The 143,277-nt window shown below is 42.9% G+C and overlaps 9 protein-coding genes across 11 annotated transcripts in view; 5 read left to right on the top strand and 4 right to left on the bottom strand.

Annotated features, from left to right (window-relative positions):
• rasgrf2a (Ras protein-specific guanine nucleotide-releasing factor 2a) overlaps window positions 1-9,160 on the top strand; it is a gene marked incomplete at both ends in the record, with an annotated part of 30,050 nt that extends 20,890 nt beyond the window's left edge. The window contains 12 exons of the mRNA XM_080835883.1: window positions 819-944; window positions 2,417-2,506; window positions 2,619-2,725; window positions 3,420-3,532; window positions 3,780-3,840; window positions 4,427-4,530; window positions 5,647-5,731; window positions 6,046-6,243; window positions 8,194-8,273; window positions 8,369-8,486; window positions 8,852-8,920; window positions 9,068-9,160. Coding sequence (XP_080692009.1) covers window positions 819-944; window positions 2,417-2,506; window positions 2,619-2,725; window positions 3,420-3,532; window positions 3,780-3,840; window positions 4,427-4,530; window positions 5,647-5,731; window positions 6,046-6,243; window positions 8,194-8,273; window positions 8,369-8,486; window positions 8,852-8,920; window positions 9,068-9,160 — 1,244 coding nt within the window. The remainder of the gene's footprint in view (window positions 1-818; window positions 945-2,416; window positions 2,507-2,618; window positions 2,726-3,419; window positions 3,533-3,779; window positions 3,841-4,426; window positions 4,531-5,646; window positions 5,732-6,045; window positions 6,244-8,193; window positions 8,274-8,368; window positions 8,487-8,851; window positions 8,921-9,067) is intronic.
• A 2,478-nt stretch (window positions 9,161-11,638) lies between these two features.
• Window positions 11,639-20,273, top strand: ckmt2a (creatine kinase, mitochondrial 2a (sarcomeric)). 2 transcript variants are annotated; one of them, XM_080835030.1, is made up of 10 exons: window positions 11,639-11,697; window positions 13,595-13,764; window positions 14,731-14,929; window positions 15,204-15,299; window positions 15,620-15,841; window positions 16,311-16,396; window positions 17,878-18,001; window positions 19,141-19,275; window positions 19,560-19,685; window positions 20,021-20,273. In XM_080835030.1, exons 2-10 carry the CDS (start codon window positions 13,619-13,621, stop codon window positions 20,135-20,137), a joined length of 1,251 nt encoding a protein of 416 aa, XP_080691156.1. In that variant the 5' UTR covers window positions 11,639-11,697; window positions 13,595-13,618; the 3' UTR covers window positions 20,138-20,273. The 2 variants fall into 2 exon arrangements, with proteins under 2 accessions (XP_080691156.1, XP_080691155.1); XM_080835029.1 differs by lacking the exon at window positions 16,311-16,396 and adding an exon at window positions 16,995-17,080.
• A 4,132-nt stretch (window positions 20,274-24,405) lies between these two features.
• ube2l3a (ubiquitin-conjugating enzyme E2L 3a) lies at window positions 24,406-30,117 on the bottom strand. Its single transcript, XM_080834469.1, has 4 exons — window positions 30,082-30,117; window positions 28,332-28,427; window positions 28,024-28,210; window positions 24,406-25,425 (listed from the first exon to the last, which is right to left on the bottom strand). The coding sequence occupies exons 1-4, from the start codon at window positions 30,106-30,108 to the stop codon at window positions 25,271-25,273; spliced, it is 465 nt and encodes a 154-aa protein (XP_080690595.1). The 5' UTR covers window positions 30,109-30,117; the 3' UTR covers window positions 24,406-25,270.
• Window positions 30,118-33,062: 2,945 nt separating this feature from the next.
• On the top strand, window positions 33,063-41,060 carry hic2 (hypermethylated in cancer 2; the record flags this gene model as incomplete). The annotated part of the gene is made up of 2 exons (XM_080834724.1): window positions 33,063-33,108; window positions 39,336-41,060. Exon 2 carries the CDS (start codon window positions 39,366-39,368, stop codon window positions 41,058-41,060), a length of 1,695 nt encoding a protein of 564 aa, XP_080690850.1. The 5' UTR covers window positions 33,063-33,108; window positions 39,336-39,365.
• An 11,429-nt stretch (window positions 41,061-52,489) lies between these two features.
• On the bottom strand, window positions 52,490-89,017 carry pi4kaa (phosphatidylinositol 4-kinase, catalytic, alpha a). 2 transcript variants are annotated; one of them, XM_080834240.1, is made up of 54 exons: window positions 88,843-89,017; window positions 86,971-87,087; window positions 86,615-86,708; window positions 86,224-86,312; window positions 85,959-86,031; window positions 83,874-84,133; window positions 83,505-83,571; window positions 82,801-83,012; window positions 82,580-82,676; window positions 80,857-81,048; window positions 80,658-80,758; window positions 80,293-80,422; window positions 79,956-80,085; window positions 79,730-79,825; window positions 79,208-79,391; window positions 78,023-78,123; window positions 77,578-77,746; window positions 77,103-77,153; window positions 76,878-76,986; window positions 76,601-76,737; window positions 76,159-76,292; window positions 75,750-75,832; window positions 75,542-75,612; window positions 75,260-75,384; window positions 74,792-74,873; window positions 74,455-74,538; window positions 73,830-73,919; window positions 73,314-73,433; window positions 72,863-72,955; window positions 72,554-72,710; window positions 72,221-72,348; window positions 71,798-71,956; window positions 71,410-71,561; window positions 71,170-71,277; window positions 70,810-70,937; window positions 69,110-69,253; window positions 68,832-68,911; window positions 68,077-68,276; window positions 67,254-67,344; window positions 66,273-66,440; window positions 65,640-65,693; window positions 65,400-65,520; window positions 64,138-64,267; window positions 62,833-62,903; window positions 61,906-61,978; window positions 61,363-61,433; window positions 59,852-59,961; window positions 58,738-58,842; window positions 58,137-58,262; window positions 57,381-57,501; window positions 56,882-57,041; window positions 56,208-56,297; window positions 55,188-55,271; window positions 52,490-54,225 (listed from the first exon to the last, which is right to left on the bottom strand). In XM_080834240.1, the coding sequence occupies exons 1-54, from the start codon at window positions 88,939-88,941 to the stop codon at window positions 54,174-54,176; spliced, it is 6,273 nt and encodes a 2,090-aa protein (XP_080690366.1). In that variant the 5' UTR covers window positions 88,942-89,017; the 3' UTR covers window positions 52,490-54,173. The 2 variants fall into 2 exon arrangements, with proteins under 2 accessions (XP_080690366.1, XP_080690365.1); XM_080834239.1 differs by having other exon boundaries at window positions 70,717-70,937.
• Window positions 89,018-91,171: 2,154 nt separating this feature from the next.
• On the bottom strand, window positions 91,172-102,012 carry slc25a1b (slc25a1 solute carrier family 25 member 1b; the record flags this gene model as incomplete). The annotated part of the gene is made up of 9 exons (XM_080836014.1): window positions 91,172-91,293; window positions 91,521-91,594; window positions 91,977-92,092; window positions 92,519-92,623; window positions 93,065-93,149; window positions 94,435-94,573; window positions 97,119-97,218; window positions 98,689-98,796; window positions 101,901-102,012. 9 exons carry the CDS (start codon window positions 102,010-102,012, stop codon window positions 91,179-91,181), a joined length of 954 nt encoding a protein of 317 aa, XP_080692140.1. The 3' UTR covers window positions 91,172-91,178.
• Window positions 102,013-103,162: 1,150 nt separating this feature from the next.
• On the top strand, window positions 103,163-111,825 carry LOC308362038 (non-selective voltage-gated ion channel VDAC2). Its single transcript, XM_080834529.1, has 9 exons — window positions 103,163-103,290; window positions 106,716-106,787; window positions 106,935-106,984; window positions 108,042-108,194; window positions 108,315-108,367; window positions 108,506-108,727; window positions 109,742-109,892; window positions 110,118-110,175; window positions 110,304-111,825. The coding sequence occupies exons 2-9, from the start codon at window positions 106,721-106,723 to the stop codon at window positions 110,393-110,395; spliced, it is 846 nt and encodes a 281-aa protein (XP_080690655.1). The 5' UTR covers window positions 103,163-103,290; window positions 106,716-106,720; the 3' UTR covers window positions 110,396-111,825.
• Window positions 111,826-115,402: 3,577 nt separating this feature from the next.
• Window positions 115,403-116,646, bottom strand: tor4aa (torsin family 4, member Aa; the record flags this gene model as incomplete). Its single annotated transcript, XM_080834341.1, has 1 exon — window positions 115,403-116,646. One exon carries the CDS (start codon window positions 116,644-116,646, stop codon window positions 115,423-115,425), a length of 1,224 nt encoding a protein of 407 aa, XP_080690467.1. The 3' UTR covers window positions 115,403-115,422.
• Window positions 116,647-123,388: 6,742 nt separating this feature from the next.
• On the top strand, window positions 123,389-134,668 carry brap (BRCA1 associated protein). The gene is made up of 12 exons (XM_080834295.1): window positions 123,389-123,732; window positions 124,373-124,531; window positions 125,052-125,265; window positions 126,697-126,886; window positions 127,444-127,557; window positions 127,985-128,133; window positions 129,897-129,972; window positions 130,405-130,543; window positions 130,824-130,933; window positions 131,539-131,628; window positions 131,956-132,059; window positions 132,569-134,668. Exons 1-12 carry the CDS (start codon window positions 123,654-123,656, stop codon window positions 132,957-132,959), a joined length of 1,815 nt encoding a protein of 604 aa, XP_080690421.1. The 5' UTR covers window positions 123,389-123,653; the 3' UTR covers window positions 132,960-134,668.
• The last annotated feature ends 8,609 nt before the right edge of the window (window positions 134,669-143,277 follow it).

Genomic DNA, 143,277 nt, shown 5'->3' on the forward strand with positions numbered 1-143,277 from the left:
TTGAAGAGCATAATTGACGCACATCATTTATTGCACATGCTTCAGTTTAATTAAATTCCAAAGTGGAAAATAAACCACTCTTTGGATCACTGAAAACCCGAGGTTAAAGTCGTACACCAGACAATCAACTTTATTTACTCAGGGATATTTATTTATCTATTTATTAATTGTTATTTAATATTATTTAGCTGTGGCAGTTACTGTGCATAGAAACTTGCGTTTTTTTAGCTGTCTGATGCTGTCTCGTCTGTCTCTTTGTTTTTGTGACATTGACAAAGATGTACTTTGAACTTGAACTTTGACAATGACAAAGAACCCCAAGGTTAAAGGTTAAAGTTCACCAGACAAGGACAGTAAACTACATAGACCCCATGGGAGGCTGACGTTGTTGATGTATGAGGGCAAGCCCTCCTTAGTATTTGATATGTGAATGAAATACTGAAGTAAATAGAAATGTTTTAAAATTGTTCCTTGTTTATTTTGCTTGTGTTGTTAAGGATTAGGTCATCCTTGTTTTTTATGTTGCTACAAACAGTCTTCAAACAGTGCGGGTAAACCATTTAAAAAGTAATCAAGCAGAGGATAATACTTTTTATGGAGTTTAATGGACAACTGAAGATCTCCATTGTGCCCTATTGCATGAGCATGTAATGTGAAATACATTTGTTTGAGGATAGATTGCTCTTTCTTTGACATGGTCATGTGGGATACGCTGTGTGAGTTCTCTGTGCCCCTGTGTGTGTGTCCTCTGCACAGCTGTTTTGGAGACAGTGTCGCTGGATAAACTCTGTGTGTGTGTGTGTGTGTCCTCTCCACAGCTGTTCTGGAGACAGTGTCGCTGGATAAGTTCATCCCTGAGGCACCGACCCCCAGTGAGTCTGGAGATCTGTCTCCATCCAGGTCGCCCTCCACGCCCAGACACATGCGCTACCGCCAGCCTGGAGGTGTGTACACCCACAATCTCAGTGACACAAACAAACAAAACATTACCAGTCACAGGTAGACATGTTCAAGGTGAAATAGCTAACATAGCTAATACGTTTTAGCTGGTCTTAGCCCTGTTTGTGCTAATTAGCAAATCGACAGTATGATGGCTTCTGCTCTGTAAGTATTTTGTAGTGTAGTTCTGACTTCCTTAGTAAAGACCAGGTCCCAGACCACAGCTACTTTACACTGAAGTCCTGGTCTTGAATCTATAAGAGAAGCTTTTGACAAGCAGGTGTACTGACCTATTTGCTTGCCACTCCTCCATGCTCCATTTGAAGCTAAGATGTAAGCACTATTCGATCATTAGGTCAGCTATATTGCCTTAATGAACAGAAGAAAGTGAAGGAGTTTGGTTTGTTACGTTTTGCAGGTGCACGTCTTCATGCTGGGTGCTCTGATCCTGATAGAGTTCTAACCAGTAATTGTTAATACTGACGATTTCCTTACAGTTTAATGTTCACGCTAACATTTTGGTAGAGCAGCGTTTTTAGTAGTATAGTCAAGCAATATACTATAGTTATCTGGTAGTTCCCAGACAAATCACTCACCTACACTGAGAAAAATAATCCGTTGAATTTACGTATTTTGTAATGTGGACATCGGTTACACTGGAATGAAATGTGTGAAATCAGCGCAGGATTTCTTTCTGTTTACATAATGTAGTATGTATGTAGCTTATACATCAGACACAACTTGACCAACTAGTAAGGTTACATAAAATGGGTGCAATACATTTATGTATGTAACCGTGGAACTTCTACATTATAGTGTTACAGGAATACACTGAGCTACAGGTTGGGTTGAAGATATTGCAATGGCCCTGCTCTAGATGAATACATTGCAATGCAGCAATATTCAAAGCATTCATTACAGAATGGAATGGAAACAGAACGATGGAACCACTGAGCTCTTGAGCATTATCAATAATTTACATGCTCATGGTGGGAATGAAGAATGACACATCTCAAAGGCAAAACATAGAGACTCATTCCATGTACCAAACACATATACAAAACTTTTGGCAGCACTAATACCTGAGCTTGATTATTTCAGTGTTCTTGCAAAGGCTGGTGGGAGTCGATTTAACAAGAAGAGACGACATGCAGGAACCGCATGATATCATTTGCCCTCCCGGTTGTGAACTTATACTTTATTGCTTTACGCGTATCTTACATGATTCAATTGGATAAATGAAATGCTGTGCAGTAGTTTGGTCAACAAATTAACGTCACCTTTCAAAGAGAAACAACACTTGTTTGTGTAATTCCAATGTAACGTGAATTAGTAAACTTGACAATCCACCCTTGACCCTTTTCTCCATGTAAATCAAAATGGCAGGGTTGATTGAAGTTATATGTTGAAGTAAACATAACCAATTGGTGATGTGGACATTGAACTGACCCAGTCACCTCCTATCTGTCTTCTGCAGGCCAGTCCAATGAAAACTCCCGCTGCACAATGTCACCAGCTTCCGCCTTTGCCATTGCTACGGCAGCAGCTGGACACGGCACCCCTCAAGGTCAGAACTAGAGGTCAAGGTCAAAGAAGAAAATGTCAAATAATAGAAATATGTAATATTAAGTATATTCAGTCTTTGAATATCCCTCCTCCACCATGTCTTCCACCCACAGCTTTCAACACACCGGAGAAGTCCTACGACAAAGAGTTCCTCATCCGGCGGGCAGCCACCAACCGAGTCCTCAATGTCCTACGCCACTGGGTCTCCAAACATTCCCAGGTTTGCTCTCACAAAATGTAATGTCTTATCATTCATCTCTTATTTCCTGAGGTGAATGTTGATGTCTTGATTTAGCATTAGCAGGAGAAGAGCTTGTTTTAATGGGGACTGTTTGCTCACCCCCTCCGCTCAAGAAACTGTGACAGCCTTTTCCTATTCGGGATGATCAGCAAGGACAGTCCTGACAGGCTCTAGAATGCCAACAGGCACCCCTGGGGTCTGTGGCTTTAGCTGTTTGTTGCCGAGCTTGTCACCAGCAGTGTGGGATATGATAGGACATGATACAGGTGAACTAGGGGTTCAGCAAGCTGAAAAAAAAAACATTCTCTGTAAAGGAAGACTTCCTCAGGTCTGTCTGAAAGTTCTTCAAGAAACCCTTTATTCACAAGAAATACACTCTCTGTACTAAAACAATATCACCAAATGTTGTGCAGTATTTAAGACATATTCTATTATCTGTTTTCTCCAGTGCTAAGCCTTTTATTAGCACTTCTACTCCGCGTCATAAGATGTGAGCGTAGCAGATTGTACAGCTAGCTCAGACTTACTTCAGTTGATCTGAGTAAGACTTTGCCCTGTTTAGTAAATATACAAAACCATGCCCCTTTGCATTGCAGTAAGTTACTTAGATGTTTTCAGGTTATTGCTATTTAATCACTGTGACATTACGATATGTTATGTTTGGTTATGGCAGGACTTTGAGACGAATGGAGAACTGAAGTCAGGGGTGATCGGTCTTCTGGAGGAGGTTCTGAGGGATCCAGACCTGCTGCCTCAAGAAAGGAAAGCCACTGGCAACATACTAAGGTACAGTTGATACCAAAGACGCCTTTCTCACTGCCTGTCTCACAAACTTTAAAGTCTCTATGTTTACACAGTGTGTCAGGCTTGAAGGCCAACCTAGTGAATCCAATGGGTATACCATAGAGCGTAAAAATAGATAATACATTGCATGTCATTCTCTCTGCCCTCTGTTTATCCTTACTATAATACACAATAGAGAAATACTATATAATATGTGGTCTTTTTTGTCTTCTCAAATTGTTTTCTCTAGTGCCCTTTCTCAGGATGACCAAGATGATTCCGTGCTGAAGATTGAGGACATTCTCCAAATGGTATGTCTTCTCCTTTTCCATCACCTGATACCTTCTCTGCCTAGACCGTCACTGTAATGTAATGGACTTCTGCAGTATATTTTAGGAACAAAGGTATTAATTAGCCAATATCTGTTTGTCATTCGACTGTGAAGCAGAAAAGCTGTCCCCTGCTTCACTTCATCCTGGTAAGACCTACCCTCCCGTAAACAGACCTGTCTGGTGACCATGGTAACAGACCTCAGGCTTATTGTGCTGTTGCTGAATAGCTCTGTTTGTGATTGTGTGTGTGTCTGTGTGTGTGTTAGTTTAACGAAGGTTTGCTCAATTAGAAGTAGAATTTTCTGCTCAATGCTGTCATGGCACTGTCATCTTCCGACTGAAGTCTTGTAGTTTGAGCGGTGTACTTGTTAGTCAATCTAAGTCAGTCAATCTATATGATCCAATAAATGATGTCTTAATGTTTACGTATAATGTATTGTTGACTCATGTAATGGGTTGCCTTAGTAACCAATTCGATATCACTGGGTCATCACTTTTGCTGCCAAAGAAAGCTGAAGCAATACTAACTCGACATACACTCTCTTCCGTGTGTTCTTCCTTTCAGACTGAGTGCCCAAGGGCTGAGTGCTTTGATTCGTTATCAGCCATGGAGTTGGCCGAACAGATCACCCTGCTGGACCACATTGTGTTCAGGAGCATCCCTTACGAGTATGTACTAGGTGATGCTCATGAAAAGCAGATCCCTGCTATTGTGTTCAGGATCATCCCTTACGAGTATGTACTAGGTGGTGCTCATGAAAAGCAGATCCCTGCTATTGTGTTCAGGATCATCCCTTACGAGTATGTACTAGGTGGTGCTCATGAAAAGCAGATCCCTGCTATTGTGTTCAGGATCATCCCTTACGAGTATGTACTAGGTGGTGCTCATGAAAAGCAGATCCCTGCTATTGTGTTCAGGAGCATCCCTTACGAGTATGTACTAGGTGATGCTCATGAAAAGCAGAGCCATGCCATTCAGCTGTGCACGTGCACAGGCCGTGACCCAAAGCCCCAAGCCCCATAGGAGACTATTCAGCTGTGCACGTGCACAGGCCGTGACCCAAACCCCATAGGAGTCTATTCAGCTGTGCACGTGCACAGGCTGTGCCCCAAGCCCCATAGGAGTCTATTCAGCTGTGCACGTGCACAGGCTGTGCCCCAAGCCCCATAGGAGTCTATTCAGCTGTGCACGTGCACAGGCTGTGCCCCAAGCCCCATAGGAGTCTATTCAGCTGTGCACGTGCACAGGCTGTGCCCCAAGCCCCATAGGAGTCTATTGCATCAGCAGCACAGTGACTCTCCCCAGGTGGCTGTTGTTGTCACAGATGAATACGAGTAAAGGAAGCTCCTAGAAAAAGCCCTGTTCCCTTGCGCTGCTTTGTCCAGTTGTGACGATGTTGGGTGGACCCGGTATTTGTGGTTAGGAGAGAGGTCTGTTGTTTTTCTGTGTACAGACAGTATGTGGATATGTTTTTCAGGAATCAGAGATGACTGTGTTGTCAAATAGAATGGCGGAAATGACACATGCTTTTAAATCACGATGAGCCACAACAATTTTCATCAAGCACTTACCACCAAGCACATTTATATTTAATCATCAAGATGCCATTTGTTCCCCATCCTTAATTGAGAAACTGACAATCATACAAGATACATTGACACAGATTTTTACATAAAACACAACCTGGTCTTATATCTGCTGAGACTTAAATGCGGCGCCTCTGATCAACGGGTGTCTATCAAAGAGAGAATCAGCCATTCTTACCACATTATGTGTCTTAATAGGGAGTTCCTTGGCCAGGGATGGATGAAGGTGGACAAAAACGAACGAACTCCGTACATCATGAAGACCAGCCAGCACTTCAATGACGTAGGCATCACTGCTTCCTTCATCAGATTACACACATAGGCCCACTTGTGTCACAGTGTCTCATTTTCTGTAGATGTTGGACTTGTCATTCTTGGGGAAGACGTACAAACTAAATCTAACACAACTGATTAAAAATAGCTTTTATACTTTCTGGTCCTGAATATATAAAATGCCACCCTTTTTCTGCAGTTTGAAAACAAGCTGATGGTAGTCAGTACTTTGGTGTTAGAGCACCATTTAATTAAAACATCTTTATTTAGCACGTGACTTATATCTCCCTCTGTTTCTGTGTTTCTTCTTCTCTCTCCTGTAAGATGAGTAACCTGGTGGCATCTCAGATCATGACCCACACTGATGTGGGCTCCAGGGCCAGCTCCATAGAGAAGTGGCTCGCTGTGGCTGACATTTGCCGCTGCCTGAACAACTACAACGGCGTCCTCGAGATCACCTCTGCTCTGAACCGCAGCGCCATCTACAGGCTGAAGAAGACATGGACCAAAGTGTGCAAGCAGGTGGGTGACTGTGTGGCTGTGGTTGTAATAGAACTCTCCTGTACTGCGTATACATACATGTCATAATTTCTCACTCAGAGATTTAAGGTTGTTCAGATGTCTCTCTCTGTGTGTGTGTGTGTGTGTGTGTGTGTGTGTGTGTGTGTGTGTGTGTGTGTGTGTGTGTGTGTGTGTGTGTGTGTGTGTGTGTGTGTATGTGTGTGTGTATACCCATCAGTTACTCATTCAACAAGCTGGGCATCATATGAATGCAGATCTTTAGGCTAGAGAAATACTACAAACCCGATTCCAAAAAAGTTGGGACACTGTACAGATTGTGAATAAAAAAGGAATGCAATAATTTACAAATCTCATAAAATTCTATTGTATTCACAATAGAATATAGATAACATGTCAATTGTTGAAAGTGAGACATTTTGAAATGTCATGCCAATTATTGGCTCATTTGGGATTTCATGAGAGCTACATATTCCAAAAAAGTTGGGACAGGTAAAGATAAGAGGCTGGAAAAGTTAAATGCACATATAAGGAACAGCTGGGGGACCAATTTACAACTTGTTAGGTCAATTGGCAACATAATTGGGTATAAAGAGCCTCTCAGAGTGTCAATGTCTCTCAGAAGTCAAGATGGGCAGAGGATCACCAATTCCCCCAATGCTGCGGCAAAAAATAGTGGATCAATATCAGAAAGGAGTTTCTCAGAGAAAAATAGCAAAGAGTTTGAAGTTACCATCATCTACAGTGCATAATATCATCCAAACATTCAGAGAATCTGGAACAATCTCTGTGCGTAAGGGTCAAGGCCGGAAAACCATACTGGATGCCCGTGATCTTCGGGCCCTTAGACGCCACTGCATCACAAACAGGAATGCTACTTTAATGGAAATCACGAAATGGGCTCAGGAATACTTCCAGAAAACATTGTCAGTGAACACAATCCACCGTTCCATTCGCCGTTGCCAGCTGAAACTCTATAGATCAAAAAAGAAGCCATATCTAAACATGATCCAGAAGCGCAGGCGTGTTCTCTGGGCCAAGGCTCATTTAAAATGGACTGTGGCAAAGTGGAAAACTGTTCTGTGGTCAGACTAATCCAAATTTGAAGTTCTTTTTGGAAAACTGGGACGCCATGTCATCCGGACTAAAGAGGACAAGGACAACCCAAGTTGTTATCAGCGCTCAGTTCAGAAGCCTGCATCTCTGATGGTATGGGGTTCCATGAGTGCGTGTGGCATGGGCAGTTTACACATCTGGAAAGGCACCATCAATGCTGAAAGGTATGTCCAAGTTCTAGAACAACACATGCTCCCATCCAGATGTCGTCTCTTTCAGGGAAGACCTTGCATTTTCCAACAAGACAATGCCAGACCACATACTGCATCAATTACAACATCATGGCTGCGTAGAAGAAGGATCCGGGCACTGAAATGGCCAGCCTGCAGTCCAGATCTTTCACCCATAGAAAACATTTGGCGCATCATAAAGAGGAAGATGCGACAAAGAAGACCTAAGACAGCTAAGTTGAGCAACTAGAAGCCTGTATTAGACAAGAATGGGACAACATTCCTATTCCTAAACTTGAGCAACTTGTCTCCTCAGTTCCCAGACGTCTGCAGACAGTTATAAAAAGAAGAGGGGATGCCACACAGTGGTAAACATGGCCTTGTCCCAACTTTTTTGAGATGTGTTGATGCCATGACATTTGAAATCAACTTATTTTTCCCTTAAAATGATACATTTTCTTAGTTCAAACATTTGATATGTCATCTATGTTGTATTCTGAATAAAATACTGAAATTTGAAACTTCCACATCATTGTATTCTGTTTTTATTCACAATTTGTACTGTGTCCCAACTTTTTTGGAATCGGGTTTGTATACAATACTACACTATACTAGATTACAGGAGTTTTGTGTGTGACTAGGCTGTTCTCTGCTGTCTTTCTCACAGACCAAGGCTCTCATGGACAGGCTACAGAAGACCGTGTCGTCTGAGGGCAGGTTTAAGAATCTTAGAGAGACTCTGAAAAAGTAAGCTGAGGCGCTGGCTCCACCACACATTTAACAGTGCGTATGTTGGCGTCTGTCTTTGGTGTCTGATTGTCACACGTGTGTTGCTCCCACAGCTGCAACCCTCCCTCTGTGCCCTACCTTGGCATGTACCTCACAGACCTGGCTTTCATTGAAGAAGGCACGCCCAACTTCACAGAGGAGGGCCTGGTGAACTTCTCCAAAATGAGGATGGTAAAGAGGCATTTGTATTTTCTTGACAATGTTCAGGATATCTCTCTGTCTCCCTTTTCCTTTTAGAAATATGACCTCTGGCATCTCATTCCCTCCTCTATCACAGCCTTACTGACTTTTAGTAGACTAGGGGTTAATTATTCTGTCCCATTTATTTCAGGACCCCAACCTTTTACAAACCTGAACCGTCTTTTTGGACAAAAGTGTACTTATTTGCTTTTTGTTTTAGTTGTCCATGATGGTAATAAGCCCATTCTACAATATAGATGTTGCTGTGGGGGAAATTAACTATGGTCAAAGTGTCATGTCTGTTTGGAGATGTGTTGTTTTCTGAATACACAACTGCCCTGTGACCAATCCCGTAGATATCCCACATCATACGAGAGATCCGGCAGTTTCAGCAGACACCTTATAGGATAGAGCATCAACCAAAGGTAATGTGGCAATGACATATATTTAATTGTTTGTTGATGGATTGATGTGTGGAACGTGTTTGTTCTAGTGAAATGGACCAGAAGAAGGTTTACGTTGCAGTAGAATTGCCAATTCGACCGATGGACCGCTTGTGGTCTCTATTTCAGGTCACGCAGTTCCTGCTGGACAAGACCCTGGTGATGGACGAAGACACCCTCTATGAACTTTCCCTGAAGATTGAACCCAGGACGCCTTCATGAAATCACACAACAGATGTCACCTTGTTTACAAGAAAAGACTTGTAAACAAACAACAACAACACATAAAGTAGAAGGTGTTTTGCTCCTCTGGAAACACAGGATAACATCTATGGAAGGGACCAGTCTGGCCATCCTGAAGATGGACAAATCTGTAAAGCCATGCACAGCTATCCTCAGGGATTGCTTATAAATCAGCTCTTCTAGTAGTTGTTCACCAACATTTGGATCACTTCCATCCGTTCTAAAAGGATTTGACCAAATCAAATTATTGCCATTGAATGGTGAAGGACTCAGGTCAGTAAGTGCCTTTTGTAAATATTGTATGTACAGTCTGAAGAATCTTGTAGATAACATTTGGAAGAAGGTTTTATACAATATTGGACATTAAAAATATGATTTCAGTGTAAAATGTAAGTTTTTAAAGCTGTACTTTGTCACAAAACTAGCATGTGCAAGCTTATGCTTTAGAAAACACTGGCCTCAATGAGCTTCCTTTGGGTACAATGGTGCCGACCGCTGTAGTCCTCAAAGGACTGGGTCTGTATAAAAGAGCTCCCTCTACTGGTTGATACGTGTGGTTAAAACACAATCTCATGTTTGTATGGCAAAGAAGGGCATCCAATATCATGTACAATATGGTGGAGTGCTGACGTTTCACAGAGTATTTCTCAGAGTTTTTAGAAAACAACAATCCTTTTTGACACATCCTTGGATCAAACCACAATTTTCCTACATTTCAAGACTGTTTACCTGTATATCTTAGACATGCCAGACCATTAAAAAAAAGGCAAGCACTGAAGAGACTTTTGTAAACAATTTCCCATTAAAACCAACAGTAGAGCTCTGCATTGTTACGTCGGGGCATAAATATGTGTTCTTCTTCTGAGACGAGAGGGCATGTTGCACCTACTGATTGACTTTCATGAGTAAGAAAAGCACGCTACACTTTGCCCAGCATTCCTGCAGTTGCTTACTCCCAAGAAGTTTTGTTTGGCCCAATGTCCTCCTCCACATTAAAGTCTGTGTCTGTGTGTTCAGGCCTTTATGCCATTGCTACAGGCTGTTGATGACACCTGTTTGATTCATGTTCTCTTCCTTTAGCAGTAGCGCATATAAAGCACCTGTTTGAGTTTTCAGTTATTTATGTGTGTGTTAGTAGCTGTGATGACTGTATAAACTTTGTAAATATAGATGCTTTATACTTCATAAACTCCTTCTTAAACGGGCAAAATGCTGCTAATGGTTGAAAAACACATGAATTGAAGTCATTTTTATTTAATGTTTTGAATAATACTTGTTACAATCTCTGGATGAATCACCTGTTTTTGTTAATGACTTTGGTTTAATGAGAACGTGTGAGGCAGTGAGTCTCTGATGCAGCCAAAACCTATGAGCTGAATGGGATTTTGTTGTAGACTAATATTGCATGGTTGAAGACTAATAATGCATGGTTGAAGACTAATATTGCATGGTTGATATTGGGAAGGAGTGGCCACGTGTCTTTAAAAAGCACTGTAAAGTTATAGTTTGTAGTTTCATTTCTGTGTGTATTTCTGACATGGTTTGTTATGGCATTTTTTTTCATTGTAATAAGTATTTAATTAATAATTTATATTACTAAGTTAGAGATTTGTTTGACTGTGTTGCATTGATTCAGTAGGACATTATATTCATAACCTTGTTTATGTATTCATGTTCGCGTGGACTGCTGCCAGTGTTATGATGATGGTACTTAATGGTCATTGGTTAGGGGACTTCAGCCAATCTTGCACTGTTTCTCTGCTCTCTCCCCCACAACCATAGCCTGCATGCAGAGGCTCCTGCCACATCCACTTCCTAGGTGGGAGTCTGCTTTTATACATTCTTCTATACCGCAGTAGTAATAAAGGAATGGCACCTTGGAGGGATCAACATTTATTTTCAGTGTGAAATAAAAGTATTTGTCTTCTCTTTCATTTCCTGTTTGATTGCCTTATTTCCATGCCGTGTGTATCATGTACCTCATTGTTAGTCATTTGGAAGATTTATTCAGGGTGCACACACTCACAAATGAATTATTGTTACTTGATTCAAAAGCTATGTGCTTACACTGATGTTCGCTAAGTCAGCAACCAGGAGACAATCCAGCAACTTTGACAATCTTCAGTGCTGTTGTACAATGTGCAAGTGCCTGCATTTTGTCGAATTGCATTCTTGTTGTGTCTTTGTATATTTTCCATGCATGTTTTGAGAGGCACTGTACTGTGATGACACTTGTGAATATAAGTTGAGGTGAGGCTAGTCGCGAGGCCTGTGCTGCTGGATCAGGCGTTGGATCATAGAGAGGAGGGGGGGGGGGGGGGTCAAGAAGGCCACTGTGTGGGTGTGGGGTGGGGGGTGGATGGCCAGACTGAATCTGGGTAGCTGATACTTCAAATCAAGCTGATTGGTCAGCATGGCCAGCATTAATCCGATGGAGGGGGCGGAGCTTTGGGGATCCTCAAGCCCAGCGGGTTTTAGGAGTGAGTCACAGCAGGGAGACAGCATCGTCTTGACAGGTAGGAATCACTCGCACAGCTTAGGTCTCACTACACCCTATACTCTTTTGACTTGGTCACAAACTGACTGACTGACTGGGATATCTTTTTTGTAATTCCTCTATCTCATTCCTAATTAGGCAATTTGAGTCCTCAGCTCTGTCTAACATCTCTGACAATTGTTATGCTGTAACCATGTGCAATTTGTAGTCTATAATGCTTTTAGCACCCGTGACGGTGTGGGTGACTTTGAAATGTCAGAATGGCTTTCATTGCAAATAACTTACAGTATGTACGTTTTAATGGTCGGACTATCTCTAATTTAAAGGTCATGCTAAAATCTAAGATCTCAGCTCAGCTCTTTTGCATAGGAAGTATTTTTTCTTTAAAGTATTACCTTTGGACTTAATGTCAGTCATGTTTATTTGTCCTTGCTATGTTAGCAGAACCCCTACATTGAAATGACAGCTTTGTGTGTGGCAACTAAAGTGTGAATATCTTAAGGAAAAGAAATGCTAATAGTAATTTCTCATTTCTATATGTTTCCTCTAATGATCTTGACCAAGCTGAAACACCCATTATTCCTCCTTTTCCTGCTTCACATCCAATGTTATGGTGTAATCCCTAAGAGACCCAGTAATCCAAGGACAAGTGCACCCAAAGCTAGACCTCAGATCAGGGCAAAGTGCAGGACAGACCACCTGTTCACTCATGTCATCCGTCATCCGGGTTTCCAGGCGCTTCCACTGAATCTGTAAGCGCTGAGGCTGTCGGCTCGTTTCCACGCTCACTCACTTACTTCCCACCCTGTGATTTGGCTAGCGGCTCTCCTCATCCTGCGCGCGTGACCCGCTTCAGAATGTCAAGGCAGGGCAGGAGAACTAAAGGTGGGGAGGGAAGCGTGGGGGGGCAACAGAGTGAACTGTGAAGGGGGATGTGGGGAGGAGTGGGGGCCGCTTTTAAGCCATCAGTGACTTGCGTCCCCAGCCTTAATTTAGTAGTCAGGTGTCTAGTTACAGTGTGTGACTCCAGTGTTCTGGCAATCGGTCAGCTCCACAGCACATAACTGGAACTTCAAAAGGGGAGAGGGGCAAATGAGGAGTCAAATAAAATGGAAAGGTTCTCCTGGAAAGAGAGAGAGAGAGAGAGAGAGCTACAAGTACATCTAGGGATAACTTGTAAATGTGGTCCACTTTTTTAGGTGATTCTTTTTCACACATAGTGATTCCTAGTCTTGTCCTGGGGAATATAACCAAAGGTAACTGACCACCGACAGTCTTTATGTAGAGGTCGAATAGGACAGAGGGGCTTAACTGAGAGCTTACCCTTCAATGGCACTCCAACCTTTCACATTTATCATTTGCTGTATTTACAGCATCACTCATAGATCAAACAGACATCCCAAAGGCTGACATAAAACGAGTTTCAGAGCAGGTAGGCAGTTTACTGTTCAACAGGTTACTGTCTGAAAAATCACTTATGGAGCTGCTGATCCATTTGAAACGAGGTCAGGTGATGTCCTGCTGACTTGAGATGACACCTGTCACAGCATTACAGCAAATCTCCCGTGGCATGCAGTTAAACAGTCATCTGACTAAAGAAGCTCTCTTTTAGGGAATAAGAGCATGCAAGAGTAATGCTGTGGGTCTTCTAGAGCAAGATAAAAGAATACAGAATATAAACTCTCTCCACTGACTGCTCATCCAAGGCTGCCACGTCTTTTTAGTGGGACAAAATGGAAGGATTCTTGTCCCGTCATGTGATACAGATCTTTTCTGTAACTGCAACACATGACCATGGATTCTCTTCTAAGAGCTCACACATTCTACTTGTATTGTACCTTCTGATTAAAGTATCTGTTAAGGGAATGATTGTAAATAATGTTTTTATTGACATGTCCTCTCTCTGGTATTTTCAGTTGAAACCCCTGTGACTTATAACCATGGCGTCCTTCACCAAGATGCTGAGCGGTCGCAACACAGCGGTGTTGCTGGCCAGTCTGGGTGCTGGCACCGTGGCAACTGGATACATGCTGAGCGACAACGCAGCCGTATCTGCCAAGGAAAGGACGATGCTTTACCCACCGAGGTGAATGCAAACACAACACACATTTGTACCCATAACTACTCATGTGCACACACACACACACAGACACACCTTTACTTGCATGAATGAATGTGCACAGATGAACACTCCCATTCATACTTGTGTTTCTTACCTCGTACTGTTGTTGAGGTGAATTACTTGTACACAGAGTATAGACAGCCACCCCCTTTGCATGCGAATAAACCTGTACTGAGTTAAGCAGTAGCAGAGAAAGAGTGAAGAGAGAGAGAGAAAGAAAGAGAGGGAGAGAGAAGGTGCCAGATTAATTTGATACCCTCTCTAGTGGTGCTGGTCATCAGGCACTGGTTTGCTGCAGTGTAACTGAGTCAAAGGTGAAGAGAGGCGGGAGGTGGAAACCTAAGGAGCTTAGACTACGTGATGCCAGTGACCTCCTGTGACCCCTACCATACTCCCACAGCAAGCTGACAAAAGATCAGCAAAGATGGGATCAGACCAGCAGCACACCCATAAGCCTCCAGTTCAGGTAGAGAGAAAGAGACAGAAAGAAAGAGAGAGAGAGAGAGAGAGAGAGAGAGAGTTTCTTAAGCCCCCAGAGAGAGTGAGAGAGAGAGACAGAGAGACAGAGAGATAGAGTTTTTTAAGCCCCCAGTGACCTGGGACTCCCCTCTTCTTCTGCCCCAATGGAAATAGATCTAATAACCCTTCTTCCCAGCTGATAGCTGATTGACTTATCCCCCAAAGGTCAAAGAGCCTTCTGTTTGTTTTATAAGTAAATAGGCTTATCTGTATTAATATCATATAAACATAATAACCATATATATTTAACCTTACTTTGGATGATGTTTCGTGGTAATGTCTGTACATTATATTACATACTGAATATTATAATCAGCACAGTTCTTTCAATGAAGACTATATCTAAAAGCAGCCACTTTCGACTGCCCATAACAATTCATGATTTGTTTACGTTTGGTGATTCCCCTGAAGTTCCGACTTCCCAGACCTCCGCAAGCACAATAACTGCATGGCTACTGCCCTTACCCCAGCCATCTATGGCAAGCTGAGGGACAAAAGCACCCCCCGCAACTGGACCCTGGACCAGTGCATCCAGACCGGGGTGGACAACCCTGGACATCCCTTCATCAAGACCGTTGGCATGGTAGCAGGAGATGAGGAAAGCTATGAGGTACAGAGAAAAGCTTTTAGGAACATTGTGGGATTAAAGTACAATACATAACATCAGAGTAATGATACAACAAAGCAAATTCATTTCACAGTGCAAGCACAAGGTTTTAAAAAAAAATTAGCATCCCAGGTGGCAGTTCAATGGTGTGATTCGTTCCACTGTTATTTGCTATCTGTGATAGCTACTGCACATTCCAGTGGTTTACAGAACTTTCAGAAGGGTGAGCATCAGTCCCTGCCCCTCATCAGTGTTTTTCCTGCGTCTGTTTCCTCAGGTGTTTGCAGAAATTTTCGACCCAGTCATTTTGGACAGACACAACGGCTATGACCCCCATACCATGAAGCACCCCACCGATCTGGATTCCAGCAAGGTGCCTGTTTCCACATTTCCTAGTCAGACCAAGGGTAGAAAAGTAGCATACAAATGGACAAAAAACAGCAATGTTATTCCTGAATGAGAAAGCGTGGTTCAGTGTGTAGGCTATGTATGTATCTTAGAACTTCCGGTCATTATTGTAGAAATTTTCATTTCTGACAAAACTGAACACTATATTGGATTCACTTCTGTCATCAACTTTTGTTCTCTCATACATTTATCTTCTCTCTAATTCTCTCACCCTCTCCTGCATTCTCATCTCATCTCACCTTCGCTCTGTTCTTCTCTTTCATATCCCTCTCTCTGCCACTGCAGATCACCAACGGCGTGTTCGACAATAAGTACGTGCTCTCTTCTCGTGTGCGTACTGGACGCAGCATCCGTGGCCTCAGCCTTCCCCCTGCATGCTCGCGCGCCGAGCGTCGAGAGGTAGAGCGCGTGGTGGTCACAGCCCTGGCCGGCCTCAAGGGGGACCTGGCAGGGCGCTATTACGGCCTGGGCGACATGACAGACCAGGAGCAGCAGCAGCTTATTGACGTGAGTAGCTCACCGGCAGTTCTAGGTCAGTTATCGCATCGGCTGAGTAATTAAGAGAAGATGACTTAAATGTGGAGCCTCCGATGAGCTATCCATTTCTGATCTGACCCTGGTTCAGTCAAGACCAGCATCAAGACTACTGGCCCATACAGTGTGTATATATGTATTTATACCACACTGCATATTTTTACAGGCTCCATTCTCCAACACACAATGGAATATCTAATCTGTATGCTTTTGTTCCAAAACATCCTCAGTCTATAATTTCCCCCCTTTCTCTGATGTATTTCAAAGGCGGTTGGGGGAGTGTTATGTACATCAGGAAATATGTAAATGATGGCTACAAAGTGGGGACATACTTGCTGTCAGAGTTTAGAATCGGAGGGGTGCCTTGTTGTGAATGTCTTCACACATATCCACACCTCATGCAATCACTCTGTCCTGCTCATCACATGCTGCCGTGCCTCAGGAGCACTTCCTGTTTGATAAGCCGGTGTCTCCGCTGCTGACTGCAGCTGGAATGGCCAGAGACTGGCCTGATGCTCGTGGGATCTGGTAAGACGAAGTGCCAGAAAGACCCTAAGGAGTTAGAGCCCAAGAATGAGTCTAGTGTAGTTTCCACACAATGGTCCACCGCCTTCCTTATTTATCCATAACTTTTTCCAATCCTGCATCCCCCTTTTCTGGTGTATTCTTGGCTGTCAACATCTAGAAGTAGTGATTCTAACGAATGAGTTAATTTGTTAGCCTAATGTAGTTCTACCTTTCTAACCTATATGCTCCACAGTCCGTACATTCCGTGACGTTCTCTATTCTCTGAAGAATCTAAAGCATTTTATTATGATTCACTGATGAAGTTCATAAACCCTTTCAACTTTTATTGATGCTGAACAAATACCATTTCAGTTCTTGAGACAAATCAATCACCTTCCCAAAGCCTGTAAATAATGTGCTATCTAAAATACTAAACTTTTTCATATCTTATAATAACACCATGACCTGTTTAGTATTTCCTTAAATAAACCATACTTCCTTAAATATGCTAAATGTGGACTGAGCTACTAGAACTTTCCTAGAACTACACCAACTCCTCTTCCCCATAATCTTCCTCCTCCATCTCCTTTCCTCCTCCTCCTCCTACCTGGCCTTGTAGGACCACTTCCTCTTCGACAAACCAGTGTCCCCTTTGCTGACGTGCGCAGGGATGGCCCGTGACTGGCCTGATGCCAGGGGTATCTGGTAGGGACACTAGACTCCTGCATGATCGAATGGCCATTTTTCTGCCTGTGCATCTGCATGTACGCTGTTCTGCTTTCAAACGTGGTTCTGCATTGATCTAAAATAAAAGTACGGACTACAAATCAAAGGGGAGATCAACTGAAACACTGAAGGATACAATTTAATTAAGCCAGATTACATGGCTTACTGCTTTAAGGACAAACATCTGACAGTACTAATTACATGGATAATCTTAATTACATGCTTTTGCTCACACAAATTACACCTGGCAGGCTGTACACATTGCTTGTATGAGGTAGTATGATGATTTGGCATTGCAAAGTCAGTTTAAACTGCTCAGTGGCACTCTGAATACAATTCTGATTCTGATGTGTTAAAACCATCCAGTTATACATGTAGCTGTGAAAGCCAAAAGACCTGGGAAATTGCCTATGTTGAGTGTTGTATGGAAGGCAAGACAGTTAGAATTGAATTTCTGACCTGCATATTCAATACAGTATATTCCTGAGGCAGATGGTGATAGAGCATTTAGCTGTGTTCACCCACAGCTGAATAAACACTAGGAAAATATAAGGGGTACTCTCACTTTGGTCCCTTTGAAAACTCTTGTTTTTATATAGCTGTATACTTGTATACCTATAAAATCTTGCTTTTTCACTGCTTTTTGCTCTGTGCATTGTCTCTGTGTTTGAAAATTCCTATAAAAATCCAAAAAGTGCCTCGCCACTACTCACAGTTTCATTGCACATATGTCCTTCCTCTCCTCACCATCGCTCTGTGACCTTTCTGACCTTTAGGCACAACAATGAGAAGACTTTCCTCATCTGGATCAATGAGGAGGACCACACTCGCGTCATCTCCATGGAGAAGGGAGGCAACATGACCAGAGTGTTCGAGAGGTTCTGCCGTGGGCTGAAACAGGTGATGTGGGAGGCATTTTGAAATGTTCAGCCCATAAGTTTAGCCACCTCTGGAAACCCAATGAATGCCTTTTTATAGAGGAACGAAAGGGGAATTCCCACCCTCCGTCTTTCATCTAGCAGTTGTTCATCACATTACCACTAAATTTCCCAATGTTCTCTAAGACATCCTAATAGTTCTGTAATATGTTAAGTGTATGTCCTAGTCTTGGGGAACAGTAGCATGGAATACCCTTATTATGTCAGTGAAAAGCATGAAAGGGTCAGGAGTTGGGTTGCACTTCCAATCAGTAGAACAATTTTACAATGTAACGGAACATGTTTCTGTGTACCTATGACTTTGGGGTTGCTTGCATAATTATCAACCAGCACCTATCAGCTAGCAATCCTCAAACCCTTTACTTTGCCAGTACTGTTTGTACATGCATGGTGTCCACTTTTCTCCCTCAAAAGGAATTGTACTGGTACTGTCACTAACTGGTAAGAGTTCACCTCTACTCGTCTATTCTCAAACAACCACGGCAATGATTTAACTTCCCCATGTGTAGCGACCCTGGGTCAAGCTAGTTTTACAACCAGACAGAATATGAGCCAACACCCAAACACAACCTGCAGCTTCCGTCTTCACCCACCCACTCACTGAGGCCCTGTGGAGTTGGGAGGACATCATGAGTTGCCGTAACAATGAATTTCATGCAGTTACATTTTTCCTCTTCTCAACATTATGCCAGTTCATCCATTGCCCTTTCCACACCTGAGCTGCTCCTTATTGTCTAGTTTCTTTTTCTGGTTTGCAAACCAAGCTGGTTACCATCTGCCTCCTCATTGGCAACGTAGCCTTACTCTATTTTCCAACTGTCACCTAGCCCAATTCCTGCTCTTCCATTCTGTACCTGCCCAATCATATCCCTGTGCTGTAATGGATTTTGAACCATGTGGTGTAGTTACTTGTGAAGCACAACTGAATATCCTCAAATTATGCAGAAATAAGCTAATACTGTCCTCTATCACTGTGAGTGAGCAAGTGAGTGAACTATGAGTCCATCCCAGTATATGAGTGAGTGACTAAGTGAGTATGCAAGGAAGAGAGTGAGTTATAGAGTGTGTTTGTTAATTCTGTCTATCGCTGTGACACTTAAGGTGGAGCATCTAATCCAGGAGCGTGGCTGGGAGTTCATGTGGAACGAGCGCCTGGGCTACATCCTCACCTGCCCCTCCAACCTGGGCACAGGCCTGAGAGCCGGAGTCCACGTCAAACTGCCCAAACTTAGCCAGGTGAGAACAGGCCATGCTTGACCCACACAGTTACCTGACCATAGGAGGGAATGTTCCAAAAGTATTTTATGAAATATTTTATATTATTATGTTCAACAGGCTGTTAAATGTTTACAAAATCAATTCTGAGCAAAGGGTATTGTTTTATGTGGATCAGCACACTGAGTTATATATATACGTATATCTGTTTGTTCAATTCCTGTCCCTGAAAATGAGGTTAAGTGATTTGATGTGTACTAAGCTGATCTGTTATTGTTGGTTTGTATGTTTGTTTCCTCCACCAGGATGCCCGCTTTGGCAAGATCCTGAATAACATGCGTCTGCAGAAACGCGGCACTGGTGGCGTGGACACAGCTGCCACGGGTGACACCTTTGACATCTCAAACAATGACCGTCTGGGAAAATCTGAGGTGAGGGGCTGCCTGAAAGTACACGCACACACACACACACACACACACACACACACACACACACACACACACAGACACACACACACACACACACACACACACACACACACACACACACACACACACACACACACACACACACACACACACACACACACTATCTGAACATATTATGGCCTTACTAACCACAATTTCAGTCTCTCCACCAACCCCTTTAGAGGTCAGCAATTGCTATAACTACCATGACTTGACCTTTAATAACAGCACTTGATGCTCAAGCCTACAGAAGGGTCTCCCTCTGATTTTTAATCAACCTTTGTTTGTGCCTTGAACAGGTCGAGCTGGTTCAGACACTAATCGACGGCGTCAATTTCCTGATCGAGTGCGAGAAAAAGTTGGAAAAAGGCCAGGACTTCAAAGTGCCGGCTCCCGTTGCTCAGTTCAAGAAGTAATGTGGCATTGCCTGAGCCTGAGGGGTAGTGTGGGCCCAGCACCGTTTGGAGACAAAAGCTCTCCTTCAACCACCACGACACAGAAGGTCTTATATGTACAAAAACAACAATTAAATAAATAAACCTGTAAAAAAAAGCCCACGTGTCATCTTTCTCTTGAGTTAAGCTTGACAAACATAAACAAGTATATCATTACTGTGCCTTACATTAATGGGGATTCTTCTCCATAGGGGGCACAGTAGCTTTTGTTGCTTGCGGGACTGCTTGAAGATAACAGAATCGAATCTTACTACTCCACTGCCCTTGCTGGTAATGCGTCTGTTACGCTGATCTGGGCTTAGCCCCCCACCCCCCGCCCCTGGGTTTTAGGAACACATGACATTCCCTGTGCCAGCTTCTTAGTGCCTAAAGCCTTGGCAACAGCCATCAAGCTGCAGCTCAGTCCCTCGACAGCCCATGATACGTTTAATGCAGGAGAAATCATCAAAGCCATAAGAGAAGGGGAATGAATGACCAGGGCCAGGATGCGGGCCCACTTCTACAAGGGGTGACTCATACACTTGTGGCCTAAGCTAGAAGGAGATGAGTTATACTGTAGCTACTTGCACATGCAGTTAAACTCGTTGACTGACCATGCAGAAAGTTTATTACGTTTGGTGGTATTTCTGATTCAGATCATTGAAAATTGAAAGTCAGTGCTGAGTCTGAGATAATAGACATTAGCCTTGGGGTAGTCATCTGCTACCTCAGTCTCAAGGGCTTATCATCCAAAGAGGTCCACGAGGACATGGTGGCAACACTAGGGGAGGGTGCCCCTTCTTACAGCATGGTGAAGAAGTGGGCTCGTTGGGTGATAACCCTTGAGTTGGGTGATAACCCTTAAATTACCATAAGTCAGATTACCAGTAAATCTAACTAATAAAGTGTGTGGTAAAGAAGAATAAATAACTGGTCTCCTCATTTCACTCCAACTGTCTTCCACTAGCTGTGATTAGCGGACAGCTTAGTGTTTGTGGTGCTAATTTAATTATTATTCTTATAAGCTTATTTGTGACGTGTAACTAATAATGCTAATCTTATACTCTGTATACTTAAGAGTGGAGAGGGTTGGAGAGATTTGGTTGGTGAGAGTCTAACACAGCCTGGGGCTGACTTGGGCAGGACAGTGGTAGAAACATTGGCACTGAGTGTGTGTGAGTGAGTGTTTGCAGTTTGCTCATCGATCACCTGAAACCAAAACCGGGCTGGTTATATTTAGAGCCCTTGGAACTCTTCCCCTGGCGTGAGAGAACCACCTGACAATTAGGTGTAAAATAGCATGGCAGTAGGTCTATGCTATACCCCTCCACATCATTACATAGCATTGCCACTCCACTTCTTAGGGTACGGTATAGAGGATTTTACCATTTTTAAGGTGTACGTTTATGGACAGCTAGTTTTGGTACAACCTTCCTTTAGATGGTCATGTGAAGGACAGATAATCACACCTGTCCTTCCCACTTTTCCCAGGCTACGCATCTGGTTCTCTGGTACTGGTCAGAAATGTGAAAATGTAACACTGTCCCCTATCATGTACAGTAATATACTTCAGTACTGTTGAACCGAAACTCTTACTGCTGCTTTAAGACCCACCCTGTTCAGCCATTTACTTTTACAATTTCTTCACACTTCAGATAGGGACTTGGCTCTATCCTGTCTTTGCCCTATATTTCCATAATGCAGAAATGGCCTTGAAGGTCATACAATCATTATAAAGATGTCTGTTTTCCTCCGGTTAACCACAGAATTGCAGATGTTTCTATAAACAATACCATTACCATCAATCCTTGAACGTCAAATCGTGAACATCATACATGGTCATTTTACAGTTTAAAGGGGCTGTAGACAAATGTATCCGAAGACTTCTTCAGTGAACCTTCTGTGAATATCCACATGCAGGGACGAGGCTCAGCCATACAGTTAACTGAAACAGATCCGTGGACTGGCAAAAATGTACTTACCAGACATAAATCCAGAGGATCAAAGGGTCACTCTTTCGGTGCGTTCATGAACAAGGGACTAGGGAAGGTGTGTGTGTGTGTGTGTGTGTGTGTGTGTGTGTGTGTGTGTGTGTGTGTGTGTGCGTGTGTGCATTCATGGACAAGTTATTGGATTAGTCAATAAAAGCGTAAGTACGAGGTGTGGTCTGTGTTAACATCATACTTCACATCACTAATGATAATATTTTGTTTACATTAGTTCTTACATTTGCTCCTTACCTGATGCAAATAAGCAGCTAAAGCCTCTTCCTCACGCTTTTCTTGAGAGTGAACTCTGCCACCTTGTGGCATAGGCAGGATAAGCAGACATTTTTAAGCCCTACAAAAGTGAGATTTTCCCACATGGTTCTGTTACAAAACCCTCATTAGGTTCTGGCATGGCATTTATCAGTGCAATCAGCTGCTCTCGAATTCTTGCAGGAAATCTGAAGGAGCCATAGACTGCACATCATAACTGAATGTTATCATGCTAGTACAGCATCATGATTATCTTGTTATGGCTCTGAACTCAAGCACACAGATTTGAAATGAAACTGAAACCAGGACATTGCATTTAAAATGTCAGTCTTCAGCCTTGAAATGAGGGCGTTTGTGTTTTTGTTGGCCTTTTGTTGCTTGTTTGTTCCTGGTCTGTACTCAGTAATAAAGGGGAACGCCCTCAGACCAGGATGTCTTTGCGAAGAACCACAACAGGCAACACAAGTGATGTAATATTCACAACTGTTCTCTCAGCCTAAAAAAATATTTACCGCAAAACAAGCTTGTAACACCAGCAAACCAGCTAATGTTTTTGTGCTGGGTTTTTTTTTTTAGAAAAAAAAAATTACCTTTTACTGACTCTCAGTGTGTCTGTGTTGTATTCATGGATTGCCTGGTAGGCTCTTCAGAAAAATATTTTTGTATGGGTTCTTTGCATAGTTGTTTTACCACAGCAACAACCATAGTGAGATGAAAGTTTTTTATACCACTAGTGCACTGAAGGCTTTGTTGAAGAGATGAACCAGCCGTCCGAAAATACTGATCTAAGATGGTGTAGAGGTTGTTGGAGCGTAACACAGAGCTCCCTCAATGGAGGCAAGTAGAAGAAACCTCAGAGGTGCAAAGTGGCACAGACAGACTCAAAGACCCGCGTCTGATATGAGTAATTTTATTATTTCGACCATTTGTTCCCTGGGAGTTTTGATCTTTCCCTTTTGCTGACTGACTGACGTCCATGGTCACACGCAATGCACATAGCTAGAGGAGGCAGTTTTTGGTCTGTGCTGACCAGCAGATTGAGGTAATATTGCTGTTTGAATCTAAGAATGAACCACACTGCACTTCTGAGCACAGGACAGCTAAGACAGAGGGGGAGACCGCTTGAGGTTATTTGAGGCTAAAATGTAAAGGACTTTATCCCTCTCATCGTATGACATGTACGTACAGCATATGGGTGACGTAGCCAATCAGGAGCTAGTATCATTTCTACAATTGCCTTCTTCTAATTCTTGACCCAGCCAAACAAGATGGGCACTTCCTCCCTTTTAAATATGGATGGAGTATTTAGGGGTCATGTACTGGTCACAAATGGGTTAGTGTGATGAAGATTTCGGTTTTGTAATGACATGCAGTGAAAAGTTGAAGGCCATTTTTTTTTTAGACTGCTGGCTGAGGATTTCTTCATGTTGACTCATGTGGAAATCTGGTCATAATGAAAGAAATACCATTCCTCAATCCTTTTGTGGTATACTGTGCGCTGCGCTGGGACTAAAATTAAGGCTACTGCAGATTATCTCTGATAATAGACATGTAACCATGAATTTAACTTCTTTTTCCCACTTACTTGACTGATTCATTCATTCACCCCCCCAGTTCAAGGTAACATTCATAACATTTTAAGATTCAGGGCTGCACAAACTGGCATCTGAACATTTAATTACTAATGTTAATATGAATCAGGCAAAATGACCTAGTATGAACTCCAAATTATGCAAAGTGTTCTGGAAGTGTTTGATGGATGTATTTCCTAGATTTTGAAATGTATCTATACATAGGTGACTAAAGACCAACGCTAAGCAGGAACAGGCATGGTAAGACTTAAGATTCAGCAGTACGAGAAAACCTCTGTCCCTTTTTATCCATGTAATCTTTTTATATTGAAATAATTGTTCCCTCTTAGCTGACTACACTTAGAGGAAAGGCAAGCATGATGTTAGACTCCACACTAGAGCAGCGATGTATACAACAGGGTAGACACACAGGGGGGAAACCCCTAAAATGTATTAAAGTATATATGATCACACCCACAAATGTGTTTTCTTCTTTCTTTCTCATTTTTTTTATCTTAAACATTGTATCAGTAACAGTGATTACACTGCGTATTTTTGAATAATCATTGACTTACAAACTGAAGTTATGGAGAACATAACACAAAGTTCCACACAGTACAGTGCAACCTAGGCCAAAACATAAATGAAAAGCAATCTGAAAATAAAAAGAAATATAAAAGAAACCTTTCCAACACCCATTAACAACTCAACCACGGCAATGGGAGTTTGCAACGTAATTACTGGATTTCGGTTTTCACAAAAGATCGGTGGGTCCTGAAAGTGAAAGAAAACGAAGAAACTCTAACATTACCTCACCGTGGGATTCTGCTCAAAAAAACAGTCAAAGCTCTCTGCCCAGTGCGTGTATGTGTGAGGGAGAGACAGAGACAGAGACAGAAAGAGAGCAGTACACTATTCTGAGCAAAATAACTAATTAACGTGGAACACCACTGCCCCCTTTTTTTCCTTTTAACATTTCCTCAAGACCTCAGCCTTCAACAGCGCCCCTGTGGTTTTCCACTCCCGATTTTCTCCCTCTTTATTTCATTTAAGAAATCAGTATAAAGTTGGAAACTGCAAACAAGCTAACGCTGAGAAGTGACCCTGCTTTGATTGGCAGAAACCTCTTGGGGTGGGAGGGGCCTCTAGGGGGTGGGCGGGATTCCAGGTGCTGCTGCTTAATGGCTGAGTATTCTGAGAGAGAGGACAGAGAGGGTGGTGTGTCGTGAGGTTTTTTTTGGGGTGGGGTTGGGTGTTATACAGTGGGGAGTGTAACTGCTGCATTGTTAGTCCATAGGTCGCTTTTCGCCATGTTTCTTCGTAAACTCCTCTGCGTTCTTAAAGAATTTTTTACGGTCCTTAGAGTACTCCTCTGCCAGGTCCGCTCTGAGGGGATGTTCTGGTTGGGGGTCATTGACCAGTGCGATCAGAGACTGGATCACTGTGGAGAATAAGAGAAAAACAAATCTGAGGCAAATTCAGGTTATTCACCATTAACAGCTCTTCCTGGACGCAACCCATAATCACTAAGGCCTGGGATTCCTTAAACAAATAAATAACAGCTGGAAGGGTGAAATTCACATATGAATCTGAATTCTGGACATCTTGAGCATCACATTGTTTGGTATGTTTATATTTGTATGAAATTTGCCCCTGCTCTTGGGCCTGTGTAGACGAAAGCATTGCTACCCTGCTTCTCAGAACGACAGTCAACTGATTTAAGAAACCGAACAACAACAGAATCTGGCAACAACAAAAGAACATAAACTTAGAGGGGTGAAGGCAAAATGTGTCTAGAAAAAGGTAACACATCTTCAGAAAACACACAAACAGTGACCTCGCAGGGCTCTACAGTGCAAGTATTTCACTCACATTTGCACCTAAAAATAGGTATGTGCGAACTTGAAAAATAATTTACGAGCACGGTGTGCGAGTGACGGGCTGTTGTCAATACTGCACCAAGAAGTGAAGCGTACCATTGATTTCACATGGAAACAAGTGACGGGGTCGCGACTGCACGATGTGAACATATCATAATGACGCGCTTAACTTCCTGCAAATGAGAGCGACGATTCGCAACCAATGGGCCAGAGACATATAAAAAGAGAATTACAACGCTCTGTTCTCGCCGACATGCGATCACTTGGTATAAGTAGCTCGCAAAAACCCCACTCCAGGCAACCTGTTTGAATGGTTTTCGACGGGACCAGTAGCACCATCTCGATTTACTGACATTTTCGGTAAATTAACACATAATATCAATTGGTTACTGGTGTGTTGTATCCTGTTTATGTCTGATACTTTATAAACATTTATGTTTTACGTTAACTTAAAACACTAGGCAGCAATATTGTGAAGCAGAACTAGAAATGGCTTTGCTAGCTCCCATTCTGTAGCTCACAACAGCAGCTAGTAAGCTAGTTGCAAGCTAGTAACTGTCAATGATAACTAGTTATAAGAATATATTAGCCAACGTTAAGTTAACTTCAAATGGACAGTCGAATGTATAGGTTGTGTCAGCTTGGATAGCTAGCTAGTTATTTTCAATTGGAGCCTCACGTTAGCCTCTGCATATGTTTAGCTAGCTAACGTTAGCTAACTATGAAGTAGCATATCCTAGCTAAGTTATACTCGCTATCAATAGCTAGCTAGTTAACTCCTTTCTGTATGGACTATAGGACAGGCCATGCATAAAATGTATCAAGAAAAAAATAAATTAATATGTGATTGGTATAAATATCCTTGTCTATTTGTGCAATTGTTATTATCATTGACACCACTTTCAACTGTCAAAACTATCCATCTAGCTAAATCTGTTGGTTATGAGATTGCACAGCATTTCATATGGAGGATATGTGGTTGATTTAACTCTAAGGCCAGCTAGGCATAGAAGTTGTATTGTGCCATCACATCATTTGAATTTTCAAAATCTAGACGTGATATTCTCATATATTTGAATGATAATTCTGTTAATTAAGTATTGCCTTAAAATGATTATTTACATTGAATTAATTGGAATTCAGCTGTAGGCATATACTAAGAGATCTGTATCTTGGAGACTTATTGCATCCAGAATTGAAGTACTGCAAGCTTGACTATAATGCAGTTGTAGACACAACACAGGGGGTCCATGGGCTTGAGGAGGGAAGGAAAGGAGTTTAAAGTGGCTATAATAAAACTTTTAAATGTGCCTTAAACTAGACTAAATTATAATGAGTTTCATCAACGAAAACTAGACTAAAACTAAAAAGGATAACTATGACTAAATGTGACTAAAACTAATAAGCATTTTTGTCTTAAGACTAAATCTAAAATAGCTGCCAAATGAATACTGAGATAGGGGACCCCTTAATCTGCAATTCATTGCTGCTAGCTCTAATCATATGTACAAACTAGGCTAATAAGAGAAGACTAGCTTTGTATGCCAACGAACACCAATAACTAGAACTAATGTGACAGACTATAAACCAACGTGATACAAGTGTTCACTAGCTAGCTACAGTAAAAGTGTTGCTTATGTTAGATACAGTCTAACTCTAACTGCATTAAGTCTAACAAGCTTTATCTTACAATACATTTAAGTAAAGCTGGCTATGTAAAATGCTACTAATAACAATTGATAAGAGGTTAACCAAAGTGTTGAAATATGAACAAATGCAGTAATTTGATCAATTTACCAGCTACCTTGCTTTGGAATCACTGAACATGAATGGGGTTAAACATGGGAAAATACAATGTATGGAACTATAGGTCGCAATTGAGTATGACATGCTTTACTTCCGCTTAAAAAAACCCTGCTGTGCTCCTAAATTTCTTTGTGTGCTCCTACTTTTTTTCATTTAGGAGCACATGTGCTCCTTGGAAAACCTTAGCATAGAGCCCTGCCTCAGTAACACTGACAACAACAAGGCACACCATCTTCCCAAAAAATGTTGTGAGCGAAATAACAACCCTTCTCTGAATGTCTAACTGTCATCGCTATTTTCCTCTCATGTACCATATCCTATGAATACAAGAGCAAAGAATGATCATGCATTACCTTGGTCAGTTTTGGTAGCTGGTTTCCAGTTCTCTGGGCTTATTACAGGCAAGCAAACCTGGCCCTTCTCATCAATGTTGGGGTGGTAAATCTTCGTTTTGAATGTGATTTTGGGGGGTTTAAAGGGATATTCCGCAGGAAATATTATCTCGATCCGAAATGCTCCTTTGTCATATGGGGGGTTGTCCTTCAACAGAAGAATACATATCATGTCTAACAGCAAAAGGCTGGATGAAAAGATAAACTGCATCAACTGTGCCAAAAATAATGAACAGAGATGTTTAGTGAACATGTTTAAGTGCACTTACTGGAACAATGAGACCTTGCCAAGTCAAAATGTTTGATTCATCAACTTGGATGTTGCGGAAATTTTTCATTCCAGACTTGCGAATTTCGTCAAGTTCCTGCCAAACATGTGAGCAAGATGATTATTTACAAAATCCAATATTGTCAAGATTATTTATATATGGCTTTATCTGTATACATACATAAACACACACACACACACACACACACACACACACACACACACACACACACACAAACACCTATATTTAAATGAATAAACATAATTATCTAGCCAAGAAGTTGGTGAGCCATTTCCAATTACATATAGAAATTCATGAAGACTATACAACTCATAGTGACTTGCAGCTTTTCTAAAACAGTTGAGACAAATGTCACAACTAACAAACTCCAAAATCTGTTTTAACAATTCTTATTCTTTAAACAACATGCTTAACCAAGTAATGTAACCATGATAATTGACAACTGGACATTACCCACCACGGACATCGTCTAGTTCATGACATGTTAACCACAAGTGTAACATTTCATTACAAACCAAATCTGAACAAAGCTCATTCAAATTTGTAATGAATAGGTCCTTGCCAGGGATGTAAAAATTGCTTTTGAATACAAGTTCAACAACTGCCATAGCCAAGCTCTGGTTTAGGCGGAAGACCCATTGTGTTAGGTAGCCTGTCCTAAACTATGATTAACCGTGGGTTATCATATCTATTATAATAAGGGTGGAGGTGTGTCGTGAGTACATCAAACTACAGTATGTGGTTTGATTCATTCAACAACTTCGGATTTCGATTACATTAATTGCCCTAATGGCTGCCAGTTACATTGGAACAGTTGGCTTCGAAACCGAATGTGATCTTGGGCAATGGCTAACGTTAGATAGCTGAAGAAAACAAAGCTGATTTCCCTTGAATACATCATAAAAATAGTACGGAATAAAATGTGATTGAGTGTGTCGCGAAATACATCGAGATTTCACATTCACTCAAGATTGACTTCATACGGTTTCGTTTTTGACAACTTTGAGGCTACCTAGCTAGCTAACTTGACTAGCTACCGATGCTTGGGCGATAAAGGAGCGGTCCATTAATTGGAATATGAGCACCACAAAATTAGATTACCATGACGTATATAAGAAGTAAAACGTCTTGCTATTTAATGGATTATCATTTTGACACACAGCTCTGATAATGACAATAGGGTTCGCAACAAGGTTTCTCGCTAACCGGCAGCCTCCTTTAGCATGTCCGGCAACAGGACCAACCGCTGCTTAAGTTCTTTCGGGAGCTAGCTAACTGGCTAACAACACTGAACCGCGGTGCGACGTCTGACAAACAAAGCTTGTCAATATGGTTGGTTGGGAATAAAGCTAGAAACTCACCCTTTCGGAATAAAGGGAAAAGGTGCAAATTATTAAAAAATTCCCCTACGCAGACATCATCTCTCAATATAAAGGTCCTATTTCCTGATACTGGCCTTGTGGTATACCGGTTCCCGGGTAGATAAACTAGCCCTGCCAGTTAGCTAACCAAGCGTTAGCACTCTTGTTAGCTAGCTAGGAAGTTACATTAGCAAATGTTAGCTAGGTAGCGTGATTGTTCCATCATAAATGTTTTCACTGGAGTTACACCAGTTTGGGTTTTCAATAGGGTTAAACAGTAACAAACACTGTTGATTCACTGTTACCGTCATTTATCGTGTCTGAGCGAAACTAGCTTTACATTATCCATGACTGATCAGGAGACTTACCTTGTGCAGCCTTCTGCTCGCCGCCATCTTGGATTTACTGCGTACTCCCACAATACACAGCGAAATCCATCAGGCCAACTAGCCTCTATGCTTGCATACCTCATTCATACTTGGTAGCTAGAAGTTTTTCACAGAGAAACTTGTGGTGATTGCGCAGTCTATAAAACTACACAACTGAATAAATAGACCTGGTCATCTTTATTCAGTCTCTAGAAAAAACATACCATTAACCCTCGTTGCATGTATATTGTAGTTTCTGAGTAGGCCTATACGGATCTCAACTGCATTTTTGAATAGCATAAAGCCTAGCCCATTAAAGCCTGCAAATTAAATGTAACCTATTACTTCAGCCAGATTCGTTGTTTCTGCCTTTTGGATCCTCTCTGAAAGACTGTTAAGGTTTTTTTGTGTTGCAACATTGAAAATTAAAAGATGACTTAACTTGGTGGGTTATTACTAACGAGCACGAAGCAGACCTTAAACAATACTTTAATTGAGCAAAATGTTCCCAAACATAACCTGAGAAGTAAGCCCACAAGTTCTGGACAGTTTTCGGATGACAGCAATCCTATGAGGATCCGAAAATGATAACAGTGTGTTTTACACCTTGTATCCACCAAGGGGCGTTATAGATTGTGGTTTGGGTTTTCTGATCATGGTACCACTTTGGGAGGACTTGCCACACTTCAAACTCATCCACAAGGTCGATAGTGCATCTGGGTGAAATACATAAAGACAAAGGCTTAAAAATGTAGAGGTCTGATCAAACGTAAAACTAAAAAGAATTGCATGCTCTGTAGGGCATAAGAACTAATACTATGAGTATGGTTACTGTACGTTAACAGAAATGCCGAAAACGTGGGCCTATGCCCGAACAAGTAAATTTATTCATGTCGGAGGTAAATCATTTTCAACAACTGCATTTGTGTATTAAAACTTAAAAAGCAGTGGCTGGATTATCCTCACCCTAGTGATAAAGCTTGATTTTGGCTTGATAAACTGAAATTAACTATTATATGCTCCTGCAGACTGATTAGGTATAATTTTGAAAAGTAGGTTTTGGCTAGACATGCAACTGGCCGAACCTGTATTATGTCATCTGCATACCACAGTTTATATGTTTTGATGAACGTCTTGAAGTGGCACGGCTAGGTATTGGCCTACTTTAGGCTTTACCATTATGTCCGTAGTATATGGGCCATTCTACCGAATTCGTGTAATATGCAGTCCCTCAACAATAAAAACTATTTACAAAACAATTAGGTATTTAGGCATAGATATTTAATTAGAAAATGTTATGGTCTATATAAACCCAATGCATTACATGAGATAGTGATAAGCTAAATATATACAAAATCATCATTTATAGGGTACTTTCTATTGGGAAGTAGCTGTCCCCAACCCTGACATCTAAATTTCAATGCCTTTAAATAACACTTTTCAATTTTTTTTGATTTTTTTCAATGATTTAATTTCAAAGATCTTTATGATTGGGTTGAAACAAAACTTGGAATATTTAGATTTATTGTGGGTTTAATTTTTAAATCAATTTTCTATACTCAAAAAATCATGTCCCTAGTTTTCATGTCACTACCGAAACACAAGAGTTTTAGTCCATTGGCTGAGCCTGTGTTTTAGCCACGACTCTGCATTTTTGACCATGCAGTGACACTGCATCTCTGACCCTCATGGTTGAATGGTAAGTAGCTAAATCCCATAGTTTTTATATAAATGTGTTCCAAAGTCTGAAAATCGACGTGTAACCTTAAGAATTGTCACTACCGAAACGCATGTTTTCTTCAATTAAGTAAACCTTTTGGGGTTTCATGGAAAATCTTATGTTTGTATGTGTGTTCACCTCTTCAAAGATGTGTTTGCATGCCGTGTGCTTGTTAGAATTCTTTATTTATGCTTAAAGTTAGCTAGAATTGTCACTACCGAAACAGTCACTACCGAAACATATGGTAGTGACCTGATGATTTCAGTAGTGACAAAATGAAATGGTAAGTAGTTCAATCCCATAATTTTTAAATAAATGTGTTGTGTGGACTAAAGGGCGGCCCAGAGCACCTTTTGGAAGATTTTGGGAGAGAAATGAACATCCATCCAACAGTGCAGTCACTACCGAAACACTGGATGTCACTACCGAAACAGTGCAGCACTACCGAAACACAGGATGTTTTGTAAAAAATTAAGTATATTGAGTAATCAACTGAAATATTATGATACTGATTGGATTAATGTATGTTCAATTTCATCAATTAACAACTCTGGAATCAATATGAGCAGTATTTTGCATTTTACAAAGAAATATTGCACTTAGATTTTGATGAATTGTATAAATTGAACTTGAAAATTTGATAAAAAATTCATTTTTATGGATTTCATTGTGAAAACCTTCAAGAAATATTTGTAAAAATACTCTTCAGAGAAGGGAAGGAAACACAATCTGAACAGGTCAATAATAATACTTTTTTACTATAGTAAATGTGATGTTTCGGTAGTGACAATTTTTGGAAGAGGAAAAACATTCCAACACATTCTGAAAATACAATATAAAAATTGACTGTTCTTTTACTAGATAAGTGTACTTTAGATATGGTACAATATACATACGGACAAAGTTTTGGGAATAAAACATAAAAAAAATCAAAATATTTCCGACCTGTCTTTGCACCAATTCGGTAGAATGGCCCATATATGTTTTCAACGCAAACAGTCTACTGCCACTCTCTGGCGATTGATACTAGATGGTCAGACTAACATCTGCATTTGACACAGAGGGGGGGGGGGGGGGGGGGCAAACGCCATTTGCAAGTTTTGCAAGACCTAGCCTCTGGCACTTAATCAAATCAGTGACTGAGCTGGCAAAGGTATTTCTCCTATCGCCCCCTCTCTTCTGGCTTTTATTCAAATTTGGGTCAGGGGTGAGAGTTTCAACGTCACAAGCTTGCAAGATGGCGCTGGGAAGGCTGTGAGATGAGAAAACAGGATGGCTATTTGAAGACCTTCTTTCGATGTATTAAGGTATCTATTTCATTGGCAGTCTTACAACTTAGTGTTTTAAAGAGAAAATCAAAATGCTTGGCTAGTTTGGTCGTGTATTTGATTTCAATCTGCGCTTAAAGCGAGTCGAGATTCCTCAAACGTTTGGCTCTTATCGCGTGCCCACAGGGTCTTCTCTTGTTCAAAGCTTGGAGCTCGAGCGCAGCGCCAGCGCTACCAGCCTGCCAGTGGCTGTGCAATATTCGCCATACGTTCTGCCTGGCTTTACTCGTCGTGCTGTCGAGAGAAATATGGTCGTCGACGTGTCTGATTTTGTTTTTTTTCCCTGTGTGAATAACTTCGTTGGAGTAAAATTCGGCATGGACCTTTCAGTATTGTAATCAATCAAATTTATCAAGCAACATTCACTAAACGTGAAGCAACCAGCTAATGGGCTCAGATAAGCCTTGATCCGCGTCATCACAGCTCATACGGTGTGTCTTGTTTTTAAAAGGAGAAAGGGAAGGAAAAATCATTATTAGAAATCCATTCATGTTTTCCGATACAATTGATTGTCAGTATGCTGTAAGCTAAAGGAATATTGTCTAAACAAATGACTACATTCGGTGACTTACGTTGATTACATCGCTAGCTAGCTAATTAAATGCGATTGTTTGGGGGGGCTGATGCATTGTTGTTTTCTGTTTTATGTTATTCTTGTTGACACTATGGGACTTGTCATATGTGGCCACATTGAGCAGTGACGTAGGCTATGGTTTTAGTGTTAACCACAGCTGATTTCAAATTAATCCAGAACGCTTTGCTGTCACATTTGGTATCATATTGGTCAGAGTGTTTCTACGTCAAGTTTAAAAAAATTGATGAAAACTGTTTTACTCACTGAGATATGCAGAGTTGTCTCTGAAAGAGGAGACGTTTCCTATTTCGGGATATTTTGGTTCATTTTTGTTGCTACAATAGCGCAATGTAGGCTACATTATGATGTGTTTCGTTGGCTGCGCAATTTAGTTAAGTAGGGTATGCAGCGGGTTGACATATTTAGCTGTTACTTATTTTTGTATGCAGGTGTCAAATACCTGTTCTTTCTTGAACAAAAAGATTGGGTGGCTTTTCCCCAAACCAATCCAATTTTCATCTCATCCATTTTAATGAAGGGGGAGGGGTGCTAGTGTATCACTGTGTTTTTCTTTGCGTTGAGATAAAATGCCACATCTTCTCATGCGTTCTGTTGGCATAGAATGCATAGCAGAACTCTGTGGACCTTCTCCTCTCCTGATTGAAATGACAGTGCAGTTTGTGGATGGCACTTATTTACTTTTGGGGCAATAGTCTAGAAAAAAATCGGGCTTTTTCGAGCTCCGGATGTGTGAAGTTTTTAGTCTCGATCAGAGAAGACCGAAAATGATACTTTGGAACAAAACGATGAATTAAATACCCTTTTTCAGTCTGTTGGCGGTGTTAGATTTCCCTATGATCAACTACGATTTGAAGCCATAAGCAACCTTCACTTCAGAGAAGCCTATAGCCTACCTGCATGTAATGCATTTGCTTTGAGATTAGGCAGTTGATGGATTTTAATTTAGGACAAAAGGAACAATGTCCAGTCAACCATATCATTCTGTTTTGCAATAGCTGACAAAATAAACAAGTTGGGTATTTGCCATTCTCCAAGGATGGTGGTTGTGGTGTTGGGCTGTGTGTGAGGCAGGGTGGTAGGCTGGAACAGAGGTTGGCCCGTCACTTCCATGCTCAAGGAGGTAGTGTCAGAGGGAGAGGAGGAACTGATTGCAAAAATAATTTTTGTGTGGATGAGCATAAGATAAGGTGATGCTGCTTTAAGGGGTAACCTTGTCTGTGAACCGTCTAGTCACACATACTTTGCATGTTTGTTGTGAAATACTGCAGTTAATGAAAGCTGTCAAAACCAGAGTGCAGCCGTTGCATGTGAGGCTTAGTGTGTGGAGGAGGAAGTGTTTTTTTTTTTTTTTTTTTTTTTTTGTGTGTGTGCCTGAATTGAATGTTTTGAAAATAGTTACGGGTTTAAAAGGAGGGGAATTGAGGTAGTGACACCAGTTTTGTGGTGTCAATGATTTTGTGGTTTTAATGAAGAGTGATCCTTTTTTGGATACATTGCACTGGGTTGCATGTATGACAGTGGTTTGAATAGGCCTAGATTTTTTAGATGCGTTCTCCATCCAAACATACTGAGTAGTTGTGCCTCATAAGTACATTACGACTACTGAGTTTGTAGAGAGAATGAACATGGGTTTACTTAATTGTTTCAAAACAGACACTTAACAGAAAAAACAACAGTGTCTGAATTCACTTTGCAGTTTAGAAAGCTACAAACAAAAAAAAACACTGGAACTCAAGCTGTTTACTTTTGGGTATTTCTAAGGGTTTCCTATCTTAACCTTATGGTGAGTGCTTCTGAACTTTAGACTTATATACTGCTCGAGGGAAGGGCTTCATCTGACTTCTTTTGGGCTAAAGAGCAGTATAGAACGAAGAAGAGGGTCTTGGCTGAAGGATGGGCGAGGAATGCCATTGATAAGTGATTCTCTCTTATCTGAGCCTCAGGCTGTTACAGGAACAAATTCTCAGTTACATAAAATGATCAGGTTTATTTCAAGTTTAGAAACGACATGTGCAAGATTTAGCATTTGTTGTTATGTGTCTTTGCAAGGTGTTGTGTTTGAAAGACGCTTAATTCTCATGTCGTATAGTGCCCTCATAGTATAATTGCTAGTCCCTAAGAATTCCCACAACAAATTCAGTTATTTTTGGCCACAATAATCACAACAGGCCCTTGCAAGATCCTGGAGGGGCCGAATTGCCATTGATGATTGGTGTATACTTTAAACGTTTTATAGTCAAGCCTTTTCCCTCTTGGCTCATTCCACTGCTTTCTTTAAACTCAATATTCAAGGACTCGCATGGTCATTCGCCACACTGTTGCACAACTCTTCAAGTTGTGTCAGTAGTTTGCATTTAAACAGTAAAAGCAGGCCCCTCGAGGGTATGTGGCACAGGATAAGCTTGTTTACGAGGTTAATCATGCTCCTTGCCAGACTTGTTGTTACGGGCGCTTCTGCTTACTGTGCGCTTTAGTCTTACCAGACGTCACCTCTCACTGATTGGGACCTTTCATTTCTTGTGATGGGCCCTTCTACCTTTTTTCCAAAGGTGGGCTTGGGTGGTTTTTTTTTTTGGTTAGGGTGGGGGTTGGTTTGGGTGGGGGTTAAGAAATGTCTGCAAGCCCATAAAAGAACTAGTGGTGCCTTATCAACCCGTTGTGTGCAAGTCTCAGATAATTTTACATCTCAAACGTCTCACGGGTCTGCTTTTGGTGGGGAGTGGGGCTTTCTTGAGATATCAACATTTAGCAAACAGATGTGGGCCACTATCTCACCAATCCTTATAGTATACTATTGTGGTCCAAAGCTAAAAATACTTCACCCAGTGATATGATCACACTCACTGGCCTAAAGGGTAGCAGAACTGTATGTACCAGTGGATAGAAATTTGTAGGTGAAGTGCAAGTGGATGTGTGTGGCAGCACTGAAGAGTATTCTGGAGCTGTTATACAGGTGGGCAGAGGTATGCTTTGTGTGTGTAGCATGACGGCCATCACATATTGATAGGAAGGTAATCCCACTGAATGGTGGGGTGTAATGCGATGCTGGGGTTATGGGCAACGTGTTGTGTTGTGAACTCATTGGTTGTGAAGTTCATTTCATTAGTTTAACTCCAGAGCTACTGTGTCTTGGCTAGTATGTTAATATATGCAATAATTGAAAGTATTTCTTTGTGTGTATTGGGGTTCTGGGTTGCCCATTGCATGTGTGAACACATTTTAATGTGTGTTGTGATGGATGAGATACAGAACAGCGGTAGAAAGAAGTTGCTTGGCTTGAAAATGGCTGTATTGTTTTTTCTTGCTTTCTGTAGAAAATTGTATTGAAGCCACCAGAATCCTTCTATTTCATCATGGCTCTGTACTTCTGTCCGTGTTGTCAGACAAGAGGATGTGCTGCAAATATACCTTTTTGTTGATGGAATTTCGATGCAGTCAATTGCTATGAATCCTTACAAAGGCATAATGACTAAGTGGACTAAACAGAAGAACTATTGATCGATTGCTGCATTTCTATAGTCAGCAGTATAACTCTAGGTATTATTATAGGGAGTACTGAATGCAGAAATGACTGAAGCAAGAATTTATTTTTCTTTAAAAAGCCAAAAGGGCAGATGAGGGGACATTTCTTGTTTCAAATTGGATTTAATTTCTAATCTTGACTCCTCCGTACTAAATGAAAGGTATGCAGGAACCCTTGAAGGGTGTTGAACGTACAATATTTATCAAGCTTTGCATGTTAGTTTAATTTGCTCAAGGAGAAAATCCAATAGATTAAGTTTTGGAATCCTTTCAAGAATACGTTTTAATGTTTGCAACCACCGTCATATGTAGGCTATTTATAGTTCATCTCATCTGCCAAGCCCTTGCTGTTGTAGCTGATAGGAGGCTAATTTAGTGGGCGAGATATTAGAATGAACCTGCTTGTCTTATGATAGCAAATGGGTGTCTACTGTTTCATTTTCTTCTGTTTTTTTTTTCTCCTCCCTTTGTCCTTTTACTGCTCCTAGAATACTTTGAGGGCTTTTGAGTGGTGCACGTGGCAGCATTGAAACATTCCTTGATTTTTTTTTTTTTTTTAGTCTTTTTCTGTGTGTGTTGGCTGTGGTGAGTAATCCATTAGGAGGAAAATCAACAGAGGAACAGACAAAATAACACACCCTAGACTAGATCCAGCAAACGCTGCTCTGCTTGTGGATGCTTGCTGAAATTGGACCATGAAAATGGAAAAGAGAACCATATGTGACCTTTTCTTCTGGGACATTCTAAAGGATCGTAGCCCCAACCAATCACCAATACATCGCCATCCCCCCAAAAAATGGTTAAATCTCTATCTGTTGCATTTCAAAGATTCTGCTGCAAGCCAGGGCCTGCTTGGGCACTGGGAGGGGAGGGGAGGGGGTGGTGGTTGCTGGTTTACCTGTTCTCACCACACCCATGGTGAACCATCAGCTCAGGTTGCACTCAGTCCCCTATTGCAGGCGAGGCCTGGGACGTCTGCCGGTCACCCTCCCCCCAACGCCCCTGCCCCACAACAAAGGGAATGACCCTGGAGGCTGGCAGGCCTGGCCACTGGCAGGAGCGTTAAGAAGGCTTCTTGGCCTCCCTGTAAAAAGAGAGATTCAGATCATTGCTGTTCAGTCCTCCCCGCTCTCCCCCTCTCCATTGTCCCTAAGCTGTGTATTTGTATACAGCGGGGAACATGATACCAATTGTGTGGTGTGGACAAAAAGAAGTGTTTCTCTTTTTTTTCATGGGCGTCATGGTATGGATTTTTTTGTCAGGTGCTCCAAAAAAAAAAAATGACGCACTAGTGTGATATGCACAGTAAAATGAACGTATGGCTATTAAGTGGACTTCAACAAAATGGTCTTTCTTATTTTTTTATTTATTTCTTAGTGATGTATATTTTTTTGGTACATGGTGTAAGGCCTTAAGGATTTCTTATTTATATGAATACTTAAAAAATGATTACAAAAAAATCTTAATTGTCAAATATTTCTAGCAAAAAAATGAGATACAAATTCACTGATAATATTCTGACCTATGCGACTGTATGGACTTCATTAGCCCATTAAATCTGAATCACCAGGCCGTGTTTGGATTTTCAGCAGAGACCATTGTGCGTTTTAACCCGTTTAACATGATACCTATTTTCTTTTAAGTATTTTAAAATTGGCGTGTACGGCGTATAGTTTCCTCAAGATAGGCATTGTAATTATGGGTCCAGCCTGAAATCTTGGGGGTTGATCTTGGTTAATCACTGTCTGTCTGTCAGCCACTTCATGAGTTTTATTGCTTTTAGCTTTGGAAGACTTTCTTTCAAGCTACATTCTATGTGGAGATAATTCTTAGGTCACATGAAAATCCTAACCTGTTTTTTATGACTATAATTTTCAAGGCACAAATGTCTCCATAATGGTTTAAAATACTAAACTGTTAGTGTTAAGGCTTATGTGTAATCATGTTGAATATATAGATTTTTGTCAGCCTTCAGAAATGTTAGTTTGGCTTATAAGGACATGTATAGCAAATGGCTCATTGTGTATTTTAAGTTTCAGGTAGTATATCATACATTTATACTAACTATATCATTCCTATTCTCTCTCAGGTTGTGTAGGAGCAGAGAAAGAAGCTGGAAATGGAATTGCCAAATCATGCCAAACAATTGCTGCTGCAACTGAACCAACAACGAGCCAAAGGTTATCTGTGTGATGTGATCATAGTGGTAGAGAATGCCCTCTTCCGGGCCCACAAGAACATCTTGGCAGCCAGCAGTATCTACTTCAAGTCCCTCATCCTCCATGACAATTTGATAAATCTGGATACAGACATGGTCAACCCGTCTGTGTTTCGGCAGGTACTAGACTTCATTTACACCGGCAAGCTTTTGTCCTCAGATCAGGTCAGTGACCACAATTTCAGTGCCCTCCTAACGGCAGCAAGCTACCTCCAACTTCACGACCTGGCTGCTCTGTGCAGGAAAAAGCTCAAGCGCAGTGGAAGGTCCCTCCTCACCAAGCCTTCCACACCCACCAATGGACGAACCTCCCGCAACCAAAGGCTCTCCTCCACCCCTGTCACTCAGATGCTAATATCAGGGTTAAAAGACCCTGAAAAGCCCAAGCGACGCGAGGAGCTACTGAAAGAAGAGTTGTCCGAGGATGAGATGTTCATCGGGTCCACGGCCAACTCCCTCAGCCCTTCCACCAGTAAGAACGGAAGCAACGGCACCACTACCAGCAACAACCATAATATCAGCAGCAACAGTGGGGGCATCCAGGAGCTGGGCCTGGACCTGTCCAAGAAGAGCCCGTCTGGGAGTACAGCCACTGAAGAAGTCAGCCCCAGCAGCATCCCCCAAGAATCACCTCAATCTGCCTCAGAATCCACAGCCAACAGTGCCTCATTTGAAGAGAACCCCACCAACCCTCAGTTGGTTGGTGGAGAACCCATGATCCTCGGAGATGCAGGAGGAGAGGGCGAGGAATCCCAGCCGCCCCTCGACGGAGACCAACCCAGCAAGAACCCGCCCCGCCCTACGGCCAGGAGTCGACAGCGGCCCAAAGGTGAAGCCAATAAAGCAGACGACTCCGAGCGAGCTGCGCTGCCCAATGGCGTGGCCAAGAGGTTGAACGTCAACAAGAGCTCAGACGGTACCTTCCAGTGCAAGGAGGAGGACGAGGGCATGGAGAATGGCCAGGAACAGAGCGAGGAGAGCGGGAACAGTGAGAGCGAGGGCGGCCGCAACAGCGCCAACTACGTCTACCGGCAGGAGGGCTTCGAGCCGGCCCTCGGAGACAACCTGTACGTCTGCATCCCCTGCGGCAAGGGCTTCCCCAGCTCGGAGGAGCTGAACGCCCACGTGGAGACGCATACAGAGGAGGAGCTGTACATCAAAGAGGAGGAAGAGGAGGAAGCTTTCCCGAAGGAGGAGGAGGCAGAGGCCGAAGACCTTTCGTCCCAGGCGTCGCTGGTCAACAGTGGGGAGGCCCGTCGCTTCAGCTGCTCGGTGTGCAGCCGGAGCTACAAGGATCCCGCCACGCTCCGCCAGCACGAGAAGACCCACTGGCTCACCCGGCCCTTCCCCTGCAACATCTGTGGCAAAATGTTCACGCAGCGCGGCACCATGACCCGCCACATGCGCAGCCACCTGGGCCTCAAGCCGTTCGCCTGCGAGGAGTGCGGCATGCGCTTCACCCGCCAGTACCGGCTGACGGAGCACATGCGCGTGCACTCCGGCGAGAAGCCATATGAATGTCAGTTGTGCGGTGGCAAGTTCACGCAGCAACGCAACCTCATCAGCCACCTCCGAATGCACACTTCCCCATCATAAGCCAAAGACAGACAGCCAGGAGACCCTCTTTCCACAACAATAAGTGTGTGTCATGTCAAAAAAGAGAGCGCACACCCCTTACTTCTTCAAAAGTAGGCGTAGAATTTGTTTTTGTTTGTGGCGCCAGAGAAAGAGAGAAGATAGGTGAGTGTTTCTCCTGCCTTCCAAAATAGGAGAAGTGGTCAATTTAAGGAAGTTCCAACCAAGGAAAAAAGGCATCATTATCTCTTAAAAAAAAATCGGTATGATTTTTAACATCCTTTGACTTTACTACATGCTGTGAATGTATGGTTGGGGTACTTATGCTGTTTTTGTGGCTTCATAGGACAACCAGACCACTACAAACCCGATGCAGTCTGTGTTTGGCAGTTTGCCTTCATTTCTGTGATGTGTGTCTCGTGTCCATTTGGTCGGGGGTTATGTTGGTATCCCAAACGTACACACTTTTTATTTCCTGATCACAATCCTGCTGTGGTGCATTGGCTTTGGAAAGGAGAATCCTAAAGTCAGTTAAGGAAGTCCTTGAGACAAATAAGTATATTGTGACCATAAGATTATTTTAAACATATATTTTAAATTCAGAGGAAGATTTAAAAAAAAAAATAAGCAAAAAAAAAAAAAACTTTCCCTTACTATGGCAATTAAGTGTTTCCAAGGGTCTCAAAGATAGTGTTGTCAGACATACCAAAACTAGGAACTGTCTGAAATCATTACTGTGGTGTTTCATAAAAGCTTTGTGCATCCAACCAAACATTTCCTATGATTTCTGCTCAATACCACTTGTCCACAAAGACACTTCTGGATGTGGCTGGAACAGTTTTAGTGATGGGTTTCAAAACAATTGTCCACAAAGTGAATTCGCAACATCACCAGCCATCTCCTATGACGGGTGTTTTTTTTTTTTTTTTTTTTTCAGCTAAGTCTGTTTTCTCTCCCTGAACCAAATATCTCTGTCTTTGGATCAGCCTTTTAAGTTTGTATGATCTGTACTGTCAGTTCTGAAAGTTGGTTTCACCATATGAACAGAGGACCTCCTTTAAAAAAACAAAACAAAAAACACCCTCCATTTTGAGATCCTGGTTGTGATTAGCATTCTTAAGCACTTTTGGTTTGAAACCCATGTCCCTCTAGGGCCCTCTCTATTTGCCGTGGGAGAGTAATTATAAACCCATACATGCATCAATCCACAGCTCGGTTACACCTGGACAGTCTTGTGGGTCCGTGGTATGAGAAATCATTTGGAATCTTTTTAAGCTGTGTCGTTTACTCATAGTATATAGGGGTTTACTCTCAAAGAAAAAGCCAAACAAAATGGTACTTGTTTTAGATAACTTATTGTTATGCTTCTGTGAATGTTTAAACTGGAAGTTCTTTTGATATTTCCTTTGGGGATCAGTAACGGGGTTGGCTTGGGTGATGGGTTGGGTGGGGACTCTTTAGTGAATGTCGAGCTTCAGATTCTGTTGGTACTGTTGTGTTTTTACAGTTTTGTTTTTCCCTCACTGAAAAAAAAACGACAGGTCTATTTGAATAGTCCTGTCACATTGCTACCTCTTAATTCTTCTTAAGAACAATACATTCATTAATGGAAATATGGGGATTCCTGACATATAAATGTAAAAAGTTTGCTGAGGCTTTTGAAATGTTTGTAACCTGCCCATCTCTCAACAAAGGTTTTAATGCTACATTTACAAAGTTTTAAACCTATTATAGTAGAAAATAGCTTCTTGGACGCATGTATTTAAGGTATTGTAATTTTCTTGCCTAGCGCAAATGATGATAAAAATGTAAAGTTTATGTAAGTGAAATCCAAAGAGAAGGTATTGTCATGGAGAAATGGCTACAAACAAAACTTTCCTGTAGAAGTTCACAACCAAAGTGTTTCAATATTGGAAATCAACACTGCAGCTGGTGAAAGATGATCTCTCCCAAGTTTATATATTTTTCCGTAGTTCTTGAGAGTGCAACATAGTGAAAGAATTATGTTTAGTCTTTGGCATTGTACTAAAACCAATGATCACTTGTGTTAAACTTCTGCTGATTGGTGGGCCGGTGGCTTTGCCTTTGAAGTTTACAGTAGTCTCTCAACAGTGTCTTTCTGTCTCCATGTTCTTACTTCGTCTTCAGGAGGACTTTTTTGTTGAAGAACTTCAGAAGGACTAATTTATTTTAGTTCAGACCAAAAATGAGAAGAAGAAAAAGAAAAAAAAAAAGTTGAAACTGAGTAGGACATTTGTTAGGTGTGTGTGTTACATGTTGACCATACTTTTGGAAGATCATTGAGGGAGGAATGGATGCACTGGATTGATATATTTTTTTCTGTCATGTTTTCTTTTAGTATCAATAGAAATTGTCTCAGGCTGAACTTTTGCCCACTTGAGTGGCATCGTACCACAAGTATCACTGTTGACCAATGTTGTGTGAAAAAGGATTGCATGGTTTTAGAATGTTTTAATTATACAAAAGATTCAGTTCTCTGAGGTTACTGACACTAGGGTAAATGTTACGTAATCCAGTTTGTCAAAGCAACACTGGTGCATGTAAACTTCTGCTGAATTCCTTGATGCCATTTATTGCAAATGTTTTAGACAGATCCACAAAACTCTAAAGGCCAATTCCAGTGTATCGCATTCCGTGTGTAAATCTTAGCTTTCTCAATGCAACTCCCGTCAGCATTCCGTTTTTGGGTTTTTTTGTTTTGTTTTTGTTATGGTTCTTTCTCTTCCAACACAAGGGGTTTTACTGTCGATGACCATAGGATGCAGCTATAGTCACGGTGAACTGTGGAGCACTGTTTACAGGCAACTTTGTCCTGGGATTGTAGTCCCCCCCCTCCTTTCTCGGCCCAGTCCGCCAAAGTCTGTTCATCAACTGCGTTCTCTTATCTCAGACGTTCCCCAGCCAAGGTTTGGTAACGCTTTCTGTGTTTGGGACCATAGAGGTTTTTTCCACCATCAAGCGAATACAGGATGGAGCCCAGGTCATGCTCCCAACGCCTGGTGTGGTTTCTGTTCCCACTTCCTCCCCCTTTTTTTTTTACTAGTGTCAGGGGGTAGACATGGTAGATCATCTCACATGATAGGCTGGTGGGCTTGTCCTTAATGGAGCCCACTAAAGTTTATTACCAACCGTGCTGGGCCGAGAGCCGCAGCCACACACCAGTACTTTACAAAGTCGTAATCTTTGCTGGTGATTTCAGCGTCATCCATAAATGTTTGTAACGGTGATCTCGGACAAAGAATGGCAAAAAAATGATGATCTCAGTTCACCCACGTTTGTCTGTAGAGCGGGTTGACATAAACCTACTTAACTCCTCAGCTCAGGGAGACTCTTATTTAGATTTTTTTTTTCTCCTTGTCATCCATCGTTACCGTGGAGGATTCCAGGAGAAAGTTGCTGTTGATCTCTTGCGTACCTGTCAGCACTTAATCAGTTTTTAACATCAATGTCTAAGAGAAGTGTATGGTGGCAAGAATTGATTTTCTTGATGTAGGCATTCAGATTATAGCTGGGGGAACTATAGAAAGAGAGCAGGGGGGAGGGGGGAAAGACGACAAAGTTTCAAACTGTGACAATAATATTTCTACTTCAAGACTTCAGGGATGGTTCTGCAGCTTTTAAATGTGGAACTTTCAACTACATTTGTAAGACTGTGTCAATACTGTGTCAATTTCTGTATTTTAATGATGAAAAGCAAAACACTAGTTTCCTATTAAAAGAAAAATAGATTTTAAGAGAGTGTGTCCCATTTCAAACAGCGCCTTGTAAAAAAGGTAGGGAGTGTTCATGAGAAATTACTTTAACCTTCGAATGTTTTAGAACAAAAAAATAGTAGTAAGCATAAATTGTATAAACAACAAAGATTTAAAAAAAAAAAAAAAAAAAAAAAAAAGCTCATACCCAAATTTACAGACTATTTTCTAAACCAAAGCACATTTTGAATGATTGACAGCTTGTCTGGTATAGAGATACTTGTGTATAATCTCATTGTTTACATAAACTCTTACAGTTTCAGACCTCAGGAGAGGAGAGGCCAGTCGGAGAACGCTTCTGTGTAGGTCACCGTCTGAAAGAAAAAGAAACAAAATCTCAAAATGCGATAAGTAACAATAAAAACTTAGCTGCGTGTCTAAGGGGTGTGGTTGGATATCCTCATATGATGCTAGGGGGATTTTACTTGTGACCAACCACTCTGTGATGGCCTCTTGGCATGTGCTAATAATAAGGTGTTTGGTGGCAGACGCCAACGATAAGCATTTTTGAAGAACATATCTCTTAACTGCATAAAAATAGACTTTTATCAGAATACTCTGCTGCTTCAAAATTCTTTTGTTTGTTCTATTGTTTTTTTTTTTCTTTTGCTCTTTTATTTTTTTCTTCCAAAAGCTATGTAAATAGGTTTGGAAACCGTGAACACAAAACAAATTTACCTCAAAGTAAACCTTTTAGGATTTTACTTGCTGCATATGTTGTGGGGGGGAAGAGTCCTCTGTCTCTCCTCTCTGTGTTTAGTCTTTTCTATTAGTATGTTTGCCGTCGCTGTTTTTGTTCGTTGAGCTGCCTGATTGTGAAAAAAAGAAGCTCCTACGCTCAGACTGGCCTCTCCTCAAAACCACATTGGTGCAAACACTTATTGACAGTGTTCACTTTTTTATCAAATGTCTATTGTCAGTGATGAATGTATTTATTTGTTTTTTTGTTTCTGTTGATCCTGTCATTTTTGCTAAGAATTCACTTTGGGTGAGAGAAGGTGTTTCGGGGTCTTGATTTTACGTTTGGACGCAAGCTGGGAGAAGTTTGCGTGATGATGCCGAACAGAGCCATAAGCCCCTAGTTTAACCTACAAAAACCGAAGGTGGAGAAGGAATGTACTGGTCTTGTGCGCTCATCAGAGAGAAGGGTGGAATTGATATCACTTAATAATCCTTATCTCACCCAAAGCATGCATGTGCTCCGAAATGTGTTTTCCTGTAATGGACACTTGAAAGCTGTTTGTCGATTTTAAACGTGACCCCTGTCTGTACAGTTCCATGACTTGATTCAGAATGGGGACCTTTTAGAGCGGGGGGACAGACTCAAGTATGTGGAACCAATAATTTGAAGCCGAGTAGGTGTTGTCACATGTCCACACATCAAGGCTTGATTGCTCTGTTTCTTTTTCAAGCAAAAAAAAAAAGGCTTTTTATTTTCTTTCCACAAGTAATTACATGTGAAGGCCAAAGCTTTTTGTAAAAATGAACATTTACCTCATGTAGAGTGCTCCGCTCTAGCCGTTTATAGTTTACACATACCGATCACCCACAACTTAATGATTTATAAAGGTATATTTGGAGCTTTAATGATTGCACTTTCTACACCTTTTACATGATTCTCATTGCTTCACTTTATCACATCACTTTATCCTTCAAAAGCTTTACACCAAGTGCGCCAAAATGTAAGGTTCTTGGCCACAAAGTAAAAATCTTTTCTGCTGCTTCTTGAACAGCTTTAATTGTTGCTGATCTTTTTTTTTTTTTTTTCTCCCCCATTCTCATTACATCTCTCAATTCATCCTCGTCATTACATCCTCTCAATTTCACCCCATCATAGTGTTTCCTCTTCAGTGCGCCGTAAATGGCATGCTGCTGTAGGGCTACCAAATCTGCGTCAACCAAACCAAAGTAGATCATCTGTAGGCCAGGTGGGCTTCTCTCCATATGGGTCATGGGTGTAGGCCCCCTCAACTGAGGCAACCATGCCACCATGTTCTTGGATAACGTGTTCAACCCCTCAGTCCACCATTAGGCCACTGAACCCTCTCTACCATTGCCGACTGCTGCAGTTTTTTTTAATCATTTTTTTCTCCTGGCTAATGGAGTAGCTCTGCAGAGGCTGGTGCTGGAGGAGTTGGCTTATGCATCCCCTTGGCTCCGAAAGCATGTGAAGCTTCGCTCTCTTTCAAAACACACCTATGTGGGTTTAAATATTTGTTCTAAATATATATATATATATCATTTTCTTTTTTGTTTCAAGGAAGCCTTGAGTGTGGTATGATGACAACACCATGGCTTCATGTTCCAATTCCTCGGAGAGCTTGTATTCAGGTCAGAGCTACATGAGAGGCATGCAGCTCAAGTTCTGTGTTATGTGAACATAATACAATGTACAGAGGTGAAGTCATCTTGGCATCCACAGTCTTACAGTCTTAATGTACAGCTATGAGAAGTCATTTTAGAATCTTTTCATTAAAAACCTTGATCAAGAAAGCAAAATGTGTTGGGTTTTTTATTCACCGTGTGGATGTTTTGATTTATATGTCTCAACCAATCCTTTTCTGACCCTAGGTTGTGTGTACATCTTTTTTAAATAGTGCGTTTTGATATTTGTGTGGCAGAATTTGGTCTACAAAATGTGAACGTATAATGGAGGGAGGGTAGATTGGCAGATGTAGGGTGGGGGGTTTTACTGAAGTAGTTGGTTTGAGAGGGCACTGTTGTCTGCTTGAGAGTGGGGGGTGCGGGTTGAATGGTGGCAGCAGTGTTTTAGCGGTAAGATGTCGAGTGGTAATGGTGGTCATGGCGGGGGTGGGGTGGGCAACAGAAGGATAGGGTCAGCAGTGATTGATGGTCAGGGTGGGGGCATCTCCTAGCCCCACCCCTTGTTTCAGGCCATGCCACTCAGCCTACGTCTGCCATCTGTGAACCCCTTCACAGCTGCACCAATCACAACAGGCCTGATCGTGCTCCATGGCCGCACCTCGTCCTCTTGCTTGCTATTCCGTGTCCCTCAGGCACATACACACCCGCTCCTAGTGGGCCCTGCCTATTGTCTGGCCAGCCTGCCCCATGAGGGTGTGTGTGTGTGTCAGGGGCTCAGGCCCTCTCCACCCTGCCCCCGAGGGAATAGAGGGGTTGGCATTTTTACGGCCCCTTGTGTGGCTGATTTCTACGGGTCCTATCTAGCCCCGCCTCAAGTGGTGTCACATGCCAAATGACCCTGAATGGGGTCACATTCAGGCACAATGAGCTGTATGTTGATGCTGCCGGCCGCCACCCCCCCACCCTCGGCCTCCTTGCTCTCCCGTCTGCTAAGTATAGATTAACTATGGTCGCATCTGCGAGAAGCTGGAATCACATGCAGATTTTGCAGTTCCCCCCCTCCCCATATGCATGAATGAATGACCATTCACCAAACTAATGGGCATGATTTTTGCATCTGCAGCTACATGCAAATTGATCATCCAAATACTGGAGACACATCCTTCTGTTGGGTTTTTTGTTCACTTTTTTTGAATGCTTATAGTAGTTATCAAGAGGGGTCTTGGCTGTTATCAAAAGCAAGTGTGCTGTTGGGACAGGAGGAGAACATATGTGTTTAAATATATGAGTAGATTTGTGCAATTGTAAAAGAACACAAAAAAGGCCCAGTAGTGATTTTCATGCTTATTCAACCCTTCAGAATTTCTTTGGCCTTTTTTTTTGTGCGAAAGCAAGTCTTTGGAGATGGTGTGTGGACAGTAAGAGGGCAGGTGTCTGCTTTATACTGTATCAGTGCAGCTGCTGCCATTACAGCAGCGGATTACTGCAGCCACAGAAAGAGAAAGGGAGAGGGAGGTTTGAGAAAAGGAGAATACAGGCGTATAAACCTGTCCCCCCCTAACCACCACCACCACCACACACACACACACACACCAGAATTCACCCTTTTCTTCCTCTGTCCCCCCGTCCTTCTCTGAGCTGAATGCAGGGGCACTGAGTGCCTTTGCCACGCTGATGAAGAGAAGGGAAGGGGGGCGGGCGGGCGGAATGAAAGGGCACTACAGGTGGTGGGCACTGGCAGGCCGGCGGGCGCTTTAGCGTGGCGTCCTGATCCTTTCAGCCGAGGGGGAACAGTGGAGCTGCATCCACTCTGAGAGAAGGGTCCTGCTGGCCCCCAGAATGCACCAGTCCTTTATGCGCACTGTGCCATGGCTCCCCACAAAACAGGCTTTGGGGACGCAGGCATAATGGAAAGAGCCATTCTCTGGGTGCTGCAGAGAGAGACCCACAAAAGACTGAAGGAGCAGGAGCTGGGAGGAGAGGGGACAAGGGGGGGCAGATTTAAAGTGAAATTCTGACATCTGAGCCTTTTTTTTCCTCCAGTTTTTCTTTTTCTTTTCAGGGTATGCAAATGTTGGGTACAGGCAGAGAACAGTCTCTTAAAAAAATAAGATACAAGAGGATTGGAAGGAATTAGCACAGCTACATTTATTTATTTATTTATTCATTATTTTAGTAGAGAAAAATTACTTTCACACTGATGTGTTAATTAAAAATGAATGCCAGAATAAGAGCAGTCATTTTAGTACAAAACTTTAGAGCATGTTATTTTGTTCTTTGATCAAGATGCACTACACCACACCTATGTACACAGCTTGACTAAACATTTGTAAAGCATCTTCCAGGTGCTGTGGTGCTTTTTTTCATGGCGGTGCACCTTCTAACATGCTCTAATTGGACATGGCGCCTTTAGTGCTAATACCAATCGTGCTCTGGTGAAATTCTTAATCAGGAGCCAATGACTTCGTATGATTAACATTAATGGCTTGCTTCTCCCTGAGCTCTTTTAGGACTCATATGTATGGAGATTTAGAGTTGAGACGCTCAACTGCCCACACTCCTCTCCACACACACACACACACACACACACAGACCTGCTGCATCCAAATTCAGTGGTGGCTTTGGACTCATTCATCACTGTCAGCTTTCATTAGGTGTGTGTGAGGGAGAAAGTGTTTGTGTGTAGGCTATGCGTTTGAGAGAGGGGGAAATGCGAGGGGGAAAAGAGAGAGCAAATACAGTCAAGCGGCTTGCAATGAAAATCTACATCACCCTTTCGTGACACTCTCCTGTTCTGGCACAAGTCGTGGAAGAACTGCAGGAGGTGAGCAGTGGTTGGACTCAAGATGGTGGTGCTTTGATCTCATGTATTCGTGCATGGGAACTCAGGGTTGCTTTGCTTTGCTTTCTATGGATTTTCCAGTCAAACCAGTGTTGCAGCACCTCAACTAGCCCCAACTAGTCAATGTACTCACGAATCTGGGTTCTTACCCTCATGTTATCTGCATTTCCCCACCTTCATGTGTTTGAATATCTATACAGTTGGGTGTCCATAAACTGTGTGTATGCCAGTGCAAAACACGCATTGGTCCCTGCTGAGATGACAGTGATGTTAAAATCACCACACACACACGTTTGAGCTGCTGTTCACATGACACGCACGGGATGTCCAGTAGATCTTTTTTCCTTTCACCATTCTAAGAAAACGTCCCTGCCGGTCGTCTGGCTTTTAAAAAGAGCCTTTGTGACAGCCAACCTAAGTGATGGATGCCCTGGCTTCCCCTAATTAAGGTGCTTTTGAGTCTAATCTGGTTTGTAGGGCTGAGAGCATCATGTGCATTTCCCCCCAGCAAGCATGTCGTGGGTAGGGTGTAATCTTGTGTGGAAAACTACCCACCCCGTAGACAGAAGGGACCGCTCTGTGGTAGCCGGTGCCCGGCTCCATTCATGCCTGCCTCTGCCCCCTTTTTTCGCGTGTTTGTCCGGTTTGTTTGTAAGGCCATCAGCTTTAAGTGCGGCCGTTGTCGTGGCGACGACAAGAAATGTCTTAAAGCTCATAATCTTTAAGCTCATTATGATATAGGGTAGCTCTTTTGTGCTCGCCCTCGGCTCACACCTTCGAATGTGATCTAATGTGATAGAACGCCCGTGTGTGCCCGAGATTCAGGTGCTAATGCGGGTGGGCGCGTGCCCGGTATTGTCATGACAAGAGTGCTGAGCTCTGCAAGTGTAATGGGGCACAATTTTAAAAATAACTTTCATATCCTCTTATGTGAGAGGATGACGGGCACGCATTAGCAGGCTTGTCTCATGTGGCAGCTGACCACCCAGACCTATAGGGCAGCCCCCTCCCACTAACAGGAGAAAAAGCCCTTATCCAGATCTTAAAGGGAAGTAGGCCTAGCCTATATACCCCCACTCTTGCGTAATAGCTAATCGAATTAAGCAAAAGAAATGACATTAATAAACTTTTTAATTTACAACTATATTCCTCCATACCTTGTGAAATGGTAGCTTTCTTTTAGCCCGTTTGTAAGACTGGAATGGTTTTCTGAGGAGAGAGGATCATTGGTAACACCTTTTATGCATTCCCCACCTCTCCTCCTTTCTTCTTCTCCCACCCCCCATGCTCACACTCATCCCCTCCAATCCTCTCGCTCTCTCTCTCCCTGGCCCATCTCCCCATTGAGGGGCTGTGGGGACACGTTGCCATAGCAACCCAGCATTCTCACTAATGTATGGATGGCAGTGGAATTCCAGTAGTCAGAAAGAGAGCAGGCTGCAGAATGGTGGGGTGGCGGCTACAGTGGAGACAGATAGAAATTGATTGGTGATGTAGCTGGTGGTGTGTGTGTGTGTGTGTGTGTGTTTCTCTCTGCACACTGGGGCTTCTGTCAGCCTATTACTTGTGGTAGTTCCACTCATAGTCCTTTTCATGTGGACCTGCAGTACGTGTGCAGGGTGGGGATGAGGCTGCCCAGGAGCCCGGAGAGGGCAAGCGAGACGCCTGTACGTATGCATGTGTGTGTGTGTGTGTATGTGTGTGTGTGGGGGGGGGGGTTGCAGTTGGAGGCTGTAAAGCTTTGAGGCTCTGAGTGGGGAGGGGGTGGGGTGGACAGGCGGATGGGATGGACTGCCAGTCGTTGAGAGGTGCCTTAATGAGTCCTGGGCTGGTTAACGTGGCTGATCCAGGCAGGAGATAGTGCCCATGTGACCTCCCACTTATGGATCAGCTCAGCAATTCTGCGCCTCCCGCTATATCTCCCTCATTAAATATTTATGCCAGCAGGACTCAAAGTATCCAAATACTCACCCACCCAAAGGCAATCCTGGAGTTGTAAGATGAACCATGAGAAACACGACTCCAGCAGGACGGCAGCGATCATGCAAGGTTGAAATATCCGTCATGTTATCAGAATACCACATATTTAAAGACAATATTCAATGGCATGGATTATAAACCTACCAGTACAGTTTAGTTTGACTCAACTTCCATCTTAGTTTTAGTTCATCTTGTTAGAATAGCAACACTGCATCACCAGTTATTAAGTTATGAAAGACAGACCATACATATACACTATACAGATATTAGAAGTTGATATTGACAATCTAGAAATTATTGAGTTAAACAAATTAAAGCTGGATTCCAAATGACAAATCATCCCATGTTGACTTCATTACAGCTTCTCCATTTACTGGCAGATAGATTTATCAAGCAAGCAAGATTGAATAAGCATTGTGTGACTCTTTGAGGAGATGAGTTAGAAAGTACTGACAAGAAGACATCTGTTTCAATATACTTAAGTTTATGTTTAGAATCTGATCAAACATGTACATTTCAAACAATCCATTTCCAACTGGAGCTCGGATGACATGTCATACGTTCGATCACACACACACACACATACAAACAAACAACCCATGATTATCAATGAACAAAGTTCACACAATAAAGCCCATGGATCCCACATGACCTGCTGCTGCCAGCGGAAGTGTGGGGGTTGGTCGAGGTGCGTCAACATCTCCAGCCCAGCCACAGGCCAGTCATGCAGGCCACCACTCTCATCAGTGTCTGCCTCCTCCGCCGCCCCCCACCTCCATTTCCCCTAGCTCCTTCTCCCCACCCGCTTCCTCTGCCATTATGGCTGCTGTCAGCACAATACCAGGGCCAAAGATCGCCTGGAGAGGGGAGATCTGTGTACCCTTCAGATGACCTAGGGTAACAGACTGTGCGGAAAAACGGGATGGTGTAAGGGGGGCGAGGGTGAAGTTTACAGCCATTCAGTGAGAATTAATCCATCCTAAAGCTTCACCCCTACAAAAAAAACCTCTGAATTGTCACATATGATGTACAAGGGGAAATGTCAAAAGAAATATATATATCTATATTTTGAAATATTACATGTACTAAATCTATTGAGACTTGCACCACAGCCTCAGCGAATTTTCTTTCAACAGTAACCACCATTTTTCTCTCTCTCCATCTCCTCTTCTCCTCAGATTAAAATCCACAATAAAACCTATTTATGTACACAGAGCAAGGGAATGGGACTGGTCTTACTAAGACTTAATCCCAAATACATGACCTTGGTTGAGAGTCTACATGTAAACATCCATTCCCCATATTTTAAAAACACATCTAAATGTAATACAGCTGTCAGTTTTAACACCATCTCCTGCCACAGGGTGTGGGTATAACAAAGGCTCTGCACACACAAGATAAAACACAAGAACACCTGGAAACTTTTCAGTCAAAAACACAATGGTGATTGAGACGTGCACAGGTTGCATAGCGGCCAAGAGCCTGCAGGGCAAGTAGGATGGTACAGCTGGTAGGAGCCAACGGGGAGGGCCTGCGCCCACAAGTCATAGAAGATGGCTTCTTGGGTGACGATAACCAACCCAACCCTGAGGGTTTTCACTGTTTGGCCGTGCTAACGGAGACAGATGGTCGAGGCCTAGGGTTAGGGGTATAGGTCTGGGTTTGCAGCACGTCATCCATCGCTCACCAATGATTGGTGGAGGGGCGGAGACATATGTCTTCTCCAGCACAGCCAGCCAGTGACAACCAATGCTGAGGGTTTAAGTTAAAGGTCAAGAACACTTCACACACTGAATGGAATGTTCCAAATATGGACGTGCACCACATTACTAAGGGGTCAAAGAGAACAACAAAAAAATATTGAAAAAACTAATCATCAACACCATTTAGACGTACAGTACATGCTGATTACAGTAGCCCAGAAGTGAAATGATGAAGTATGACGATAAATACAGTAGCTGAGAGGTAAAATGAATGATTGACTACTCTCATGGACACAGCAATGGATTGACTGGCAAAGTCAGGGGTCTGTCAAAAATCTAGAGGGTTGTAAAGTGCATTTTTGTCATCATTGCTTGTGTACCCCTGATTTCACACACAGACAAACACACACGCGCACACACACACACACACACACACACACAGACAGACACAGACACAGACACACAGACTTGGAGGTGTGTAGATAATGACGAATGCTCTCTTGGCTGATATTCAGTAGGGTATCTGGTTTTGGTAGTACTGGAGCATGTCGTAGGTCTTGCTCCTGTAAGAAAACAAAAAGAGCAAACAAAGAGTATTTTTCTCAATCTCAACAGTAACAAACACATTGCTACAGCACTCGATGAAGTAACATTGTCTGAAGGGTTCACACAGCAAAACATGCTTCTAGGTTCCCCTAAAGCAGTGGTCCCCAACCACCGGGCCGCGGCCCAGTACCGGTCCGTGAGGCATCTGTTACCGGGCCGCGCAGAAAGAATAAATAATTTATATAATGTCCGCTGTATTCATTATTAGCGTCTGAAAGGTGTTTTATTTTGAAAAACGACTGGCTTTTCTAGGACGTAATATTCGCCTGTGCCTCTTGTCACGTCAAGACGCTTGTCTCGTTCACGTGATAGTAAAATAGCGAAACTAGCGAAAATGAGTACAAAACTAAAATCTTTGGAGAGCTTCTTTGCAAAGGTGAAAAGGCCCACTAAGGAGCCAGAAGAGGAGCCTACGACCTCCAAAAAAGAAAGCTTATTTTAACAGACAATACCAGGAGTCATACTTAAATTACGGGTTTATCGCAACAGTTGATTCTCACGCACCAAGTCCGCTCTGTATAATTTGTGGCGACAAGATAGCAAATAAGCTAATGAAGCCTTCAAAACACTGATTCAGCGTTATGGTGAGTTGTATTTGTCATGCATTAACATTCGTAATACAATGGTGTTGGTCGCAAGTTAACGCCACTTCACGTTACTGTTAGCTTTTGTATATGAGTAGACTCCATTCTATCGAACTCACGCTTGCCTCACGGGTATGAATATATGAATGGATGACATGACTAACAAGTGGTGGAAAATTACACCTGGAAGCCGGTCTGTGAAAAAATTTCCTACATTAAACCGGTCCGTGGTGCAAAAAAGGTTGGGGACCCCTGCCCTAAAGGATGAATGGATTCAATAAGCCTGTGTGTGTGTGTGTGTAAGAGGGGGAGGTCCATCCGTCACCCAGTCCTACCTGCTACTAAGGAAGCAACTCTGGATGATTTTGATGATGAAGGCAGCAGCATCTTTCTCACTCATGGCTGGGTTAAACCTCTGCCTGCAGGGACACAAATCACACACTTCCCCTGTTTATTCACACACTTCCCCTGTTAATACACACACTTCTTGTGTTAATTCCCACACTTCTCGTGTTAATTCACACACTTGCCCCTGTTAATTCACATACTTCTCCACTAAAGAGTCCACACTTAAATAAACATTCCATAGGATGATTTTTTTTTTTAATCAGATACATTAAAGGTCATTAAAGGTATTCTGGTGAAAGGTTGATATTTAAGCTCAATGGCCAATCAAATGATACCCCCTCCCTTCCATGCTCCTGAAGCAACATGCTGATTGGCTGGAATAATGTATGGCTTGGCCCAAGCTACTTTGTGTGTTCCCCATTTACATTCAGCGGCAACAGTGTAATAAATGTAATGGGTGTAACGTGTAATGCAGCACCACACACACACACACACACACACACACATTCTTGTGTGTGTGTGTGTGTGTGTGTGTGTGGGGGGGGGGGGGGGGGCTGGGAGGGTGTCATGTTAACCTGAAGTGAGGAGAAGGAGATCAGGGTGTGAGATGAACCGGAGGCAGGAGGCGGCAGGAAGGCCAGGTAAGTGATGCGGTAACGTGATACACGAGACGAGGTGAGGAGAGAGGGCTCTTATTTACATTTCAGATTTGTTTGTTTGACACAAGTACGCTTGGGGGTGGGGTCAATGGAAATGAATGGGACACAAACAAATGGTCAAATAAGTAATCGAATAAAAAAAACATCACATGGCTGTTTCGCTTTCCTGTCTATGTTGTTGTGCTGGCCCAGGTATGGCATGAGCCTCAGGTGGGTCCTATGGTTGGACACGAGGGTTGGGGGGGGGGGGGCTGTGTGAGCATGACGTGACATGTCTGGTGTTGTGACATGAGCGGGGGTGAGTTATGCAAGTTTATGAGGTGACCCCCCAGACGGGCTCTTACTCACTTGAGGAGCTTGATGGTTTGTCCCCTGAAGCATGGCAGTCCAGTGTCCAGCATCAGAGTCACCAGAGACACTACAGCATCCATGTAGGGCCTGAGAGAGAGAGAGAGAAAGAGAGAAAGAAAGAAAGAAAGAAAGAGAGAGAAAGAATGGGGTAAGAGGAGAGGAACAAATAGAGGAGAAGACGGAACAGGGAATAGGAGGGGAGGGAGAATGGAAAAAAATTAGGGAAAAGGAGGAGAAGAGGAAAGGAGAATAAGGGACAATGAAAAGGGGGATGGTAAAATCAGAAATAGGAGGGAGGTGCAGATAGGAGGAGAGGAAATAATGGAGGAAAAGAAGAGCAGAAAAGGGGGAAAAGAAGAAAGAGGAGTGAAGAACAGTTAAGATGAGAGGTGTAGAGACGTGAGAAAAGAGAAGACATTATGTCAGGACTGAGGCCGGGAATCAAACTTTCATGATAATTGCACCCGTGTGGTCAAGCAGCCCTTGTTTTCCACTCCAATCTTCATCATCCCCTCGAACTCTAAATTATTGAGCCCCCGTTTGCGTTAATCACCGATAAACAATGAGAGGGGCCCCGGAGCCAGGAGCCACCGGCCCCCACGCCATCCCTCGCCCCCGCAACTCCAATCTCCCAGGAAGCGCTGAAATATTTAGGGTGTCAAGCGTCTCACCTGACAGCCAGGTATCCTCGCACACACATCTCCATGAACCACTTGAAGGGGGTGGCCTCCATCTTTCCGCCCATGATCATCACCATCTCGTCCGTCAGCTTGATGTCGGGCTCCCAGCCCAGGTTACCGCCAGGGGAGCTCTCGAACATGAAGCCGAAGTCTGGACTCGCACAAGTACACACACACACACACACATACACACACACACACACACACACACACACACAAAAACACACTTACATTTATAAACACATACACACGTATAAATGACATACCATGTGTGTTGCTGACTGATATGGATGAGGAGACCCTGTAGGCCCAGTATAATATTGCTGTGTGTGGATGTTGTTGGTACTGGGTGACACTGCAAGTTAATAGTGTGTGTTTTTGGGGCTGGGGTGGGGGTTTAAGAATACATGTGTGAAGACCAAGGTGCCACAATTGTGACTAAATGTGTTTGTGTGTAAAGACCAATGTGAATATATTTGTGTGTACTGACCAATGTGAATGAGGTGTCCCTTGCTGTCCAGCATGATGTTGCCGTTGTGTCTGTCTTTGATCTGCAGCAAGAAGAGCAGCAGGCTGTAGGCCGCCATGCTGCGGATGAAGTTATAACGCGCCTGAGGACGGGTGGGACACACACAGACAGAGACGGAGACAGAGACACAGACAGAGAAAATTAGCTTCAAGCTGTTATTACATATCCTACAAAGTAAGCATAGACCTCATTCAGCACCTAAAAAGAACATCCTGATGTTTTGTTAAATCATTATTTCTCAAAATTCAGCGTTTTGGCTTGGTTTCTAAACAGGGAGGGAGGGAGAGGAGGTAAGAACCACCATAGTTAGATTAAGGATTTCAAAACAGGAGCAGTTCCCAGTCTGAGGATGGCAAACATCTGCAGTCAATACGTCACGTCTTCCACATCTACTCTGGGCTTTCAAAAGACATATATATTTGTTTTGCTGATCTAGACAAAAAGGAGTGCAAGCATCTTAAATAAAATATGACCCAATTACTGCACTGACGTAAGGGATTAGAGTTCGTACAGACTGCAGTATGTGTAGACTTGTTGTTTAGAGTTGATGTCTATACTTTACTATAGAGCTGAAGGAGCTAAAGGCTTTACTATGACCTAAAGGAGTATTTAATATAGATTTGATGCATAGTTTTAGGATGGACTTCAACTATAGATTTTGTGATGGTGTGACTGTATAGTTTTCCGTATAGAAGTGATGACGACTGGAGGGTTCACCTTCTGGAAGGCCAGTGTAGACTCGTCCCCATACTGATTCCTGAAATAGTCATACATGCCGAAGTCTGTCTGCCGACCCAGCTGGTCACGTGACTTGCAGTCAGGGATGCACTCGATGACCCCGCACTATGGAGGGCACACACAAACACACATAAATACAATATCACAATGAACTCCTTCTGCTGTCATCTTCTGCATACCCGCAGTGCTACATTCTCAAGCTCAAAGCTCAAAGGCATCGGAGCCTGTAGCTACTGGTTTGTTCTGATCCCCCATTCTTCTTGTGTGAAAGAAAGAAGGTGGGAACAAACTATACAGTCACCCGTGATGGCGGCAGCATTTTCTCACTTGGCATGGTCAGCAAACCTAATTACGCAAACCTTCACTACCGACTACATGTCCCATGGTTCCCCAATATGTACCCACTACAACAGACAAACTGTAGTCTCTAATGGGCCCTGCTAAAGTTCAAACCAGGCTATTCACATTTAACCACAGTCACAAAGGTGTGAGTGTATGTGTGTGTGTGTGTGTGTGTGTGTGTGTGTGTGTGTGTCTGTGTGTTGTTCAATGTGGGATGTCAAATGGGAGTAGCCCTTACCCCTGGGGCTGTGGCCACCACCCGGTATGGAAACACAAACAGATCCAGTCCGACCAGCTGGAAGATGTTCTTAAAGAGGCCAATGATCTGAAGAGCCAGCATGTCCTGTAGAGAAAGCAGGAGAAGGAGAAAAGGGGAGGTGAGTGGGAGGTGAAAGAGAGAGGTTCCATTATGGAATCAGATCAATGCCATAAATATTTTGTAATCTGTAATATAGATTTTGTATATGTAACATAGATTTAGTATCTGTGAAACCATCTACACTTTCAAAACCTATCTTCACTTTCAAAATGTATTTACAGATACAGATTTCAAATACGAAATGTATCTACACTTTCAAAAACTATCTACACTTTCAAAAACTATTTACACTTTCAAAAACTATCTTCACTTTCAAAATCTATTTGCAGATACGAATTTCAGTTACGCATTACGGATAGGGATGTGGATTTCTGTTACGAATTACAAAATCTTTTTGGCAATGTGTTGATTGGCGCTTTAGAAAATCTGCCAAAAGCGCTGATTGGCTCTTTAGAAAGGAAGTAAAGACAGTGCCAAAAAGATTTTGTAATTCGTAACAGAAATCCGTAACTCGTACTTGAAATCCGTATCCGTCTCCGTATCCGTAATGCGTAACTGAAATCCGTAACTGAAATCCATAGCTGCAGATAGATTTTGAAAGTGAAGATAGTTTTTGTAAGTGTAGATAGTTTTTGAAAGTGTAGATACATTTCGTATTTGAAATCCGTATCTGTAGATAGGTTTTGAAAGTGTAGATGGTTTCACAGATACAAAATCTATATTACAGATTACAAAATATTTATGGCATTGATCTGATTCCATATTCCATCTTGTCTCTGTTTTGATGAAGTTTGAATCCAAACTTCCAAACCGTTTAATGTTTTGACAGTAGGTTGTATCGTTTGACATGCCAGTGTAGCAGACTGAGCTGAACAGAGCTGGACTGAGTAGATGGGGAGGGAGATGGGAGAGAGGGAGGACAATGGAGGGAGAAATAGGAGGAGGAAAAAGAGAAGGAAACGGGATTTCCCCCATCTGCCCTCATGGCTTCATCCCTCTGAATGATGTGAATGTGTGTGGCGGTGTGTCTGACCTGTCTGCAGTCGTCTCCCACTTTAAAGATGGCCGCCTGCCAGATAATCCTCCGTGCAGCCTCCGAGTTCTCGTCGCCATCCTCTAGAGAGTCAGAGGGACAGCGCAGACCTGCAACACACACACACGCACACACACACACAACCAAACACACAAACATACACACGTCATTATATGCATTTAAACACATCTCTCTCTCTCTCTCACAAACACACACACACGTCATTATGCATAAACACACATCTCTCTCTCTCTGTTACACACACACACACACACACGTCATTATATGCATTTACACACACATCTCTCTCTCTCTCTCTCACAAACACACACACACACACACGTCATTATATGCATAAACACACATCTCTCTCTCACAAACACATACACACAAACACGTCATTTTATGCAGTTTCACACACATATCTCTCTCTCACAAACACACACAACACGCTCAACAGGATACACTCATACAGAGACACACAAACGCAATTAATGACACACATGCACACGCCACCCCACACACACAATTGACTGTCAGGACGTGCATCACAACGTGCACATCATGTCAAATCATATCCACTTCATCGACCTACACATGATGGACACAGCAGCTCAACAGGTAAAACCACACAAAAGTTAAAAACACACTCAGTGTACCGTCCCACCGCATTCACAGACAACCAGCGCCTTAAACAGCCGCAAGAGCTCAACCTCAGGCCCTCTCCTCTCTCTCTCTTTCTCACTCACTCTCTCACTCCACTGCTTTCATCTTCTATTTAAATCCTTCTTTCTCTCTCTGCAGCTACTTGTGTGGGAGAGGACAGTATGTGCCAGCGTGCCAAGGTCGGCAAACAAAAGTACTGATCTAAACGTTTACCTTCACGGGAGAGTCAATTCAACCGCTTTAAATGCTAACCGTCATGCTATACAACATGTAAGTATAAGGGGTCAAGGTTTAGGAGAGTGCATCTACTGCTAAACCCGGACTTGCAGTCAGGGATACACTCAATGACCCAACACTATAGGGGGGCACACACAAACACACATATACAATATCCCAATTGACCCCTGCTGTAATCTCCTGCATACCCGCAGTGCTACATTTCCCAAGAGCTCAAAGGTATCACGTGCTGCTGCTACATATACAGCGATCACAAGCGCTGGGCTAATGTTTACCTTCACTGGAGAGTCAATGTAGCCGCTTTGGATGCTAACCGTCATCCTATACAACATGTAAGTAAAAGGGGGAAGGTTTAGGAGAGTGCTAAACTTGGACTGAAGTGAACTCAGGCGACCAACCTGCATGAGAAGGTGAGACAGGGGGCAAAGTCTCGTACACACACATGCGCGCGCACACGCGCACACACGCACGCACACACACACACACACACACACACACACACACACACACACACACACACACACACACACACACACACACACACACACAAGGCAGGGACAGACACACCTTTAGGTGGGACAATGGTGGTGTTGGCGGTGGTTACATACCTTCCTTCTCCAGCTCGCTAACGCCACACCGTTTGACTTTAAACTTGGCCAGATAAGGAGCCTTGGCGGCACTGAGTGGTAGGCGACAGGAGAACAGCACGTTAGAAAAGTGTCGTATGCAAACTGAAAAAAGTGAATACAGTTTTCATGCAAATTCTACAAGAAAAACTATCCACAAAAAGCCGGCATTCCTATGTAGACGAGTGAATTATCGCAGCCAAAGATTCAAAAGGCGGTCAATTAAAATTCAAGGACAGTTTCTTTCAATATCTGCATCAATGGCTTCCTTGTTGAACAGATGAATATGAATGGCAAGGAAACGAGTGAACATACAATCAAAAACGAACAATCCTGCCACACGCACGCGCACCCACACCCACACCCACACGCACACGCACACGCACACGCACACGCACACGCACACGCACACGCACACACATCACCAGGTTGGGGACTGGGATATTTATTTCCCATCAGATGCAGCTCTCTGCCGAGTGTATAACATCAGTGTAGTAGTAACCACCAGTGGAATGAGAGCGTTACCTCTGCATAGGGGTGCCTGACTTGTAGTCGATGTCCAAAACAATGGCCTCAGGGTTGCTGGGCAAATAGCAGCCTGCAGGTGGAATGAGCAAAAACAAAAACACCGGACTCAAAAGGTACACACACATAACCTGGTACAGACACACCTAGATTCACTTCATGTGGCTCCATTGGGGATCGCTTCCATTTATTGCATTCTAATGGACGTAGACTTCCGGTTCATTTTGAAACCACTGGAAAGCCTTTAACCAATCGGTATTGATCCCCTATGGGATTTCAATACTTCCTGGTTTGCCACTAATGGTGCAACCTATAGAATACATTAGCCTTTTCCCAAACACTGTTGGCAGGAAAGAAGCAATGTCTATGCCCTCACTGAATAAATATACACATTCTTCTTGCTCCGGCTTCAAATCTCAGACGTTTGCTAATGTTGCGACAACTGTTCATATGCTTCGTCTAGCTCTAGCACTGCAGCCATTGTTGCAACTATATTTCATACAGACGTTTCACTTTAGCGTCATGGCACTTAGCCACCTGCACTGGTCGCGGATTGTTCCGTCCTTTAGAGTTGCTGAGTGATTCATTCAATAGGGTTTCCAGACTATAATCTCAGCTAAAACTGACCAATAGGCAGGCGTTGAGGTTGAGAAACTGAGTTAGATTGTGTAAATGAAAGTGTGTGTATGATTGTGTGTGTGTGTGTGTGTGTGTGTGTGTGTGTGTGTTTAGGTATGTTGGTAAGTGTGTGTCTCTGTGAATGAATTGGCATGTTGGTATGTCTCCATAAGTGAAAGAATGAATGAATGAGTGTGTGTGTGTGTGTATGTATGTTTGTGTGTGTACGTGTGTGTGTGTGTACGTGTGTGTGTGTGTATGTGTGTGAGAGAGTGTATGTGTGCAGGGTAGACTTCACTGTCCACTTACCAGGCTGAACTTTGATGTCAGACAGGGCTTTCAGACAGGCTCTCTTCCTCTCCTCTCCCTTAGGAACAGGCCTGGAAAAAGACACTAGCTTTAATACTCTGTATGTGTGTGTGTGTGTGTGTGTGTGTGTGTGTGTGTGTGTGTGTGTAGCTTATTTTTCTGACTCAAGTGTTTGAACCCTTTGTTTGGGAGATGGGCCTAGAGGCAGAAAGAGGTTTTATATGTGCACCTTGTATCTATGTTGCATTCAGAGAGTATTCAGACCCCTTCAATTTTTCACATTTATATATATATATCGAGCCTTACACTAAAATTGGTTGTATTAATTTCTCCCCATCAATCTACACTCAATACCGCACAATGACAAGCGGAAAAACTGTCACAGGGACATCAGTTAGTATCTTGACCCTTTACTCAATACTTAGTTGAAACACCTTTAGCAGTGATGGCATCCTCAAGTCTTCTTGGGTATGCCGCAACATGCTTTGCACACCTGGATGAATATTTTATGCCATTCTTCTGTCTACTGTTAGGTTGGATGGAGACTGTCAGTGGACGGCCATTTTCATGTCTGTCTAGAGATGTTTGATTGGGTTCAAGTCAGGCTTCTGGCTAGGCCACTCCTGCATTGTCTTGGCTTTGTACTTAGGTTCAGTGTCCTGTTGGAAGGTGAACCTTCAGCCCAGTCTGAGGTCCTGAACAATCTGGACTAGGTTTTTCTTAATGATATCTTTGTACTTTGCTCCGTTGAGCTTTCCCCCAACCCCGACCAGTCGCCCAGTCCCTGACGCAGAAAAACACCCCCAATAGCATGATGCTGCCACCACCATGCTTCACCGATGGTCTTAGGTAGGTGATGGGCAGTGCCTAGTTTTCTCCAGACATGATGCTGAGAATTGAGGTAGAACAGTTCAATCTTGCTTTCATCAGACCAGAGATTATTCTTTCTCGCAGTCTTGAGAGTCCTTCAGGTGCTTTTTGCAAACTCCAAGTAGGCTTTCCTGTGTCTTTCACTGAGGAGAGGCTTCTGTCTGTGAGAGACCAGTGGAGTGCTGCAGGTGCCTGAGCTAAATTTAAAATGTCATAGCAAAGGGTCTGAATACAGTTTTGAGTGTATATTGACAAGGGGTAAATTCATATAAACGATACTAGCAAAATGTGAAAAAAGTGACGGGATCTGAATACTTTCTGAAAGTACTGTAGGTATTTGTGTTGATATTATTCGCCAGTGGAAAAGATTGACTTTTTCAGCACCAGAGAAGAGACTGAGTTCACAATAAGATAGTGTTCTAAAGGAGCTCCTACTTGAGTATGGCAGAGACGTTGGTGATCTTGTTGAAGAAGTCAAACTCGCGCTGGTAGAAGTCTTTGGCCGGCCCGGACAGACCCCCGATGATCTCCTCCATCATCTGCTCCAGCAGCTCCCCGATGTCCGCTGCACAGGGGGGAAGATGACGAGAACAGCAAAGAGGGTGAGGAGTGGAGAGGAGAGAAGAGGAGAGGATAGGAAAAGAAACAAGAGTGATGAAAGACATGAGGGAGGGATGAAAAGAAGAGAACACGGCAGGAGAGAATTAAACAAGAGTTGGGGCATGAACAGAAGAACAGGTGACCTCCTTCAACACAACACTGTCAATAAACACAAAACAGGCAACACGGTGCTAGGCCGGGTTATATAGATTAGTGAAATTTTTTCTGACATGCCAAGTGCATCTCTAGCCAGACTGAGGACTTTAATGGCAGCCAACACATGATTGTATATATGGTGGGTCCTGTAACTATAGGACCCTACCCTGCATTCTCTCCAGTCATTTCCACCCTCCCACAACTCAGTCAACTGTAAGCCTATTGGTTAACTCAATCAGGTGGGCTCAGGGAAGCCTAGATAGGTGTGTCCTTGTTCCTGATTGGATGCCCTCACTCTGCTCAGATCAAAGACACAGATGACCCCTTTTACACAAGAGGAAAACAGCAAGTGAGAGAGAGAGAGAGAGAGCTGGAAACACTGGTCTATGAGAAAGTACATTCTTGACATCTTGCCTTTACAGACGGGTCCTATGTTGGTGATATGGGTTTAAAAGTGATGTGTTGTGCGCTTCAGGGTTAGGAGAGATCCTGCCCTACAAATCACATGGGGTGGAAATATTTTGAGCACATTCTAACTAGTTTCCCTATGCAGAAAAACTAAATGGATCTGTTTCCCTTTAAACCTCGCTAAACTGTTCCGATTGGACTAGTGAACTTAAGTGAACTAAATCTGTTTCACCTATCGACTTGAAAAAGCAATCACCACAACACGTGGTAATCGTCAATCCAATCAATGGGATTCCCTGGCACGTGTAGCCTACCAATAAACACTCCACTAATAGAGGACCGGATTGTGAATCTGGGTGGGGGGGGGGCTTGACCTTCATCCCTCTGGCTGGGCCCTCTCAGCCTTCTGGCCTTGGCGTGTCCGAGTGTGTGTGTGTGTGTGTGTGTGTGTGTGTGTGTGTACGGTGTGTGTGTGTGTACGGTGTGTGTGTACGGTGTGTGTGTGTGTGTGTACCCCCCTGTGTCAGACTTACGGTCTTTCTGGTGTCCCTCCTCGTCCATGAAGATGTTTGTCTTCATGTTCCAGATGAACTGGTGGGCCAGCAGCTGGGACTTCTGCGCCGCCCAGAGAATGTACTCGCGCACGTAGCCCATCTGCGGGAGCAACAGGAAGAGCCGGTTGGCATAGGTGAGGCACAGGTGAGGCACAGGTGAGGGGAATGACTAGAGGGGGTAAGGAGGCGAGAGTGCCCCCTGGTGTGGTTGTCACTCACCTTGTCAAAGCGCAGCGCCTGGACTATTTGAGGAATGTAGAAGAGAATGGCATCCTGTCAACAAGAAAGGGCGAAGGAAAGAGTTGTTACCATTACCAGAGGCACATTCTGTCAGCTGTCCACTATAACGCAACTAAAAAGAACTCTTTTCAGGTAATGCGGTCTTTAGGACCTAGCCAACATAGGACTCAGTCCTCTACCACGTACGAAAGAACAGTGTACACATTTATATGCAGGCATATGTCTCACAAGTCTGCTGGCATGTGTATGTAAATTAGTGAATTTGTATGCAGATTTGAGTGTTTGTGTGTGTGTGTGTGTGTGTGTGTGTGTTTGTGTGTGAATCTGAAATCCCTCCTTTCTGAGTTAGTGTTCACATTATTTATGAGCTATGGCACCCATTTTGAGCTCAAATTTACATACTGTAGTTGTATGTGTACTAAAGTGCTTATTACGCCCTCGCGAGCAAGCACTACACTTTCAGGATTTAAACACAATCATTTCTCTGTGTGAAAAATCAGGCATCTATATTTGTATACATGCACATGTGCATATGTATGCATCTAAATGCATGTGTGTGTGTGTGTGTGTGTGTGTGTGTGTGTGTGTGTGTGTGTGTGTGTGTTTACATACGGGAGGGAAGGAGCGCAGTACTTTGACCCCGTACTGGGCAGTGAGCGGGTGGGGAGGGTACATGCTGGAGAAATAGGACAGGCCTGTGGGGGGGTCGGCCGGAGCCCAGCACAGGATGTGACTCAACTCCGGAGAGTCAGCGTCTATGGTGTGCCAGGTGACCAGGAACTGAAGCAGGAGGAAGGGAGAGAAAGAGAGACTCGAGTCATTTTTACAAATATGTCAAAACACCAACTAACCCAAACAAATCTAAAACCCACAAATGTCAACTCTCCATCTACCACAGTGCCGGAAATACTCTTGGAGCGCCACTGTTGTACAGAGAGAGAGAGATGTGCACAGGTAAAAAAGTGAGAAAACCAAACAGACATACACAGATATCCATAAGAAAGAAACAGAAAACAAGGGAGAACTGAACAGACCCAGATAAGAGAGTGAGAGAGTAAAAAAAACAGATACAGATGCCAGAGATGCCAGAGCATCAGTTTGGAGGCATCATTAGTTATTTGCCCAGGGAGGCTGTCATGCTCAACGCGGTCCTGTCATTAGTAGACCAGTTTTGAAAACACACATTCCTGTAGGCCTCGCTTCCCACAGCACCACAGCACTTAACTCACTGGCATCTACTCCCTACACTGGTAGCACTGACAGAACAAGAACGACTGTCTAAATCACAATGAAGAAGGTCAGCGCTCGACAGCTCGTCGCAGTCGCAGATTCCTGATCTCCTGCCACCTGTTGGTCGAGACTGGAGTAACATCCTCAGATATTACCAGGCTAAGTTGAAAACACCACACAAAAGTACAGAGCACAAAGTAAACAATTCTGAGACAGTTGGGAATACACAAGAACATATAAACCCAAACCGATGAATACAATAAATGCACCGTGAGCCTGACAGGTATAAAAAAGAACACGTTTACTAATCCACCCGTGAGTAAATATATTTAAATATCGCACTGTAGATTTGTAAGCACCCACCTTGACCGCCTCAGGGACGTCGCTGACGGCTCCAGGGTCCAGGCGGACGAGGCGTGTCACCTCTGCCACAATGGCCTCCGCATTCTTAAACCTGCCAGCACAGAGAGAGTTTGGTGAGCAGCACTGATGATGGCCCAAACTGATCTGAAGCCAGCGCTTCAAGCCGTAAATCCGTAGAAGCACTCTAAATACCTCACAGCTATTTCAGGATAGATATCTCACCAGATTGTGCATCTCACAGAGTGCCAGGCACTAGACACCAAAAGGCTTGCACCAAGATATGCATCAGATTCAGTCTATTGACTGCGCCTATGCACTTTTTCCATGCGCTTCCAAATCAATAAAGGGCTTGGTGAACTGATGATGGTGTGGGGGCATCGTGTTTCAAGAGGCTTCTTTGGCTCTGATTAGAGTTTAGGTTAGCCTTTCTTTACATGCAAATGGACACTAGGCAGCACACCCATCAGCGCAAACAAACAAGGCCTCTGTATTTACAGAACTAATATTTAGACAGTTTCTGAATAAGTACATGTGGGGGCCAATTTGAAATGTCTTGTAGAGCTTGGTTGACAAAAAAGCCAGCAGCATTCATGTCTATGTATTTGTATTTGTATGTGTATGTGTGTGTGTGTGTGTGTGTGTGTTTGTAAGTGATTATAAGAGTGTTAGTGATTATAAGAGTGTAAGTGTATGCATCCAGCTGGTAGTTACATGGCTAAGTATGCGGCCACGGTGGTGCTTGTGTGTGTATACCCGAGTGTGTGTCTGTGTGTACACTTGACATCTGTAGCTGTAGGGAGTGTTTTGGTACATGTGTGTGTACCTGGCAGGTAGCTGCATGGCCAGGTAAGGGGCGATGTTCCAGGCCAAGTTGACATTGTCCTTCCACTGCTTCTCGCTCAGGCTGATGTACTTGGACCTCCAGTTGGCGATGCTGGTCTCCACCGACTGCTCCACTGGGATGGCCAGCTCTTGGGTGGACAGTGGGTTGTACCAGGTGGTCAGGCGCTCGATCTCGCTGGCCTGGGAACAGTCAATCAGAGAGACAGACAACGTCAGTCAGTGAAGTTTCATAGCTAACTGGTTTCACAGGCTACGAGGTCAGACCAGGGGTGGCCACTTGACCTAATGAGCAGAATCACCCACACACTACTATGGTGTCACTCTCAGCTAACACATTTTCATGTCTGACCTGGTACTGATCCTGCAATGTTTAGTTGCCACCCTGAGTTAAGCTTCCTGATCTGTGTAATGGAGAGGTGAAAAGAGCAGAGAGGAGAGGAGAGAGGAGGAGAGAGAAGAAAAAGGAGAGAGCAGAGAGGAGAGAGCAGAGAAAGCAGAGGAGAGGAGAGAGGAGAAAGAAAAGAGTAGTGAGGAGAGAGAAAAGAGAAGCGAAGAGAGAGAAAAGAGAAGCGAGGAGAGAGGAGAGAGAAGCAAGGAGTTAGGAGAGAGGAGAGAGAAGCGAGAAGCAAGGAGAGAAGAGAGAGGAGAAAGCAGAGGTGAGGAGAGAGCAGAGAGGAAGAGAAGCTAGGAGAGAGAAAAGAGAAGCGAGGAGAGAGGAGAGAGGAGAGGCCATACCAGAAGCGCCAGCAGCAGTGTCCTGCGCCTCATGTAGTACTTGTGGAGCTGAGTGCCACGGTTGCTCTTCTTGGACATGCCTGCATGGGAGACACAAACAGCTTTAAGTCCAACATCTACGTATCCCTCCCAGTGCAATCAATTTGCTCTTAAATAATATAATAATCAGCCTCAGAAGACGTGTATATGGTGCATAGCACACATGGGCCTCATATCGTAGCGTAAATATGTTTGAAACACAAAATGGAGGCGGTCTGGTGGTTGTCAGTGGGCTGTACCTGACTTCTTGGAGGCTGTGGACATGCCGCTGGAGAGAGGGTAGGTGTTGATCCAGCCCTGGGCGCTCTGCTGCCTGGCGTCCATGTTCCGCGGGTCGGCGGCGTTCATCACCGACAGGCTGTTCAGAGACGGGTCCTGCTGGTCTGCCAGAGGCCAAATGCACACACACCTCGGTCAGAGGACATGCAGCCGTGTGCCTTTTACCCTCACTACTTCCTTTCGCTGTACCTGACCCCCTTTGCCTTTCTTAAACATGCAGTCTGTGATTCGGTGTCACGAAAGGTTGATATTTGAGCTCAACAGCCAATCAAATTATATCCCTCCCTTCTGTGCTCCTGAAGCACATGTGTCGATTGGCTGGAATTGTTCATGGTATGGTCCGAGACAGATTTTTTTAGTGTTTTTTTAAACTGCAAACACTGACCAGACAGCTAGATGACCGTGAGGAGCAATTAGCTGAATTTGACCAAAATTGTATGCGATTTGAATCACAGACCTCACCTTTAATTCTGTCTCTACCTGCCTAGCCCAGACCATGCTTTTAAAATTTGACAATTAAGCGTCTCACCTACGCTCATTTATTCTGCCAGCTACTTTCTAGCCCCCCAGCCTCAAATTTGAGTCTCTTTATCTCTCTGGCACCTAAAGCTATGGCAGCTAGCCATACACTGCTAAGCTAGATAGCTGTCCTACCTGAAGGTGGTACAAACAATAACATCAAGATGATCTAATTCTACTAACATGCTCATTCAACTCCTACTGCATCTACAACAATACAATGACTTGGATGTGATGTTTTGATTTGCACCACGATAGAGAATGAAAAAAGGGTTCTTGCTCTTTAAACGGGAACGAATTTCAGTCGTTTCAAATTCATAGACATTTTCTAGAAGCCTTTTAGTGTTTTTTGCCGTTTTAGTTGTTATGCCTTATTCATCTTTATTTGTCTGGAATCCACAACAGATCAGCCTCCCATAAGAGGGAAAACGATGAATGACTTGTGTTATGGGAGACTGGGCTTAAGTAGAGAATACATTTATGTATTTTTTTCAATTTGGTGATGCAGCTGTGTTTGCAAAATCTCGCCGAATGGTCACATTTTTCCAAACATTTCCTGAATTTTCAAAAAAGTTTCCAGGCCTGGATTTCAAATGGCATCATTTCCCAGCTTTCCCAGACCTGTGCAAGAACCCTGGGATGTGCTTCTGGGGACCTCGTGGTCTACTGGATCTCGGACATGATCATGCAGCTACTGAACCTCAAGCAGCTGAATGGTATGGGGTTCATGGTTAACGTTCGCTTCAATGAGGTGGAGGAGAATTGTCTCCTATTGAATGGTATCAGGGGGGGCGGGAGGGCGTTTGGGGTGAAGGACAGAGAGATACCTCTCTCTCATACCCGTTTCTCAATTTGTTTCCAAGCGACAAATTGACAAAACAGGAAGGAGTTTGATAATGGTCGTGCATTTATATTTTTTACGTCTGGGCTTTTTAAAATTATATTTCAAATTTGCCACTCATCGGGCAGCAAATTTGGCCCAGGTAAAAAAAACATGCTCCCGCCATAGTAGCGGCGGCGACCCACAGCGATAGCAAGAGAGGCTTACTCAGCATCGATATCGGAGAAGTGCTGGAAACAATTAGCGATCCGAAAATCCCGGCAGAGAGGGTGCTCGGGGGGGGATTGGCGCCAAGCTCACCAGGTGGCACCAGCTGGCAGGCAGCCAGGTACTTCTTGTCCGACAGAATGCTGGCATAGAACTTGATCATGATGCTGATGTCCTCGCGCAGACGCTTGTCCCCCTGTGTGGGGAACTTGGGAGAGGCGCTGAGGAGAGAAGGTGTGGGATGGGAGGGATAGTCAGGATGGGGTTGAGACAGGTATGGACAAACAAATGTAATAAGTGTGCTGTTATCGTGAAATAACGTCATGGACGGAGAACTTCTCAACCAATTAAAATCAGTGTATATATTCATTGGTGTTTTGTTTTTCAACACCACAACTGACTGTCCAGCACATGAAGTAAGGGTTAGGTCAACCAACTTATCGGAAGAAATACCTGAAGTAGTCGAAAGCTGTGGAGTAGATCTTCTCTCGCAGAACGTTCCGGATGGTGGCATTGGTGACCATGTCTGAATGCAGCAGAGCCAGACCCAGAGACAGCAGCCTGAGAAGGAAATTCACACACCCAGAAATGATTAAGCTCCAAAAAATTCCCTGAGGAGCAGCACCTAACGTCACCATGGTTATCAGAAGTGAGCCAAGCTACGTGATTTTCAAGAGCAGCGTGGTGTTTAACCTGAAGCGAGGTCCGATGGCGGCCACGTGGCGGTTGAGGCTGCTGTCGGGCCCGCCCACGTTGAGGGAGAGCGAGCGCTGCAGCAGACAGCCAAAGATCTCCACCTGGTCCACACTGCAGTACTTTGCAATCTCAAACCTCTGCATGAGAAACTACAGGACAGAGAACACACGTGTCTGAAGGGATGAGTCTTTCTCAAACGGGGTGCACAAGGAGTATAATGGACATACAGATATTCCATAGATATTTAAACCACTACTGAGTGACAAAACTCTCATTCGATTTGTTTTCGCTTCACAAGACCTGAGGGCTAAACCCCTAAGAGCACAAGGGCAACAATGGCCACAGCCCCATTTCAACCACAGCCCCATCATCGCCCAGAGCTCACCTCGATCCATATGTGGTGAGGGTTGATGTTGGGGGGGCAGGGCACCGGCTGAGACTCTTCGGAGGCGGCCAGCGGGTCGGCCTCCACCACGGCATCGGAGAACAGCCCCATCTTCAGCTCCACGGTCATCTGCCACGCTCCCGCCATCTCACGCATGAACTGCAGGAGGAGACCAAAGAAAGAGAGCAGCGGGTTTTAGAACGAGGGACTGTAGCCCCCACTCTGAACAGTACATGAACATTACATCACAGGGGGACAAGCAGGTAGACAGGGTAGGGTTAGGGTTCACCGTCCACAGACCCTTGGACAGCATGCTGTCCCATGTTTCCATGCACCACCAAACCATATTTAAAGGTACAGTCTGTGATTCGCCTGGTCACAGGCTAACCCAGATATTCAGGGGGACGGTGTTGGATTACTCACCGCAACCTCCACTCCGGTGCGGGCAGCAAGTAGCCAATCCCAGCAGGCGATGGCCGTCTCCAAGCCGTGCTCCGTGAACATCTTCAGAGGAGACCAGCACAGGTGGTGCAGCAGCTGGGGGTCGCACTCTGCACACACACACACACACACACACACACTTCTTAATGAACCACTGCACCATAAATGCACATAAATGCTCATAGACATGAAATCCTTAAATTCATATAATATTTTCCAAGTGCCCTGAGATTTGACAAGCAAGGTGGCAAACAAGATTAACGTAATCATTATACGCTCAAGTCAGATGGATTGTTAGTAGTGCCTCCAACATGCCTTTGGCACTGATGAGCAGAGCAGCCAGTTTGAACATGGACTCGGTGAAGGCCTCGGGCTGCCCGCTGTCCAGAGCGGCGTTCAGCTGGCCCATCATCAGGCGGTTCAGGTCCGACGTGCTGTGTGTCGCCTCCGCAAAGTTGATCATCCCAGCAACCTGCACACAGACACAGACACAGACAGAATTAGAATCCTTCTTTAGAATTCATAAAGATGTCCCTGGTAAGGACGTTAATACTTGACTTCAAGTGTATTATGGAAACCAAAAGAAGATCCAGGAGAAACTAGATGGAATGTTGTCATGGTTACCTCTCCAGCATAACGGTTCCGCAGGTTGAGAGAGGACATAAAGTTTGAGTAGTCCTTCTTCACACAGGCGGGCCTCTCCGTCAGCTGCGTCGCCTGAAATGAGGTCAAGCCATTCTGCTATTAGCTCTGTACGGAGTAACATCTCTCTTTCTACTAGCAGCTGGGTCTAAGCCAGGCATAATGGTCTCAACTTGAACAAAACAGTCTTCACAGCAACTTATGGCATTTTTCCACTAAGGTTTGGATTAGTTACAATGGATACATCTGTGGCATTCTTGAGCTGAGGCACAGGAAATCTCTCCTGAAAAAAACTGAACGCCTGCCGCTCATCAGGATTCAAGCCTCATCTTCCCACAGAGCTAGCCACTGTGACTGACGTGCAGACAAACACCATCTGTCTGTGTAGTTTGTGTTTGTGATCAGCAGCTCTGACCCAAAGGTGTCCCCTCACCCCAAGCGTGGTGCTCTGGCGGTTGTAGCCAGCGAAGTGCAGGATGCTCTCTGTGGCCATGGCCAAGCCCGTGTGCTGGGACAGACCCGAGACCCAGTTCTGGTGCTTGTTTAGGTATTCCTGTGAAGAGAGGTCAAGACGTGAATGACCCGATTCCTCTGCAATTTGATACCTATCTATCCATTAGTAACTCTAGTGACTGCCTTACTGAGGCTGACTAAGGCTTGTGTAAGTCCAAGACAGCAGGAGTGAGCACTGCATTTGCTGTTTAGGGACATTTTCTTATTTTATAGTTAATTATTTTACAGAAATGAAAGTTAAGACTAAATGTTGAATACTCCTAATTTGCCTTGGCAAATCTTTAATATACTGAGACGTCTGAAAAAGTAGTTGACATCTGCATGGCTTACTTTGCATTTCATATAAATATAAAAATGTTGAGTTGACTATGTTTTTATGCTTCACACATTTTTTTAAAGTCCGAACACAGAGAGAGTTCTGAATGGTGAGCTGTACCTGTAAATGGGACTTGGTGACAGATGGGGCCCACTTCATGGCCTCCTTCAGAATCTCCCCACACCGAGCAGCAAAGTCCTTCACAATACTCTACAAGAGCAAAGAAGCAGAGACAAGACTGTTTCAGCACTCTCTCCCACACCAACACACACTCCTCCGTTCACCTCTAGTCATTCAGCAACTTCCTTTTGTCCAAGATTCTGGACTCCCAACAAGAGTGGAACCCCAGACCACACTGCACAGACGACTACAGAGACAAAAGGGTTGTGTTCATGTTGAGAAACCTGAACACTAAAAGGGTTGTATTCATGTTGAGAAACTTGAACACTCAAATCGGACTCAAGGATATTACCAATTTGAAGAAAGAGAATTTACAGACTGTAGATATAGTATTCTTCGAAGAGCAAATGATAGGATGCTGGCAAGTGTGCAATGAAGCTCAGCTTGAAGAACATTTAGACAAATGCAAGTAATACAAATAGCAAGAGTTGGTTAATGTTATACCCATAGCCACAAACTGGAGGGCAATCCATGCATTAGGTATGAGTGTTTAAATATAATATAAAATATTATCAAATCACACACACACAAACACACACACATACACACACACACAGTACTGTACCTCTCTGGCCTCATATGTGTCTGGTACAGTAATGCGGTGAGGGGTGTCTGGGATGTCGTAGTACGGTTGGTCTTTGTGGATATCCTGCAGGAGAACAGTTTTTCAAAAAATCATTAGCCATCACCAGGGAGACGACATATACACGCAGTCTCAAATGAGAAAAAATAACCCCTAACAACTGTACATTCTTAGACATTTACTAGTTAATGAGGTTTTAATTTCACAGCATCTGTTCAGCCAAAGCCTGATCGCGTCTTTATAATATCCACACTTAGTGAAATGTATGGTTTAAGCAGGAAACACTTGGGGACAGAAGGGACATTGAGGACAGACGTACAGCACTGAGGGACAGCGAGAGCGTCTGCAGGATGTCCAGCATGGTCTTCAGCACACGGCCGCTCCACAGCAGGTGGGGGAAACTGAGGACAAAAACAAAATGGAGATTATCCCACACGTCAAGTACTCAGCGGAATTTGGGGAGGCGATTAAGGTTATTAGAAGGTTTTAAATGGTAAGACGTGATTAAGTCTTACTTTCTGCCAGGTTTCTCGTGGTACATAAACTGCTTATAATGCCTTGGAGGCTCTTTCAGTCAGAAGTGAGACTATCATAGGTCTTTATTTTTCTGTAATCAGCAATTTTTGATTGTTGTTTATGCATGAACTGTTAGCAATGTTAGCATATACAAACTGAATATAAACCTACTGAACAAACGATTAGCTGCAGCACATCTTCATAGAGTATTCTGCACAGATCTACACAACTGAGGTGGGCGGCAGCCTTCAAAGCAGGAGGAAACACTTACGTCTCAGCCAGTCCAGACAGGTATTTATCAGCCACCCTGCGGATGCGCTTGTGGATGTGGTTGAAGTTGACCAGCAGGAACTGGGCATGGCGTTCCAGCTCTTCCTCGTGGGACTTTGTCTTAGACTGGAGGCGGAAAGGAGAAGCGCAGAACAAAAGGGATGAATTAAGAAAGACAAGTGAGGGATAGGGATTTGGTAGTGCTACAAGAGACATTAAAACTATCCACAACCATACAGTGGTGATTTATACTTTTATACTCTTTGTGCTTTCCTGTACTCACCTTCTCCGCCATCATCAGAAGAAAGACCTCAAAGACCTTATCACCCACAGAAATGACACACTGCATCATCCCTGCAATCAAAGAGGAATACATGCTCACATCAGTCAGTTTTTGTTTTCGCACTGAACAGAATTAATCAGTGATTCCGATTAAGATCTGGTCACCAACCAGCCATTAATGTGGCATAAATTATTTACTGAGGGCCCACCTGATTTGTCCTTCTGGATGGCTCTGTCTTCAAAGTATCGGAACATGACCTGGAAGCGATCAGAGTCTTGAGAGCGTAGCATCCTGGAGGGCGTTGAAAGAAAACATTATTAGTCAGTAAACTCTCCCAGGTCTGCTTCCTCTCGTGGATGTGCTCAGATCTCATAGGGCTAAAGGTTGGCCACTCAAAGAAAAATGCTAGATAGTCCTGGACCATTTCATGGGTTGAAAGAGGATTCCCGCTATGCTAAACAATCAAAATGCTAAGCTTAATAATGGATTAACAATCTATAACCTCAGTTTAATAATGGATTCATGTGACAACGCGAACGTTTGCCGATAACACACGCCGTCCGATAATTAACAACGTTACTATAGCCTGCCTGAGTAGATTGGGCCCCCCCTCTTACCTCATGTACTCCAGCCGGTAGACGGACAGCAGGTAGGTGGACATGGCAAAGTCCAGCTTGTTAATGAGGGCGGCCGACTCGGCCTGAGGGTCCAGCAGGTTGATGATGGTGCTCCTCAGTTCATTCAGCTCCGCCTGAAGAGATGAAGGAAAGACGGGAAGAGGAGAACAGAGAGGTCACCTGAGTAGGTCACATGGGTTTATCACAGAGCCATCTTTTTATGTGCGTGGAGACAGTAGTGGGACAAACGGCTGATGATGTGGTGGTTTTGCCTGTGGCTGCAGTCTGCTGTGACTATGACTGAATATTGAACAATCATTAACAAACCAAGTCACCTAAAATTGACAGTTCCTTGGATATGTATTCTGGAAAACAATCTATTATGGTTTGTAACAGTGCACCACCATAATGAAGGCATGCAGAAATGGGGGGGTCATATTACCTGGGTGACGGTGTCATTCTTGAGGGCGGAGTTGTACTGCAGCTCAGAGCGAAGGGGCTCACCACTGGGGAAGGTGAGGAGCGGAGACTTGGTGGCGATCTCACACACACCCTCATACCACTCCTCTGGCCACAGCCCTGCACATACAAACACACACATAAGACACACACACACTTTGGTCTCAACTAATTCAACCCCTTAAACTGAAAATGCCTGTAAAGGATTCAGATTACAGCGACAGTTGAAATGAGTATTATATGCGTATCACACTGCTCACCAGAGCCCTCCACTGCAAAGCCCATGACAACGGAGTAGAGCCAGAAATCTCTGAAGAGCTTCTGGAGCCTCGGCTTGGCCTCTTTGATCGGTGGCAAACGCCTGGTCAGCTGCAGAAATCACACAAACACTTATATATTTAGATGGATGTTCACGAACATGATACTTCTCAATAATGGACATCTATGACCTCTATGAAATATTATGACACTGTGCGTTCCCATACCACTGCGATGACTGGAATAAGGACGCCAAGGTTCCCAGCACTGCTGGATGCCTTTGAAGACAAAAACAAAAACATTGCTCAGTCTGTTTTTTTTTTCCATTCATCTTCACGTGACAAAACAAGAGTGAAAGTGAGAGGAAATGGAGAGATACAGCAGGGAGATGAAAGGAAACATCAAAGCTAATGAACAACTGAACCGAGAAAGCTACAGGAGGAGCTAGAGAGAGAAAAAAAAGCGAGAGATCACAGAGACAGCTAAAGGGATAAAACGATAGAACAAACTGAGAAGAAAACAGAGAGCAGGATATTAAGGGAGATGTTTACAGGACTGCAGATCACTAAATATAATTTTCCAATACTCAAAAGAACTGCCACTGTGACACACTGCAGTACATTTCACAATAAGTGCAGTGTGTTGCTATGATGAGTGTACTGTGAGTTGTGTGTGTGTGTGTGTGTGTGTGGCGGGGCCCACCTTGAGTGCGGGGCCCTTCTCGCTGGACCTCTCGCTGGCCCTCTTGCCCTCCAGGCCCAGCTGCACAAACAGCTCCAGCAGGTTCACCAGCAGATCGTCCACCATCTGCTCGGTCTGCAGGTTGGCCGCGATGTTAGCCAGCGCGTTGATCACCGCCAGGGAGCAGTGCCTGTATGCCGTACACACAACGCCGACACGTTTGAGACTCACAGAAAACAAGTCACCAACACACAGAAGTGTAACACACACACACACACACACACACACTCACATATAGCCACATTTCTGGCATGCAGGCATGTGTGGACGCACACAAAATAAGAAAAAATAAGCCATCAACAGCTTTAGTTTCTTCAAGACCATATAGAGGCATCTAAAGGAAGGACTACACAGCTCTATACCATCCTATCCCTAGGATGCTGCTGGGACGTGAAGGGAAACGCACCTGTATCCATGGTCTTTGTAGTCTTTGGTGGAATAGACCATGGAGCTGGCTTTCACACTGATCTGCTGGAACAGGTTCCACACCTCTTGGTAGATGTATTGCTGGTGGTGGAAAGGAGGGGAAGAGGAAGATGGACACAAGACCAAACGTTAGGAATGCACACACTACTTGGAAAGAGTTGATATATAGAACACGAACACCTAAACCACAAGGATATAGTACACAACACCGACCGATAAAGTGTATATTTCTGGTTATATGCCAAATATATGAAAGAATGTGTGTTATAGGCCCTTATGAACGCTGCTGCGTGCAAGCAAGATATTTTCTTTGTTGTCTAGGTGTAGCATTTACTAAATTACTACTACATTGTATTGTATTTCAACCTACTCTTGCCTTCAAATAATAATCCCCCATTTTATATATAGATGCATATTTGAATGCCAAATACAGTTAAACAATAAAGCTCTTATTGCTGCTTATATACATGTCAATTTAACAAGATGCTCTAATTTAGCACAAGCATATCTCTGTTATCCTCTATTCACTAGACAGGGCGGTAAACCACAGAACTAAATTCACAGATACTGCTTCACACCCTATCAGTGTATAACCACCACATCCACAAACAAGACAGCACATTTTCTCGAAACAGAATTTCTTGCTCATTTTCTCAAGTCATGCGGCGGAAATATTATACACTGCTATGTGGTATGTCTTGTTTCTGGGTAATCCAGTATCCAACCAAAGTCAATCCATGTCATTGTCTTTACTTATGTTAGCGAACCAGTCTGCAAACCAGCCAGCATACTAGTCCGTCATGAGCATGACATGTGTCAGGAGTGTACACGTATAGATGGGTCTTGAGTCTCATATTTCCAGGGATTACCATACAGCCAGGATAATAGTGCCCTTATATGCGTGTGTTTGTTTGTTTGACTAAGCAAGTGAATGGGAAAGTGTTAAGTTTCACATTTCTTGTGATAACACAGTATCCGATTTAGTTTCTGATAAGCAAATGTGTGTGTGTGTGTGTGTGTTTGAGTGACAGTGTGTGTGTGTAGAGTGACAGTGTGTGTGTGTGTGTGTGTTTGAGTGTGTGAGTGACAGTGTGTGTGTGGGTGTGTGAGTATAAGTGAATGACAGTGTGTGTGTGTGTGTGTGTGTGTGTGTGTTTAGTCTCACGTTTCCGGTGATGACCATGCAGCCCAGCTGGTCCACGATGAGCACGTCGAGCTGGGAGGGCGGCTGGCAGAACTTCTGTTGCAGGATCTGCAGGATGGGCTCCATCACCCGCGGCGACTCCCTGAGCGCCACGGCGATGTGGCCAAGCGCACGGATGGTGTGGTCTGGGATCAGGTGAGCTTCCCTGAGAAACACACCATCATCATCATCATCATCATCACTATGAACCATGACACCACCATCACCTTCTTTACCAAACTCTCCACACCTCCATGTTGGTGGACAAAGAGCATGTTTGGCAGAGGCCTCTGTGGAGAAGGGCCTGCTGGAACACTTTCAGTAGCTCTACAGTACAAAGTAGGAGGTCATGCATTGATGGTGGTAGAGAGCCCGTCCTGTCCTGTTCTAACTTCTGACTGGTGACTTTGACTAGTCACAAATTAAGTTTTGCATGGAAAGGAGACGCTTCGCCATGCGCTGCTGGACATGGATAGCTGAGGCCAGTGGAGGGGCAGGACTTACTTGTCGTTTTCCTGGGAGATGTAAAGACGATTAGACAAGCTGGCTAGGAAGGCCTCCACAATCACAGAGTCCATGGTCAATCCTGACTTCAGAGATCTAAAGGAAAGAAACCGGAAGGGTTAATAACAGCATTTTACCTTGCAGACCTTACCAATTAATCTGCTCATTAAAGGACTAATGCTTCTGGATGCATGGCTGCAGATGAAAGTGATGCCATTTCCTTTACCTGCAGATGTTGTCTATGGAGATATCTCTGAGCTGCTCATACATGGTGGGCTGGCTCTTCTTGTGGTGGTGGACGTTGAATGTGGACACGGCGTGCTCGTTGGTGACGTGGATTTTGATCTCTCCAGTTCCTTTGGAGGAGAAATATACAATAACGTATACATCATAATATGCATTTGACTAGTTAATGTCACATTTGTCTCTCTGAGAGAATGCAATCACCGCTGCATATATAGATATATAGGGTATACTGTAGAAATACAGTAGAAATACTGGCTTAGATTAATGAATTGTTGCAATGATCTTCTGATCTGGGTGAGCAGGTGTGACTCACACACCTGTTGTGTACTGGCTGTGGTACTTGTAGAGTTTGACCAGCACTGGAGAAGGGACCACCAGGAAGTCCCTGAGAGAGGTGGTGACGGAGTGGGCCACCACCGGGAAGCGCTCACACAGACGACCCAGACCCTGGGCAAACAAATCGAACGGTTTTACAATCACGGCTTAGTTTCCCAGACTTTCAACTTAAGCAAACATCATAAGAACGAGCCGCGATCTAGGCCAAATCAAACCACTGCTAACAAGAACAAGCCGAGATCTAGGCTAAATCAAACCACTGTTCTTTGTGAGTATATATACATATATTTATTTATATAAAGTGTGTGTGTACGCATGCAAATCTGCCAGAGAAACGGAAGTCCACCTGTAGACAGCAGATGAGAAGGGGCATGTGGGCGATGATCACTTTGCTGGAGGTCTTGGACTGCAGTTTCTCCGACAGTTTGGTGCACAGGTTCTCAGCTCCTAGAGAGAGGGCGGAGGAGGGTAGTGTTAGAGACCATCAGCCAATTGGCCCTGGAGGACCTGTGGAGGGAGAGGGGGGTCAAAGCGTGACTTCTCACCTTGCTCCTCGGTTACGGCCCACACCATGAGGTCCACACAGGCGGCGTTGGCTTGGCAGCGCAGCTTGAGCGGGCTGAGCTCGCTGTGCAGGTACTCCACGTCATGGAGGATCCGCTGCAGCTCCGACTGGCTGCTGCTGAACTGCTCCAGCACAAAGTCATGCACCTCCTTCACAAACGACGTGGGCAGGTCTGAGCCCAGAACGAGAGAAGAGTGAGTGAGTGACCGTGTGAGTGACAGTGTGCGTGTGAGTGTGTGACAGTGTGTGTGTGAAGAGCCGGAGACAGCGAAGGGTGGAGAGTCATTGGTGAGAGAGGGAGAGAGACAGCGAAGGGTGGAGAGTTATTAAAAGGTGAGAGAGGGAGTGAGACAGTGAAGGGTGGAGAGTTATTAAAAGGTGAAAGAGGGAGAGAGACAGCGAAGGGTGGAGAGTTATTAAAAGGTGAGAGAGGGAACGAGACAGCGAAGGGTGGAGAGTTATTTAAAGGTGAGAGAGGGAGAGAGACAGCGAAGGGTGGAGAGTTATTAAAAGGTGAGAGAGGGAGAGAGACAGCGAAGGGTGGAGAGTTATTTAAAGGTGAGAGAGGGAGTGAGACAGCGAAGGGTGGAGAGTTATTAAAAGGTGAGAGAGAGGGAGAGAGACAGCGAAGGGTGGAGAGTTATTTAAAGGTGAGAGAGGGAGTGAGACAGCGAAGGGTGGAGAGTTATTAAAAAGTGAGAGGGAGAGAGACAGCGAAGGGTGGAGAGTTATTAAAAGGTGAAAGAGGGAGAGAGACAGCGAAGGGTGGAGAGTTATCAAAAGGTGAAAGAGGGAGAGAGACAGCAAAGGGTGGAGAGTTATTAAAAGGTGAAAGAGGGAGAGAGACAGCGAAGGGTGGAGAGTTATTAAAAGGTGAAAGAGGGAGAGAGACAGCGAAGGGTGGAGAGTTATTAAAAGGTGAAAGAGGGAGAGAGACAGCGAAGGGTGGAGAGTTATTTAAAGGTGAGAGAGGGAGTGAGACAGCGAAGGGTGGAGAGTTATTAAAAAGTGAGAGGGAGAGAGACAGCGAAGGGTGGAGAGTTATTAAAAGGTGAAAGAGGGAGAGAGACAGCGAAGGGTGGAGAGTTATCAAAAGGTGAAAGAGGGAGAGAGACAGCAAAGGGTGGAGAGTTATTAAAAGGTGAAAGAGGGAGAGAGACAGCAAAGGGTGGAGAGTTATTAAAAGGTGAAAGAGGGAGAGAGACAGCGAAGGGTGGAGAGTTATTAAAAGGTGAAAGAGGGAGAGAGACAGCGAAGGGTGGAGAGTTATTTAAAGGTGAGAGAGGGAGTGAGACAGCGAAGGGTGGAGAGTTATTAAAAAGTGAGAGGGAGAGAGACAGCGAAGGGTGGAGAGTTATTAAAAGGTGAAAGAGGGAGAGAGACAGCGAAGGGTGGAGAGTTATCAAAAGGTGAAAGAGGGAGAGAGACAGCAAAGGGTGGAGAGTTATTAAAAGGTGAAAGAGGGAGAGAGACAGCAAAGGGTGGAGAGTTATTAAAAGGTGAAAGAGGGAGAGAGACAGCGAAGGGTGGAGAGTTATTAAAAGGTGAAAGAGGGAGTGAGACAGTGAGAAACATTTGCATGCTGGTTGCAGAACTATGACTGACAACAAAATAATACATCATTGGCTCATCACTTTGTTAGGTTTACCAGTAAAAACCTCATAAATATATTGAATATGTTCAATGTAAAAACTAATCCTTACCTTTCATGTAGTAGAGTGAGTCCCTTAGCATCTTAAATATGGCCACGTACAGTGGATCACTGAAGGTTTTGTAGTACAGATAAATGCCAGGATTATCCTAGAATAACAACATTCAAGTTATAAGCCAAAATAGATGTATAGTTGATTTGAAAGTACAACAAAAAAAAACAATCTTCCTCTGCATTAGTGAGCTCTCCCCACAAACAAACACCCGCACACACCTCCTTAACCTCTGCTAACGCAGCGTCCAGCGTCTTGAGGAAGGACTCGGCCACAAACTTCTCCACCATGGCCAGCAGCCTCCTGAGGACCTCTAGGGGGACGCTGAACTCACGGCCGTAGCCGGAGAAGAGCAGGGACACGGAGAAGCTGGAACTGATGGTGGAGAAGTAGTAGTCTGGATCCACAGCACTCCCGTCGGGCAGGTAGGAACCTATGGGACACAGGGGGCGTAAGAGGGAGAGAGAGAGAGAGAGAGGGAGAGAAAGAGTGGGGAAGAGAGAGGGAGAGAGATGGGTTAAGGATAATGAGAGAGAAAGACCATGGAGACAGGGGAATGGAATAACATCAGGAAAATGTTTAAATATGTGAAGCACTGCCAAAGAGTGCGGAGTTAAGACTTGGGTTACTGTTTTGGCCTGTGCATAGGCTCAGTATTTGGTTCAATTTAGGTGTCTCAATGTTTTAGTTGGGATATGTAGTCCATCTAGTACTTTAAAGGCAATGCTTAAACCCAACAGTTTTCATTTTCAAAAGAACATTTGTGGATGTGTGAAATACTACCTGTCACTCCAGAAAGTCTAGTTAGTGCATAATTAGTGCAAAGTGGGTTGGAGGATGCAACTCCAGAAAGCGTAGTTAGTGCATGTTTGCATAAGGAGAAGGTTGGAGGATGCAACAGGAGCACAGGACTGCACTCGCTCACCTTCAAAGTATTGGGCAGAGGGGTCAGCTGGGGAGCCCGGGGGCAGCGGCCCACGCTCTGGACTGGCCTGAAAAACACACAGACCCACGAATAGGCTGAAATACACCCTCACAGCATAGCTGCTCTGCATATGCACACACTAAGTTAATTGAAGATCTATCCCATAGTGCAATATGCCACCATGCTTCTTACCATGACTGCAAAAACAAAATGGGTTTCACATCTGAAGCAGTTCAGTTTTTTATTTCACCTCCTAAGGTAGGTCATCAGCCTATTTCCCTCACTGATGCTTCATTGCGGTAAGTTTGAGAGACATCCTAAAGACATGCTCCCCCTGGTGGCGAAAGCATGCACTGCTGCACTCATCACCTGCTGTGAGATGCTGGAGCTGCCGCTGGTCTTGCGGCGCATGGTGTCGCTCTGGCAGGCGGTGAGCAGCGAGCTGGGCAGGATGGAACGGAAGTCGTGGAAGGAGCGCCGACGTACCACCTCTGCCTCCTCACCCAGGAGGGGCTGTGGGCACCCCCGTGGGAACAGCTTGGACAGCAGCGGCTCCTCCGTGTTGCTGTAGCGACCGAATGCCCGCACCACTCCCAGCAAGGATGGCACTGTGTACCTGCACAGGTTTTCTGGAAGAGGGAGGAGTTTTTTTTGTATTATTGTAAGCTATGATCAGATACCAAACTGTACGCTAAATGTTCACTCTCATGCACTGTGTTTTTACAAGGGAAAAAAAGTCCTTCTGATAAAATGAACATTGAATTCAACTGAAAGCCACGCTGAAAGTTTATAGTTATTATCACATAATCAATGTAATAATAATAATGACGTTTATTTGGGATATATTATCAAGAAATAATATGAACAAAACATAATCAATATACAGTGCCTGACAAAAGTCTTGTCACCTATCCAAGTTGTAGGCACAACAGATGATAACTTGACTTGTAGTTGATCAATTGGAATCAGAAATGGCTTCTATGAAAGGCGAAGGCCTTTAGATTATGCTTATTATACCAACATAAAGTTGTGTATCATTAATTGAGTTTTATCATGTAATAAGGACAGACAGGTCAGATTGGGTTTGGACAAAAGTCTCGTCGCATACACAAAAATATTTTTTTTAATTTTTAATTTTACTTTGATAACACAAAAATGCTACAATAACATCAGAGCATAAAGTCATGGTGCCTTGGAAAAAACAAATAATATTGTGTATGACTCCAATGAGCTTGGAGGACTGCATCCATATATCTCTGCAATTACTCAAATAACTAATTGATGAAGTATGGAATAGCAAAGAAAGCAGTCTTGCAGGACTGGTTTCATCTTCCAAGCCTCCTCCTTCATCCTACTTCAGACATGCTCAATAATGTTCTTGTCTGGTGATGGGCTGGCCAATCCCGGAGCACCTTGACTTTCTTTGGTTTCAGGAACTTTGATGTGGAGGCTGAAGTATGAGAAGGAGCGTCATCCTGCTGAAGAATTTACATTCTCTTGTGGTTTGGGATGTAATAGGCAGCAATAATCTCTTGATACTTCAGGCTGTTGATGTTGCCATCCACTCTGCACACCCATACTGGTTGTAACCCCAAACCATTTTTTTGCCAAAACGATAGACAGTGGAAAAGTGTCAGAAGGTTGATTTTTTTTCTGATGAATCATCCATTAAACTGCATTACGATCGCTACGAATACTGCAGAAGACCTGTTGGAACACGCATGGACCCAAGATTCACCCAGAAAACAGTCAAGTTTGGTGGAGGAAAAATCATGGTTTGTATGGGGGTGTGCAAAAGATCTGCAGAGAGGATGGCAACATCAGCAGCCTGAAATATCAAGGGATTCTTGATGGCGATTACATTCCAAACCACAGGAGACGGCAAATTCTTCAGCAGGATGGCGCTTCTTCTCATATTTCGGCCTCCACATCAAAGTGGATGCAGTATGGATGCAGTCCTCCAAGCTCATCTGAGTTATATATGATATTGTTTTTTTCCCCCAGGGCACCATGACTTTATGCTCTGATGCTATTGTAGCATTCTTGTGTTATCAAAGTAAAATTCAAAATTAAAAAAAATATTTTTGTGTATGCGACAAGACTTTTGTCCAAACCCAATCTGACCTGTCTGTCCTTATTACATGATAAAACTCAATTAATGATACACAACTTTATGTTGGTATAATAAGCATAATCTAGAGGCCTTTGCCTTTCATATGAGCCATTTCTGATTCCAATTGATCAACTACAAGTCAAGTTATTATCTGTTGTTCCTACAATTTGGATAAGTGACATGACTTTTGTCAGGCATTGTACTGCCAATTTGCAAGGAATATTGCAATTGCAAACAAAATGGTTAGATTTGACTCAAAACAAGTGATTCAGATACATCATGGTATTAAAAACACAGTTATCTCTCAGCAGTTAGAGGTTTAACTGTGGACGTATGCAGACCTTTATCCTGATCCTCCGGGTTGTGGCATGCATCCAGCAGAACCTGCACGAGGTTCATCACCGCCTCTAAAATCTGCTCCCACACAAACATCCTCAGTATTAACATTTTCAATGTCAGGTACTATTATTTTTATTATCATCCTCTTCCTCGTTCAATTACAAAAAGAGGAAAATTAGGGTTTCAAGTTACAGAAAGTAAGGAGAGATCTCTTTAACCATAAAAAAATTGTGACACACACACACACACACACACACGTTGACTAACCTGTGACCTCAGAGCCTCATCCTGTTGAGCCACGTCTGAGAGCAGGGTGACTAGACAGAAGCAGAAGTTCTCTGCCCCTGGGAGGGTTTCTGATGCAGAGAAAACTGAGCTTAAGACATGTTTAGACACATAAAAACAGTAATAATGTTGGTTGTTAATGATCAATAGCATACATCACCCCTGAATCTACGAACATCATGGGGTATATTTTATTTTCAAATCCACAATTATTACTAAAAATTAATCTCTTCTTTAGACATTGTGGGCTGATGTGATGACCAAGCTTGAAAACTGCAAGATGCACTTCACACTTTGGCCAGGCGGAACTTTACACTCTCCCTTGACCAGATAACCGTGTTAAATATATAAATAGAAAAAAAAATGTCATTACCCCTCCCCTTCCTCTCCGAGTTCTCGTCAATCCATTGCACCCTCGGTATTCCTCTCAGCAGACCCAGGAGGTACGGAACAATGGCTTCTTTGTGCTAAAGTGAGAAATGCCACAAACAACTGTTTACACTGTATGTTTATAATCAGGAGATCAGATCTATGGCCCACTGCCAGCTTTACAATATCGTCACAGGGGGCCTAAGCCCTTATGTCACTCATCTTAACCAATGACCCCCTTCTCTTGTTGTCCAAAATGATCTACAACAGCTTCCAGTATAACCCTCACTGGTATTCTGTAGTTCTGCGGTCATAAGTAGTTTGGACATAGGCCTGTGGAGAGCATGCAGAGGCAGGTACCTGTAATTCCGACTCCACCAGGAAAACCCCCAGAGCAATGACTGCATCTCTCCTCCTCTCGTCCAGCTGATACACACCACGCACGTCCACTGGGCACATGCATTGCAGTTTTTGCACCTGCAACAACACACACACACACACACACACACACAGAGTTAATTGTGTACATGCACATGTGTATGGCAAGCACACAGACATGTATGCATGTTCAAAACTTCAATCACACGGGTGCCAAAACAACATGGTTGCAGATTGAGGTTACATAGGTCGGTGCCTCTTTGTTCTTTTCACTTAAATGAATGTTGATGGGATCCAGTGAACACAACTGCACTACCTTTTTGCTTTATTAGTTTACAAGCAATGGCCGTTTTTCTCCAAACCTCCCTTTTACTGCACTCACTTGCCCCGATTTAAACAGAGTGTGTATGTACTTCATAGTGTGGTTGTGTCAAATGTCTTAAATCAGGAAGTCTTGGGAAAAAGACATTACCGGTACATAAATCCTGATTACAGATACACATTAATTTAACCAGGCTTTCCAAATTAGGCTTAATAATGAAGGCAAATAAGCACAGCAAAAATCTCAGCATTGCTCAGTCACTTAAACGACAAGTAACCTCATGACCTCATATTATGAGGAGCAACATTTTCTATTTCTATGTCTATTTTCTATTAATCAATTGTTAATGATTTTGAACATACAATGTGGGAAATATAGTAGCAAACATGGCTTGAAAATTGCATATTATGACTTCATGACACCAACACTTTCCTTGAGACCATATTCCACCCACAAAACCTGAAATTTCTAATGTTTGAAAATGCATGGCTTTTGGAATAGTCTACAAATGTACAGTAAATGTCATGGCTGCAAATAACGTTTTCTCTTGATTTATAGCTCTTGAATATTCAGCTAACAGCAGCACAACTCATTGCATCTATAACAGTCTATGAAATCACCAATATTTTTCACAATAATTTTTGTAATGAATCACAAACCTGCTCATAAATAACACAAAATACATAGAGCATATCACTTGCATAACAAAGCTGGGTTCAGCTTAAATACAACTGCATTCCACGCACAAAAACACTGTCCCTCATCGCTGCTTGCGATGCCAAATCCCCGAGGATTTGCAGCGCCACTGACAACAGCAGTTAGTTCAACTGATACCTAAATTATGAAGTGTATACACTATAACAGCTATAACGTAATCGGATATAAAGTCCACCAGAGACGTTACTATTGTGCATGTATATGCGACCCGAGGGCCTTATAGCTTTATTTCATTTCTGGTGATGGATACAAATGTGACAACATATCACCTGCAATACAAGGGGGCGTTTTAATGGAACATTGAGCAAGTCTTGGAATGTCAACTTCATGGCTATCCAACCCTACACCATCACAACAGCGTCTAAACGCATAAACATCTCTACCGATAAAAACAAGCGTGCCTACTTACAAATATCCTGTCAAGCCCTTCACAGTGCCATGTCAACTGCAGCTATTTGGCAAAGAACAGGTCGGCCTGGCTACTGAGGAATGTCCTTCCTCTTCCTAGTTAGCTAGCGTAGTTAGCTAGCGTTAACCTTATCCCTGATAAAATAATACTGTCAAGGAATTAGCATGCTCCTAGCAAATAATGTAATAATAATTTACCTCATCTAAGGTTATGCCATATTCGATAGACAGAAAATGTTGCGTTAACCCCGGGGATGTTGGACCAAAACAAAGCTAAGATAAGTTCAGCTAAGATTAGCAAGCTAATGCTCTAGCTGCATCATAACAGAACTCTTGTTGGAAGCTATGCTACCTATAAGCTAGTTGACTAGGTCGCAACTGGACAGTTAGCGTTGACAGATGCTCACCTTTTCAATCGGAGCCGGTCGATTAGCAGCCAAAGACCGGGCCAGAGAGAGTACTGTATGGAAATAAAATCCTCTTGATCCACCCCCTTTCGCCGACATGATTGTTAATGCAAAGCTACGGGTGATTTCCTACCTACATCTTACAGAAGTGGACATCTGATGAGGACAAACTAGAGGAACCTTTCAGTACGGCAAGTTAAGAGGTCCATACAGAACATTAAGAGGTCATGGAAAAGCGATCCTGATAATTAACAGAAGCCCTAAACTGTATTGGCTTAGCCTTAGCGGATAAGTTGTTGTTTAAAGACAGGACAATATCAACTGATCATTTTTTCCAACATTTTGGTGTTTATTGACAAGGAATGAAATTATTGAAGGCACATGACATGGTAATCTGCATCACAAAGAATGGCATTGAATGAAGATCACATAATGTAATTAATACGATTATATATGCCTGCATTAGACATACAACAACATAATGACTTTCAAAGATGTTCACAGTATGAACATATTTCCCTCTGAGAGAAAAATCCAGTTTGTCTTTAAAAAAAAAAGCTTCAAAGCAACAAGGGTATTGGCCAGCAGGTTTGTGAACATTCCACATAGGTCAGGGTCTGTAACATTTTGTCATTGAAACCAACCAAGACTGCCCTTACAAGGATCTTGACATTTGACACAAATAGTTTATCGACTATTTGCTAAGTTTACTAAACAGGATAACGGAATACACCCTTGTTACACAACTGGTTCACAAAAAGGGAAAAACATTCAGACATGAAGGCACATGAAAAAAATTAAATTAAAAGCTACGGACGATGTACCAGAATTTAAGATGAGACTTAAATGAGTTTTTACTCTGGTTATCTATCTTCAGGGTGGACAAAGACCTTCATGAGGCTTTGAGAAGAGAGTTAAAAACTCAGTAAACCATGGCACCAGGTGATTGTTATGAAGTACTCAGTAAGGGTTTGTTTATTTAATGTGGACTGCCAATGGTTTATAAGCCTGTTATGGACGTCTTGAGGTAGGAGGAAGATGCCCCCATTTTCACTAGTTTTGCTTATATTAAGGCGTTGTGGATTAATGACTCATTTTCACATTGCTGCAAAACATAATTAAAAAAAGTAAACTGCATTAAAGGCTATTAAACAAAAAATAAAGGAAAGATTTGATCAGACACCTGAAAATTAAAATAGTACAGGTAAGTGCTGCTAACAGGAGACAATCTTGTGTGTACCTTTTAAATGAGTCGTTCTAAAAGAATAAAGGCTTTGGATGCAATGCTCTTCTAAACAAATGGAATGAAATGCACAAGGTGGTGAGCTGTGGGTCATTTCTGGTATGTGTGTCATCATGCTGTCCAATTGAATGCCCGTAGACACTAACTAATTTATGTCTAATTTCCCAAACTGGGGGAATCTGCTGTATGTTTACTTTTGGCAACACAGGGATGCAGCACAGTCCTGTCTCAAAATAATACATGAAGGAATGACACAATAACGAGGCCTTCTCTAAACAACATTTCCCCTCCTTTGAGGCACTTTGAATACAGCTATTTTAGTTACAGAGTAAACATTACAGGACTGGGGCTAGAATCTGCATGGATCATTTCAAGGTGAAATACCACTTCAAATATATCAAAATAACAATGAAAAAAATCTGCGGGTATAAGAAACATTACTGTATGCATATACGTGCAGGCACTTCAACCATTCATTCACTCGCTCCAGGAATGTTTAACCTAACTGGGCAGTTGGACCAATGTGTTGGAGAAAACACGTGTTCTTAGGAGGTTCATGAATGCATCTGAGCATATCTTTAGCCGTCGCTACTTCTGTCAGCATCAAAATGAAGGTCATTTTAAATTACTGTACAACGTATGGATAAAATTCCATTATTAAACAATGATTATTTTCATTTTTTTAAGAAATAAAATTCTGATTAAAATACATTTAATTAGTTTTAGCAATAGATAAGCAACATTATACTGCCTAGTCTTTTGTCACTCCCAGCATTTACCATATCCCCTTCTAAAATCTACATCTGTCCCAAATATATTAGGTATAAAATGTGTTTTGAGTAGAAATCTACACTAAACATTTATTTATTAGCTTTCCGTTTCAAGTATACTCTGTAAGTCTGTCATCACATTCTGTTGGGAAAGGTGCTCCTTAGTGACGTACACAATATCGCAGCCTTTGAGTTGGTAAATCAGACTCCAGCAAGGCCTTATGGGTAATACAAGGTCTCAGCCAACAGTGACCCTGACAGGCTAATGAGACTCAAAGGCCACTGCATGGTCATCTAGCTCAGCCAATCATGTTTAGCTGCTCTCACTCGGTCTTCCAAACACGGTTAAGGACTTTCACCACCTCCTCATAAATGATGAACACGATGGCCACGTCCATACACACTCGGCCCAGACGTGGGACAGTCCCTTTGTAGAACCTATCAAATAAGTGGAAAGGTAAAAAAAAAAAAAAAACACTTATAAACGTGTAATATATTCAGATATATTCTGAGTGTGTTTGTATCTGTATGTGTTTGTGTACATGCCTGTGCTTTTGGGCAGTTGTGAACAGTACACTGCAATAATTTGTGCATGAGTATTCTATGTGCTTATGTGTGTTTACATGTTAGTTTGTGTGATGTGCCTGTGTACTACAGGAACTTACGCTTTAGGCCCCTCGTGTTTCATGATCTTCATGGCGCAGTCTAGGGTGCCCTTATACTTATGTGCCTCCAGACCCTTGGCAGAGGACAGACACAAGGACATGAAACATCAGACATAGCAGGAATGTCTCAGGAATGCAGCAGTCACAATGGTAAAAAACACAGTGCAAAGACGCTGACTTTTTATCCATGTCACCCATATCCTAACAATTGTGTCTTATTATTTATTATTATTAAAATAAGCTATCTGCCACAGTAAAAACAATCCTGCCAGCTGAACCGGGAATAACACTTTCAATATTCCAAGATTCAGTACCTGTGAAAAAATTACCATATACAATATATAGACCATATTAGCAATCATAACATATTGTATTATAGCATAAAATATAGAATATGTTATGCATATTTCAGTTGGTTTTGTTAAGGACTCCTATACTGCTGGTCTTAGTACAAACCTGCATCCTAGTTTTGATGACGTCCAGAGGTGTGTTACCAAACACACTGACCGCTCCTGCAAAAGCTCCAAACGACCCAGTAATCAGAGGGTTGATGGCCTTGTTGGGATCATCACCTGCGTCGAGACGGGTCAGAGAAAGGAGAGGTTGCCTTGTTCACTGACTGTTTCCTGGTACGCTTCGGAGAAGAGTTCATCTACTACACTTGAAGCTGATTACATAGGAACTCCACAGGGACCAATGGGAGGACAGAGAGGCATTAATAAGCAAGATGAATTATTTCATTAATTATCTCTGATACCTTTATCTGCTCTGAACAACACCACTGTTGCCATCTGAATAACACTTATTGTGAAGTACTCTCCTTTGGCTATTACAATAAAACAGCTTCCTTTCCTTCAAATGTTGAATATTGTGGTGCTATAGTATTGTACAGTCTGCTTTGCTTTGCAATCCCCCCCGCCTCTCTCTCTCTCTCTCACGCACACACACACACACACACACACACACACACACACACACACACACAGTATCAGCTGTACCTTTGTACCAGTTCCTTAGTGAAGTCATTACATAGAAACGAATAGCCTGATTGGATCCCTGTTTCAGTATAGTTGCCGTCAGTCCTTGATATGTTCCCATAATACCTAAGACATAAAAAAAAAAACATCTTCATAATACTGTAAACACAAAAAGGTATGATATATGCATATCTGGATATACCGTATTGGAATTAAATGTGTCACTATTACAAAGAATTTGGTGTGTTTGGTTCCCCCAATCCACAATCATCTCTTTGTTCTATATTTAGATCTTGAAATTGTCACAATTCTCTGGGGTCAGAGAGGGTTAGCTGTAAGGTAGTCACATGGCTAGTTTTCACATCACATGCTACTCATGTGAATGTCAATGATTTAAAAGTGGATTTAAAAGTGGAGCATACCTGTTTCTAATCAAATATCTTTTTTTTTATTGTGGGGTTCATTCAACAAAACTGGATGTTGATTTTAATGACAGTTAAACTTCTTGCATGATGTGTGAACTTGTTCAACAAGTCCACTAGAGGACAGCACCAGCATCTCTCTTACCTTGAGTTCTGACAATCTCTCTTACTCCATGGAAGAAGCCTCTGTACTTTGGATTTGCCGATGACTGGTCATGGATGAACTTTACCTGAAGTCACAACAATACAAAAAGTCATTAAATATACGGCTGCTTCTTTGGTAGAGATGGATTGACTTGAATGACGTACTGGTTCATTAAAAAATATATTCTGGCCTATGACAAAATCACCTGGGATCACGCTGTTTTTACTTACTTTTTATGAGTATTTTCATGAGTGTTTGATTCCTATTTGTTTCCTATTCCTGTTGCTGCTATTACACCTGAATTTCCCTAAAGGGATAAATACAAGTTTATCTATCTATCTATTACTTATCAGAGGACAGTTCCTGGGAATGAACTAGGCATAGAGTTTCTGAGAAATAAGATATAATGCAAAACAGAGGAGATAAATGACCTCCGTAAGTGGAGCATTCTGGCATAGGATTGAGGATGCCGCTGACTGAGATCAGAGTGACATGACACAGACCTTTTACACAGTGGTGCTGTGAACCCTTTAGAATTTCCTGGATATTTGCATACATTTGATTTAAAATGTGATCATATCTTCATCTATGTCCTGAAACTTGATCGGCACTGCACATCCTTGTTGTTCACCTTCTCACTCCATAGTGGAGCATAGGCCATCGATAGCGAGTTTTCGCCAGATTTGGTATCCACTTGTTCTCAATGTTTCAGTAATCCAGTAAATCCACTGAGCAGGGGATTGGCCCACCCAGCTTCATTTTACAGCACCTGGTATTACCAGTTGGTCTCCTATCCCAGGACTAACCAGCCCCAGCACTGCTTAACTTCGGAGATCGTATGAGATCAGCCGTGCTCATTGTGGTATGGCTGTAAACTGTATATCCTGACTGCCCTTAATTTGGACTCCTTGGTGTCATTTTGCTGTTCCCATCCACGTTTTGCTACCTATACACCATAAGTCATCTCCCTTTTGCAGTCAAGCCATGAGCCCGTTTGTAACACTGATAATTCGAAAGGATTTACAAGAGACTGGTCAAATAGGCTTTTTCCCATATGCTGACACAACATTTCTCCACGTTGACTGACCATGGCACTCTTGAGGATGGTCAGCCATCCCCCATAAGATAATGCCTCCCTACAGAACTAGCCTTTTATTGACATCTAGGATGACGTATGACTGGTTAGGGAGGGGGGATCTTAACAATGAAGCCTACCAGCCATTGTATATCAAAAAGGTCTTAAATTAAGGACAGAGAAGTGTTCAATACTGAACAAATTAATGTCAATAATCATTTAATTAAGCTGACTTTCTAGATTGCCCATGTTAGGTTTTTTTCCTATTTGTTTCCCTGATGTTCTCTTTACTGACCTTCACCGTCTCCATTGGGCACACCACAACAATGGCCTCTGCTACCCCTGCCCCCAAGCCGCAGAGAAGCCCACGTGTGCTGTCCAGCTTGCCCGACTCATCCCGCATTTTATTACTGAGGAACTCAAACACCCCAAACCTAGGGAGGAATACAAGGCTTATGTCAATTTACAACACCTATGCATGGTTTAGTGTCTCCCAACCACAGCAAATTGCTTTTTAAAAGACTTTTAAATTACTTTTTACAATTAATTACATAGCTGTATATAGCTGCTAGCTTACTGGCTACTTCAACAGGCCACATTCCCTCTACAACAGCCAGTGGTAAAAAACAAAATCATCATTGACAAGGTGTTGAGGGCAAGACTGTCAAACACTTAGTCACACCTTATGGCACAGAATCTAGCTCTACAGGTTTTTAGGGGGCCTACTTAGTTCTTTACATTTTACATTAGTAGACCACACTAACTAAATACAACATTGACCACTACATTCAGATATGACACATCTTTAGATTGAACATATAAATGGCTAATGCATAGCAGTGGTGCTGAAATTAACTAAAAGAGCCAGACATTTTGTCATGACGAAAGCACATGCAATGCACATGACCAGGGCATTATCTCAGGGTCACAAGTAAAGGAACCCCTGTGGTTCGGCTGATAAGAGGCTTGGAGAGCTACACTAATACATTAATACCATGGGTACTATGAATCCCAGTGAGAACTGCTGAAAGGTAGCCTCTGCCATACTTTGCTTTCAACTACTCTGGATGGAAGCAGAGCATCTGCTCTGCATTGCTTAAAACTACACAGTCACAAAACTCAGCAAATGATATTATACTGTATTTCTAGTAATATACTCTACTATTATATTATACTAAACTTATATGTGTGCTATATGTAAGTCTGATATTTTTCATACAATATACAGCCGCGGAAAAAATTAAGAGACCACTTCAAAATTATCAGTTTCTCTGGTTTTACTATTTATTGGTATGTGTTAAAGTAAAATGTACATTTTTGTTTTATTCTATAACCTACTGGCAACATTCCTACCAAATTTCAAATAAAAATATTGTCATTTAGATCATTTATTTGCAGAAAAATGACAATTGGTCAAAATAGCAAAATTGATGCAGTGTCTTCAGATCTCGAATAATGCAAAGAAAACAAGCTCATATTCATTTTTAAACTACACAATACTAATGCTTACACTTAGGAAGAGTTCAGAAATCAATATTTGGTGGAATAACCTTGATTTAAAATCACAACTTTCATGTGTCTTGGCATGCTCTCCACCAGTCTTTCACATTGCCGTTGGGTGACTTTATGCTACTCCTGGCGCAAGAATTCAAGCAGCTCGGCTTCTTTTCATGGCTTGTGACCATCCATCTTCCTCTTGATCACATTTCAGAGGTTTTTGATGGGATTCAGGTCTCGAAATTGGGCTGGCCATGACAGGGTCCTGATCTGGTGGTACTCCATCCACACCTTTACTGGCCTGGCTGTGTGGCATGGAGCATTGCCCTGCTGGAAAAAACACTTCTCAGAGTTGGGGAACATTGTCAGAGCAAAAGGAAGCAAGTTTTTCTTCCGGGACAACGTTGTACTTTGCCTGGCTGAGGTTTGTAAAAGACCATAAGGATTGAAAAAGCGGACTGGAGGTTCTTCTAAGTTCGTCTTCTCTGATGAGTCCGATTTCACAGTAGGTGCAAGACTCTCTGGCTTGTAGGCCTCTCCAGGTCTCCGTCTAACCATCAGACGACCATGTGTTGGGCAAAGCTGAAAATTGGACTCATCAGAGAAGACGAACTAGAAGACCCTCCAGTCCGCTTTTTTCAATCCTTATGGTCTTTTACAAACCTCAGCCAGGCAAAGTACAACGTTGTCCCGGAAGAAAAACTTGCTTCCTTTTGCTCTGACAATGTTCCCCAACTCTGAGAAGTGTTTTTTCCAGCAGGGCAATGCTCCATGCCACACAGCCAGGCCAGTAAAGGTGTGGATGGAGTACCACCAGATCAGGACCCTGTCATGGCCAGCCCAATTTCGAGACCTGAATCCCATCAAAAACCTCTGAAATGTGATCAAGAGGAAGATGGATGGTCACAAGCCATGAAAAGAAGCCGAGCTGCTTGAATTCTTGCGCCAGGAGTAGCATAAAGTCACCCAACGGCAATGTGAAAGACTGGTGGAGAGCATGCCAAGACACATGAAAGTTGTGATTTTAAATCAAGGTTATTCCACCAAATATTGATTTCTGAACTCTTCCTAAGTGTAAGCATTAGTATTGTGTAGTTTAAAAATGAATATGAGCTTGTTTTCTTTGCATTATTCGAGATCTGAAGACACTGCATCAATTTTGCTATTTTGACCAATTGTCATTTTTCTGCAAATAAATGATCTAAATGACAATATTTTTATTTGAAATTTGGTAGGAATGTTGCCAGTAGGTTATAGAATAAAACAAAAATGTACATTTTACTTTAACACATACCAATAAATAGTAAAACCAGAGAAACTGATAATTTTGAAGTGGTCTCTTAATTTTTTCCGCGGCTGTATATACAGTATACTCCTTCCTACTTGGAAGATCTGCTTCATCTCTTTCTGACTGAAACTGGCTGAAATACATTATTATTCACTTTTTGTGCTGTAGGCATGGCAGAGAGGAGGTGTGCCTACCTGACAGCTGCTTTTGGGATGGAACCATAGAGTAGCGAGCTGAGGCCCCTGTACAAGCCCCTGACCCCATGACCCTGGACTGTCTGCTTTACACAGTCCCCTGTGGGAGAGAGAGAGAGAGAAAGACAAAAAGAAAGAAAGACACAGAGAGAGAGAGAGGGGGGGGGGGGGGGCGGGGGGGTTGGCAAGGGATTCAGTCAGAGTGAGTCCAAAGAATCCCTGGTGTTTCAAATCTAACTAGTTTGTTAGTGAGTGAGTGAGTGATGAGCGAGAGATAAATAAAAGGAGAATGAATGAGTTATCCTGAAACAGGGTTTTAGTGCTGCAGCAGCAATTCACATACAAATACATTACTTCCAAAAATACACCCATTGAACATAGTATGTAAGTAAGGGATAATGTATAGAACGCAGGTCATTGTCGGGAAAATAAGCCCCGACAGGGCGAACAGCACCCCGACGCGAAGCGGAGGGGTGTTGATTCACCGTGAAGGGGCTTATTTTCCCGACAATGACCGGCGTTCTATACATTATCCCGCTTATTATACGGCTAAAACTAAAACAATTACTTAACACAGTGTGTCTTTTTACAATGTATTTGTTTTTGTTACTATACGTAGTGTTAAAAAGCAGATAAATAGTTCGCCAAAGAGTTGAACTTCAAAGACAGTTGAACATTCTTTAGAACACAGCTGCTCAACCGTCCGCTGAAACTCCCTTGATAAGTTACCGTACTACTTGCGGAGTGCTACGAAAGATGTGAATCAGAGGCAAAAAGGCCACTTTCCTTGACAGCGGTCATTAACTGCATAGCAACGGTCAGTTATCGGAAAATAGTTGACCGCAGAACGTTGGGAAGCCCCATTCAAGTGAATGGAGCATTCTACAGCATTAAGAAGAGCCGTGTAATAACATTGGATAAAAGTGCCTAAATGGCTAAATGTATATCTAGATGTAAGAGGAGCTTTTTTAGGGACTTGACTAAGATCATTTACCACTTTGTGGTAAATTATTTGTGTTTTTGCAGCCTAAGACTTGGTCAATGCTTAACTTCAAGAGCAGAGTTCTCTCAAGGCATAATGTCTCAAAGCTCACTTTTCTCATGGCTTTACTTTGACATGTTGTGATGCAACACCCAATTTTTTTTTTCTTAATGGCTGCCAGTAATTGTCTTTTGACCTTTTGACCTTTGACCTTTGTTCTTGATCCATTCATCCAGTAGACAGGTAACATTATTTAACTATTGAACACCACTGCAGAACAACCGGCGCAATCTGACAGTCCGTCAACATGTTATTGTGACGAGGGTCCACTATTCAAAGTCCATTGACTGCGAGTGCACTGATAGAGACTGGGGAGTGAGTGTTCGAGATATGGTGAAAGGCTTCCATTGGTGGGATGGAACATCAAGTGCAAGATTACACTTTGACCTTTGGCTTCAAACACTTCCTCAGGCAGATAACATGCCATATGACGTCATTACAAGTACATTAATGCATTATTCGCTTATTGTTACAAAATGTATTGTTACATTCACACTGCATGTTGAAATACCAGTATTTGACACCCACCGATGCCTTTGTAACGTGGGGGGTTGGCTTTCTCGTCTAACTGCAGCTGAGTTTTCACATACTCGGTTGGGAAAGTGATGCAGATTTCAATGCCCCCGGCAAGCCCACCTAAAGAGAGAGAGAGAAAGAGAAATAGAGAGGGAGAGAGAGAGAGAGAAGAAGAAGAGAGAGGGGATTACTCGTACGGAAATTCCACCTCATCAATCAAACTTTAAAGGGGTTGCACAAAATGGAATACCTGCTATATACTAGGTGGCTAAGAAAACATAAAAGAAACAAGCTGTTCCTTTACACTACTAACATATATGTGTAATTTGTGACCACTTGCTCATATTGCAATCTGCACACACACTCACATCAGCTGAGAAAAAGCTCCCAGCCTGTTTGAGAGTCGCCGCAATTAGCACTTGCCACCTTAAAACCACAACCCACACACATCTGCAGTTGAACGGCAAACAGAAAGAAGCCCTTGGATTGGCCCAACAACGCTCCTGCCCACATGATACTCCCCTGAGAATGATCCGAAGCGGGAGGGTGGTGTCCGCCTCCTTCAAACTGGAGGCCAGACAAAGCCTTCAGTCCCCAAGACATGCTCTAGTATCTGGTCACACTCACACATACATGCGGGCTAGCACAATAGTAAAAAGAAAGTTCTTCAGTCCGTGCACACAAGCATGCACACACTAGACAGGATGACACACTGTTAGTTTTCATGCCATGACTTTGAGTTGAAAATATGTGAGTCTGAAAAGAACACAGAGGCCTTTCAGTCACACACGCAAGGCCACCTATGGAGCAGTGAACCGTCACAGTAATGGCTATGTGTGCAGAAAGATAAATGCACATACTTTTGTACAAACAAAAATAGTGAATCAAGAAGCTACAACCTCACTTGTGTTACCATTTCAGTAAAACTGCTTAACTTCATAGTGCAGCTCAATTATATGTATTTATTAATATGTGTGTATTTACAAAGCCGAAACAAGGCTATCAGTTTAAACACACCAACTCCTACAAGGCAAACATCTCAATCGAGGTACAGCAATACCTCTGTCTGAACACAATACTTTAGAAGTGTTCATTCCTGGCCTACTTTTTCAATACTTCTGTAGAATCAGTGCAGTACTTCTCAATAATCTGAAACAGGACACTTAGCAGGAGGAAAAGAGATTCCTTCAGGTTATTATATAGATCTGGGTTACCTGGAATTTACGCACAAAAGTGGACGATTTTATAATATGCAGAATACAGAAATATATAAATGGCACGTCTGGTGTGTGTGTGTGTGTGTGTGTGTGTGTGTGTGTGTGTGTGTGTGTGAGTGTGTGTGTGTTGAGGTTGTCCCTTTCACACATCATAGAAACTCTCCCTCTTGCTACATTCCTCTTTTTTAAAGTAAAGTTCTCCCTGGCAAACAACACATTCCAGCATATTATTTCCTGAAGAGCTTTGAGACTAAATAAAAGATAAGACCAAAGACAAAGCTAGACTCCTTTGATTGGCTTAATAAAAGTACTGCTGACAAAAGAACAGCCCATAGGCTATTGGCTAGGTCAGCTAATATGAGACCCCACATTTGCACAAAGGGGAAGTCAGTGACTGAGCAAGCAACAAAGCAAGCTTTTGTTTAGCTTCTGATGGACACAGCTAAAACAATAGCCTATCCCTCTGCTTTAAATGGGGAAGGTGTTCTTATGGATCCACAAATCAATGTTATTATGCAAGAGCAGTTGGTCTCACTGTAGCTGAAGCCTGACAAACCAGCTGGGGAGGATACGCAATATCAATCAATGGCCGCATGGACCTGCTGAGCAGGACGAGAGTGGAGCATTTCTGCTGAGTCATCATAGGGCAAGCTATGCCATAGAACAACCTATAAATTTATGTTGTTTGTTAATAGGCAAGACTATTGTTTTGGCTGTGAAGCATGTTTATTAATAACACTGTGAAGCATGTTGTGTCTATTCAAAAAGTTAAATGGGGTTTAGGTGGCCTTTCTGTCTGGGTGAAATGTTCTGGAATGTTGTGTCATTGAGGGAGAAGATGAACCTGACCAACATGCTCCCCAGACAGAAATGACTACATTCTGCTCTGCTATCACTTGTCTCTGAATCACACTCATCCTCCGTTACGCCATTGCTTAAGGAAGCATTAAATACAGCTCCAAACTGTGTGTTCTACAGTCAGTTTCACACAACCCCTAGGACAGAGTCAATGAAGGCTGTGTTAATTGGTGCCTGTCGTATCCCCACGTGCTAAGTTCTGGTGTCATTTTACAGCCTTTTTATACTGCACAATAATTTCACTCAATTTACTTGGCGGAAAGTCCTTGGGTCAGATCATGCTGGCTGTAATTAATTAGTGATGAAAAGGGCTGTTGTTTTTGGCCTGACTCTGGGAACTGACTGAGAGTCCCTGCTGAAGTTGACCAGGTCCCTCAAATCAACTCTAATGTATCCTACATAGCCTATACAGGTTATCAGAGCATATAAATGTTGTTAACTTTACATGGGGTTTAGTAGCATGCAATTTACATATTTGCATCATATTTATGACCAGGATTATTGACAAACCACCTTGTGCAATTTATATTTCAGTCATTATTACCAATGTTTAAAAAATTCCTGGCAGTTGAAAAATATGTGAGGAAGTATGTACTCAAGCTGTTGACTTGAGAATGACATCCAACTCTTTTAGAGGAAGTAGACCACAGTATCACACCACATGCCATAAGCACTCCATACTTGCCTGGGCACAGGTGGAGTATGCGAGGTTTGAAATCCCTGCCAGGAACATAACACCAGATGTGTTGCTATGAGCTCCTTTTCAAGAACTGCAGATACCATATATTCAGGTTATAGGCTACATAAAAGGCTAACGCAAGATATCTAGAAGTGAAGGCGTTTTATTTAAAAGTAATAGCCTAGATTTCTGATATGGAAACAGAGCTTGGCATCTGTTTAACATCGACTAAGTCGATAAATGACCAGACACCGACAGTTTGACTAGCAGATCTTCTGTGAGGGCGAGCCGATCCTGTGCAACACTGTTCCCGATTGTGAACGCTGCCTTTATCTTTGTTCACAACAAATTGTAACAAATAATTCATCTTGCTAATCGAATGCTCTGTTTTGCAGAGCAAGATTCTTAGATTCTGACACAGAGTGGCATCAGAGAGAGGAACAAAACATGAAAGAACTTGAATCACTTACCAGCTAAAATAGCCTTCCCGGGATGAGTTAACTTTGCCTTTCCAGCTGGGGCTGCAGCCGCTATGCAGTGCGGTCTGTGGAAAGGGCTTACAAATGTTCGCTGTCCGGTCATAATTGTAAAACTCACCAGAAACCCCAAATTATAAAGTGCTATGGGCAATATAAAGTCAGTGCATGAATTGTCCTCGGCTGTTCCGTCCTACTCTCTGCAGATCGATCTTAGTGCGTGGGTAACTGCACAAATCTACTACCAGGAAACGGTGATCATTGGACTTTGAAGAAGAATTTCAGGTCACGATTGCGCGATGTCTTGAAAGCGCAAAGTTTCCCTGCCTGCCATCGGATGTAGGGTAAGCTACAGAGCACAACATTTTTGGGGCGGGGCGGGTGATTTTGTCAATTCCACGTAGCGCCATATTTTCACACAATAACACGCCGCTTAAGGTGGAACGGTAGGCTATATTGAGACTTCAAATATCATCTTATTCAGTTCCGAGGGTTTATTAAAGCAACTCATTCAAAATATATATTTTGACGTGCCAGGCCTGTCTGATACAGAACAAACTTGCTGTTCAAAATCCATTACTCGAGGATATTCAAGGAAAAGAACGCTGCATAGACAGCGTACGGCAGGACTTTTCAACCAGTGGTCTACGCCCCCTGCTGGTCCGTGATGGCATTGCAGGTGTCCCTGACTGCATTCAACAATGTAGTTTCACTTGTCTGTGGGAATCACTTTTTCTTTTGAAGCAAGTGGTCCTCAGATGCTTCTTAGTCAGAATGGTGGTCCCCTGGGTCACAATCGGTTGAAAACCCCTGATCTACAGAGTTTCCTCCTGACCCCACATGTAACTGTGTCTAGTGTTTGTTTAAAACAGTGTTGTATTTTTGAGGAAAACACTATTTTAAGGGTGATTTTCATCTGACACGATTGGTAATCTATTTCACTTCAACCGTGTATTTTTCCTTCAAAAGCCAGAGAGATGGCCGTATAAGGGTACACAAATAACTACACAATACATAAAGCCTAGTGAGGATGCTGACACTGGTCGAATCTAATGCACAAATTCTTCTTCTATACATATTCTACATATATGCATGCATTAATAGAGATAAATCCATTGATGCAAATAGTGGTCTCATTTACTTTCTCAAGCTCGACTGTGGACCTGCCACACTGACCGACACAGAAGTTGTCAATCCCCAACACAGCAGTTGTCAATGCTACCGCCCCATTTAATTGCGCAAACTCCGTTTTTCTCCTTCACGATGCCCTACCTTGGCAGTAGCTAGCTAGTTGTGGGCTAACAACCGGGCAAGCAATCGACGGAGGAGGCTAGCTAGTGAGGACTGTTGTGCTGTGGCATTGTAATACCGCAATCAAGAAAAGGTATGGACTATTATAAATCCTCTGAATAAACAGATAGTTAAGTTGATCAAATATGTTATATTTTTGTGAACGTAATACCATAGCACTAGTGTACTAATCCATAAAGGGCAACTGGCTGCAATAACGATTTTAATCTGGTTTTTGCATCAAGGATAGCAACAGTAATGTGTCGGCCCAGCCATCGTCCTTTAGTAGTATGTTAGCTTAGTAACATTAGCTGTGAAAATAGTTAGATAACGTTAAATGACTTAATAGCTATATTGGATGGCATCGACTCAGGAAAGGTATACGATGGTGTGTTGTAATCTCGGTTGCTTGCCTCGGTGATGCGTGGGGCAAAACGTTAATGTTAATTTGCGTAGCCACAACTATCAAGCTAGCCAGCTAGCTATACCGTTAGTTTGGTAAGTAGAGGTAGTAAGCTAATACTAATGGTCGCATAGCAAGCTACAAACGAATATAGATGAATGCCAGCTGCATTGCTATTTTCTGATTAGTAGCCCCCATTTATTAAACATTTGTACACAGTTGCTGCTGGTTTGACATTGTCGGTGGTGCACTTGACCTCAGCCTGACTCTTGGTAATGCTAGCATTGAAGGGGGTGTGTACGCAACTGCTAGCTTCTGAGCTATGCATTTCACCGTTTAAAAATTACTTAATCACATTGTAACGTTATTTAAACACATGCTGATTGATTCGTTTTTCTTTTGGTATAGATTAACAACATTATTTATGGTTTGTGTGCTTGTTCGTTGGATAATCACGGGTGGTTTTCCCACCCAATGTTGTTACACTTTGTGTCTGGAGGGATTAAAGCGTTGTTTTTGGCAAGTGCTGCTCAACAGGTTACGGCTAAACTACGCTTAAACCTTCCAATGGACAGTGTGAATGAACCTGGCGGCTATGTCCAGGGATGGCCGTGCGCAGATAATCCGTTATTCCTCCTGTCCTTTGGGTAGTGTCCTGGCTCTACTGTGCTGTTACATCCCGGTCGCTGAGTGGCGCCATGTGTGCTGTCGATTGCTTTCATGGCGCTTGCATGCATTTGCAACATACACATGTATAGGTGGCGCCCATGTTGATGCTTGTGATCTGCTCTCATGGCATGCCAGCTGACATAATGTTACCCACAGGGATCTTAAAAACACCACTGTTACTTACGGTAAAAGAATGGGACACTTAAAGGTACAGTGTGTAGTTTTTAGTGGCATCACATCTATTGGTAGAAATTGAATATAATATTCATAGTTATGTTTTCATTAGTGTATAATAACATGTAACTATAAATCGTTGTGTTTTCGTTAGCTTAGAATGAGCCCTTCATATCTAAATAGGGAGCAGGTCTTCTTCCACTGATACCGCCATGTTGCACGGCCATATTTCTACAGTAGCCAACAACCAACTAACCAACACACTGGCTTGATATAGTACTTTACACGTTGTTATGGTATTTGACACCCACCGTAGGCATTGTCACACTGTTGTAAAGAAAAGGGTATTTAGCGGGTTGCAATTCAGCAACTACTCCACTTGCCACTTAAAACTGTGCCTTAAAATTAGTCCATGGGCCAGACAACATATTGGTACCATCTGAGGGGGCAAAACTTTACCTATGCTAAGTTGTTTGTAGGACTGATATAAGTCTATTTATATATGATAGGCTAACCCTTGTACAAAAGCAGCTTTTCATATTTTTGGGCTAAATTAAAGTCAAATGTTGCAACTAGACAAGTCCCAACCCTCCGTGCCGGATTCCAAGGAAAGTGGGTGGACCACAGACGATGATGGGAAGTTGGTGATTGAGTGAACATGTCTCACCAGATATATGCAAACTGCAAACCTGTTCTGATCAACCCAGTGAGAAAGAACCCACTGTCGAGTGAACAGACTCAGATGACGGTCATGGTGACTGACTCCTAGGTTGAGGGTGTGGACCTAATATATCCCAATATGTACAGTTCTAATTCTAGTTTATCTAACAGGCAATGTTAAATAGCCCTTATATTCAAACTATCAGTAGTGTTGTTACAAAGAACATGCCAATTGATGTTAAAGAAGCATTCCGGATCAATTGCTATTCGCTAACGATATGCTAGCGGCTAAAACTAACGAAATCTCTTGAAATGTGCTGACTTTGACATTATGACAAGCTAGTTACTCAACAATGTTCTGTCCTAACACAGTCAAACATCAAGCAAGTGCAACACAAGACAAAGCAAGACGGCAAATAAGCTACTTACTAGTTCGGCTGACAGTAGAAAGCCGGGCGGCGTCAGGCAATCCTACATTTAGCAGTTATATGCCTATGGACCCTGGTATTGCAATGGCACAGAGACGATTCTCCATATTAAAAGTCATTGTAGTGCCCCAATTCTTTTCAAGCTCTTATTTTAAGGTAAAATTGCTAATCCTAACCCTAATCCTGAAGTATAATTGTTGCATACTGTTACTTTAAGTGAGCATGTTCAAGTGTAGCATGTATTCAGGTGTAGCATCATCTGGACATAGGCCTATGCACTGTCAGACCACTTATTAAACAGTTTTACATGTAATGTACGTTTTGAATGACTGGTAATACGAAAAATAAAACAAAACTATTTTACATGCCACAACATTGTTTGCCTGTATCATGTGTAGTTTTATCATAATGATTGTGGCCTTGTGGTCTAGGTTCATTAAATACAAACTGAGGGACTACTATTTAGTTAAATTTAACTTAATAATGTATTTGAAGAGAGAGCCACAAAATATTATTATTTGAAACTGCAAATTTCGCAAAAGTAGACTATATCCTTATAAAATTGAGAATGTGAACTGTTCAAGTACATAGGAGCCCATTCAAAGTATTTATTGGTGGGTTTATTTCAATGTAGATGAGATAATAGTATAATGGTACAGTTATACAAGATGACTGGAGCATTCATCTTTCCAGTTAGCCTGATATGGGTCTCTCTGTTCAAGAGGTGAAAACCCTTTCAGCGTGGCAGTTTTTTAGTGGTTATCACATCAAAACATAATCTAGGGATGTATAACATTTTAAAAATAGCAACTAGACTTTGCCCACCCAGATGGTACCGATATGTGAAATTTCAGGTCCGGGCCCATGGACTAAATAGGAAGTTGTCTTTTTGCATGCGCTATGCTCTGGGAGGGGGGGTTGGTTTTGGCAGCAATTACCCAAACAGTAGTTGTACTTAATTCAGAAACCGAGTTACCCTGGAAGCTGTGGTTTCAAGTTCCGCAAATGTGTGTAGTTGTAAAGCACGTATCTTTTGAAGTGCTCTGTGGATGGAAGATCAACTTTTCTTTGACTCATACAGTGAAAGTGAAAATGATGCAACCAGCTTCTCTTGAACATGCCCAGATATAGCAGGATGACATGTGAACTAAACTTGAGAATTTTTAAAAACTATCTTCCCCTCAGGCAGAATGGCTGTACCTCCCTCATACTCAGACTTGGGCAAAGCTGCCAAGGATATCTTCAGCAAGGGCTATGGTAAGTATGCAGGCAACTATGGGTCGATCCGCATTTACTCAGTGCATCATTGTTTATCTGTGTCCAGTGATCTGCTGTACGGTATGGAAGGGCTGCTGGATACCACTCTATGGAATACATTCTCTGCAACTGTGTTTAATCTTGCAGGTTTTGGCATTGTGAAGCTGGATTTGAAAACCAAATCCCAAAATGGAGTGGTGAGTGGACACAATTCCCATGTATCCTCCCTCATTATGTCTTATTCCATTGCTCTATCTCTCTTTCTCTCTTTCTCTCTTTAATCACTCTTCTTCTCCTGTCTCGTCTTTTGTCTCTGCTGACTTCCTGTCCCTGAAAACACAAACCTGCATATGTGTGCATACTATGGGTGCTTTTGATAATGTAGTCTTTGTGTCTTTACGGCTACCTGTGGTGGAAAATGCTTGAAGATGGTAAGAGGTCTGCGTGAGAAATTCAGATTGCTCTCCTCTCTGGTGTTTTACATCTGTGAGGCCCCTCTTGTCTGTTTTTACATCATCTTGTGATCGTATTGATGTCGGCCTGCTCTGTTATGCTGCCCCTGGTCTTTACGTACTTGTGAATGTTGGATGTTCTACATAATTGGCTGCTTTCAACTATCAATCCATCCTCAGTTTTCATTATTTGAATTCTTAGATTACAAAATTAAGAGTAGTGATTAAAATGACTACTAAAAATAGGCTTCAGGGTCATACAAATGGTACTGTCCTCTTGAAACCATAAATGTAATTGTCGTTGTCTCAGTGCTTGTACTCTGTGTAATGACAATAAAGTTGAATCTAATCTAATCTAGTAATTGCCCACACATACCTGGTTTGTGCACCATTTGCGGTCATGTCATGTCAATGCATGTCATTACTTGCCCTACTTCATCAGCCTGTGCAGTTTACAAGCAAATTATATGAATATCTCACACGCCACAGGTTCTTTAATATTAATTAAATTCATTATTAATTTGCAACGAATATTTGTATGTGGTAGATGCATGATCGACTGACTGGAAAAAACTCAAACCAACTGTATATTCTAAAATGTACCTACTCATTTTTACAGTCAATTTAGTTTGAATTGCATCCTCATTGTCATTAATTCCACCTGCATTACCAGCTCCCACCTTTTCTTTTCTTTGTTTTAGGCTATTAATTATCCCCTAAATCTTTAGTGGTCATCCATCATGTTCTTGCCATGTTTCTTATAATGGATGAGTAATGAAACCTCCTTTTTGCCTCGTCTCAGGAGTTCAACACTTCTGGCTCAACCAACACTGACACAGGCAAGGCTGGGGGCAACCTGGAGACCAAGTACAAGATGAAGGAGATTGGCTTGTCCTTAACGCAGAAATGGAACACAGACAACACCCTTGGCACTGAAGTGGCTGTGGAAGACCAGGTCAGTCAGTCTCCAAGGCAGTTCCGTGAGATCCTGTGAAATATTTACACTTTGTGTCAACGAGTGGTGAATTGCTAGTGACAGAGACCTGTTTTAGTTAACCTCCACCTTCTCCTACAGCTGGCACAGGGGCTGAAGGTAGCCCTCGACACCTCCTTCGTGCCAAACACAGGGTAAGCTTCTTTTCCTTTTGTTTGCAAAGACAAATAGTTACACTGTCCTGAAAGTCAGATAAATAGGACATGGAATTTGATTGATGTGTCAGAGTACCAGTGTGAAATTGATAAAGAATCTCTCTTTATGACCCTCAGGAAGAAGAGCGGGAAGCTGAAGTCCAGCTACAAGCGCGACTTCATTAACCTGGCCTGTGACCTCGACTTTGAGGGGCCCATAGTTCACTCCTCCGCGGTCCTGGGCTACGAGGGCTGGCTGGCTGCCTATCAGATGGCCTTCGACACGGCCAAGTCCAAAATGGTGCAGAACAACTTTGCTCTTGGCTTCAAGGCCAAAGACTTCCAGCTTCACACCAACGTGTAAGCATCTTTAACCCATCTTGAGATTTTAGCTGTGAGAACTAATTTCATCCAGTGCTAGTCTTGCCCTCATCTTATTTGAGGATGGTTACTTTTAAAGGCCCACTGGTGAAAATCCAATTTTTAATTGATTTTAAACATTGTTCATATGGTGTTTTTATATGATGCACAGCATATCATGAGCAAAATAATCATTGTACCAGTGAGTCTCAAAAACTTCTGGTTTTCATAAGTCACAAACCTAAGGAACCAGTCACAGTCAGTGCGGGCACATGATGGCAGCACTCCGATCCCATCCAATTCTCTCCATGGGGGGTTAACTGCTCTATCTCAAAGCACATGGCAGTGACCAATCTAGATCTTGGCCGCGTCAGTTCAAATCAAATGCGGAATGTTTACATCTGCTACCGTTGATTATACAGTAAATACGTTGTGAAATGAAACAAAAACACACCACAGTTAAAGTTGTATTAGTATTGATTGATTCACATCGATATGAATGGATTACATGACTAACAACTGGTGGAAAGTAATATGAAAATATTTGTTCACTGAATTAGCGTTCTGTCCCAAACAGTTGCGTTCCAGTTTCAAAGTTTCAGTTTCGCTTTCAGTATTTCAACGTGAATGAGAGGGAGCACAAGAACTGAGCGTCTAGCAGCGTTTATCATATCATATACATTATATATGATGCATTTATATGTCTGTGGGCACGATCTCAAGCACGTGCAAAAGTTGTTGTTGTCCAATTTGAATCAGATACGAGAGACACATGTGCGCCCAGTCCAATTACCAGCGGAATCGAATCGTGTGTCCAGGGGTTTACATCGGAGTCCAGTGGGACTCAAGTCGGACACAATGAATCTAGTTCTGGGGAGACGCATGTGTCCAATATCCCATTTAAATCGGACTGAAATCGGAAATTGGACACATGTGTCCACACTGATGAACACAGTGGAGGTCCAATATGCTAAATACATGTAACCTCACTAGTATTTTGATGTACTCTTTCAGGAATGATGGAACAGAGTTTGGTGGCTCTATTTACCAGAAGGTAAATGATCAGTTGGAGACTGCTGTTACCCTGGCTTGGACCGCAGGCAGCAACAACACACGATTTGGGATTGCTGCCAAATACCAGCTGGACAAGGATGCCTCTGTCTCTGTGAGTAGAGTGTTTTGATAAGCCTACTGGATGTTAAACTGCTGTTGTTAGATAGTCAACAAAGTGCATTTGATGAAGACGGCACCAAAATTAGTTTTACAGTCTTGTTCTCTTGGGAGAGTGGGAGGACTCTGCTGGTCATGTGGATTGGAATTGCCCTGTTTTTTTTTTTTAACACAAACTTCTCCTCCTTGACTCTCTTTTATTGATTGTTTTCTTTTCTAGGCCAAAGTGAACAATGCTAGTCTGATTGGAGTTGGCTATACTCAGAGCCTGCGGCCAGGTAATGTTTTTTGGGACGACGCACTCTCATTTTTCATGTTTTCCAGCTGCTTATGCTGTTATTCTCTTCTTCTTCTTTAGTGTTTCAGTTCTGTCCAAAATGTGAACCCTCTTTTTCTTCTTCGCCAGGAGTGAAACTCACACTGTCTGCGCTAGTCGACGGCAAGAATTTCAACTCGGGAGGCCACAAGGTTGGCATGGGATTCGAACTGGAGGCATAGAGGTCCTTCTTGGAATGAGACAAATAAATGACAAAAAGCTGAGGCCCGTAATCCCATCTACAGCCACCGTAATCCTTTTATAATTTCAGCATATTTAGTGTCCTTTCACCCTGCGCACACTCCACCAAGTGCACACACATATAGCCAATTCACCCCATCGTTTTACTTGAGTTTGAGGTAACAGAACCAGATCAATGGTCAGCAGCATTTCCTTGAATGGAAGACCCAATAGGCCCAGACAATGCATGACAGTAAATGTTCATTTACCGGGCAGCATTCTCGCCCATATATAATCTAGTGATTATCATATGGGTTACAGCTAAGGAAATAAACATTAAAACGGTCTTGTCTTCCTCCTGTTAGATTGTGACAGATGAACAGTCATGATCTCGGACATAGATTTTATAACATACTAGCTGGGTTTCCATCAAACGTTTTCATGCAGATTTTAACCATTCAAATAGGAAATCTTAGGTGGAAATGCTTGAAACTCACATCAAATCTTCTGAGTTGAATGAGTAATTGATCCCACAACTGCTTCCTTGACACAGCGGACGGAAACAAGCTCACATTTTCTTCTGCCAAATTATCATGAATGCGCTTAAAATATTTGCAGAAGGAAGAGTTGAAAGGAAACCCAGCTATTGACTGATGCTTAGCAAACCCCAGATAATGACATGCTGACTCACTTGAAAAGAATTTCACACTCTATTTTACACACCAGTAATATTTTCAACAGTTTTTTTTTGTTTTCTTTGGAATGTCCCACTTGGGCCTCCATAAGACGAGTAGGATGAATGTGAACATCTATGTAATCTAAAATAAATGCTAGAATTGAATTCAGTTATGAAACTTAGACAGGACAGCACTCAGATTGCTGTTGCATGTAAATCCAGACTTTGGGGGCTTAAGCATTTAATTTAGTATGATGGTTGCTCTGGCCATGCCAGCCTGATGTAGTGCTTGAGTAGTCCGCTGACACACATCTCAGTCATTGATAGACAGGGTCACAGAGTTCACACAGTTCTCTGATACACTCAGGAAGGAATGGAACTGTCAATTTCAGCATCCTGTCTGGTCGTATGTCTTGTAGATGTTTAGCATCTGTTGGCAAAGAGCGCTGCAACAGACTACAATTCTCTTACTGACCCTGCTGCAGACATTTAAACGTGTCTCAGTACATCTGTCCGAGTCCACTGTTGTGTACACAATGATCCTGTATGTTTTCTGATCGCAAATGGTTCTTAATACTGTAACTGTGTTGTACATACCCATCCTCTGTCTCACATTTTGTGTGTCTCTATATTACTATTATTGCACCTATCTTATTATTCATATTGTTTGGTTTTTGGAAAGTTGCTTTATGTCGACACTGTACCTCATTTTTTTCCAGCAAAAAAATCAAGTTATATTAAATATTAATAAAAAGTGCTATGTTTGGTTTTGTCTGCCCCCCGCCACCCCCAAAGTATTACTGTCAAGATGGGCAGCACCCTAGCAGGTAGTAGTATTTGTGTTCATTTAAATGCATAGTTGGAGATATTTAGGTCCCTGAGGTTAAAAAAGAAGTGATTGGTACAAGTGGTATTTTGTGGCTAAACTTTGTAAGAAACTACACCACTGTACTGCCTGCTGTGTACAGTGCCACTTGAAAGTATGTGAACCCCTTGAGGACTTAAGCGTTTTCTGTTGTTTTACCATGATTTTTCATTTTTTTATCACCAATTTTCCATAGATGAAATGTCAGGTTTATGTTTATCATTTGCATGTAGTTGTTGAGAGGAAATTGTTTGAGAAGCTGAAAAACTACATGAAACATGGAATTAGTCCATTTCAAAAGTAAGTGAACCCCCAGCTGAATTGATAAAGTCAAGCAGGTAACAGATTCAGGGAAACTTATTTGGGTGAATAATTAGTCAATTGAGCAAACCGATCATCTGCGACATCCTTAGGGAAAGGTTTGGGCCATACAGATTAAAAGAGAGGAGAAACCAACCAAACTACTGTAGTGCCAAGGTGTACCCACACAGATCAACAATGCCGAGAGGAAACGAGATATCCGAGAACATCAGGAAGAAGACGAGGGTATTCAACATGACCGCATCTCTGCCTAGAAGTGGACGCCCATCAAGACCATCACCAAGAAGCACCAGAAGAAGAATAAATCAGGTAAAAGTCAACCCACACATCACCTCTAAAGAGTTTCGGACCTCTCTGGCAGCATCTGGGGTAAATGTACATGGGTCTACAATCAGACGAAAATTGTTGGTTTTGATCGTGACAAAATAATTCTATCTCGGACTCATCTGTTTAAAGAAGGGACTTCCAGAAGGCCTTTGGTTTATCCAAGTGCTCTCGGGCAAAGTTGAAACGGGCAGTTTTGTTCTTTCTTGAGAGCAGAGGCTTCCTTCTAGCAACCCGATCATGAATGTCATGTCTATTCAATTTTCGTCTGATTGTAGACCCATGTACATTTACCCCAGATGCTGCAAGAGAGGTCTGAAACTCTTTAGAGGTGATGTGTGGGTTGACTTTTACCTGATTTATTCTTCTTCTGGTGCTTCTTGGTGATGGTCTTGATGGGCGTCCACTTCTAGGCAGAGATGCGGTCATGTTGAATGCCCTCCATTTCTAAATTATTTGTCTTGGATGGATGGATGGAGCTGGAATCTTTTGGAGATGGTCTTATAGCTTTCCCAAGACTGATGGGCTGTCAGAACCTTCTTCCTGATGTTCTCGGATATCTCGTTTCCTTTCGGCATTGTTGATCTGTGTGGGTACACCTTGGCACTACAGTAGTTTGGTTGGTTTCCTCCCTCTTTTAATCTGTGTTGCCCAAACCTTTCCCTAAGGATGTCTCAGATGATCGGTTTGCTTAATTGACTAATTAAGCACCCAAATAAGTTTCACTGAATCTGTTACCGGCTTGACTTTACAAATTCAGCTGGGGGTTCACTTACTTTTGAAATGGACTAATTCCATGTTTCATGTAGTCTTTTGGCTACTCAAACAATTCCCTCTAAAAAAAGTACATGCAAATGATAAACATAAACCTGACATTCCTTCTATGGAAAATTGGTGATGAAAAAAATGAAAAATCATGGTAAAACAACAGAAAACTCCTAAGTGGTCAAGGGGTTCACATACTTTAAAGTGGCACTGTATATCTTGTCATATCAATAAGGTATGAAGTGTCGTAAAAAAATGCGTTTATAACCTTAATACCAAAGTTGCTGTGGCTATTCTACATGTCATTCTACACTTTAAGTGTATTTAAAAACATTAACAAGTGAAAAGCACACTGAATAAGGTTGTCCTGATTTTCCTTTGCGGCCTTTTCCCCCTCCTCCGGTGTTGACTGGTGTGGTAGGCTAGGGTGACCAGTTTGTAGGCCTACAGCACAGCATGTTGCCCCTTTGACCTGCATATTGGTACAATATCCTGCATTTTCATTGGTCCTTTGGTTTTTTAATAGTCAGAAATAAGAACACGGATGCTTTCTGTTACCTGCACATGAGCCGCTTATGCCTTGTGGCATAGTTTCTACTCTATTCAATAGCACTACGCTCTCAAAGCAAGCGCTCAACCAGGGGCACTTTCAGCCCCTACAAAACACACCAAAGCATTTATTTAAATGGCAATGATGGTGCTTTGAACAGCCTGTTGTGTTACCCAAGTATTGTAACTATGGCAACTGAGAAGGTAATTTGCCTTCTTTTCAAAGAATTTTCAGGGCCTCATGAAATCGGTTTAAATACCTATACAATCAGACGGAAATTTAATAGACAAGACATTCATGATCGAGTTGCTAGAAGGAAGCCTCTGCTCTCAAGAAAGAACAAAACTGCCCGTTTCAACTTTGCCAGAGAGCACTTGGATAAACCAAAGGCCTAGGGGAAGTCCCTTCTTTGGACAGATGAGTCCGAGATAGAATTTTTTGGTCACGATCAAAACCAACAATTTACGTCTGATTGTAGACCCATGTACATTTTACCATATACCCATGTGCTTTTACCTGATTTATTCTTCTGGTGCTTCTTGGTGATGGTCTTGACGGGCGTCCACTTCTAGGCAGAGATGCGGTCATGTTGAATGCCCTCCATTTCTAAATTATTTGTCTTGGATGGAAGAATGGAGCTGGAATCTTTTGAAGATGGTCTAATAGCTTTCCCAAGACTGATGGGCTGTCAGAACCTGATGTTCTTGGATATCTTGTTTCCTCTCGGCATTATTGATCTGTGTGGATACACCTTGGCACTACAGTAGTTTGGTTGGTTTTCTCTCTCTTTTAATCTGTGTTGCCCAACCCTTTTCCTAAGGATGTCTCAGTTGATTGGTTTGCTTAATTGACTAATTAAGCACCCAAATATGTTTCACCGGATCTGTTACCTGCTTGACTTGACCAATGCAGCTGGGGGTTCACTTTTAAAAATACACTAATTCCATGTTTCATGTGTTTTTTTTGGCTATTTAAACAATTCCCTCTAAACAAGTACATGCAAATGATAAACATAAACCTGACATTTCATCTATGGAAAATTGGTGATGAAAAAAATGAAAAATCATGGTAAGACAACAGAAAACTCTTAAGTGCTCAAGGGGTTCACATACTTTCAAGTGGCACTGTATGTTTGATGGGCCTATAATGGCCAGTGGATGTTGGTCTATCAATAAAAACATGTTTTGTTGCAAAATAAGTGTGCCTTTGGATGACAAACAGCACTGTGTTCATCATATCTTTGATATAGCAAAAGCTGTAGCCAGTTTCTTTTATGACCTAACTGGTGTGCCATGGAATCGACTAGAGGACAAAGTATAGGTGTTTGAGCTAAAAGGCTGAAAACAAATGTTTTTTATTCAGTAAGATAAACATATACAAATTTTAGGTTACCTATCTGCGTTTGTAACATGCTCCACATTGTCCCACGCAAACTTACTTCTCGTCCCACATTTGGTCTAGGATCTCACAACAGAGCCTTTTCTTGTTCCAAGAAAGTGTTACATTGTACTCCAACTTTCAGCAATCATCACAGCAAGTTGACCTTTGCCACCACCTGTTTACAACCTGTGCGAGAAAACTCCCGTCCCCCGGCAAAATAGTAGGAGATCTCTCCCGCTAGCTGTTCAATGTGTACAAAGTCGGGATAGAAGCCCTCTCGGGACATCTCGTCCATGAAGCACTGAGTCACATGACTCTTCTCCAGGAGTGTGAGTGGTAAGATTTCTGCATCCCTCCAAAGCATGTGGTGTTTCCCCAGGCTGTGCTGCAGCAGAGGCGTGAGCTCCTTGCCGACCCGTGAGTGGCTCCCCGCGGCCATGCTTGAGGCGTTGTGCAGCACATACTTGGTGATCTCCTCGTGGCCGAGGTTGCTGATGAGGACGTAGATGGTGTTGAGGTATTCGTTCATGTGGCGCACGCGGATCAGGTCGTGCAGCTGGTCCAGAAGCTGCTTCGGCATGTGCTCCACCTCGTCGAAGATGAAGATGGGGATCTTCTCCTCGTCCTCCGCCTGCGTGACCATTTCTGAGACGATGGTGGACAGATTCTGAGCACAGCTTGCAACCTGATCTTCGGAGGGGCAGCGGTGCAACGTGTAGTACTGCAGGACCAGTCGGTCCTCAACTAGGAAGCGGAAATGTTGTGCCAAGAGGCGACCCAAGTGGCTCTTGCCAACCCCAGATGGGCCGTGCAAGGACAACACCAGAGGCTTGCTGTGAACGTAAGTGGACAGGTAATCCTTCAACTGCGCCAGAAGATTATCCCGCACCTCTTGCTGTCCAAATACCTCTCTTTTCAGGACCTTCTCGAGACCCTCCAGGTCGTACCTAAGCACATGGTCATCCAGGTTCTCAATGGCATTGTAGACTTGCAGGAACAGGATGATGCAGAGAAGGAAAAGGCAGTTCTTGGCCCGGCTATGTTCCTGGTTGGGCACAACTTTGCGGTAGCCATTACTTGGGTACTGAACCCGTCCCCTCCTTTTCCTCCTCTTTTTGCGCATAGGGGGTGGGGTGTTGACCGTCAGCGCATCAAAAGTGAAGATCTTTGGGCTGGTGGAGCGTGAACAACAAACAGACTGTGAAGCAGCTTTTTCCAAACGCCTCTTTTTGAGGGCTAAGTATTTTTGACGAATGCGCACAACGGCCTGCACACTCGCAGACAACTGGGAAAACCCTTGAATACCATTTTCTTTTATGTTCTGGTCCTGAGGTTCCTCTGGCCCACTGTCTGTTGAATCTTGATCTTCCATCTAAAAGATTATCGAAAGATGAAACATTGACTTTTTACATTTCTTTTTACTTTTTGCAAATCCAATTACCCAACATATCTAGGCCTTTCCTACTTTCTTGTTCCCTTGAGTTGCATTTCCAGAAAACAATACCCTGCTCCTTCACTGTCTACTACAGCATAGCTCAACTGAGGAAAGAGGTCTGTGTTTCAGTAACCACTAGGCCTATAAGGTAAGCTAGTACAGTTTTCCATAATGATGACATCATCATTGAATTATGTCCCGTTGAGTCTGCCAACTAGCAAATACTTTCATGTTAGGGGGATTCTCGGGAATTTATGGTTGCACTGTTGATCAGACAGATTCTGCCACCTGTGTAATTTCTGCCACCTGGTTACAGTATATGCCCATCACCTATGAAAGACAATGCAAATGTAGTGGTTTGGGAGCTGGTACGTTGGAACTACTGGGGGGGGGGGGGGGGGTAGTTACTTTACCCGTTGCATATTATACTCTATGCTTGAGAGGGTTGTGGCTATTTCAAAAGCTGACCACAAACCTATGCAATTTCAGCGGGTGGAGGCATTAAGGGGTTGCATAAACGTCAGTCGTTTTCAGGTGATTCAAGCGTCTTTTTCCCATCTCTGTGGTAAAGCGACTCAACTCAGCATCTGACATTCTTAACATTCTAAATTCTGAGCCATCCCCTTCCCTTACAGATATGATTTCCTTCCTGAAAGCGCTATTCTCTTTTACTAGCGCACACCCCTTTCAATAAAAGGCTAAACCTTAAAACCAATAAAAGCGGCCGCCTGACTCCTGCAACGTGAGCGGTATTCTTCATGGCAAACTTTGTTTTAGGGCAAATGGATAGGCTACACTTTTGTGCATGTTAACCGATCTAGGCTAATGTTATCCTTCTGAAAGAAACAACGCTATATCCATGTCGGGAACGAAACTTGCATTTCCGAGAGGGAAGTTAGTTGTAAAGTTGTAGTGATGTGCGTGCATCGACAACAGTTATTTCACAGCTTGCTTTAAAGTGAGAGAAAAACCGAGAAAAACTTGGAAATGTGCAGATAAGTTGAAGCCTACTTACCACAGTGAACACGGCTGATGGCTCCAGGTATTCTAACCCTAAAGCACACCTCGTTAAAACGCCTGGTCCATGGAAAACTATGAAGGGAAAGACAGTTCTTACGCGAAGACCACAAGTCGTCAGCCGAGAAAGTGTAGCTCTGAGCGGAATTACAGCGTGTCAGTTGCGATCGCTTCCTATTATTACTGTCCCCTGCTGACTCCTCCCCGCTCCGAGTTATTTGCATCAAACGTTGTGGATAAACACAGGTCCGTTGAACACAACCACGACTTGAAAACGCTACCCCCTCTCTGTGTGGAAAAGCTTCACCTGTCAAGTCGTTTTTTGTCTACCTCATTTGAAATAAAAGATAGAAGAAAGGTCTGCATAAGCCTCCTGGATGGTCCTTAGCTATAGGAAAATATAATTATGTTTAAATATTCTTTCATGTAGAAGCTTCCATTCCAACTCACAAAAAGGTTTGAGACTGCCTTTTAGAGGAACTGTGTGTGTCAGCCATCCTTAATTGCCGTTAAACAGTTCAAAAACGTCCTAGATGCTAACAGTGCCTTTGACACTTTCCAATCTGGTTTTCGCTCCAATCATAGCACAGAAACGGCATCAGTCAAGGTTGTAAATTATCTCAGGAATAATGCTGACTCCAAAAAACTATCTGTCTTGGCCCTTCGGGATCTGAGCGCAGCCTTTGATACTGTCGATCATGACATCCTTATTGATAGACTTAAAACATTGGGTTGGCCTCGCTGGTCCAGTTTTCCTGGCCAGTTAGATAGGTCCTAAACCAGGGGCGAATCTAGGTTCCGACTTTTGGGGGGGCTAAGCCCCTAGAGAAATCCTACTATTTTTCCTGTAACCCAACAGAACTAGGGGGGTCTGGGGGCATGCTCCCCCAGAAGATTTTTTTTGAAAATATTCTTTTAAATAGTGTCCTCTAGTGGGTTTTAGGTGAGAAATTAACAAATTTAGATTTAAAATATGGCACAACAACATATTGAAGACATCTGCTGAGAGGTGCTTATTATACTGTAGCATAATCATTTAATGAAAAGAGACATATTAGTTGCCTGTTTCACAGAAGACAATCAAATGAAATGTGACATTGTGTCCCAGCTATTAACATTGTTCTGTTATGTGTTCTAAGATAAAGATCCAAAAACATGCATATCTACCCCAGGTGAATTAATGAAAGCCAATTAATACAATGTTGGTACTGGAATTTTATTTAGTTATATATAGAAAGATAAACTTTTTAGAGAAAACATTTTAAAATAACAGCAGCTGTTGTAAGAGAGATGAGGGAGTCAAAGATGTACGCCTTTATGGCTGATGAGGCCAGAAATGGAAAGACTGAACTGCTGGCCCTTTCACAGGATGCTGTTAGGGAAAGGCTGCTATCCCTTCACAGAACTGACTCACTTTGATGCTGTCTTAATTAGCACGGCAATTGAGGATCAATTAGTTGCTCATGGTATTGAGGACCTGAAATGTGTAGCTCAGACTTACGATGGGGCAGCTGTAATGGGCGGGCCTTGTTGGGTGTGTGTATTTACGATGAAACGTACCTTGTGATAAAGGCAGTCCGAGTACTTTTCTCCGGCGCTTTCTCCTTCCAATCCTCAGTATAATTCAAACTATTAACATGGGGCGGCATCAACAGTTAACGTTGTAGGCTGGAATTCACTAGCTTGTTATATCTGGCTGAGCTACTGAGTAGGCTAGCATACCCACAGGATCAATGATGATCACTGGCATGATCAAAAGAGCCACGACATCTATAATAAATCCGCGATGATTTAACCATTTCGTTTAGTTTACCATTTTAAACTTAATGCGCTATATATACCTTTGTATCGAGCAGCTGATTATGGCAACTTTCACAGCTTTTTTCCAGCTTGAGTCGGACAGTCGCTCCCAGTCTGTGTTTATTTGACGTTGTCACCGTCTGTCTGCACGTTCTGTCTCACTCACTCACTCACGCACGCAGGCACGCACGACCAAACAGAGCTGTGCGCTTGTTGCCACACAACAGTCTCAAACAGGCAGGAGTCCTGTGCAACTCGAGACTATTTTATTTCTAGCCCTAAAAATGAAACTTAATACGTTCACAAAATCGGTTGATAGGTGTGAGTTTGACGATCTCAGAATACAAAAAATTGAACCATTTTTGTTTGGGGGGGCTAATGAAACTTTTGGGGGGGCTCCAGCCCCCCCAAAATGGGGCTAGATCCGCCCCTGTCCTAAACCAGTTTAGGACCTATCTAACTGGCCAGGAATATTTTGTCGCCCTCGGAGACCACAGCTCAAAAAAACATTTGTATGACCTGTGGGGTCTCTCAAGATCCATTTTAGGGCCCTTCCTTTTCAGTTTATACATGTTACCCCTTGGTAGTGTAATTAGGAGGCACAACATCGACTATCATGTCCATGCAGATGACACCCAGCTCTATATTTCTGTAACACCCAACACTTACAGCTCTATTGATTGTTTGATAAATTGCATTTCTGATATAAATGTATGGATGTCACAAAACCTTCTTGGTGAAAAAAACGTAAGAGAGAAACTATCTGCACATTTAAAAACACTAGCACTTAACACTAAGCCCCAAGCCAGAAACCTAGGTTGCATGACTCAGATCTCAATTTTGAAACCCATATCAAAAATATAATTCAAACATCTTTTTATCACTTAACAAACATTGCAACCATTTCGCGCTCAGGCTGACACTAAAAGACTGATGCACGTGTTTATCACAAGCAGGCTAGACTACTGTAACTCACTTTTGTCTGGTCTGCCAAAAAAGCAGCGTGAGTCCTCACTAAAACCGGACGGAGAGCACACATCACACCAGTTTTCAAATCACTGCACTGGTTACCTGTTAGTTTCAGAATTGATTTTAAGATTCTCTTACGACTCTATGAGACTCCATAGTCATGCACCTGAATATTATAACAGACATGCTCTCAAGGTACACACCCAGTAGATCCCTGAGGTCCTCTGGCACTGAACTCCTTACAGTTCCAAAACCCAGGACAAAGAGACATGGGAAAGCAGCTTTTAGTTTCTATGCCCCCAGCCTTTGGAAACTCTGCCACAGAATACCTAAGAATGGCTGAAACGGTTGAAACTGTAAACAAGACATACCTCTTCGATCTCACTTATCAATCACTGTAACATTTATCTGTTAACTTATCTGTGTCTCTCACCAGTTGTTTGTCTCAAATACTTGCTGCATTGACAAACCCAGCTGCACATGTACCACAGAGAATGAATGCCAGTGTTAGAATGTTGCAATTACTTAAATTGCCCATCCCTACTAGTAGCTGTGATAAATTAGTTAGGGTTAGCTAACTTTAGCTGAAGCTCAATGTTGACCTGTTCAGGAGAACATTTGCAAACTCCGCATTTGTCATACAATCTTTCTGGGCTCTTAGCTGTCGCCATCTTTCAATTGTACTACATCTCTGGTCATGCAGCTTTTAAGAAGGATGCCGAGGCAGATAGAATCAAACATTTTCGCTCTTGGTCTAGTTGGTTGGCTTACTTCCATGGCAGTTCCCATAAGGAGAAATGGGCAGTGGGTAGAATCACACAGGCCAAAACACAAATAGACGTTCTGCTCAGAATGGACATTTTAAAAGGAGAACTGGCTGCAGCATTGTTGTCGGAGAAGTCGATATTTCAGTTCAGCATGTTTCCATAATCTATGATTACATTAAATGTTTAAATTCTTGTATAAATATAATTCCTTCTTATCTGATACTTCTTCTTTCACTTCCTGTTTTTAATCTTCCTTTTACTGTAATAAATTATCTATACATTATGTTATTACAGTTAAAGAAAGGTTAAAAAAAAAACAGAAAGTGAAATAAGTCATAGCTAGTTAGCCTAGTCATAGCCATAGTTATATTGTCATAAATTGTAAATAAATGTTAACTTTAACATGCATCGGAAGTGATTCATTTTGAGACTCCTTTCAAAGGCACACCCTCAAACAGCTAAATTTTACCTGACCTCGATTTTGTTAAAGAGGTCAGGTCTGTTTTTTGATTGAGATGGATATCTGTTGACGGGAAATAATCTCAAGAATCTCGAGAAAATGAAAGCATAACAGTGGAATAGGTTGACTTATAGGTCACTGGAATCATAAGGATTGTTTACGTGTTTACACATTATTACTGTTAGTATTAGGTCTGACAAGATACTAGGTAGTATCCATGTTGTCTCTTGAGCAAAACTCTATCTGAAAGAGCCTCATTTCCATAGACTTTCCATGAATTTTCCCATCTGAGAGTAACTACATTCTGAGGAAAGCGAATACAAGAATACATTAAAAGCAACAATGGTATACAAACATATCATGATAAAGTTAGTTAGGTTACTAAGAGTGTTTCAAGGTCCATATTCAGGACTCCCCTGTCCATGTAGTCAACCATGTGATGTGTGTCCTGCTGGGATCTCTTGAGGGCCAGTTCTTCCGAACTGCCTGTGGCTTATCAAGTCAAGTCAGGTCAAGTCAAATTTATTTATTAAAGCACTTTAAAAAACAACTCACTCTGACCAAAGTGCTGTAAAATTAAATCACAATAAAATATCAAAACAAATAGAAAACAGACTAATAGTATAAAACATATACTTCTTGTATAATGTAGCGTTAGCAGAACAGGAAACAAGTGCACACGGTCCACAAGTTCTTTCATTTCAGCTAGGCTACTCAGATTGTCATTCTCAAACCAATTGGTCTTAACCTTTGCACCAGTACTGTCTGCTGTAGAAATCCAGTATTAACAGTTTATTTGAGCCTGGTTAACCTTTTGAACCTGTTGGTATTTTTGACAATTTCAACAGTTTTAACAATTTATGATATAATATCTGAAAGAAGTTGATGAGCTTGATCAAGCTAATGCAATTAACAGATGAGAAAATGTGAGACTGAAATAATTTAATAGACACAATTGTAATCTCTGGAGTGCAGTATTTCCACTGAGCTCTCAAAATGTTAGACATACCTACTTATAGCCTACAGTCACAAACACTATGGAAACCTTAATCCAGATCTAGTTTGGCTATTTTAGGACCATTGGTCACACCCTTCATTGTGACAGCACTGTGCCTCTCAAAAGCATGTGTTTGATCTCCCAGCGCTCTATAAGAAGAATGGAAGGTCAAGTGACCGAGCATTTTTTGTAATGGTTGACAGACCTGTCCCTCAAAGTGCTCACAGACTGGAACACAACATTGTGGCACAAATTAACTATCATAAGATAGGCTTACTTTACAACTGAGCTGTAATTTGGGAATCAAGGACAATCTGCTTAATGCCCTGTATTCTTTATTTCTAAATATGGTAAAAATGAAACGAAATGTCATTAACAGGAGATAAAGAGTGACGTCATGGAGGCAATAGGGCCAAGTAGGCCTAGCCCATGGTCACTAGTCACATTATTAATCAAATTACAATTATGTAATTTAAATTATTAAACTAATTACAACAGTGGTATGTTTTCATATATATTTGTCACAATTACTAAGAAGTACTTTTTGTTTTCATGGTGCACCACCGTTACATCAAAGTTCTCATACGGTCTCTGATTACATTAGGAGAACTCAAACTTTTATTCTGAAGCGAAGACACCCGGAACCACTTGTGTCTGTCTCGTCTCAAACGTTGTTCCTGATAGCCCAGGTTGCAAGACATTTAACAGTTGGAAACAGAAAAACAAAGAAATATCAAATCCGTGGTTCTTTTAGAACAACATGTTTACGTCTGTAAGAAACTTCTTACACACGCGTTAGAGGAAGGAAGTGAGTCGCATTGTGGTTCGCAGTCACGTTAGGCCGGCTGCCTAGATACGTTAGCTAGCTAGCTAACTTATTTCAGACATTTGTTTTGTTTTCTTAGACGCGAACACCACATAATTTGGTTGACACATGAGTGTCTCACTTGTCGTTATCCGTTTGGAGTTAGCGGACCAGTCCCCTATCCCTCAAGACTTCCAGTATTGTGCTGGTGAGTAACGTAACACTAGCTCGATAGCTGCCGCTGTATTCTGATGTTATGTAAGTTTATGGGTTAAGTTAGCTAGATATCTGTGATGGCTATCGAAGCTAACCAGGCTGCGTAACTGTAGCATGGTTTAGCGAATAAATCAATAACGCATCCTACTTGGTCTTGAATGTCGAAGACTATAGTGAGCTATTTTGTCCACGTAGTGGCCATTTCTTTTCTTAGCATAAATTGTCTGGTGAGTGGCTAACATTACGTCATATTTTATGGCGTCTTGGTGAAAATGTGTAATGTTTTTCGATAATGATATCGTCAATCACATGTAAGCCAACTTATGTACCTTTAACTGTACCGAACCATGCTAAACATCTATGGTTTTAGCAGGGTTTGTGGAGGATGGCCTAATCACTTTTCTGGAACGTAGCTATGCATGTCGGTCAGCCAATTGTGGGACCTATCAGCTGATGTTTACCATGACTGGAACAAAAAGTGATGCAATTTTTTTCAGCCTAAGGGAGGATTCCTGCTGTTTGAAGGACTTCTATGGGTGCTGGTCGGTGGTGATTCAGGTTCTACAACCCGAATAGAAACACACTGACCTCTTAACCTTTCTCATTCGCTTTCTCTCTCCTTCTCTTTTCAGTTGACATGGCAGAAGAAGAGATGAGAGAGAAGGCCCTGAGGACTGCTAGGGCTTCGCTTGGTGGGAAGACAGAGTTGGAGAGAACATCAACCCTGCACCAGCACATTGGAAGTAGGGCTATGGGCGATATGGTGATTGAGACCATTGGGTCCATCTCAGGTCAGTGGCAGTTTGGCATTCGAAACGTTTACTAAAACAGTGGGCATTGGTTTACTAAAACAGTGGTCATTTGTTTACTAAAACAGTGGTCATTTGTCACCTGTATATACTTAAACTTCTTAGACCGTTGCACTGTTTGTTTTGTATTGTGTTGTAATGTATATTTTGTGTAAGCAAACTGAGAGCCACTTTACCAAGTCAAATTCCTTGTTTGTGCAAGCATATTTGGCCATTAGAACCTGATTCTGATTCTGGTTTTGCTTGATTGTAATGGGTCAGCTTGATCATTTCTGTCAATCAGGGAGCTTCCATATGTTAGTGTATACAAAGTATTGCCATAAATTGACAGGTTGCTGTAGTGGGTGTGTCTTAACCTGGATTAGCCTATTGTATATCATAGACAGGTATTGCAGTGGACGATAGCAGTTTGTTGAGTCATGGTTTAGAATGTTTTGACATTCTTTATGTAAAAGTTTGTCACTTTCCTTTACCTGTGTATATATGAACCCAAAAAACACAGATAAAGCGGGAGACAAGTCTGGTGGTTCTGGTGAGAATGATCAGCTTACCGTGGCAACCGAGGACAGGCCATCAAGCCAGAGTGCGAAGGAGGGCACAGAGGGGGGCACTGCCCCGGAGTCGCCCTCCGAGCAGCTGCCCGACCAGATCTCCTTCTTCAGCGGGAACCCCTCCGTGGAGATCGTCCATGGCATCATGCACCTCTACAAAACCAAGTGAGTTCTCTCTCTGCTTCAGTTGGTGAAGGTGTGTGCTTGGGGTTCTGGTCGAAGAAGTGAGCAAAGTTCCTTGGAGAAGTTATGTCCATGAATAAAACAAGCAGAGAGCCACGGAATTCTCCTCCTTGGTGTGAGTCAGTGAACTCAGTCAGTTGAGTTAGTTAGTCTGTAGGATTTTTTCAGATTTCTTTAAAGATCTAGAAGTAAATATGCCATCAGGACTTTTTCTTGCGGATGGAACAAAAGAGTTTGTGTAAATATGACCACTGCTCATGGTTTTCCTCCTCTTTTCGTGCCCCCCCCCCACCCCTCCCCAATGATTTTGACCATAACAAACAGTATTGTCAAAGCAAACTTGAGGAAACTAAACACATACGAGGTGATGGAGAAGCCTAAGGGGCTTTTGTGCCGAGGGGCCTTTGAGTTCATAATTTGGCCATGCTCATTCTCTCACTTTGTGCAGTGGTCATTTTACACACCGCTATGAGGTACGTCCAATTTGGTGGCTGTATCACCTGTGGCCGTGTGTAGTGCTGTAAACAATCTTCATTGAGCTCAAGCTGTTCAGGCGACATCTCATCACAGCTTTGACACACCTGTGATCTGAGAAATCTTACAACACACACACACACACACACACGTCACACACACACACACACACACACACACACTCAGCTCTTTGTAGCTGAAAGTCTGAAGCATGCAGTTGGCGGCAAGCTAGTGCATACACCATGTGTCCGAATGATCAGGGGATTTATGGCTGTAGCACATTCTTGTTCTACTCATCTACATGTCAGCGTGCAACCTGATTCAAACCGATTCAACCTTAGTTTCCGCCTCTTCCTTTCTGCTTCCACACCCAAAAGTCTAAAGGGCTGAGACTGGCAGTGTCATTTGCAACTTGACATATCATACATATTCTCCATTAGAAGTAGCTGTATTGTGAAACCGTCTGTGATATGAAATGCAGGCGCAGAGCGTATGAGCTAGTCGGCCGTAACCTTTTTGGCCCAGACACAGGCAACGCAGCAGGCGGCCTTGGTCAGTACTCGTTTTTTGATGTCGGTTTAGTGTGTGTCTGGTTTTAATTAGTAAATCAAGATGATCGACTTAAAGACCTGGAGATGGTGTTTATCTACCGCCTCCAGAAATACTCCCTATAGCTGTAACCATAGCCCAGCTGCCAACACTTTTATGAATTTAACCTTAGCCAGTAACTAAGTGAGCCTTGCGAGTGGCATTTAGCCTAACCTGCTCGAGCTTTCAGCTTGTGGTTCTCACTACAGAACTATACTGTGCACCTCAAGGTACCGATCTCCTGTTGCCTTTTGGCCCGTTTGTTCATTGTCTCTTAATCAAAAATTCTTCATGAGTCATTCACTGACTTGTCAAGCCCTAGACCACTGCATGTCTGTGTGTGCGCCGCAGTAAGATGACGTCCCTGACGGAGGACGTGAGGAGAAGCGCCATGCTGTGCATTCTGACCGTGCCGGCCAACATGACCAGCCACGACCTCATGCGCTTCGTGGCACCCTTCAACGACGTCATGGAGCACATGAAGATCATCCGCGACTCCACACCCAACCAGTACATGGTGGTAGTCAAGTTCAGAGCCCAGGTGAGTTTAACAAACAAGGCTGACTTTCAATCAGTTTTATTGCACAAGCGATTTACTGCAACACACACATGTAATATGTAGGCGACACACACACACACACACACACACACACACACACACACAGGCCTGAGGTCGCTGTTTAGAGTACTTCACAACAGTTGCCGCATCTAACACTGTACTCTACTGATGACAGTTAAAGTGTTCTATGGTAAAAGGGAACCATGGCATTCAGGGACAAAACATTTCTGGATAACAAGCATTTCGAAATGGTTTTTGAAACCTGTTTGAGTCCACCGAATAAGTGCATCAGTGTCCTCTGTGTATGTTGTGTAACAGTACATTTTCATTTCATAACTTTGTAAATTGCCCATGAAATCGACACAGATACCAACTTAGTCAAAACCATGTATTGCGCACCGCCCTTCAATGACGTATGAGTCAAGTTCTATGGGATGTTTGGATATAGAGTCATAGAGATGTCATGAACTTTAACTGCATGAGGATAACAATGCTCGATGGGCAGGAGTCCAGTTCTGATGTCTGTCGGCTCTTCCCAGGCTGACGCAGACAGTTTCTACACCGCCTGCAACGGCCGGCAGTTCAACTCCATTGAGGATGCAGTGTGTCAACTCGTCTATGTGGAGCGAGCTGAGGTCATCAAATCGGAGGAGGTACGAAGGAACATTGGGCGTTCTCACAAAAGCCGTGTGAAGGGTTTTTGACAAGTTTCCCCATTTTAATACCATGCTGTAAAACCACTGTAGTCCAATCATGTGTAAACCATTTTGGTTTACAATTCTGACATAATTGATGGTATCCCATTCCTTGTGCCTTACTCAGACTTATTTTCTTCTTTATCTCAACTTTATCCTGATATGCTGCTTTATTTGAAAAGAACAAGTAGGTTATTATGATTGGTAAATCAAGGCAATTAGGTCTGATCATTGACTGCCTTTTCCCTAACACTAATCCCATATAAGTTAGGTCAGGTTTCATATGGCCATTTTGCAGGCACTTGATTACATAAATCCACATGAAATCGATCGATGCAAATGGGTGTACTTGGTCTGGTGTCCATTCTTGCTATGTCATCCACAGGGTGCCAGTTTGCCCGTGATGGACCTCACTGAGCTGCCTAAGTGCACCGTCTGCCTGGAGCGGATGGACGAGTCGGTCAACGGCGTCCTCACCACCCTCTGCAACCACAGCTTCCACAGCCAGTGCCTTCAGCGCTGGGAAGATGCCTCGTGAGTAGCTCTCTAGCTTTACACGCCTCGCTTGGAAGTGGCTCTCGTCTTGGCTCGTTTAACGCTCATTCTCTCGGATTTTCTCAGAAAAAAAATGCTTTTTGAGCTTAAATGGCGGAAAGAGGATGTACAAGTAAATAATTTAAGTTATATGGTATTCTAGAGAAATATATAGTTGTGTATTGTGCCATAGTTGCTATCAATCAGCTCTGACATTTTGAATCCGCTAACTTATTACAGACTATAGCATCAGCAGCATGATGTGGTGATTTGAATATGAGGCTAGGACAGATATAACCTTATGGGGAGCGAGTTGTCATACTGGCATCCTGCCACATAGTGCATTGTGCAGTATTTTGCATTTTGCACCCAATACGAAAGGGATAATGTATTGTCCGGAGGTCATTATCCAAAAATAAATCCCGACGGGGCGAACAACACCCAGACGCGCAGCATAGCAACCCATTACTTGCTGACTTCAAATTACCATGAGTCTGTTAAGTTAAAATGACCGGACTTCTTGTGGAATGATATGAAAGATGTGAATTAGAAGCACAAAACCCGTTGCCAATGACAGCGGTCATTATCTTTTCGCAGCGGTCTGTTAGCAGGAAATAATGTAGGGTAGAACGTTGGGATGGCCCATTCAAATCAACGGTACTTTTTGGAACATTCTGAAGAGGCGTATAATAAACAATGATGTCACATGCATGCATTTGCTTGCCATCTGGGAGATTGAACAGTGTGCTGAGTGCTTGGCCTATGCCTGTTTAAGACACGTATGAAGGCAAGTGAAAGATGGATGTCTCTCTTGTCTTATCTGATTTAGTGGAAGGCCAATTCATAATCCAAGCGACAAGAGCTGCTCAACAAAAACGGACAGAAAAGAGACTAAATTTGTGCCTGTGTGTAAAATATAGAAGGGTGCAGGCATTGAGAGTTTTTGTCACTCTCTGAATGGATGACAACTTTGATGAAAGTTTTTGACTTCTTTACATGGCTACGGTCATCTAGCTGGCTTGAGTACTTCTGGGATGATACAGTGCTTCTCAAAACAGATTTGTAATGTGCCTTGTTAAGCAGTGACAAGCTGTCAAATATTATCAAGAGATCAAATATGCTAATGAAGAGTAGAGGTTTGTGATATGACATGTTGCCTTGGAAATATTTTTTGTGGTTAAAAAGTACAAAATACGTTAGTTTAGTTTTATTTTGATGTCATGGTGGCTGAACTGAATATTTTGACTCGTCATTTTTGCCCATCCCTGATTCTGGTGCTGATGTAAGTGCACTGAGGGGTGATCCACAACCACCCGAGCATTCATACTGATGGGCCATGAACCCACATTTAAAACGCTGGCATTCATTTTCTGCCAAACTAAACTTGACTTGCAGTCAGACTCTCTCACACACACACACACACACACACACACACACAAAAAAACAGGCTTACACACATACCTACACATCTATAAGCATTCAGAGCTTCTATGGTTTCGTCTTGACTCTCTTGTCTAACCAGAATGGCCCGGCCGCTTCGTTCCGATTCTAGTAAACAAATGCTTTGCGTTGGTGTCAGTGTTGCGCCTTTGTGCCATTATGATGGGCAGGTTTTCATGTCACAGGTGAACAGTGTGGCACTGGCATTGTCCTCCGCCTGTTTGCACAATGCACCTGTGAACACTGAGCATGCAGAAGAGGTCCAGTGGTGTGATGTCGCGTGGGTATTTAAGAGCCTCTGGTCTTTGCTGTTGCTCTTCTAGGTGTCCTGTCTGCAGATACTGCCAGACTCCAGAGCCTGTGGAGGAGAACAAGTGCTTTGAGTGCGGTGTGCAAGAGGTAACCGTGTGGTCCAGTCCATCAGTTAATCTCAGTTCAGTTCAGCTGTGTTGTGTCATAGAAACATTACAGAACACATAACTTATACATACACGAACATTTTCCACACAGAAAACCTTTGTTGTCATAAACAGGCTCTGCATAATTGACAATGGTTAGGAATATAATTGTCAAAGAACTACTTGAAACATGCATTAAATGTAAATAATAATGGTTCTTCAGTGCCTAGAACTTATAATGAACTAAAGAATACCTTCTACATTAACTGTAGATCTCACCACCAGACATGTACATCTGTATTTGTCCTAGGAGATCATTTAATATACAGATAGCAGATGCCATGATAGTCTTGGGTCTGCATTGTCCATACATTACATGTTTATCATATTATGTTACGTCTTTTCTTCTCGTGCCTCTCCCTCCCTCCAAAAGAACCTGTGGATCTGCCTGATCTGCGGCCATATTGGATGTGGCCGGTACGTCAGTCGCCATGCCTACAAGCACTTTGAGGAGACGCAGCACACCTACGCCATGCAGCTGACCAACCACCGCGTCTGGGACTACGCCGGAGGTACATTTCTGCTTCAAACTGAATTTGGACGAAATCAGAAATGACATAACTGAAATAAAGGAAATAAAGCTATGCAATGGCCTTCTGGAGAGTGAGAGAATGATTCAGCTGATTCAGAGAATGATTCAGACCCATTAGTGCACATTATAGCGATGGTGGGTGGGGGGAGCAGTTCAGACTAGCCAATGAAGCTGTAGCCCTCTGACGTAGCAACGTTTGGTCTAATACCTGTGAGTGGTTGCTCTGCTGCTGATGCTGCCTTGTTTTGTGCCTCGGCAAGATAATTATGTCCATCGTCTCGTGGCCAGCAAGACGGATGGGAAGATGGTGCAGTACGAATGTGAAGGAGACACGTGCCAGGATGAGAAGATCGATGCTCTGCAGCTAGAGGTAATGTCAGCACACCATAATACGTGTGTGTGTGTGTGTGTGTGTGTGTGTGTGTGTGCGTGTGTGTGTGCGTGTGTGTGTTTGCTCTACCTCACCTGTCAAAACGACACAACTGTACTAGTGACATTGGTTCCTCATTTGTCCGGTAGAGGTAGAGGTAATGTTGGCACACCATAATGCGCGTGCGTGTGTTTGCTCTACCACACCTGCCACAACTACATAACTGCACTTGACATTGGTTCCTCATTTGTTCGAGGGAACATTTGTTACAGCATAACCACAAGACTGCCTGCCGGTTTGCGACAGCTGTTGATCTACCACATTGATTACAGTGATTACAGTGCCTGTAGTTACGTCAATGCTGTGATTACAACATTGCTGAGGTTGTGACTATTAGTAACGTTACTATGACTTCAGATTAAAACTAGCTGTAGTTATGAGCATGCAGTTATTACTGCTTTAACTACAGCAACATCTTATAACTGCATTTATCAGTATACATGGGTTGGCTGTGGGGTTCTTAATTGATGTCTTTCTATTCCTGCATGCAAGATTTAGCATGAAGTGGAAGTAATTAAATATGCACGCATGATTTCTTCCCACAGTATTCCTACCTGCTGACCAGCCAACTGGAGTCACAACGCATTTACTGGGAAAACAAGATTGTCCATCTGGAAAAAGACACAGCAGAGGAGGTGGGTGTTTCGACATGAAGGCTTGTCTTCCAGTTCTCACGCATGCTATGTTGCTCATTAGTTTGCATTTTGGCCGAACTTTCTTCCTGTGCCAGACTTTGGACTGAGGCAACATCTGAAGTCCGCTGACTACTTCTGCTTGCCGTTACGGTTCTAATCATAGTACAAGACACAGAGAGAAGTGAAGGTGGCCTACAGTTGCTGGAAAAAACTCAGCCGCTGACGAAACTCAGCAGCATTCTGCTAACGGATGTAGCTGATAATACTGTTGCTCGTAATAGTGTTGCAAAAGCTCATGTTCCCATGCACCCATCTGTGTTTCTGCAGATTAATAACATGAAAGCCAAATTCAAGGAGACTATTGAGAGGTGCGACAATTTGGAGCTCAAGCTGAACGAGATATCCAAAGAGAAGCAGTCCATGGAGAAGAAGTACGTACGACTTTCACACTGCATTGTTACACACTAAGACAAGCCATCTTACGTACTAAACATTTATTTACTATAGTGTACTACTAACTGATCTTTCTAACTCATTCTCACAACTTCAGAGCATTAAGTAGTGGCCAGCCAGGGTGGTATTTCTCAAATGTGTTACTATGCAACAACCATGGAAGGACAATAGGACAACTAGGACAATATTACCATGGTTTAGATAGTGTTAAAAATGGCGGTCTTTATCATTTCATGATGGTGGTTGCTCCACGCTTCTGGGAGTTTCCTCAAGCTTTTCCTCTTTCACATTTAGCCACTGCATGCTGTTATTGGCAATAAACGCCCTTGTTATTGTGACACCTACACCAACACCCAGTCTCCTGTTTTTGCTCTCACAAATTCTCTGTTTCACTCTCACTGCATCTCTTCCTTACTTTTCCTTCCCTCCATTCCCCCTAATTCCTCTGCTTTTCTCTCCTTCCCTTCTGTCCCTCTCTTTTTTTCAGGTGCGCCCATCTGAACACACGCGTCACCAAGCTGACGCAGGAGCTGCGGGAGGAGCAGGAGATGAACCGCTACCTGCGCGCCAACCAGACGGAGCTGCAGGCCCAGCTGCAGGACGAGCAGCGGAAGGCGCACGAGGTGGCCCAGCACAAGGACCTGGCCATCGGCGAGCTCCAGGAGCAGCTGCGCGACGTCATGTTCTACCTGGAGACGCAGCGGCAGATCGACCAGATGCCCGACGAGGCCCGCCACGAGATCCAGGAGGGTCAGATTAACATTGCCGCCGCCCCGGCGCCACCCGCCCAGTCCTCCTCCGGCGGTGGCTCGGCCCCGGGAGGTGGAGGAGGAGGGAAGTTCGGCGGCAGAAAGGGGCGGTCCAAAAGAGGGAAATAAAGACAGAAGGAGAAGGGGAGCTGGTGAGCCTCCCTGAGCCAGTGGGGAGGCTTTAGTTACGATTACACGTGCGCGCACATTCCCCCTGTTGCCATGACAGCACAACAAAGTCAGCCCATTGCACATTTTTGTCTCTAGGCTTCTCTTATGCCAATCAGCCCAGTTTTCTCACACACATCTGCACACACACACACACACACACACACTCAAAACATCTCCCCCACCCCCCTCAACACACACTCACACACACACACACACACACACTCAAAACATCCCCCCCCCTCCACACACACACACACACACACACACACACTTACACACTGCTACACTACTACACAACATAGGGCTGAAGTTGGTGTGGGACAGAGGGGAGGCGTAGGCCTCGTTGCTGGACTCATTGGTGTAGCTCTTGCCTTTAAAGCGGAGCTGTGACATCACACTTAGAATTGTGGTGCCACAGCTGGAATGCACACTTGCACAAAAAGAAAAACACACAGACACAAACACTTGCATAATTGGAGTGCAATTTAGCCATGTTCCTCATTTTTTCAACTCCCCTCCCGTAGTTTTTTTGTGATGTGGTGGACAGATTTTGTATTTCTTTCTTGGCTCTGTGTGTTTGCCAGGAGGCAATTGCCAATCACTGACACACTAGGGGCGAAGGCAAAGCCTTTAGGTGTTGTTTATTTATGTGTGTATAATCTTGTGTAGCCTTTCTTCACGTCCCGCTACTTCAACAGAGCAGCAAACTAGAAGATCGAGACAGTGAAACTGGAATGCATGGCTTACCCTTGTCAAAAAGCTCTTACTCTGTGGGTATATAGAGTGTTTAATGATTTATCGTAAAGCAAGGGAATAATTCCTAGCCACTGAATTCTGTCAGGTGCAACACAATTCTTAGAACAGTGTTTTCTTCTCGGCCACACTTCAGCGTGTTCCCAGGCCACCCACCCTTTGCCAGATGTATCATTGTAGTAGGACTGTGCCGGGCAGGTAGCGAGCGTGTTGGCTCCTGTCCAGGTTCTTCATTGCCTCCAGCGCTGCAGAATCTGTTGGGAGGTGTGTTAAACTAAACCGACACAACAAAACTGGTGAAAAAAACCTGCCGATAAAACGTGTATCTTCTGCCAGGTGCCTAAACCTTATTAAATGTATTTAATTTGACTTCTCAGTGATCTTTTTCTTTGTACACTGAAGTAATGCTATATGTATTCTCTGGAGAGCTCACGTAGATTTGAGTTTAACATTTTTTTTAGTAAGGGCCAAAACATTTATCGCTAAGTATAATTTTTTTCTGTAAACAGTGAGCTGTTTAGTTTGTATAATTACTTCTATTGGAAACAGTAGGATCATGTAAGTGCTTTTAATTATGCATTTGACTCAGACTGAGTTTCCTGTCTTCTCCTGCACAGACATGTACAGTGTCCCTGAAATGGAAAGGCCATCACGGGTCTACCCCAAAGCCAGTAGCCTTTTAAACACAAACCTGATCACCCGCCCACTGGTTTAGGATAAAAAAATGAATCGGACCATGTTAGCGTCACCTCAAGAAGAAGTATGCTTCCCTCCGACACTCCCAGTGAGCATAAGCACTGGTCACATACTTAACTCAGTTTCTCTGCTCTGAGTGCTGACGATATAATACGATAAACACAAGAAAGAAGAATCTCACCAGTCTCAACTGTACAGGGACCCAGGTGAACTTCATGAACACTTCAGTCTTAAATAAACATTTCAAGAAACCCATATCAGTGGTGTTGCAGTTTCTAAATGGTTCACTCTTCAGCACAAAATCCTTTCCATTCCTTGCTTAAGAATGTCTTTAATGATTCTAACTCAGCTGATCAGTGCAAATGCAGGACAAACTTACTAATGAGGTGTAACCTCAGTTATTTGCTTATTATTATTCAAACTAGTTGTTGTAATGTGAGACCACAATCCCAGTATGGTTTCTTTTTGTTTTGTTTTTATTTTTCAGAGAAAATACCATTAATATATTGATTTTTAGGAGCATAGGGACAGGTTGTGTGGAGGTTAGTGGGCTATGTAAAAGGGTGGCTTTTTCATGGTGGTGTATTCGAAAACCAGGAAGCAGATGTTCTTCCCTCATTCTCCATCTGGACAACTTCACAGAAATGATCTTGGGTTGAGGTGGCAGCCATCTCCTCAAGAGAAAGGGTGTAGGGAGTCTGCTTCCCCTGCAAGTGGTTCTCACGTTTAAGGGTCAAATTCTGTTCAATCTGATTCAGGCTGAACTGGTTCATGAACATTATGGCCTGTCTTCTTTTAAGAGGGGGCCCTTTCGTCTCTGAGTCGGGCTGAGTTGTCTGTGTGGAGATGATGGCAGAGATGGTCATGAGGTGGGAGTGACGTGACCGGCTGTGGAAGGTGTGACGATTGGCCAGCCTATGTCTTCTCCTGATGTGTGCCTCCAATTGTTTCATATCTCGTTTAGTTTCCAGCCACATATCCAGGTAACATTCCTTTTTTGTGTGAATTTTCTTTACTAGATGATCATCCTGTCGAGCTCTGTATGGGGTTTCAGGGTTCTTTAGGATCTCTGGGTTTCTATTGAAAGTTTCAGGGATCTCTGAATGCTCTGCCAACTGGATGATTAGACTGTTGTTGGGCACATCCTTGTCATCGAGGGCCATTGGATACCTGTGATGTAACTTCTTCAGCCAAGCCCCAGGCTGCAGCTTGCTGACTTGAGCCTTACCCTCACCTTGCGTGGCTCTCCCATCACCTGATCTCCCGGATAATCTCAGATCGACAATTTGCTCGCCAGCATACTTGATAACGAGCTTGGGAAAACCCCAAAGTTGTTCGCTCAACTTACGGCCCAAGTGAAGTTCCAGCTTCTGTAAGAACACCGGTGAGTTTAAGGATTCTTTGGCCATTTGAGAAGTTGGCTTGATGGTCACTGGGGGGGCAGCAGATGCGAGAATGGAGGCTTTTTTCAGATCCTTTTTTGTGGTCTTCACTGTAGATACTTTCTGGGCATATCTTAGCCTTGCAGGAAGCAGCATCAACATTATCTGAACAATTAAAATGGCAAACTGCCAACGCCTGCGGGGAGATTTTCTCTGGAGTCTGACTTCATGGAAGGTTGAAGTGTCTCGCCTGGCTACAGTCTCAGCTTGACATGTTGCAATGTGAACTGCAGACCTCTCAGTCGTCTCATTTTTGCCAGATACCACATCAAGAGGTGATATTCTTGGTGCTAAGTAATATGGCTTCTCTTTTGAGTGAGTTGACTGGCTACAATGTAGATGCTCCAAGGGCAATGGCATGGGAGAAACCCTTAATTCTTTTGGAAAATGGTAAGGGCTGGCTTTGTGAAAGCTCGTCTGACTGGTGGTTCTTTGTCGATGGTGTAGATGCAGAGGGCTGTGTCTCCTACTTCTTGAGTGTGTGCTTGAGCCACAGTGTCTGCTATCACCACTGCAGTGTGAGATGGGGCGGCTGCTACATCCTGGCACTGACAGCTCGTTACACGATGAAGACCAATCAGAACCTGACGAGTCTTGCTGGAAGCCACACTTTTTGAGTTGCTCCTCATACCTTTCCAGTTGTTGTATGGTACTGTTGTAGAAATTGAGAATGGGGTCTATGCCACTCATGAAGTCATAATTTCTCTGCTGCCTGAATAGAGAAATAATTATTTGCAACAACACTGATTGGACTAAGAGAAATATGTGTTTAACTTAAAGAGTACATTTACCTGAGGGACTCTGATCCATCCTGTAAGAGGAAAACAACATGTAATGAGCTCATGTAGAAAATCAAAACCAACCTACATTTATTCACATAATAGGCAGGTCAAATCTTATGCCTACCTTACTCAAGATGCCCCAGTACCCAATGAGTCTCCAGAGTATGCAACAGAAGAGAATAGCTATCATAAAACTGACATCGTATGGTATTAGTCCAAACCTCTCACTTGCAACTAATTCAGGCAGTGGCCTTAAAGGCTTGGGAACACGAAATCTAAAATTTGCGGTTAACATTTACGAGTATCCACCCTATGTGGTGGCTGGGTCGGTCAAATGCAATTCATAACTGACACCAAAAGGTGATACTGATCCTGAAAACAAAACCAAACGCTACTAGGAATAAACCTCAACTGACGTTAATGACGCGCCTAGGCTCTTTTGACGCTTCTTGTTTGTGACGTAGGGAGTATCAGAACCTAGTGATAGACGCGAGGGTAATCAGAACGTTCTAATCGCCCTATCTGAAAGAGTTTGCCACTTTGTTACCCCTTCAGCTAGGTTTCAGCAAAGATTATCTGTGCTGTTCCTGAACAGTCTGGTTTCTGTAAGGACAACAGAAGGTGTAGTCCTGTCGTCCAATTTATGTATGAAATTGCTTATATCATTCTGTTCTCATTCTCTTATTGCTTATGGTTGCTAGCTGACCAGTGTGTCTTAATTGAACTGCTATGCTACGCTACCTTCAAATGGCCTAAAATAAACACCCCTACTACGTCTGGCAGGCTGGGACAAAGATTATATTCTAAGGCCCCCACTGTCCATGGAGTCCCCGTAACCAAAACAGCCAACTACCGTGACAGATCAGCGGATCGCTCTCAGACGTCCTATCATACATGACACTGACGACGTTAAGGGGGAGACCCACTACTGGTTGTTATCGCCTTGCATAACTTGTTGCTATTGTCTAAATCAGTCGTATGGTGCAAAAGCAATGGATCTTGCAGGATACATAAGCAGTGATGGGCAGTAGCGTCACAGTCACTACTTGTAGCTATTTACAAAACCAAGTAACTTTTCAGTAGCTAAGCTCTTTTATTGATCAAGTAGCGCAGTAGTGCCCCGAAAGCTAGTTTATCCTGGACTTTTCTGACGTTCATTCATAACAGGCTTCCCTGCAGCCATCAAACACAAAAATTAAGCAGTACGTCACTTTAGTCGAGAAGAGTGAAAATAGAAAGATAGATAGATATCGTCATTTCAAGTACACCAGACGCTGCTCATACATTTAACATGAATTCTCCCTTAATTTTAAATGGGTAGTTTGCATGAAGATTCTAGACAACCGGATAACTAGAATGCTGTTGATATTTAGATACAGCTGAAGATGATGAAAGTTAAAAAGTGAAAAGCCCGTGCTGTCTGCTCAGGGAATCGAATTGCGAAAATGCACGAAATAGACGAAAGATGAAGGTAGGCGAGGTCTTCTGCATTCATTTGTTTTCATCTGCGTTTGAATACCTGAATCAACAGCCATACCTTCAAAAGAACGTCACTTTATACGAGACGAGTGAAATTAAATATGTTTTCAGATGCCTTCTTTGTAATCCAAAGAAAACGTTCCTTTCAACGTCAATGGCATCCAACACAAACGAACACACGTAAAGGTGATTGAATTTCATCCATTCAACTGTTTTTATCTGACTGACAGTTGTGTTGATCACTAAAATTGCATTCACTTGGCATGCAGTTTGTTTAACTGAAAGTAGCTTCTAATGTATCAAACTACTGACAGGTTTATGTAACTTAGCTTACTGTGGTTTTTGACACTGTTATTTGCTAATACTGTTATAATATTTATTTAAAATATTGCCATCATTTTTACTTCTTCATTTGCTCAGTTTTATTTAAAATATCCCAGGAAAATATTTATACGCATTCAATTAGGAAAATGTTGATTAGGTTGAATAATGAATTATTAATACCTAATCTAATAATCTACAGTGATTCATCTTTAAAACTGCAAATTGTACATTATAATTTAAAAAGGTAGTGTGAAATGTAAAGTATTAAATTAAGTTATAAGCCTATGATTAACTTAATAGCAAAAAAAACAAACCTAAATATACTGTATGTGTATGTGCCGTATATACACTGACACAGGTGCTTTCAATGCAAATGTTTATTCAGTTATTGAAATATTTATCTAGTTTATTCCAACCATTTTTTCTAGAGAGAGGGTGTAATATGTTGACTTCCCCTGCTGGTGTTCGGTGTGCTTAAGTTTCAGGTTGAGATCTATGCGGCTCAGGTCTTCCTGACTTATAAATGGTAGAGTCTTTCTTCTCAAGAAAGGAACTCTCTGTCTTAGCCTGCAGGGGGAGCTCTGCTGTGTCAAAGCTGGACGGGTCTTTTGCTGTTTAGCAATGTATGCCGCTGTGTGGTATGACTGAAGCACCTTTCCTGGAATTCGGGAGAGTTTTACCTCCAAGAATTTCCTCCTGAGTTTGTTCTTGAGCCTCTTCTTGACTGATGTCACTTCCTCCAACATACCATCCAGAACAATGGATGGAGTGGCTGCTCTCATGAGGATTTCAGGGTGTTCTGCAAGCTGTTTGTTACAAATCAGCACACCCGTCTCCTTCCTGGGGGGCTTTGACAGGTTCTGTAATTTCTCAGTGACTTCAGTTCCCCTTTTCAAGCACAGGCCGATTTGTGCCTTGAAGAGCTGATGCTTTACAGCACTGCACACAGACCTGCCATTACTGGCACTCAGTAGGACCACATGGCCTCCCACATACTTGATGACCAGATTGGGAAAGCCCCACAGGCGCTGGCTCATCTTACGGCGCACGTGAGCCTCCAGCCTCTGCCGGACCATGTCAGGGATGAAGGACGGTCTGATGACTTGGGAGAACATCAGGATGGGTTTGGGGTTGGAGTTTGCTGCCTCAATCTTTGACCCTGTGAGGAAACAAGGAAGCCTGGTGGCTGTTCTCACAGTCTTGGTTTTGATTCTGAGAGAAGTTGGCGCTCGTGTTTTAAGCCTTGCTGGTAGCAGAAGCATCCTCACAATTTGGATCATCAAGAAGGCCAGTCTCCAGCGCTTGTGGGCAAATTTGTTTTTGATGCGTCTCTCACAGTGTGACAGACTCACTGTCTTGGGTTCCTGCGATTGTTCTTGGTTGGCCTGGTTAAAAGTAGATGTTGCCAAAGGCTCCATATCATCCATGGGCTCACCGCATGGCAGACGATCCAACGGCAGCTGCGCCCAAAGAGGGATCTTTAGTTGACCTGAGCCATGTCTTGCGGTGACACTCAGGTCTCCATCCTCCCTGCTTTTAGTGTTGCCACCCCTACAGGAAGTGGCCTGCTCATGGCAAGACCCAGCACAGGTGATGTCTGAAGAATCCTCCGAGGAGCCATCAGCCTCCAGTAAATATTCTATCCGACTCAGGTGAGAGAGGGAGAGCCTGAGGGTGCATTCACTACTGTCCATAAAACTGCGCTCGGCCCATTTGTGGAGTGGATCGCTGTACAAATAAACAAATACGTTCCATATTAATGACTTTAAAGGAAGCCATTTAATTTAATTTAAAAACTGAAATGACTTGTGCGTTTAAACAATAAATACTCACAAGACCATGTCATCAAAGGTTTCATCCTGTATAAATAAAATAACATTATATAACATAAGAAATGACATTGTGGTGAGTTCTTTACACATGTCCAAGGTTAATTTAAGTAGAGGTCATGCAGTAGTTGGAACCAAAATTTCAGAAGTGATCTTACCTTTAAAAACACAGATAAATAATTTGTACTAAGGTGCAAAATAATGTATATGAGTAGAAGAAGGAGAGTGCCCATATGATTTCCAAGGGTCTGGACAGCAACATCTACAGCAGACAGCACAGGGGGCTCAGGATCAAGGAAGTTAAAAATATTTAAGTTGAACATGGCTCCAAGCCAGTTCAAAATAGCCACGGTCCAGCCGAATATGCCTGGAAGCCCACCGAACCCCTCCTGCCTACCAGCAGATTTTCGACACAACCGTCAGTTTTGAGCAATTACATCAGTTACAGTTTTGAGCTGTTACATCTCAGAGCGCCCGCTGAAAAGTTTGGTGAAAGTCCCGACTGATGATGATAGACATGCGCATCTTATATAATCTTAAAGCCTTTATGACGACAACAACAACTTAACGTCGCCAACTACGTCATACCAATGCAGAGTCCCCAAATCGTCAAAAATAACCGTTTAGTAGGCTACTAAAGTAACCTACTTTAAATAACTTATTGTTCATAGCCTACAAGGCAGACTTTCTTTATAGATAACACTACCAATGTCACACATTGGTGACTTGTACAAGTCTGTAGTTGTAATGAGATTCATTAATAGTTTAATTGTTACATTTAGTGTCACATATAGCCCTCCAGTAAATAAATCTATGGATGACATGAATAGATTATTCATCATGCGTTGTTGCGTGCTTGCTGTTTTCTATTTTGAACTGCAGAAGGCAGTATTGCTCTTCTGTACGTTTGACCACGCAGTGGGTTGACTGCTTTTCCTACGTTTTAAACCCAGTCAGCGTTTGCAGACCTGGCAGGGCTGTAAACTGCATTTATTTATGTGAAGTGTAAACCCTTGGTCTGCTTAAGCAGACGTAGCCTTCAATGTTTTGTTGTGGATATTGGGTCATATTCTCACCCATGGAGCACTAAAAGTAATATTGCTGAATCTCACGCATGAGTGTGAAGAGACGTTGATAGATTTGTACAGTAAAGACCGTTCATGAGTTAACGGTAAATCCTGTTTTCATACCTGAAGCGAGCAGGAAGCCTGTTTTATAGGCTGGTGACAGATAGACAGGAAGCCTCTCTTCTCTCTGTAGATTTAACCCCAAAACAGACTCACTTCATTTGAGCTTCGCTCAAAGACCTGGTTACGATCCAACTTGATAGACCAGGATATCATGGATCCCATAAGGGATTCTGCGTCGCCACACAGCGGAATGAAAGAAAGGTGCTGACAGCTTTCACTGCTGACGGGTCCGAAGGGAGCAGTTGTCTCGTCGCGTTTTGAATGCGGAGTAGCCTTTATTTTTTCAGGCAGTACTTTTTGGCAGCATTTGTGTAGAGATGAATGCATTTTAATGTCGTGCTGATGTACCGTCAACATGCCAGTCAGGATTTCAGGTCACGCTCTGCAGGACATGGACAAACACTGAATGCAAACATTAATGTGGGGCGCAGACACATTTTGGGGCCCCCATGGGATACAGAGCCCTACATTTCCTATACCCTGTTTCCAAGTTAGGGTGGTAATTTTGACACACACACACACACACACACACACACACACACACACACACACACACACACACACACACACACACACACAGATAGATAGGCACAAGCACAAGTCACCTGGAAGGCCTGTGGTAGAGAATCAAACTCTTAGAGCAAACACATCATGTTTTATGCAAAGACCTTTATGCTCCCGTATAAACTGAAATTGAATATTGTGCAGTTACAGTGTGACTTAAGCATCTTATTGTAGGACATTTGCAATGGTAAAACTCTTTACACTGGCAGATTAAGTTAAATGCTTTCAACAAAATATGCCTTCAGCCTCTTGCATCTGTGCCCACTCTGAAGTATTCAACTTCGAGTGAACTATTCTGTTTACAGTGGGACACACATTGGGACTGTTCGAAATAGTTTGCAAACCCTCTAGGTTTGAAGTCCAAAGCTCTGCTAAAGCCTCATTCAACATGGAGCAACAACGCTGCTTTTCTTTTGTAATGTTTTTGAGGTTCCTGCCCAACCAGCCCCAGGCACGATGCCAGGTTTGCTTAGAAACCAAAATCGCTTTCTGTGGAAGAGCAAGAAAGGGAGAACGAAAGAAAAGCCTACATTAAACAGCATATGGTATCTATGTCAACCATCACTGTGTACACAGTTCCTAGGGTTCGTGGTTTATTTGTGAGGAATCTCTTTCATTTAGATAACTGATTTCAGAGCAGGTCTTGTTGACTTGGCCTGGAACGAAAACCTGGGAATCAAGCAAACATCTGTACAACAGTATCTTTACCTTTGGTCCAGTGTTTGTTGGCACATATTTCATGTTTATATTATTTTTGCAGTGGTGAGCTGGGTGAGATGCATGTTTTTTTGGTATATGTGTGATTCCAAGCAATTTCAAGAGATAATATAATGCATGTATAATACAGAAATATAAACTAGTTTATGAGATAAATACTTAAACCATTTTTTTCTATTGACTGTGATAGGCCTGTGCATGTGTGTGTGTGTGTGTGTGTGTGTGTGTGTGTCCACTGTGTCCATGTGTGGTCGTGAGTGTGTATGCTCTGTGTGAGGTGATCAATGGGTCTTGTTTTCTGGGTCAAAAGTCAGTCTGCACGCCTCTTCCTGTGTCCCTCAGGAAGAAGATTGGGCCCTTTAATCAGGAAGTGACCAGACACCAGACCAGTGGAAAGACTGATAGCCAGACATACCAAAGAGGACATCCCTTTCTCACACAAACAGCCTCTTGCTGACTCTTCATTGATCCTTTTTATTGATGCATTATTGGACATTTTG

Source organism: Sprattus sprattus (assembly GCF_963457725.1).
Source record: "Sprattus sprattus genome assembly, chromosome: 3".
In the NCBI taxonomy this organism is placed as follows: Eukaryota; Metazoa; Chordata; class Actinopteri; order Clupeiformes; family Clupeidae; genus Sprattus; species Sprattus sprattus.

Coding starts and splice junctions, on each gene's coding strand:
- pi4kaa (XM_080834239.1), bottom strand. CDS start 88,941: ATGTCGGCGAAAGGGGGTGGATCAAGAGGATTTTATTTCCATACAGTA. Junction 75,385..75,541: donor TTCTGATGATGGCGGAGAAG/GTGAGTACAGGA, acceptor TTCCGCCTCCAG/TCTAAGACAAAGTCCCACGA. Junction 69,254..70,716: donor TTCTCCGATATCGATGCTGA/GTAAGCCTCTCT, acceptor GGCCTCTGGCAG/ACCAGCAGGACCCGTCTCTG.
- ube2l3a (XM_080834469.1), bottom strand. CDS start 30,108: ATGGCGGCGAGCAGAAGGCTGCACAAG. Junction 28,428..30,081: donor CGAGCAGAAGGCTGCACAAG/GTAAGTCTCCTG, acceptor CATGTTTGGCAG/GAACTTGACGAAATTCGCAA. Junction 28,211..28,331: donor GGCAAGGTCTCATTGTTCCA/GTAAGTGCACTT, acceptor CTTCTGTTGAAG/GACAACCCCCCATATGACAA.
- brap (XM_080834295.1), top strand. CDS start 123,654: ATGAGTGTCTCACTTGTCGTTATCCGTTTGGAGTTAGCGGACCAGTCC. Junction 124,532..125,051: donor GACCATTGGGTCCATCTCAG/GTCAGTGGCAGT, acceptor CAAAAAACACAG/ATAAAGCGGGAGACAAGTCT. Junction 126,887..127,443: donor TAGTCAAGTTCAGAGCCCAG/GTGAGTTTAACA, acceptor GGCTCTTCCCAG/GCTGACGCAGACAGTTTCTA.
- ckmt2a (XM_080835030.1), top strand. CDS start 13,619: ATGGCGTCCTTCACCAAGATGCTGAGCGGTCGCAACACAGCGGTGTTG. Junction 14,930..15,203: donor GAGATGAGGAAAGCTATGAG/GTACAGAGAAAA, acceptor CTGTTTCCTCAG/GTGTTTGCAGAAATTTTCGA. Junction 15,300..15,619: donor CCGATCTGGATTCCAGCAAG/GTGCCTGTTTCC, acceptor CTGCCACTGCAG/ATCACCAACGGCGTGTTCGA.
- LOC308362038 (XM_080834529.1), top strand. CDS start 106,721: ATGGCTGTACCTCCCTCATACTCAGACTTGGGCAAAGCTGCCAAGGAT. Junction 108,195..108,314: donor AAGTGGCTGTGGAAGACCAG/GTCAGTCAGTCT, acceptor CTTCTCCTACAG/CTGGCACAGGGGCTGAAGGT. Junction 108,728..109,741: donor TTCCAGCTTCACACCAACGT/GTAAGCATCTTT, acceptor GTACTCTTTCAG/GAATGATGGAACAGAGTTTG.